The sequence below is a fragment of the Mangifera indica genome, chromosome 20 (genome assembly GCF_011075055.1).
Source record: "Mangifera indica cultivar Alphonso chromosome 20, CATAS_Mindica_2.1, whole genome shotgun sequence".
NCBI classification, from domain to species: Eukaryota; Viridiplantae; Streptophyta; class Magnoliopsida; order Sapindales; family Anacardiaceae; genus Mangifera; species Mangifera indica.
The window spans coordinates 12,181,068-12,294,262 of record NC_058156.1 but is presented as its reverse complement, the minus strand read 5'-3'; the positions used below and the strand labels follow the sequence as shown (position 1 = coordinate 12,294,262).

The window sequence follows — 113,195 nt, the reverse complement described above, 5'->3', positions numbered from 1 at the left end:
TTGGGATCCTAACTTTGTATACTAACCCATGTGGCAGTTGATTTGACAACATTTCCTCTAATTTATAGACAAAGTGAATTAACTTGCCAAATCATCTGCCACATAGGTTGGGGATATAAAGTTAAGATCCCAACTTTTTGTGTATAGCATTATCCATTTAATTAAGAACTGAAAAGGAGCAACAAAACTTTAAGTTCAGAACATAGAATTATCAGCAGCCAAAATATGGAGATGGAAACTCCGTGATAAGTGAAAGTGTGTAGGAACCTTGAATAATTTCTGCACAAATTCAACAGCATCACTTGGTCCAAACACCTGAGGGAAAACTAAAATCTCATTATCTAAGACCAAGGAAGGCCTAATAAGAAAATGACTTCTCACTACATAAATGGAGTTTCAAAACTTTTAATAGAAGACATACCCCCCATAGCCCATCACAGCCAAGAATGATGAACTCCTCCCTATTTGTAAGCTCAAAGGAATGAATGTCTGGAGTTGCAACAACACCAAACTGCAATTCACAAGCTACTTTCAAATTGAAACACATCATACATAATAAGTTGACCCAAATTTACGTAGCTAGAATAGAATAAAAATTCTTTGAACCACATGCCCATGATAGGATGGGTTATAATGAACCCCAGAAGAATATCTACAAAGCATAATTCATATACTAATGAGAAATGTACTTAGATAATTGAAATATATAATTAACACAATTCCCTTGAATTTGGATACAGAGAAAATGTGATACTGCAGGGTCATTTAATAAAAAGATGGGAAATAAAACCTTCTTGAACTGGCGATCCCCAAAAGCCCTAGAAACTTCTAGGCGTCCCTGTAATCGTCCATTTGTACTCACAGTACCACCAGCCTAAGAAAGCAGAAACAAGATAGTATCTCACAAGAATTAGCTTCAGAGTTCAGATAATAATATGCATAGAATGGTACCGGCATATATATTAACAAAGCTCCTTCATTTGGAAACACAATATTATCATTCAAGCGGTTGATGTAATCACTAAACCTTTTTGTTTTACTTATGGTCTGGATCATCCCTTTACATTTAAGTCTTAGGAATTTAGTTTTTGACATAATTATTTTCTAGTTTTCACACACAATGAGAAGAAATAACAAATTATACCACTATGGCAAATAGATAAGCAAAGTTAAGAAAAAATTCTTTATTGTTTCTTCCAATTTCTATCTCCATCAAATTTTTATTATTTTTGAAAGAAAAAGGGTTCAGCCAGTCAGCAGGACACAACATAGAAAATGTGAGGGCATGTCTAGTAATAAAGGGCTAAGACATAGGGTTGCAAAACTAGTAGAAATCAGATCAGTTCAACACCCTTCAAGGTATGAATAATGTCAACTATGCTTAGACTTCTAGAAGATTAAGTTATATATAAAATTGAAAAAAGAAAAGTTCAATCAAAGCAAAGTCTTTGCATCCCAAAATAAGAAAATAAACAAGCCATGCTGACCACCTACTCAGATTGGCCGGGTAAAACTGGAATCAGAATGAGCACCCTCAGATGGTCTTTCAAACCAAAATTTCTCTTTTGCCCATGATCACAAAATTATTTAATTGTCTATTAATCAAATCCATATTCCTTACGCACCAAAATTCAAAAGTACTTGCTTTACTAATATGAGCTAAGAAAGCATGAATGCCCCAAAAAATTAACTTCTCTGAACCTAACCTCACTTTCTTTTACTGATAATTAAATTACTATTGGGATTTTAAAGACATAAATATTTACTTATTATATTACAATTCTGTCTCCTGCTGAAGATTCCCAACTAGAAAGCAAGCTGTCCGACTAACAGATGAATTTTTAATAATGAAACCAAATTCAAAATTTAATTCTAACTAAAGCTCTTTTAAGACCCCGGCACTTGATAGAAGCAGATATAAACATACTGAGGAATTCATCAGATTCAATGACTCAAGGGTATGCATAGCATGACTTTATTGCTTCTTGAACTCACCATCAAAATGTGACAAAGAAAAGGATAAGCTAACCATAAGAAGATGACCAGTGGTCTAAAAGACCTGAACTTGTAACCAGAAAAGTAATTTTATAAATTAATTTGAAAGCATGATCATAGGAAAGAGTTATATACTTGCGTGTGTGTGTATCTGTGCATCAAAGTACTTTTGAATATGACACCATCACCTTTTGTATGCGAGCACGTTCTTGCGGATAGATGGCTTTGTGTTCCCTTGTCACCACAATGGCCTTCAAAGAACTTAAACCATCTGTATGATTCTGGGATCCGTGAACCACAGATCGTGCTATTACTGCTTTTGCATCCCCGACATTAGCAACAAAAACCTCGAAGAAGTACCAGTTGATATATGTTGATAAGAAATATGAAGCAAAAAACAATCAATCATATAATCGAAAGTTAAGCCTCAATGAGGGAAAGCACTCAATCAGACATTCTACTCCAGAAACATCTAGGGGCAGACAGATCAATTCTAGATGTTACAGTCCCCAAACAAAAGTGGGCTGTCCTACACTGATTCCCTTATAGTTCAACAGTTGATAAGAATTTAAATAAACTCAGTGACATATTTAATTGGAAAAAAAAAAAATTTGTTTTGTGCCTTCTTGCTGCAAGTTCTAGGTTAGACATTTGAGTCATTCATTACAGAAAATTTAAGCTGTGAACTTACAGTTCGTCCAAGTACCCAGACACACACTGCTGTAGCACCATCCTGCCATCCTCCTGATAAGAACATATAAACCAACAAACAGATGTCGATCATTTATAGTAGAATTGACAATAAAAAGAAGATTAAAAAAAGGAAATAATTATAAAAGATGCAGTGTCTACAACAAAAATTTTATATAGAAACTTAAAGTTCACTTCTTATGTGTTAAAATAAAATTTTAAATTTAAAGAGGAAGCTAGAAGATCAGACTGCTATAAGCTAAAATTTTATAAATTTAGTTACTGGTAGCTTGAAGGATTGTGTCTGTCTATTAAACCAATTATTCCAGTCCACAGCTGCAAAAAATCTTCTTATAAAATTGTTTCTGGATTTGATGCAACATGTTTAACCAAGCAGAAAAGCAATTTATACATAAAAAGCAATGCAAAGAGACCTTAATGAAGTTGGATCCGAGAGATCATTCTCCTATCTAACCTAAACTTCCGTTGCAGTGGTTTTTGACCAAGGGATTAGTACAGACACTCATTGACCTAATTCCCTTCTACACAACCCAAGGTATGTTTTTCAAAACAGAACTCTATATCACAAAGAGAACACTACTGTTTGAAAAGATAAAAAGCACAGATTCTGCTGAGGTATTAACCTAATGCGCTCTCTTGAAGAAGAGATTCGTCTGTTTTCCGAAAACCTACATCACGAAAAGAAAAAAGAAAGAAAGAAAGACAAACAAACAGCACAGCATTAGAAACATTGTTAAGTGAAGCACTTGACAAAATTAAAAAAACAATATGAAAATGTTGACTTGTACCTTCAAGTATGGCCTTTTTGGCAGCTTTCACATCCAGCTGCAACATCAAACAGCAACATAAAACACAAAACAATAATAATAAAGTTCAACAAATTCAATCTGAAAGCAGTTAAATAGATAAAATAGTATTATAAATTCACAGAAACCACAGCTATACAGTAAGAGCAAAAGCATTACAGACGTATATGAGAAAATAAACAGATAAAACAAAGCTTTTGAACGATTTTTTCCCTTGACACCAAGAAATCCTTGACCTCACATGTGCATGCATCCACTTCTAATTTGGAGACCCTAAACCGAAACAAGGATCCTATCCTCCTTGAAATTATATCAAGGAACTCAGTGTTCGAATATTTTCTTAAATTCATTATCCCAAGAGATTTTTCAAATCAAGTGAGCAGAAAAACAGCTGAAATAAGCTAACAGCCAAATTAGAAAGTTACACAATGCAAAGAAACACAAGACACACCAACTCACGTGGTAAGCCGGCTGAAACAACAGTAGCGTGTAAATGTTTCTGTGCATAATCTGCAGCTAAACGACCTCCATGTCCATCATATATTGCAAAATGCGCACATCTAAAAATTAACAACATTATATATGCACTTGTCATAACGAATCCAAAATATGTGCAATATAATGATTTTAACAAAGGCAAAAAAAAACAACCTCAAACTGTCAGGAGAATCGGTGTAGGCATCCGCCATGACAACCCAAGCGTCCTCCATAGTGTGTCTCGACCCTTTATCTTCGGCTGCATCAGCTTCTATTTCAATAAACGATCCTGATTTTTCAACTTTTTCGATTTTCGATTTCTTTACCTCCGAATTGAAGTCGAAGTTACCTTCGCGCTTCTGCTGCTGGCTCTCGCTTTCACTCATCCTGGAGTAGACTTTTGGTTCAATGAAAGAGTGAAAGCGAAATTTATTATTTTCTCCCGAAACAAACGGAGATGATGGGAAACGTGGTGTTTGGATACAGCGGAATGGAATTCTGGACTCGTTTGAAGAGTTATAATCAAAACTTTTTTTCGGTAACAGCTACAATAATAATAATAATAGTCCGCCTCTGTGTTTATACGAGGAGGTGAGGAGTTACATGTAAAATATATATATATATATATATATATATGGGAAATATTATTATATAATTAAGTGTTGTTTTTACTAATTTCTAAACTATTAATTAATATTTAAATTATTATCAAAAATGTAAATGCACCAAATTAATTTTATTTCAACTTCAAAACTTAGTTAGTCAATCCACTAGGTTTTACACACAAAAAATAATAAATTATAAACTTAATAAAATCAATTGAAGTGAATGAAAAGTTTATATAAAAAATTACAAATCACATACATGAAGATACTAATGAAGAGATTTTATTGCAAGTTATATTTAAAACTAAAATAACAAAGAATATTTTATAGCTCTTGTAGCAAATGATAGTTTGGAAAAATATGATTTATTTTATTTATTGAAATGGGTTGCATAGTGATTTTTCCCCACGGGGACGGGGCGGGGATGGGGAGTGAAGGGGTTATTAAGGGGATTGATATCAAACGGGGATTGATATCCCCTCAAATGAACCCTTATTTATAATTTAATAATTTTAATTAATATAAATTAATTTAGCGTATAGAAAATATACGAAATTAAGATATAAACAAGAAACTTGACTAATAACAATTGCTGAGAAAATAGGATAATGGCTTTTTTGACATTTTCCAAGATGAGAAAATAATATTATACACTTAATTCTACTAAGAAAATAATATTATAAGAACACTAGGATTCATCTAACTATTGCTGATAAAATTCTGAAAACTTTTAAAAAGATTATATGTTATTTGAACTAATATTATACGTATCCTCACTTTCAAATATATAAATATATACATACATAATATGTTATTAAATAATTAAATATTATTTTATTTTTAATTTAAAATCATTAAATTGTTTGATATCACACATTAAATATTTATCTATTTGTATACTTAAAATAATTATGTATAGTTTTCTTAATGTGATGCTTCTGAATCAAGTGATCGAAAATTGGGTCTCATGCAATCTGCATAAATCGGCATTCCATTTTTGTAGCTTATGTCATTCTATTAAAACAAGACTGAATCTAAGGCTACAAAGATTTCTACTAAAAGTTTATCTTATTATTGTAAGGGGAAAATTATACTTTTCTTTTAAGGTAGCCAAAACCTATGGCGTAAAAGCGAGAACAGAATGAATTTAGAAGGGAAGCCCCATAACATGCACTCAACTACTAACAAGTTGCAGACTTGTAACAATGATTTTGTTAAGTAGCTGAAAAATAATGCTAAGAAGACCTATGAAGTCAGGACTAATCAGATTAGCACTATAATGTATAAAACAAAAATTGCATTCACGCTGCTACAAAGTGAAGTATCCCATCTACTTGATATGATTTATACATAGGACTGTTTCACGCTGAGATGTAGCACGAAACAATTTCTTCAGGTTTAACGATTAGCACAGCTGCAACATCTTAGTTACATCTTGAGCAACGTTGTTTTACAACCACCCAACAAAAGCTACAAGAAGAAAAGTTCATGTGGTAGATTCACCTTCCCCTAAGCATCTCCTGCATAAGAATGAATCAGTATTTATATCAACACTTCATCCACCAAGTATCTTAGAGAGGTGCATTGATTTCAGGAGCACATTTCTGAACAAGCAAGATTTCAGGGGATCTAACAAGGGAAAGTTTCCTCCTTTTCCAACCAATTGTTGATTTGGTTGAAGTTTCATTTGTAGTTGTGTTTCTTCCATACCTTATTGTTGTCATTCATCACCTCCAGTCATACAGTAAAATATGGGAAACCAGATCATAGATTTTGACAAATATAAAAAATAAAATTAATTTAAGCATACCTTTGTCCTAGAGCTCATATCACATTCTATTGACATATGATTTCTACCTTTGTCAACAGTAATTCTCAGTCTTTCAGCAAATTATTATTATTATTATTATATTTCAAACAAATAACAGGTCACCTGCTATTATTAATTTAACCTCTATTTTTATTACAAGTGCGATTGAGCCATCTGTTCTCACTATAATAGAAATGTGCATGCTTTATGTATTTTAGTAAACATATTTCTCCTTCCTGGGGGTTTTGGACCATTGGGAATCTACAACTTATTTAATAAACTTAATCAGTCAGTTATAAGCGCTTATGCAAGTATATTCGAAAGTGCATTATTTTGCCTGCAAAAATTATACATGTGTATGCATGCAATCATAGAATACTTTACCAATCTGGCAGTAGCAATTGATAACTGCTGTCTTTCTTTCTTCTCACGGGAACATTCTCCACACCAGGTGGAGAAATCTTTTTGATACCTCTTCATCTCCCTAAAGATCGAACTGTTGGGAGGAAAAAAAAAAAAAAGAACTTGTGAGAATAGAGGCAATGGAACTTCTAAATACAAATTCAAATAAGTCCTGTCTAAGAAATAACAAGCAGAAAATGAATCAGCTGAAGCAGCAGCTTTAGAATCTTTCACTGAGCATTATCACACCACTTATAAGTTCTGTAGTCTTACTAACTCAAGGGTGAACCCCAAATATTCTAATTGCAACCTAAACTGAACACTCATCTGATACAGACAGAAGCTTAGTTTGCAAGGAAATAGAGAAATTGTAACCAAATCAAGATGATTCTTTCAGCTAGATCTCTTTCAGTAACAGGTAGAAAAAGCTAGCAGCATTTGATGCAACACTCAGCAATGCAGTATCTCTGGTTGGACCTTCACTTATATACCCATTCAACATTTCCCGACCACTGAAGGAAAATTAAATCTGTTTCAATGTATTGGCAGAAAACCATTTCATGTTTTTGGCAAATTAATAACCCAGTTCAACTGAACTTTTATTAGCCATATCCAAACCACTAAAATTAATCCAACTTTCAGTTAACAGGCAGCCAACAATAGATGCAAGAAGTCAGATAATTCCACTGTCCAACCCAATCACTTTGAAGGGCTCCCAGTGGTTTGCCAATCGTGCAAGATAGAGCATATATATGATTGGCACATCATAAACTTTCAAATATTTACAAATGATTTGTTATCTTATGCCTACTACATACCACAAACTATTATTTACTTGTGCAGTTTAAATAAGTAAAAGCTTATTCATGCACAATATCACACTAAAACGATCCAACTATTGTATAATGAGTTGCACCAAAATCGAAAACTGGTTGGCTTGACGTGCAACTCCAAGAACTAGAGGCCAAATGCATCCTCAGGAATCACTAATCCAGGGACGGATGCGCTCCAAAATATTATTGGGTTTGAATTCCAAATTCTAATTAAAAGGAATATGCAGAGGCTATCTGCAATATTATGAGCCATTGCATCACAAAGACATGTGAAATCATGTTTACCAAAGAGCAACTTAATCAAATTTAGTTTGATGTTGTATACATCAAGCATCAAACTAGATTTTTGAAATATCATACTGTTAGGACTTCATGTAATGGCAGGGCACAAAACCAAGGCACACCACAAAAGCAAGACAGAGAGGAAGACACAAAAGCAAGGCAGCAGCTGGACCACTATGAAAATGCAGACACGTGGCAAATAAAATCAAGGGTTGTTAGAGGAGAAAGGGGTATAAAAATAGAAGAAAAGAAGGAGAGAGGGGAGAGACATTTTTCAGGAAAAAATAGGCAGCTTCGGCTGAGAAGGAGAGCCCAGCCTCTCGAATGCTGGTGAAGGAGGCCTGAGCTGGAGATCCTGCAGTTCAGTGCTTAGTTTCTTTAATATTTGGTTTCTTGATTTTCTATCCGTATTATTAGAACTGGTTGTAAGCAAAACAGAGCATTTGCGCTTTCTGTGGCAGTTATTTTATTTTAATATCAAGAATACATTCTGAACAACAACTTGACTACTGTTTATTGCAATATTTCATACAACATTCATTGTCAACATTCACTGTTACATTGTCATTGTTTCCACTATGGTCTGATTGCTGAGGCATCCGAACAACCGCGTCGAAGCCAGCCTGAGTTATTTGCCAGATAATCGACAGCAGGTGCCTATCATAATGTTAGGATTGGGACACTTGTCCTCAATCCAACGCTCACTCTTTATTATAAATATGTGTTTTAAGTTTCAAAAGAGAGAAGAAAAAAAATATATTAGGGTTTTGGTTTGAGGGCAGCCATTCTTGGCTGATTTAGGGAGGTCTCCGGCGCCTCGAATGGCCGGAAAATGGGAGGTCTCCGGCGCTTCGAATGGCCGGAAAATGGGAGGTCCCGAACTCCTCGAATTGTTCGGTTTATCTTTGTAATGTTTTAGTTAATGAATAGTTTTAGTTTATTATGTTTTTTGTATTTTAATTTTGTGTTTTGGTTGAATAAGAGTTGGGTTCCTAACAAATGGTATCAGAGCGCGTTCGATCCAACGGAGAAGATAGATGATGGTCGGAAAAGTGATGAGTCACCGGAAAATGTTCATGGAGGAGGCTGACTTGAAGAAAAATCATCACAGGGAGAAATGAGTCCGAAAGCGCAAAAAGAGAAGAAGAGGAAAACGAAAATAGAAGAAGAAGAAGAAGGAGAAGAAAATGAAACGCCAGCGGAAGCGAAAAAGAAAAAAAACAAAAGACAGAAGGAAGAAGAAAGAAAGACGAAGGAGAAGAAAGAAGAAAAGAAAAAGACAAGGAGAAGAAAGAGAAAGGAGAGAGAAAAAAATAATAATAAATAAAAAAAGGGCTGGAGGGCAGTGGCGGTGGCTTGTGGTTGTGGTTTGCTTGGGAAAATAGGAGACAGCTGTAAATGACAGCTTTGAACAGAGAAAAAGAAGAGAAGATATGAGGCGTTGGAAAGAGAAAAAAAAAAAAAATTTAAAACAGTGGACGGGAAACAGCTTTGACATGTAGAGACAGCTTTAAAAAAAAAAAAACTCATCTTGAGGACAAGATGATTTTGAAGGGGAGAGAAATGTTAGGATTGGGACACTTGTCCTCAATCCAACGGTCACTCTTTATTATAAATATGTGTTTTAAGTTTCAAAAGAGAGAAGAAAAAATATATTAGGGTTTTGGTTTGAGGACAGCCATTCTTGGCTGATTTAGGGAGGTCTTCGGCGCCTCGAATGGCCGAAAAATGAGAGGTCTCAGGCGCCTCGAATGGCCGAAAAATGGGAGGTCTCCGGCGCCTCGAATGGCTGGAAAATGGGAGGTCTCGAACTCCTCGAATTGTTCGGTTTATCTTTGTAATATTTTAGTTAATGAATAGTTTTAGTTTATTATGTTTTTTGTATTTTAATTTTGTGTTTTTGTTGAATAAGAGTTAGGTTCCTAACACATTCCTAATAGAAGTGAATGAATGAGGGAAGGGAAACTATAATGGCTAAGCTTTAATGCAACTATGACTAAGAAATTTATCAGATAACTGTTAGGATCTCAAGTGCAAAGTATGAGACTTGAATCCCACATTGAAAAATACGGGCAACTGGTGTGGGGTTTATACGAGTTTGAGTTCTCCCATCTTAATAGCTAGCTTTTGAGGTGTGGTTCTCTCAAGGTTCGTATCATTTGGTATCTAAGTCATTACCACATTTTCCAGTTACAATCGTACGGAGCGGGTGGTGACGCGAGCATTACAATGTTCCCTCAGGCCTAGCAAGGAGTTAGCGCACAACCAGCTTGGTATGAGACTTGGATCCCACATTGGATAATATGAGCAACTAGTGTAGGGTTTATATGACCTTGAGCTCTTCCATCTCAATAGCTAGTTTTTTAGGTATGGTTTTTTCAAGGTTCATATCAATAACACTGAAAAGTTTCCTGTTTGGTTGGTTAAGGAGTCGCATTTGAAAATAAAAATATTAAAATACTCAAATTGCCATGACAAAAACATTACTTCACCAAAATGTCAAATAATATGGCAGAAAAAGATTAATCATGACATTTATTCAATATAATAATAAACTAACTTTTTCAAGAAGTCATAGGCCCAAAGATTAAGTGAAAGACATGGCTATAAATAAAGTGTAAGAAACAATAAGCACCTTCTGCACCATAGAAGTAGATTGATCCTATGACCAGATGTTGTGGCTCTAGCACCATGGCGATGACGACCACGATGAAGTACAGCTCGTCCAGCGACATGAGCATAGTCAAAGATCTCCTACTTTCAAGGGAAACTCCATCAAGAAAGTATAGAGGCAAAGAAAGTTCATAATACCTTAATTATATATAAATATACACAAACGAGCAGAGAGAGAGAGATATACATACTATGTGGTAAGAAAAAATACATACAATGCAAGAAAAAAGAATAATTCGCCATCAGGAATAGTTCAAATTAGCAACACAGGTCTAGAACACAATTGTACTGGCAAAAGACACAATAGTATGCCATCCAAAAAATTACTGAAATCTTAATATTTCATTATTTCACCAAGAACTCTTATTTACCCAGAAATCTATCTAGCAAAACTACCTCGCTAGGACACAACAATGATGATCCTCCAAGACATTTTCACCTAACTACAACTAGACAAAAGCACCAAAGAGAAAATCAGCAAAAACTCATCATGATGAATCATCACTTCAACCATTACTCAGTACAAATACAATTGGTATGGTCATTATTGTTATTATATTGAAAAGCTGCAGTGTTGACATCATTGCACTTCTACTGCATGAGGCAACTAACAACTACAAGCTCCACCATCATCATCAATAACTTTACTGTTTAAGTCTAAACCTTGTGTTGCAGTGCACAGTAGAAACTCATGACAAATCTATTGTGATGGGGGCTATATTTATTTCATTTCCAATAATATTTCTCATATAACTTCAAATACACATTCCAACCCAAAAATAATTAAATAAATAAAAATTAATTATATTAAAGAAAGCCTAACATCACACATATTCTTTTATTAATATATGAATTGAGATTTGCGCAATATACTCTAAGGACACATTCTAACCATTCCCAAAGTATGACCAACCAAGAAAGCCAGATATGGAACACCAATATGAAACAGCCAACCATACATAAAGGTCATAAATGCCAGAAGCTAGAAGTTTGAAGCACCACAATGCATCATCCATCCACAGGCCAGTTCTCAAGTTTCTAGGTATATTTTAGAACTTGTATAGTCCTAGTGCAAACCCATAAAAACATTAGCTAGAAGGATATTACCTCTGCTTAATACCAATATGCTTATCATTTATTTATTTATTTTTCCAATAAGAAACTCAAGAAATCTTAAATTGAGATAAGGACTTTCAAAGCAGTGAAGAAGCCACTTAGATATTATTACACCTTACAAACTAAACATACCTCTGATTGACTTCCTGTATTTACATGTTTTTCACATCGCGTTCCCCGGAAAAACAATTCTCCACCAGAAAATTGCTTACCCAAGCATACATTCAAGGTTACTTCTGAGTCATCCACATGAAAGCCTAGAAATATAATATTTTTCATGTTTAGACTACATGGTTTTGATTGAAATGAAATCTAATAAAGAAGTACATATATGCTATTAAACAGAACTTCTTGTTGGTATACTGACATAGTAAATTCTATTTAAAATTTGAAAAGAAAAAATGCGTCTGCAGCCAAGTTCTGTGTGCTAAGTGGCAAATTAATGAGTAAAAATGATAAATATATATATTAAAAAAAACAGTACATAGTAATTAATGAGTAATAAACAAAAAGGAAATCTTTGACTATATAAGCACGTTACTGATATTGATGATGATAACTGCAATGGAATTATTACAAACTAATTGTAAAAAACAGTCAAAATTTCTAATTATGAAGTTCACCACAATACAATGCACATATAAGCCATTTGAGAGTGTAAAATCAAGTGAAGTCATTAGAAGAACAATCTCAAAAGAAATGTATAGGAAAAAGAACATACCTAAGTCAACATCCCTATCTTTACCATACTCAACAACAAAACCATGATGCGAATCCAGAGTTGATCCGCCGACCTCAGCAAAGAAAACTGTACAAGAAAGAATAAGTTAATCTGTTACTGACTAAGAATATCTTAAAGTAAAATAGCAGATATTGGAATTTCTACAATGAACACATAGCCATCACCTTTAGATAGAGGACGAATAAAACTCTCCATAAGTTTGTCAAGCATGGTTTCAAGGCCAAAATCATCAAGTACAGCACCATACTTATTCATTGTATTCGGCCGCATGATTCGAAATTTTGCTTCGTTAACCCATTTTTCAAAGTTTTCAACCTACCGAATCAAAATAAAATCTTAGGAATACATATGCAAAAGTACACTGAAGTACTTCAAAGGTTATTACCTCAGCTAACAATAACTCGCAGAAGTGTGGCTGAAGCATCTCAAAAGTAAACACACTTGGAGACGGTTCTGAAATTATTTTTCTAAAACTTTCCTGTGTGTTATCACTGATTGCTTTGAGAAATGAAGGGACAAAGAATGTACTAGGGTGCATAGTGTATAACTCTCGATGAAGAGGCTGCACAGAAGTGAAAGGGAAGTCTTTATCAATTATCTCATCCCCTCCAAAAGGGAAAACCGATCAGAAAATCCACAGCAAGTGTATTACCTGGTAATTTGATATTATTTTCTGCCTGTATTCTCTATGTCTCAGAGCCTAATACATGACATTCCAAACAAAAGTCATAGAGCATCTCCAGCAGATAAGTATCGTAGATATAAAATTATGTATATTTTATTAATTATAACAACTAAAGAGCTTCAATACAGTACATAACTTGCTTTTCAAGGGAAGAAGAAATGATACAAATGAAGTCAATGTCAAAATCTACACTGATTTGATTGAGTTCACAGGGCAGAAGATTCATATGAGTAACTTAGAAGTTAAATAATCACACCATAATAACAAGGCTGCTAAACAGAATTTTGACAAACACTGTACAATAACACAAGGTATCACCACCATTGAAATGAACTAAATTAAAGAGAAGATACTGAAGTGAAACAATTAAGCTATGCCTTAAGTTGAGTACGAAACTAGGGAAGTCCTCAATTACATGATTACACAATAACTTTTGGTGTAGTGACAACATCTTTTAATCAGTTTGGGTAGTGATGCATGCAAATAAGCCCAGCTAACTCAATTACATTAACAACATTATATCTTCAAAAGAAAAAACCCACTCTAAATTTATTCACACATAAAACATGTTTTAGAACAACATCAAACAATTAAGCATTGTTTATCAAATCAAAGGAGTTTATATAGAATTAAGATGTTTTGCATGGCATCCTTTTAGACGCTTAAAGAAAATTGAGGAAGAGATTACTCTGGTTCAATATCTATACTTTAAAATTCATTGCACCTGAACCTCTTGTAATGTAAAATGATCCAAAATCAAAATCTTGCTTACTCATTTTTCTAGTGACTAAGCTAATAATCTAGTTATTCAGAACTTCCTTGTCCTGAAAAGTGATCCAAAATAAAATTCTTTTCGGCATATGTCACTTTTCTATTGACCCAGACAACAAGCTCGGACCTCCTTGTAATGTAAAATAATCCAACATCAAGATCTCTTCTGCTTGTTCATTTGTCTAGTGACCTAGCTTATAAGCTCGTTAACTGAATATATAATCCTAAATCTTACTCGAAACATCTACTTAAAAAACAAATCATAACAAGTAACAATTCAGAGGTAGAAATACTAACTTTAGATTATTGAACCAGTTTTGAAGGAAATTCCATCACTGCAATTTGAGAACAAGGACAAGAAATGAAAGCAAGAACAGTGCAGACATCAATGTAAAACCTCGTAACACTCTTCCATTTAAACCTACGCTTCAAATTCTCGAAAAAGAATATTCTTACAGGATTTATAAATTTTTTTTCCGTAGCTTTTCCGTCTAAGCAAACGAGGAAAAAGAAAGATAAAATTCTGACATATATAGCAAAAACATACTCTTGTTCTCTCCCCATGCGGCAAGTACTTCAACAGAATCTCTCTCATGAACTTCACTTTTTCATCTCTGTTAACAGCAAGCATAGTTGGAGGCAAGTACCTCTCCAAAGAGCTAAAAATTGAAGGACTGAAATCTAGTTGCAGATCCTCGTAGCTCTCTGGCTTGTGGTCCTTGCTGGGGTTCAGCCGCAGCCTCTGGTTTTGGCTCGGCGCTACGACCACCGTCACCAGCTGCGACTGCCTCTGGCTCGAATCTTCGGAGGCGACACCGTTCTTCACGTCTCCGGCCCCCGGAGGTGTCTCCCGGCGATCGCCAGAGGACATGGTGATCAGAGTGTGAAATTTGGAGAAATTCAAGGTTTCGGATGTGGCATTTGTTGAATTTATAAATATACAAGGGGTAAATGGGAGCTTAAAAAAGAATAGGGTTTTTAGGTTTTGTTTATAACGTAATACTACTCACTCACCCTAACAAGCAATGTGCAAAGAGTATGAATGCTCATTATTAATAGGCCAAAGGACTATTTCCCACCCAAGATATGCTGCTATTGTAAGTTTCCCCCTTTTAACTTTGAAAATTTCAAATACCCACCTATGAGCAATTAAAATTAACGGAACCTAAACCCTTAAAATTTTATCTTTTTTTTCCTCCTAAACTTTAAAAACTAAAAGTTTTCCCCTAACCTAAGTTTAAAAAAATGACAGTTTTCCTCCAAGGTTTAGTTTCTAGATCTCTGACATTATTATCGATGGCTTCTCCTTCCCGAAGTTTCCTCTTACTTTGATAGTTTCTCTCCACCTATTTAGACGTCCGATCTACATCGAATGAGTCGTGGAAGACGAAAAGCTTCGTCTTCTCCAACGAAGCTCTTCATCTTTCACGGTTCATTCGATATCAATCAGACATCTAAATGGATGGAAAAAGACCATCGGAGGGAGAGGTCGTTGGCAATGGCATCGGAGATCTGAAAACTAAACCCTAAGGGAAAACTGTCATTTTTTAAAACTTTGGTTGAGAAAAAACTTTTAGTTTCTAAAATTTAGAGGAGGAAAAGGAGATTATATTTTAGTTTATTTTTAATATTAAAGATAAAATGGCGATTTTACTCCTGCTATTGTTAATTTTAAGTAGTCATGGGTAGATATTTGAAATTTTTAAAGTTAAATGAGAGAAACTTAAAAAAACAACATACCTTGGCGGGGAATAAGTCCTTTGGCCTTGTTAATATTTTGTATAAATTTAAAGGCCAAAAGAGTTATTCTCAACTAAGGATAAAATTATCAATTTATCATTAAACTCTAAAATTTTAAAAATTTATATCATTTCTCTATTAGTTTGAAAAATTAATATTTCTCCCAAAAGTTTTGAGAAATTCATTTTTCCCTCTTAAGGTTTCAAAATCTTCCTTCCATTTTTCAACAACCATCTCTGGTTGAGCCATCTTGTTTCTCTATTATCAACAATGGATGATAGCATCTCATTGACACAATTTAGCAAAAAAGGCTTCGTTTAGACGACAAATCCTTCATCTAGAAGATGAATCGCCTAATTCATCTTCGTCCAAAAGACAAAGAAGACAATTTGTCTTCTAGACAACAAATGATTTGTTCTCAATTGCCTTCGTTGCCAAATTGCATAAGTGAGATGCTATCGTCCATCATCAATGGTAGAGAAAGAAGATGGCTCAACCAAAGTTAATTGTCGAAAAATGGAAGAAAGATTTTGAAACCCCAGCGAAAAATGTAATTTCTCAAAACTTATTCATAAGAAGAAATTATTAGTTTTTCAAACTAAGGGGAGAGAAATGATGTAAACTTTTATATTTTTTAATATTACTGATTAAATAATTATTTTACCTTTGATCATAACAGAAAATTTTAATAAAAATTAGATGATGGATAGATATTTGACTTTTTAGAATCTCACGGGTAGATATTTAAAAATGAGTAAGAATAAATCTTTCAGCATATTATTATTCCAAGAAATACTTGGGTAATTTGAATATGTTTGTTTGTTAATAATGACCGGCCAAAAGACTTGTTTCTATCCAAGGTGTAGTAAAACCCTAATTTTCAAAAGTCTGAACACTTATTTATGAATCAATTTTTGTTAAAAATTTTAATTAGAATTAGAAGTAAAACCGTTATTTATTAAAAAATTTAAAAATTAAAATTTTATTATATTTTCCTTCTCTGGTTTAAAAATCTCATAATCCCCCCCTCAAAGTTTGAAAAGTGACAATTTCCCCTTGAGATTTTTTCTCTTCTCTTCAACAAAAATTTGTTGTCTTTGGTTGTTGGCAAACCTCCCTCTCACCGTACATCTCCCTCCTAGTCTTTCTCTTCCTTCCCTTTTTGACTATCTTCGATCGAGACAAAAACGAATGGTCTCGTCACAAAGTTGACAAGTCTTCATCTAAGACAAAGATGCATAGTCTTCGTATGAGGCGAAGACAATTTTGTCTTCTTCTTGGCTGGAGAGGGAAGAGAGAGAGACCAAAAGGGATAGATAAGGCGAAAGGGAGGACAACCGATGGTCAGAGAAAATGAATTGTTGTCGGAGAGAAGAGAAAAAAACCTTAGAGGGGAATTGCACTTTTTAAACTTTGGGTGGGGAGAAATTGAGAGATTTTTAAACTTGGAGAGGAAAATGTGATAAAACTTTAATTAAAATTTTTTTTCAATAAATAATAGTTTTACCCTTAATCTTAATTGAAATTGTTAACAGAAATTGGCTCATAGGTGAGTGTTTAAAAGCTAGATAATGAGACTTTGGATTTCACTATACCTTGAGTGGGAACAAGTTTAGAGTTTAAGGTTTTAGGGTATTAGGATTATGGGCTATAAGCCCAAAATAAAGAGGAGATACCAAGGCTAATATACTGGAATGAAGTTTTGCATTGTCTGTGAGTGCATGATATAATTGTATTATTCTCATGATTTCCCGCTAGCTAATTTTTAATAAATCTTCAGCCTTACATTTTCTTCGAATATGTGCCAGTTTAGCAGTTTATGGTATTTGTAAGTATCTTAATATTTGACCTCTCTTGCTGAGAATCTAAGCCTTAGCTGTGTCATTTGCTTTGTAAAATTCTCTGCAAATGTAACTGAATTTCACCTATAGTTGGCAGTGATGTCCGAAACAATCGTTTGACTGCTAGCATTCCTCGGAACATTGGCAATTGCACTGCCAAGTCTTGTATGTAACATTATAATTCATTGAGGCTAGGCTTACTTGAAATGCCTAACTAGTATCAATTTAGCTTTTCAAGGCCAGTTAATTTATTTATATTTTAATCTTTTATTATTACTGGCGGGGACTTGTCATACAACCAGCTTACTGGAGCCACATTGTAGGTGCTTGTCACACTTTTTTTGTTTTTGAAACCAGCTTGGTCTTGATACTTTGAATGCTGAAGTTGCTCTAACTTTTGACTGTTTCTGCTAGATCCTGGCAAGGTAATCAGCTTACAGGGCAGATTCCTTCGGTGATTGGTCTAACGCAGACTTGTACGTTCTTTTAACTAATTGTTTAATGAAGTTATTTCTCAATTTACAAGTGGTCACAACTGACGCTTTATGAATTTCTGTTGTGCGCTTCTGAGATCCCTATCCTGTCCAGGGATTTAAGCTGCAACCAGTTAAGTGGACGAATTCCTCCCATTTTGGGAATTTAACTTACAGAGAAATTGTAAGTATATTCTTGCCTCATTTGTAAATTGTAATTTATTATCCCTGTTTTCTGGTGGGATATTCTCTAATATGAAAAAGTAACACTGACATTATATAAACTGGATATGTCCTGCCAGAATTGTTCCAATCTTTATGGACTTTATTTTCGTGGGGGCGTGCTAAATATAGCTGTGTCAATTTTGTTTTATTTCGTGGAAATTTTTAACCGTTCTCTTTCTCTACAGCCTAATTGGCCGTGCCAAACTTTAAATTCTTCTCTGAAAAGCTTGTAAGTTTGTAAGCATACTTAGTGTTTCAAGATGTTAAGCATATGCTTTGTTTTTGTCAATTTTGACATCACGTGTTATCAGAGACTTGGCATTCAAAGGGTTATACAGGGATGTACCATTCTCAATTTCTAAGTAAAAGCAATTGGAGTTTCTATGAGTTCTCCTGCAAGCAAGCATGTCTCAAAATTTTTTAATTCCATTCATATTGTTACCTTTTTCCTATTGAAAGTACATTACATTTTAATTTTCATCTTCTTACAGAGTTTTGAAAAACAATCAGTTAAATATTAAGATACTTACAAACATTTTTAAAATCTATTAATAAATATTTTTATGTTTTTATTCTTAAACAGCTCCAAGGTTAATATGCAATGTCATTTTGTCTCCAGTAGCCAATGCATATCGTTTTCCACGCACAATCAGCAATGAAATTAGAGTACTGCTAATTCCCTTTTTAACCAAATCGTATTCCCAACAATATTAGTCATCTACACCATCACCATGGCAAAGGCTAACAGAGATTGTAAACACACCTAAGCAACACCCTGGTCCCCAGAGAAATTTTCAAGAGAGGTCTAAAAGATCAATAGTACATCCCAAATATCCCATCTAAGCCATATTATGATAGCTATTGAAGCCTAACTTTTATTAAGACCAAAGAAACTATTCCTTGCATATATATAAATTAAAACCCATCTAGTTTATAGCTCAAATAAAATCTATTAACTCTAGATATTGCAAGATTTCAAGCTTCTAATCCTGAAATGGTCAGTTTGACTCCTCTAGATCCCAGATAGCGAGAAGAAATGGTCATTCTCAAAACTATAAGGACTCGATAAAACCCAACACATTAGATAGCTGAAATTGATGACACTGGCCCTGATGCTAGTAGGCCGAAAGACAACTTCAATATCAAAGCCAGAGTTAAATCTCTAGGTTGCTGTGACACTAATTTCCAATCATGCATCAACCAAAAAGGCAATTGTTTTAAATGAAAATGGCAAAGTGTAACGCCCTTGGGCAAAAGATACCTTACCAGGACTCATCAATTATCCTAAGAATAGAACTGACTCTGGATTCTTGCACATTTCCAAGTAATAAAAAAGTAACCAAAACATATTTATAACATATGTTTCTCTTTGAACATATGCCATGTTCCAAACAAAACAAAATATAAAACTACACAAAGTTAAATTACCTGCTCAAATGCACCTGATATAGTATACAGATTACAGAAATGTTATAGACTACTAAAAAATTATCCTTAACCATCATCAGTGCATAATAACTGTAAAAATGAAACAGGCGCATACTCTGAAAAGAAAAACATAAAATCCCAATTTAAACCAAATATTGGGTGACAAAGGCCACATCAAAATTCTTCACCAAAATCAACCCTAAAACAGAGAAGTTACTAATGTAGCTAGTACAAAACAAAGTCAAAATTATTCACCACAATTGACCATAAAACAGAGAACTTACTTAGTACAGAATCCCAAGACAAACACAAAACCACATGTCCATCTTTGATTCAAACTACCGTACTGTGACAATGTCATCTATCTTCAAAATCATCCGAACACACTCTGTTGCCAGTGTAATTGCACTCGTGCTCACAAGCAGGGGCTGCACCACATTCTCCTCCAAAATATTTGTAATCTGTCCCTTCCTCACATTGATGCCAGCATTGATCTCACCCTGAGCATGCCTGTTCCTCAACTCAGTCACGATGGCAATTGGATTCAATCCAGCATTCTCAGCCAAAGTATAGGGAATAACTTCAAGTGCCTCTGCAAACGACCTCACACAATACCCTTCCATTCCATGCAATACCTTTGCCCATGCACCCAGCTGCCTTGAAAGTTCAATCTCCGGTGCACCACCACCTGCAATCAAAAACCTTTTATTCACCAAACACCTAACCACACACAAAGCATCGTGCAAACTTCTCTCAGCCTCGTCAATCACTAACTGATTCGACCCACGAACAAGCACAGTTGTAGTCCTACCCATATCCCTAATCCCAGTAATCTTCACAATCTTCCCATCTCCCAGAGAAACCTCCTCCACCAAATCTGCATGCCCTAACTTCTCAGCACGGAAATGATCAATATTGGCAATGGGCAAGCAATTCAAAGTCTTAGTGATAAACTCAATCTCATCCCTCTCCACATCTTTAACCACCAAAATCTTAGATTTCGCCAGATAATGCAATGACAAATCTGTCACGGCATCTCTCAAAATACTCTTTTGAATCAACAGCACATTACACCCAGTGGCTTTGATCTTCTTAATCATTCCCAATATATAATTTCTCTCCTCCTTCAAAATCCTATCCATCTGCGTATAATCGGAAACCACAATGCTCTGCTCAATGTCAGTCTTCGGCGGGGAAATCTGAAACTGAATCACAGCAATTTTTGCGTTCTCAACACGCGTGGGTCCGCCTGCAGCATGACTTACTTTCTTATCAAAAACTAAACCTTTGACCATCTCAGTATCATCAACTGTCCCCCCTAACTTCTTCACTATCTTAACATCTCTCAAATCAACTAAATCTGGTTTGGCAGGATCCACCACGGTCAAAACAGCGTCAACAGCCAATGGTGCTAGCAACGTAGAGTACTGACTCACAACCTTGCTATTCAACGAAGTACTCGCTGATTTAATCAAACTCTCACGGTCAGTTAATTCTACCGGAACAGCCATTGCCGTTAAAACATCGTTAGCTTTAATTGCTGCCTTGTGAAGAGAGTCCGAAATGACCGTCGGATGGATTCCGTTAGACAAAAGAGTGAGGCATTGTTTTAACAATGCGCCGGCAATGACTACGACAGTGGTGGTGCCATCACCTGCAGCGGCATCCTGAGACTTCGAAAGCTCGACAAGCATCTTGGCTGCGGGCTGAAGGACTTCCATTTTGTTCAAGATCGTTGCGCCGTCATTTGTAATGATGACCTCGCCGCTGGCAGTGGAAATCATCTTGTCCATACCCTTGGGGCCGAGACTGGTACGAACGGCGTCAGCCACAGCGCGGGCTGCCACGATATTAGCCTGACGGACGTCTTCTTTCCGCTTGTTGTCGACATAAGACTCGGTTTTGGAAGATACAGAGCGAGGTTGGGAGACTGCCGGAGCTGCCATTTGTGGGTTTAAAACCAAACGGGTGGGAATGTAGAGGGAAGATCGAGAGCAAATTGGAAACCCTAGAAGAGATGTGGTGTTCTGGAACAAAGTAGAGTTTGATAGGGAGGGACCGAGAAATAGTGTAACCCTAATTAAGGGAAGTGTTTGGTAGTTAAGATAAGGCTGTTCTTCATTTGGGATAAATACTTCCGGTCATATATTTTTACCAAACGAAGTTAAGTGCAATTAGTTTGTGATAACCAAAAATCACCCACACTACCCGATATTATGCTACAAGGTGATTTGGTGAGTTAATAACTATATGATTATATATTATTTGGATATTTAATTAAATATTTAAAATTCAAAAATTCATCTGATTAATCTGTGTTTGTCTTATTTGGAAAGAGCATTTCTAGTAATAGACTAGTATGTTGTATATTATAATTTAACCTCTACGTAGTCATTTCCCATAGGACTAATTATCCCTGATGGAAGTCTCTGATGACTGTTTCGGTGTCCTCTGCCACTTGATATATTTCTTCTTCATGAAACCAGCATTAGCGGATATGTATAACCAAAGGAGAGACTCAGAAGAGTAAGTATTTACTGACCTTCATCTGTTTAATTTTCAATGTTGTCATGTTTCTTCTTCCAGAAGCTCTTGCAAGGTGTGTGAATTTGTATTTTTTATTTAGTTAATGCTTTGTGTTTGTGTTGTGGGTAGCTTACGAATCCTGAGATGGACATGCAAATACACAACGTGAGGGCAGCTTTATGTTTGGTCATCAGGTGCCGGCATCTGACACGTCCCTGTGTGGTCTCAAATAATTCCTAAAGTGAGCTGCAATGCAAATGTTGCTTGCCAAAGGCCTGTTAGTAGCCATGGCCATGGTTCATAAACCGGCGATTTTGGTTCGAAACCACTGATTCACAGTTTGAAAAAATAAGGACTCTGAATCGAAACCGTAATAGGATGGTTTGTAACCGGTTCAGAATCGAAGATTCTGATTCATGACCCCGTTTCAAAACTGACGGTTCTGGTTCATGACTTCGGTTCAAAACCGACATTGAACCGTCAATTCGAATACATGATCTTGATTTAATTTTTAAATTATTAATTACAATAATTGAAAATTAAAAGAAATACTTAGATTTAATTTTTCAATTAAACTTCTTACGTATCTTCTTGAGGTTTAGAAGAATTAAAGCCTACGTATTTTTTTTACCTTTGCATAATAAAAAATAAATTATATGATTAATTATAAAAGATAATAAAAAATAATAAATAAAATTAATTATAGGAATAAATTCTATAATTAATTATGAATTGTATAATAAAAATTGAAATTGAAATTAATAAAAAATAAAGAAATAATTTAATTAAATTTGAGAGAATTTGATTGAAAGATTGAGAGAGTATTAAGAATTGAAAGAATGAGAATGAGAGTAAATGAGAGAGTTTGAAGGATTTAGTGTGGGAGAGTTGAGAGATTGAATAGATATATATAGGAAAATTTTTTATAAAAAATTTTAAAAAAAGAGGGGGTGAAACAAAATTTACATAAATTTAAATATTTTGCAGGGACCGTTTTGAAATATGCAGGGGACCCGGTTCCCTACAAGGAACCGTTGGTTCCTTTTTTTTTAATTTAAAAAAATTCAAAATAAAATAAATAAAATTACCGGTTCAAAAACTCTAAACCATCGGTTCATAAACTGGATATGAATCGACAGTTTATGGTTTCAAATTATATAAACCGGAATCGAACGGTCAAAATTCGGTTTCGATTTCGGTTTTTTTGGTTCCGGTTTCAGTTTTATTCGGGCTGATTTCGATCTGGTTCACGGGCCAAACCGGCCCATGGTTAGGTGTACCTGTTAGAATATGCCTTAAAAACTAATTGTTTTGTTAGTTTTAAAGGTTGTATATTTTACATATACATTATTAATAATATTTCACATGTTTTTTACATCACTTTTATATCTATATTGTAGTTGTATATTACATCCATATTAGTTATATGTATACGTCATGTGAAAGGCCCGATTAGTTTTAATAAACGTCATCAAATCGTTCTCTGCATAAGCAATCTGTTTGGACAATAATATTGCATAATAAATGTGTATTATATCTCTACAGTATATCAATGGATGATATTAGACATGGTAGATATACACATGGGTAAACAATATAACCATTTGATGGTTAGAAAACTGATAAAAAGTTATTATATTATATTGTTTATCGAACGTGACCACTGAACGATGATCACATGGGCATTAATATGTAGTCAATGATACATCATAAATCATACTAGTGTATAGATCCTTTGACTTGAGATATCACGGTTGCGCTTCGTTTTGGAACGTATGATTCATATGGTGTATACCACGAGGCTAATCATGTCTCGTTCAGAAGCCACTTTAATCATATGTTGCTTGAGCGAGAGGACAAGTGATGATCATACAGAGATCCGTCAGTTTGACTGCTCCCGAGTTCACATGCGAATATCGAGAAACATGAAAATCTAATACACTGGCAGTGTAGATAAAAGTCCACATGAAAAGAGTTTCGATGTGGCACGTTCTAAGGTATGACTTGATATTCGAAAAGATTAAATTTGGATTTTAACATTTCATGAATTCAAGTTTAATCGAGATGTAATGACGAAGGGATTGGACTACATGGTAAGTGTGAGTAAAAAATGTTCATTTGGTATTATGTGAAACTTGTACTTCATTGTGATGTAGGGGTCATAGGACATTGCTAGATGACACCACATGATCAGTGAGAGCTTCATTTTGTAGTGAAAAATGAAGTATATCAATTAACAATAGTTTTAGATTATACAGTAATATAATGAAATGTATTCTCCGATATAGGGCCCACGACTACATCACTATAAACCTTGAAGGTCACACTCATATTTCAAAGAAGAAAATGGTGTTATGAAGCTGAAAATATTTATCCATGGTTGGCTAGCACTTTCCACGGATAAAAAATAGTGTTTTTTGAATAAGATTCGAAAAATTGGTGAAATTTTCATTTTGCACTTTTAAATTGTTTAGAAAGTTAGAATGAATAATTTTCGACACAAATTATTCAATATGTGTCAAATTATAATTTACTTTTAATTATCAACCAATAAGAATTAAACACATGTTTTAACTTGATAAATATCAAGTTTTAGTTTAATAAAACTTAATGGTGTGGTTAAGGAATTAAAGGATAATTTCAAAATGTCAGCAAAGCTTCCTTACATTCACCACTCCTAAACAATTTTAACACAAGTCTTGGCCACGTGATAAATAAAGAAACCACCATTGTTGAGGAAAACGACAGCTCACATTGTCATTTTTTACAGAGAGCCGTGTCCAACTATAACTGCAACACCTTTACCAATTGTCGTCTGTATTATTCTTAAGCAAAATTATTGCTTGGAAGACAAACTTGCGAGAAGGAAAAGTTAAAGCATGTGACCTCTGCAACTAGCAATAAGCTACTGCACTTGTCAACTAAGGTGGACAGGAATCGATGGCTAGCTGTTACCAGGATTTTGGCTATCCTTTTAACTACTTAAGACCTGATATAAGACAACGTCATTGTCGTATGTTCTTACAATTAATTGCAAAAGACAAACAAAACATTAGTCACTGCTGTGACCTTACCTTATCTGAAGCAGAGTTTCAGAGAAGAAACAATAACTCGTCTATACTCTGTCAGGTTTCTTTCTGCAGGAAGAACATGGAGAGAGAAGACCAGAAGCCATCTCTAAATTCACCATTGATTGAAATTTCTGAAGAAACCTTAAACAATCAAACTTGCACCGAGAAGAGGAAGGTTATTTTTGAAGAAGTGAAAAAGCAGCTATGGCTGGCAGGGCCTTTGATCTCTGTTAGCTTGTTACAGTATTGTTTGCAGATGATATCGGTGATGTTTGTGGGTCACCTTGGTGAGTTGTCACTCTCCGGTGCTTCCATGGCCACATCTTTTGCAACTGTAACTGGTTTCAGCTTGTTGGTGAGTTGGGTTGGTGATAAATTTTACATAAATGTTTTAGCCTTGTTAATCATTTTGCATACTAAATTTTCAATAATGATGTGTTTTCTGCAATAGTTGTTTAGAGATAATCTAAGTGGCCATCTTATACTGTCATTTTCAAAGCTTGAAGGTAAGGTATAGATATGTTCTTAAATTGCATATGCAGCGAACCTGTGACCATAGCCATTTCTCAACCCTATGTTAAGTTGTGGATTACAAGTACAAATTAATCCAATTTAAATGGTCAAAAGGATACTGTATCAAAAGATAGCATACAAATACTATAAAAAGGTAAAATATGATAAGGGAAAATTATCAGGGTGTGAAGGCATGCAAGTTAGATTTTTGCAAACTAAAGAAAACTATTGTTGTTTATCTGTGTGTTACATGTTGTCGGCCTGCTTATTGCTTTCACATTACGGTCCCTTGAATATCAAACTCCACCTCTAGTATATCAGTTGACAAGTTCTTAATTCTTACTAACGTATCCAGACTGTTTTACTACTCTTATTGTTGAACAGTTTACTTGATATAACAAGGACAAATAAGTTGAAATAGAAAAACTATCTTATGAAAATTGTGAGGTGCCTTATCGAATCTAAGGGAGTAGATCTTTAAGAGATTTCTATAGATAAAATCAACGCTTATATGTACTTGAATAAAAATTGAATCGCTGTGTTTCTTTTTGTTTTAATAGGGGGGAATGGCAAGTGCATTGGAGACACAGTGTGGACAATCATATGGAGCAAAGCAGTATTCAATGCTTGGAATACACATGCAGAGAGCCATTTTTGTTCTTTTACTTGTTAGCATTCCCCTCTCCTTTATCTGGGCAAACACAAGATCCATTCTTATTGCTGCACACCAAAATTCTGATATATCAAAAGAAGCAGGATTATATGCTCGTTTCATGATCCCTAGCCTTTTCGCATATGCTATTCTTCAGTGCCTGACTCGATTCTTGCAAACACAGAATATTGTATTTCCAATGATGCTAACCTCTGGAGTTACTTCTTTGTTACACATACTTGTATGTTGGATTTTGGTTTTCAAATCTGGTCTTGGAAGTCGAGGAGCTGCCTTGGCAAATTCAATATCCTACTGGGTAAATGTGATACTTTTGGCAATTTATGTCAAATTTTCTTCTTCATGCGCAAAGACTTGGACAGGATTTTCAATGGAAGCCTTGCACAATATTCTAAATTTTATTGGACTTGCTATTCCTTCAGCTGTTATGGTCTGGTAACTAGCTTGTTTCTTCTCTTTGCTCTATGTGGTTGCTTATTGAAATTTAAACAAGAATCAGAATGCTTTGCTATTAGAATACACAAACACTTAGTGTAAGATTTTAATTTATTTGTTGACTTTGAAGCTTAGAGATGTGGTCATTCGAACTGATGGTTCTCCTCTCTGGTCTTCTTCCTAATCCAGAATTAGAAACTTCAGTGCTTTCTATAAGGTTAGCCTTTTTAGCGCTAGATACTGACAGTTCCTTGAAAATTTCTTTGCTTCTCTTGAAACAGTTGTTTCTTCTTTTAAACATGGCATATTATTTTTCTGACCAAATATTTGCATTTCCCAGCCTTAATACTGCTGCAACAGTTTGGATGATCCCCTTTGGACTTAGTGGTGCTGTGAGGTGACTTGCAAGCTAAGGATTTTCATGTTTAATATTAACTATTTCTTTAGTAATAAATCTAATGTAAACTTGAAGTAATCAAATGCAACCTACTAATGTGTTTAATGTTTGTAATTACAGCACTCGGGTGTCCAACGAATTAGGAGCAGGGAATGCAGAAGCTGCACGTTTAGCAGTATGTGTTGTCCTAGTCATGGCCATTACTGTGGGCATTTTGGTTGGATCAGTGCTGCTTTTGATACGCAACATCTGGGGTTATGCTTATAGCAATGAAATACAAGTGGTTAAATATGTGTCCTCCATGATGCCTATTCTTGCAGTGTCAAACTTTTTAGATGGATTGCAGTGTGTTCTTTCAGGTTCTTATTGCCTCGTTTGAAAAAATTAATTTCTATACACTGGTACTATACAATCATCTTGATTGCAATGGATCAGGCAATGCTAGAGGATGTGGATGGCAGAAGATTGGTGCATTTGTTAATCTTGGATCGTATTACTTGGTGGGGATTCCTTCTGCTGTTTTGCTAGGCTTCGTTCTACACATTGGTGGCAAGGTAAAAGGATCCCACCACAATTTTTCTCTTCTACTTCATGTTCACTTAATTGCAACTACTCTGCAGGGGCTTTGGCTTGGTATTATATGTGCCCTCGTAGCGCAAGTTTCATCTCTTTCAATTGTTACAAATCGTACTAACTGGGAGCAAGAGGTACAACACATTATATTTCAATGTACATGTTAAGGATTTTTTGTTCTCTTCATCATAATTTTCTCCATAATTATATATGTTCTACATCTATTTATTGTCTTCATTCTTGTTCAGGCCAAAAAAGCCACAGAGAGAGTGTACGACTCTGTAATCCCTGTTAATACAGTGTCCTGAAGATGATTTTGTTTACAGATGCTGTGTTATTTGCTCTGGGAAATTGGTATCTGAGATGGCTCTGGGAAGCAGAACTTGTGAAGCCAAATTACTGGCATGACAATTTTAGCATTTTTCTACTAAACCGATGTGTTGTAATAACCTTGATGTATTTACTAGGATATGTAAAACGGATCAGACCGATTAGAATAATATATGAATAACGTGTTATATTGTATTAGGCAACAGCATTGATTTGGCACATAAGAGTGCCTGCCTAATAAGCTTTCTTCCTATGCAGCATTTTCCTCTAGTGTAAGTATCCAGATCATCTTGTAACTGCATTCTCATTTCTCCTTATTGTCAGACAACGAAAGCTCTGCAGAGAGAAAGAGCAAGTATGCAACATAATTCCTGAGCACATATGGGTTCAAGAAGCTTGAATTATTGTTACATCACCAAATATTCAACAAGACACTTCAGAAATCAATTCTTCTGTCCAACCATCTTTACAAAGTACTATAATCAATAAATTATGAGCGATATAACACATCCCAAATCTTATTCCAAATTTTCATATCAAATGGTGTATTCTGACTCCCTCATAAAATAACCAGCAAGAAGAAAATCTAAGAAGAAAGCTAGCTTTGGTTCATTATGTCACCAACATAGAAAAACAAGGTAGAATCAGTAAATAATATTTCCACTTTATATAGAACTCAAGTGCCCACTAACACAAGTTCAACTGTCCTTAAGTGTAGACTCTCATTAAACAAATATTAAACCCCTCAAAAATTGGCCCTACATGGGCTAGCATACAAGTTCTAATAGAATGTGGAGTAACAATTCTTTTCCTTTACAATTATTTTTGAGTCCCCACTTCAGTCTCAGAAAAGAATGAATTTCAATTCCAACAAGAATTGATTCCTCTTGATGATCTCAAGCCAAACAATAGCCGAAAAAGTGCTACAAGAAGCGATTGGAGACTGCCAAATAAATATAACTTCAAAATCATTGCATACATCCTAAATGAGTGCTGAGCAATTTGACATCCCTTGATTATAATAATCAGGGTACAAACAACAGTAACTTGGTTTCTTCCTATTCCGGGTGTTGAAATTCAAGATCCAGTTTCCTTTTTAGATGGGATCTGTCAGCACTGCAAACAAAAAGAGAATGAATCAAATGACACTTACACCTAGAAGGATTGTGCGGCAATGAAAAAAAATACAAATGCAAGGTTTAAAGCTCCATCCTCCCATTGAAACACAACAAAAAGGATCCAGAAGATAATGCTTTACCTGTTAATAGTAGGTCTACTTGGGGGTTTTGATGCAAAGATGGAAAAATCTACTGACATTGGCACTTGTTCATTCCTTCCAGCAATGTCAACATCTGCCTGTTTCACTTCACTAGCAGGCTCCTCAATCTTATCAAGTCGGTGAGCATTTCCTGCAAATACTTCACGTTCCAGCATCACTCTCCTTGACTTTCTTGGTGGTGACAACACAGTAGGACCCTCCTGAGGGTTAAAATCTGAAGCTTTAGACACCCGCTTAGGGGCAGGTCTAGGAAGTTTGTGTGGCTCTGTAGGCAGTGGTGCAGAAGTGAAGTATCTAGATTGGAGACCAGAGATGAGAGCCAAAACTAAAGGAACCAAAAAATAATAATAAAAAGATAAATCCCAATTGAACAGTTCTGAATACCTGTGCTCTAGTGCCTGCTGTGCTGTAATTCTAGTTTTCGGGTCATAAGTTAACATCTTCGATAACAAATCTAGAGCATCATCACTCGCTGTTGGAAATAATGAACGCAAAGGAGGTGCAGCAACATACTGGTATTCCACATAATCAGGCAGGTATGCTAAATCAGGCCACTGAGAAGGTGTTGCAGTCCCCAAAGCAGCAAAGATCTTTCCTAGTTGATCAATATCACTTGTCCCCTATTCAATATTAAATATCACAAAAATAATCAGATAAAGTAAGATAGACAGTTCAACAAAAATGAAATTGACCTGTATGCTTTTAGCAGAAACATATAAAGGGTGTGAGACTCAATGCCTCAATTAGAAGGTCCAAGAGTGGCAAGGCTGTTGCTAGTCACAGTAAAATAGGCTAAACTTTCCAGTCAACTGTAACAGTGCTTTGAAAGGATAATACAAGTGATATTCAGTTTAAGTCCAATTCAATTTTATTTAATATTATGATTGAAATCATTTCATACTTTAAAATTCAATTAATTTCAAACTTCAGATATTTTTTTGTTTGACAGGTGAACTTTTGAAATAAAAATGATGAAGCACTCTAGATATAGTTAACTGTAACATCCTCCCATGCTAGTTCTTAGCTACTGATGTGAGTGGAAAACTGGAAAAAATCAGAAAGCAGAGAATGAAATCAATCACTGTAGCACGTTTGAATACACAAACATAGAAGTACAAAGAAACATAATCAGTAACATCAGAAGGATTTGAACAACCATCAAGCAACTCCTTGAGTATCAAAATCACATAATTATAGGTCAGAAGATCCAATAAAAATAACAATATAAAATCGCTTTTACCTGCAGAAATGGTCGACGGTTGAGAAGTTCAGCAAAAATACAGCCTGCTGCCCAAACATCCACCCCAGAACCATACTGTTTGGCCCCAAACAACAGCTCAGGTGATCTGTACCACCGAGCAAACACCTATACATAAATGACAAATGCCATTACCTCAGCTAAATTTCTACGATTATAACTCCATTCACCCAAAAGTTTTGAGATGAAAAACACCACTGTAATACATTATCAATTTTCTAAATTAAAACCACCACACTATCAACTCAGAATACATGAAAAAATAATATTTGCACTCTTATGCATCAGATTGAAAATTTTACTATTATAGACTTGCAAAATAAGTAATAATAACCATATTAATCAGCGACCATGCAAACAGCACAAAATAAATGACCATGGCTAGCATCAAATATATGTGAATGAGGAGAAAAAAAAGTGCAGGGAAAATCCTTGGACACTTGTTGCTATGGTGTACAACAAAAAGATAAGAACATATACCTCATATTATCCACTGCCACCATTTCTAATCCACGGATAATATATAAACTAGCTTTAATATTTGGAAAATTACATGGTTTAGACTAGACAGCTAGGACTGTTAAATCAAACTATGTGCAACAATAGAAAGGACCAGCAGGCAACTTTAGAATAAGGATAAGCATACCTGGTGAGTAAACCTACGATCAGGACTCCCAAATATGCGTGCTAAACCAAAATCAGCAAGTTTAAGCTGTCCATTGGGTCCTATCAGCAGATTATTTGGCTTCATATCCCTGTCCAGCACAAAAAGGATACATTTGAGATAACTGCAAGTGAAAAGGTCTTACCAACCAGGCAAAGAAAGAAAAGAACCTATGCAAAACCCATTTCTTGTGGCAAAAAGCAAGCCCTTTTAAGGTCATCTGCATGTAAGATTTTATGTCAGCTGGTGAAAGAAATATATTAGCGTTGCGAATAACCGTTTCAAGGTCAGTCTCCATGAATTCAAACACAAGATGCAAGTTTCCCTTGTGAGGGAATGCATCAATTAACTCAATTATGTTTGGATCTTTCAGTTCTTTTAGCAATTTTATTTCTCTTAGTGCTGTAAAATTTACTCCCTCCTTTTGCTTTCCAAGCCGAATTTTCTTAATTGCAACTGTCTGTCCTGTCTGCAAACACCAAACACATATGTTTTTTTCAAAAACATTCTATTTTAATCAAGATAAAAGGATTAATTAAATAACTGGCAATAAATTTCTAAAATTAAAAACATAGATATAATTTATATAGATTACTTAAGATTAATCATAGATTTCACAACAAAGATGTTGCTTAAGTTTACTAGCTAAACAGTATTGGAAAATAAAAGAAAGTGAAATTTTATAGTTTATTTCAAATTAAGATCTAGATAGCCGTCCAATTACCAATTATATTTTCTTTTGTGATGGAATCTTAAGGTTTAACATTGAACAGATAGTAATATCCTTTAGACATCTGCTTATTTCTTTTTTTTTTTTTTAATTTTTTTAAGAAACAAACTACATTTCATTAAATACACCACAAGATTTCACACACAGTGGTGACCGGCAAGCCACTAAATTGAGGAATATAAATAAATAGACAAGCAACTAGGACTGCAGCTTCCCAATCAGGGTGAGTGAAGAAAAAGGAATACCTCTGAACTCAATCCATGACCAAAGTGAAGCCAAAAGAATGAACTATATCCAGCAATACTATAACCAATTACCATACAACTGAACCCTTCCACCAAGTTGCTTAGCCGTAAACTAACTCAATTTCTAGAGCATCAAACCAACTATCATTTACCTACATTATCCTTTTTTCCACCACTGAGCCCTTCCCGTAAAAGCATTCTCGTTAACTTTTCAATCTTTTTTGGCACTTTTAACTAGAATCTTGTAAAAGAGAAAGAAAAATTGGCTAAACTGCTGACAAAACCATTAAATCATTCAACAAGTTCTTACTAAATTTCAAATAATTCACCCAAAAAAAAAAAAAGCAACTAAAATAACTAAAGTATTAATTATGATAATCAATTCAACAGAACCTTCACTCAAATAAGCTCATTAAAATGCCCCCTTAGAGCAACAAATGAAATAACAAAATGCACTTGAGTTGCTTAACTTTCTGAAAATAACATTCTAAACAAAAAATTCAAACGTATTGGTATTTCCCTTTCCATCCTATATGGTTATAAACCAAAACGATTTAACGTACAATTTAGTCAAAACTAAGCAATTACAAACATAAAAAGACAAAAAGCAAATCATCATAAAAACCCAATTCTCTTCATCAGATAAATCTAATCACATACCAAACAAACAAAAAAATTAAATAATAATAATAGTAAATAATATAATCATAATGAAGAGCTAGGGTTTCTCTTGATCATACCTTAGTATCAATGGCTTTGTAAACAACACCGTATGTACCTTCACCGAGCACTTCGCGCTTGAGGTACCTATCGGCGACTTTCTTTGACAGATCGACTTGTGTCATATTGTTTTTTAATTTTCGAATTATTCTTGCTATTTCTGTTGATATTTATGTACATATACAGACCGGGTCAGGTTTGAGAATTTTGTGGGTATATCATTTTCTGCGAAAAAAAATATATATCCGAGAGAGTTAAGTGTATAAGGTGGAGATGTGAAGTCTGAACTGAAGAAGGGAAAGGAAGGGATTGAAGCTTAAGGAGGAGAAATCCCAGCAGGTGACTGATTTAGTGAAAGAGTAAAGCCAACAAGCCAAGGTGTATTCAATGACAATTTTTAAATTTAGTAGGGATCCTTTTGTCATTAAACCTGTACTTGGTTTATTTCGGATTTATGTTTATTTTATTATTGGATTCATGGTTTAAAAGATCGACCGGTTCAACGTAAGATTAAGAATAAGGGAAATTTTAAAAAATGGCCAAAATGCCCTCCCATTAAGCAAAAATAGCCAAAATCACTATTTTCAAGCCAAAATGCCCAAAATCACTGTTCTAAAAAAAAAATGCCTATGACTTTTTTTAATACCAAAACTACCCTTCCCCTCATATTTATATAACTCTCCCACTTACTATGGGGTTTTAATGTAATTTTAGATAAATATGAGAGGTTTTTGGATATTTTATATTATAATGGCATTTTGATATTTATTTATTTATTTCAAACTTTTTCTAAAATGTCAAAATTATCCTTCCCTTCGTTTATATAACTCTCCTCACTCATTATGGAGGTTAAAATAATTTTAGATAAATATGAGGAGTTTTTGGATATTTTACATTATAAAGGCATTTTCATTTTTCAACTTTTAGAATTCGAATTTCAGTTCCGTTTTTTCGAATTTCATCGTTTTACGATATATCGATTCGTATTTTTCAGATTTCTGAAGGATTTTCCGTTTGTTGCCATTCTAGGGTTTTTCAACTTTTACAATTCGAATTTCAGTTCCGTTTTTCGGATTTTATCGTTTTACGAGATATCAATTCGTATTTTTCAGATTTCTGAAGAATTTTTCGTTTGTTGCCATTCTAGGGTTTTTCAACTTTTAGAATTCGAATTTCAGTTTCGTTTTTTCGGATTTCACCGTTTTACGAGATATCAACTCGTATTTTTCAGATTTCTGAAGGATTTTTCGATTGTTGCCATTCTAGGGTTTTTCAACTTTTAGAATTCGAATTTTAGTTCAGTTTTTTTGAATTTCAACGTTTGACGAGATATCGACTCGTATTTTTCAGATTTCCGAAGGATTTTTCGTTTGTTGTCATTCTAGGGTTTTTCAACTTTTAGAATTTGAATTTCAGTTTCGTTTTTTCAGATTTCACCGTTTTACGAGATATCGACCCGTATTTTTCAGATTTCTGAAGAATTTTTTGATTGTTACCATTCTAGGGTTTTTCAACTTTTAGAATTCGAATTTTAATTCAGTTTTTTCAAATTTCACCGTTTGACGAGATATCGACTCGTATTTTTCAGATTTCTGAAGGATTTTCTGTTTGTTGCCATTCTAGGGTTTTTCAACTTTTAGAATTTGAATTTTAGTTCCGTTTTTTCAGATTTCATCGTTTTACGAGATATCGACCCGTATTTTTCAAATTTCTGAAGGATTTTTCGATTGTTGCTATTCTAAGGTTTTTCAACTTTTAGAATTCGAATTTTAACTTTTAGATAAGGATTTTATTGTTTTTTCATGACAAGATTATTTAAAAAATGAACTCAAATACGATACACATTCATATATAACCACAAATAAAGTATATCATATACATATGAAAATACAATAAATATATACATCTAAACATAGAAATAATGATAAATATACATCCGTGAGCTACTCGATACAATGAAAATACAACTGTGTCGCTAATCGTCGACGCATAGTATAAATGAGGAGGAATTAGCATCGGGTAAATCGGTGTACTCACGAATCTCAGCGTACCACGGTAAACCCTCCTCGATCACTGATGGACGAAGAGGGAATGTGATATCCTCCTAGTGATGAAGATATATAAGTTAAAATAATTGTAACATATAATGAATTAATCGACTTATTAATTTACTAGTACATACCGGATCACTAGTGAAAATACGACCTATATGAGTCCAACTAGGGACGTCTCGCGTACGCCATCGAAACATATGTGGGGACGCATACAGATCGACAAGGTCAATCCAATCGTGTAATGTGTCCAGAGTCTCATATATCCAATATTGCAATATAATCATTTACAATTTAAATAAATCATTTGACATTTTTTCAAATTAATATATATAATCAATAAATTTAACTAACCTGAAAGGCGAAAGGAAATCCATAGAGGTCGTACCTACGCATCTCAGGCATCCGTCCGGAGCATACTCTGTCACTCGCCTGTGACATAGACTCGTATGTCATCTGCCACACAGGAACACCCCAGGGATAGGAATTAAACCCATCCAGATGATCGACCAACTGTAAATACTCTAAAGACACCTTCTTTCGCCGATCATTTCCTAACAAAACCATGTGAAGAACATACAATAATGCCATCTTGACTGCATCAATATCGTCATCCCCCCACGGCCTCGATAAGAAAACACGCTCTAGGTCATGATACTATACCTTCGGACAACCTCGAAAGTACGTATCTCTGATCCTATGACTGGAGGAGCGTAGAATATATGAAGAAATATCAGTGCGTTGACTAAACGAAAGACCCGTCACCAATGCAAACTCAAACGAGCTAAAACGAACATCAACCCCACTAATCCGAAACCAAAACTCATCTCTGGCAGAGAATCGATGTAGCTATCGTAGTATAAATGAATGAACTAATATACCAGAGAATTTAGTCTCGAGTAAACGAAGAAGATACCCGAAACATGTCCTCTCAAATAGTCGTATCTGCTCCGGGGTCAGTGTAGACATAACCCTACATAATGCTGTGCGCTGTGCACGACATATCAGATCTGTCCAAAAGTGTCTGGACTCATCAGGGATTTACAGCTCGCTTTCAACACGTATTCTTTTGCGAGAAATATCCTGCAAAAATTTACAAAATTCGTTAGTTATGCATAAATAGCAAATATATAAACAAATGTCTTCATGGAAAAATCATAAAAAGAAAAAAAAATACAAAACAATAAAGGTGATTGAAAAATTTTAAGGTTGAAAACCCTAAAATGACAACAATCGAGAAAATCTTCAGAAATCTGAAAAATACGAGTCAATATATCGTAAAAAGATAAAATTCGAAAAAACGAAACTGAAATTCAAATTCTAGAGGTTGAAAAACCCTAGAATGGCAACAATCGAGAAATTTTTCGAAAATCTAAAAAATACGAGTCAATATATCGTAAAACGATAAAATTCGAAAAAACGAAACTGAAATTCAAATTCTAGATGTTGAAAAACCCTAGAATGGCAACAATCGAGAAATTCTTCAGAAATCTGAAAAATACGAGTCAATATATCGTAAAACGATAAAATTCGAAAAAAGAAACTGAAATTCGAATTCTAGAGGTTGAAAAACCCTAGAATGGCAACAATCGAGAAATTCTTTAGAAATCTGAAAAATACGAGTCAATATATCGTAAAACGATAAAATTCGAAAAAACGGAACTAAAATTCGAATTCTAGAGGTTGAAAAACCCTAGAATGGCAACAATCGAGAAATTCTTCGAAAATCTGAAAAATACGAGTGGATATATCATAAAACGGTAAAATTCGAAAAAACAGAACTGAAATTCGAATTCTAAAAGTTGAAAAACCTTAGAATGACAACAATCGAAAAATTCTTCGAAAATCTGAAAAACGATAAAATTCGAAAAAACGAAACTGAAATTCGAATTGTAGAGGTTGAAAAACCCTAGAATGACAACAATCGAGAAATTTTTTGGAAATCTGAAAAATACGAGTCGATATATCGTAAAACGGTAAAATTCGAAGAAACGGAACTGAAATTCGAATTCTAAAGGTTAAAAAATCTTAGAACGGCAACAATCTAGAAATTCTTCGGAAATCTGAAAAATACGAGTTGATATATCGTAAAACGGTAAAATTCGAAGAAACGGAACTGAAATTCGAATTCTAGAGGTTGAAAAACCCTACAACAGCAACAATCTAGAAATTCTTCGGAAATCTGAAAAATACGAGTCGATATATCGTAAAACGGTAAAATTCAAAAAAACGGAACTGAAATTCAAATTCTAGAGGTTGAAAAACCCTAGAATTGCAACAATCGAGAAATTCTTCGCAAATCTGAAAAATACGAATCGATATATCGTAAAACGATAAAATTCAAAAAAACAAAACTGAAATTCGAATTCTAGAAATTGAAAAACCTTAGAATGGTAACAATCGAGAAATTCTTCGGAAATTGAAATTCGAAAATTCGAAAACTACGCGTCGAGAAGCCTTAGATGTGAAAACTATCAATTTACCCCCTGAAAAAATGTCTATTACAAACAGGTCCAATATTTCCTTTTGCCGCTCAGTAATTCTCGAAATTATTAGCGCCCCTTTAGATTCAAAATTGTTAATTTTCCCCCTAATCCACTGTGAAATGGCAAATTTCAGAAACGCCTACAGTGGACTACTAATAACAATCGGATCCCTATTATTTTCAAAAAGCCACTTAAGCCCGCTAACCACTGTCACAGTGGGCTGTTCATCTTTACAGTGGAAAGCACTGTTCCACTGTCGCACTGCCGATGAATTCCGACGCAATTTTCAGCCAAAAATCGCTCATTCCGGCCTCCAATTTCAACATAAATCGAATCTAGATATGCTTTAACACAAAACCCCTCAACAAATTTAACAAAAACAGCAAAAAATCACAACATATTAAGCAATGTTCAAACCGCAAACCCTAATATTTCAAAACGCAATATCTCACTTAAATCTCAATGAAATGAACAATAATTTGATTCAAACAAGATCACAGAAGACATACTAACCTTGTTGACCATTTTCGGTGGTCGGAGATCAAGAAAATCGTCGGAAATGGCTTCACAGTGGGCGGACAGTGGAACGCTTTTCACAGTGGGAGAAAAGTCTATTTTTTTTGAATTTGCACAGTAATTATGGGCGTTTTACAGTGGGAATTATGAAATTTTGGCTTGTTTATATAGCGGGGTATTTTAGACATTTCACAAATGTTGGGCATTTTTGCTTAAATATGAATTTTTTGGACAATTTCGCTTAAGCCCCCTTACTTTTGCCTATTTTTAATAATTTCCCTAAGAATAAATACGTCTATAGGCCATACCAAACTGTATTAGGCCAATTTTGATACAATCCACTGTGTCCACAAAGAGCAATCATTGTGAGTCATAACAGCAACCAGCCCACTGAAATTACAAGGCCTGGTGCACGATACAAGGCCTTCATTTTTATTTCCTTGAACGTTAATTCATGAGTGCATTTGTTTTACTTGTAAACAAGAACCATAAGCAATGATGTCATTGCCCCTATCCAAAATAATTATTTAATCCCCAACAAACCCCTCTTTTGTTATGCACGGTGGATTTTTCCACCATATGTTTTTTACTTTAGCCAAATGATAATGTAAAGGCATTAAATGTCTTGAAAACTTAGCTTGAAAGAAAACCACTTGTTGACTGGGGGAACGGCAAATTTCCTATAAATACCCCCTCCTCTCCTTATAAATATACACACTTCTTCATTCAAGATTTGCTCTTTGTCTCTTCACTCTAGCTTTTTTCTTCTTCTTTCGTCGCTTCGACTTAATGAGATAATAATTCTCTTTTTACAATTCGCTCATTTTGTCATTTATTTTATTATATTTATAACATCTTTTTATTTCTTTCCTGCAATAACCCCATCAATCAAATTTTTTATTTAGAATTCTCCTGTTGAACTTTCTTCCTCCATGTAGGAAACTTCCTTGAATTCAAAACCCAAAACAGGAGGCAAAATTCTTTGCTAAATACTATATATATTAGATCCATAATCACCAGAAATTATATTAAGATCAGAGTTCATATCCAAGTTTATCAACATGGGTGAAGTGAAGGTGATTGGCTCAACTTTAAGCCTTTTCTGCACAAGAATTGAATGGGCTCTCAAGCTTAAAGGGGTTGAATATGAATACATAGCAGAAGACTTAATGAACAAGAGTCCAATCCTTCTGAAATACAATTCTGTGCATAAGAAGATCCCTGTGTTGGTTCGTAATGACAAACCAATTGCTGAATCACTTGTAATTCTTGAATATATCGATGAGTTCTGGAAGGAAAAGTACCCCTTACTACCTGAAGATCCAAGTGAGAGAGCCATGGCTCGTTTCTGGGCTAAATTTGCTGATGAGAAGGTACCTGAAATTGTGTTTTAAACCTTGTTAGGTAATTTTTTTCCATTAACTTTTTGCATATAAAAGCTTCTAATGGTGTCTTTAAACTTGTTCGAAATCAGTGTGTGATGGGTGCATTCGGAGCTTGCTGGAAAGAAGGAGAAGAAAAGGACACGGCAGTGGAGTCTGCAATAGAAAATTTTGCATATCTTGAGAAGCAGATTGAAGGAAAGAAATACTTTGGAGGAGAAGAAATAGGATATCTGGATTTAGCATTGGGGTGGATTCCTCACTGGCTGAATGTAATGGAACAAGTTGGAGAAATGAAGGTGGTTGATGGTGAAAAGTTGCCATTGCTTAATGAGTGGTGTCACAACTTCATCCAAGTTCCGGTCATTTCAAAATTGTCCACTTTTCCGTCTCACAACTGCCCACTTTCCAGACTAGGATAAAGTTTAGAGCAAAACACGATTGTTTGATTCATCACTAAAATTAAAAGTTTACATGTAAAAACACTTCTAGAAAAAATATGCCAAAAGTTTAAGAGAGTGATGGTTGTACATCCTGTCGATAGCAGTATTTATCCCACAAACAATATTAATTATTTCGGTAGTATTATTCATATCTTCAATCAGTTCAAATGAGTATTTGAGTCAAACTCGAACCAATGTATTCTAACAATGACATGCTGACGTGTTATGTCTATGGAGATGATGGAAATGCAATCTTTGATCATGTGATACATATTTAAAAGGAGTGCCACCGTCTTGCTCTGTCCAAGCTTTATAACAATTTTTATCCTTTCATACGTTTTCTTATCCAACACTAAAAGGAGCCAAATGCACAACCATAAAGCCAAATGAATTCTGTATAAATTTGTGCGAGTACACAGTTTCACTTCTATCAAAACCAAGTCAAGAGAAATTAACAGATTCTTCTTGTTTTCTTTCCAGTTTTATGTCATTTATAATTTTTATGTAACTATATATGTTACCTTTTAGCTTGTGGTTTACTGAACTAGGGTTGGATTTGATTTGAATCGAACCAAATAGAGTCATTGACTCGAATCCAGAAGAAGGGAAGATTGAGGAATTGAAATTTTTTTTGCTCAAACTCAATTCGTTTTGTAACATTAAACTCTAACTAAGATAAAAAGCAACTTGATTTTGAATTCAATCCAAGTCATTAGCCAAACTCAAAGCTCTAATTCGGTTCAAAAGCAAATTGATTTTGATTCAATTAGAGTTACTAGCCGAACTTAAGACTCTAACTCAATTCGAAAGCAACTTGATTTTAAACTCAATCTAAATTATCAATAAAACTCGAACCAACTCAAATCGTCCAACCTAAATTAGTCATTACATGTTTCACCTAGATGAATCATTTCATGTTTCAGAAGCAACTTGATATTGAACTAAATCTGAGTTACTAGTTTAACTCGAAACTCTATCTTGGCTTGAAAGTAGATCGATTTTGAATTTAATCCTAATTATTAACTGAACTTAAGTCAATTCAAATTATATCCAACTTATATTAGTCATAGCATGTTTCGGAAGCAATTTGATTATTAAATAGAAATTTGCAAGTGAAGATGGACATGCTTGACAACCAAGTTTCATTCAATATTCAAATGTAATACTTAATGATTAAAAACACGAATATTATTTTAAATATTTATTTAAATGGTACACCGATCTGGTTATCTATAATCCGAACCAATCTTTTCATAAGCTCTATGCCCAATTCGAATCCAACAACATTGTCATATCTTTTAATTACAATTAAAATTAAAATTTTATATTCTTAATAACTATTTTTTTTTTAAATTTATATCATTTAATTTCGAAACCAATGTCATATCTTTTAATTACAATTAAAATTGTGCAATGATAACATCAAGGCTAAAAAGAACCTACCGTACAGCCAACATGTGCCAATGTCAAGTCCACAGAGCATCATAACATATTTCAATTCTAAATAGGTGTTAGACACTCCTCATATTAGAAAGACATTGTTCAAGGTTGACTGGTTAACCACTGGCGTGGGAGAAGAATACTACAAATATCGACCGTGCTGCTCAAAAAGTCTTGCAAAATTATAAGGACTGGCAAGATGCTATAGCCACATTGGTGCAGCTGAGAAAGTACTGCAAAATTACAAAATAACCACCCATGCATACTTTAAATCTATAAATAAATATATATTTAATATAAGTTATTATATAATTTAATAATTTTAAATTAAAAATAAAATAACACTCAATCATCTGATAATACATAAATATATACTTATTTATGTGTTCAAAATAAAAACATATAGTATTACATTTGCAAGATGAATTGAGTATAAAGTTAACCCAAATAAGATCCACTCACATCCAAAAGTACCAGCTCGTGAATTGAAACTTAAAGCTCAACTGAAAAACAATTTAACTTTTAAAGTCAATTTGAGCAATGCTCAAGCTGCCTCAAACTCAGTTTGTTTGATACATAACTTTAATCAAACAAGCAGATTGTAATCATAAATTATAATAACTATAATCAAGTTGTAAAAATTGTAATGGCTGAAGCAGTACATAATTTACACCCATCAAACAACAAACTATCAATTATCCGCTGTTAAAGCCCCCATTTCAATAACATATCTATGATACCAACACCTCTGCAATGCAATGCAATACCCAATAGCTGAATCCAAACAATTTCTCTATCGATTGCTCGTAAGTAATAATGATATATCATCTCAACTCCTTCAGCTGCAATCAATCAATCAAGACTCGCCAAAAGTTGTTCTGCTGATTCAGCTAGCCTGCCATGGCAAATGCTCCAAACACAATGAGAAGGAAATCAGGCAACATCCTATAGCAAATATTGTAATCAATAACACTTTGCATGCACAATTGGCTAAACTTTAAAAATTTGACATGATAATTTTAAATGTAAAATGGTTATACTGAAAATCTGTAACCATTGAGTTCCAGAGTGGAAAAAACCCAAAACTTCAACATTCTTTACAACAGATAATCCTCACCTCTAGTAACAAAATTGGTTATGCACTAGCACAAAGATCGGTCACTTTTCCCACTGCCACAGTTTTTCCTATAAAAAGAAAGCAAATATGTAATTTCAATGCATAAAGAGATATGAATAATCAATTGCAAAATAACATATCAATTACCTTCTGTACGAAGAGTGAACCTTCCAAGCTGTGGAAACTCTGAGAACTTCTCAATGCATATCAAGTTATTCACCTGATATAGAAGTCTTTACGATCAAACTATTTAATATAAAAAAATACTCAAATTTTTTGGTTTGGTCTCTTCTCAACTCAAATTCACAATTTATAGTCTGTAAATATAAAACTGGTAGAAATCATTTCATGTTATTAATTTTTGGAGAGGACAAAGTCCACCATTCTATTAACTCTGTCAAAGTTGCAACGTATTTTGTGTGTGATAATCAGCAAATGAGATTTAATTTTCAACTCATAGTAGACAAAAAAAGTGCATTCTTCTATATATTACCGAAAGCAAAAAACAATATATGATTACCAATTTACATTTCAAAAAAGAAGAAAAACTACTCTTTCAAGTCTAATAATCTACAAGTGAGCAAACCTGAACGCGGCATACAACAACGGCACCATTCTTCACAAAGAGAACTTTCTTTTTCATGGGTTTCTTTGTCTTTGGATCAATTTGCTGTAATAGCTCAACAATCTCACATTCCTCAACAATAGAATGAATGTGCAAGACAGCCTTATAGCCAGCAGTAAAAATTGCCTAAAAGAATAACAATATTTATAGGTTACAGATAAATAGGCATATTCACCAACAGAAAATCTAAGAAAACACAATACGCATGTTAAAGAATTTTAAATAGGAATCTAAGAAAATGAAAAACTAATGACTAAGCATACATTGTCCAGCAGCTCAAGGATCTGTAACTGGGCAACAAATTCAGTGACTGCAACTATCGGTCTGGCTGCATGGGCAGAAAATTAGGTAAGAAAATCCAAAACAAACAACAAGTTTACATTAGTAATATGCTTTTCAAACTAAAACAATACAACCAAAAGAAAGATTAAAATTGTTAACATGCATAGATTCATTAACGAAGATAAACATCAGATTGGTTAAGATGAAATAATTTAGATTATTTAATGATTCTCCCACACAATAATAACAGCCTTTATAACATCTGCTGAATGATTACGTGGAAGAATACCATAGCATAGTCAAAAAATCTTCCAGTTATAGACACCTCATTCAAAATTTCATTTTCTTTTCATGGTGCAATAAATTTTCCCCCTTTTCTGGGATAAGAAACAAAAGAAATTTTACTAAAAGTAAAAAAAATAATTGGATGTGTGCCAATAATGCACCAATAAAGCAAAACAGCACAACCCAGTCAACGGATCTCAGCCATTGGATTTCCAACAGATGTGAACATTTCAAACAGGAGAAAGGCACCTGAAAGCTTTTTCATGGATATCAGTTAATAAGAGTAATGTTTTGAAACTATTTAAATCATTGGATTAATGCATTTAAATGATTGATATTTTACTCACCAACACTTGACAGGACAAAACCAGATATTATATCCTCATCTTCAATCCCAGCCAATCTCACTCGTAGATTTTCGCCAGGCCCCGCACACCTAACCTTATCTTCATCACAGTATACAGCAATAACTTTTACTTGAGCCTGCAGAATTATTATTAAGATCCTTGACAACCATCAACGATATAAATGTATTTGAGATACAAACAAATAATAGTAATAATAATAATAAATGAACGGGTTGGAAAGTAGGTCTAGAGAAAGCACCTTATTTGGCATGACCAACAAGGAATCACCTTCACACACACTACCGGATTCTACTTTTCCCATCACAACAGTTCCCATATCTTTGAATTTGTCAATTATAGGCATCCTGCAAGTCATACATAAATATCAAATCAACAGTTCAAGCAAAGTAAATTGTTCAATATCGTTATGGGCCAACATCATCAATGTTGAACAAAAGTTTATAAATTTAAGGAATAGATCCAATCAAGAAAGATTACTGCATACCTAAATGGACCTTTAGGATCTCGTGAAGGAACCTCAATGGCATCAAGGGCTTCAAAGAGACAAGGACCATTCCACCATGGGCATACACTTTTTTGTACTCTTGTTTTCATATTTGTGCCAATCAAACCAGAGATTGGAAGAAACTGGACATCTACAAGTTTATGTAACAGGAATTTAAGCAATAAAATAAACAAATACAAGCAAGCAAATGCAATTGACTGCTGCATGTTCAACAATACAGAACAGATGACCACCTTTAAATTATATCATTGGCTAACTACCAAGTAATACATGTTCAAAATTATATCTTGTTTGACAAATTTGTAAAAAGATCAGGGTGCTTTTAAAATTTTTTAAAATGTTAATATATCCTTCAATAGTTTCAAAAATGGCAATTACACCCAAAGATCTTAATAAACCCAATAAATTAAAGATGTAAATATCATATTACAAACTATTAGCACTATAATAATATTTCAAAATATGTTGAAATGAATATGATAATTTCCGAAGGAGCAGTGACGTGGTTAGGGTTTTCTAAAGATTTTAAGGATTTATTTATGAGTTTTCAAACTTTTTTAAGGATTAAATTGTTGTGTTTAAAACATTAGAATCTGATTTGTAAATGAGTAGTTTTTTATATATTTTTTTTAAATTAATGGATGCTAAAATTGTTATTCCACCCTTACACCATTAGTTTTGATTTTGGGTGGGAAATGTTATTTATGTCATCTAGGGGTGGAAAAGTGTTTTTAGGCCAAACCTTGGGTGGGAAAATGTAATTTACTCAAATAATAATAACAAAAAATAAGTAGAAAAGAAATGCACGTAAAACTCTCCACCCTACAACTTGGTCCTCTTCCAAGGGATGGATTTCACAAAGACCCCAGACTAAGGATGATACAGAACATTGAATTAAGGCATCCCTATAAGAAAACTCTCTATGCTAGAAATATTGTAAGTAAACAGCCTATGGCTGGAAAATATGCAAGGCAATCAGATAAAACCATTTCCCTTCATCGCTTTTGAAAAATTAAAATGTTGTATAAAGATTTTTTTTTTTTTTTTGAGAACATAACTTGTTGAACAAGACAATATCTGCCAGTCCAGCAACAAAACATAAAATCATTTCTAATAGAAATTTCAGGAAACCATTAAAAAAAATACCTTTCTTCACATTGTACCCTGAGGACTTTAAGAATGGTATCATCTTTGTCTCAATTTCATCATACCTGGGGAAAAGGCCAGAATAAAGAACAAGCTAGAACAAAACAAAGACAGACAAAAACAAAAGTCATGAAGCAGGTAATAACCTCTCTTTTGACCAGTTCACGGTATGATCATCCATTTTGTTCACAACAATGAGCAGCTTAGAGACACCCAAGGTTTTAGCCAGCATCACATGTTCACGGGTCTGTCCACCTTTCTCATATCCAGTTTCAAATTCTCCTTTTCTAGCTGATATTACCTAATTAATAAAGAGTTTGTGATCATTTAAAACTCAATATGCAGGATCCTTAAAAAATATATGGAAATAAAAGATCAATACTAATTACCAGTACTCCAATATCAGCTTGAGATGCCCCACTAATCATATTTGGAACATAACTCTTGTGACCCTGAAGAATCAATAGAATCACAAGTGAAAATAGTTCTAGTACAAAATCAGAGAAATTATGTTTAAGCTACCAATCTTTTTACTGGAAAAAATAGAAACCAAATGGACCACAGCCACATTCCCAAAGGAGGAGCAAACTCTTAGGCAGTACACTTAGTAAGATGTTACAAGTTCGGAAGGATAATAGTAGAACTTTCTCGAATATAAAAATTAATAAATAATCAAGATGTAACCCTTGGCAGTTCATTGTTCAAAATCTTAAAATATAGTCCGATTATCATCCTTGTTTTCATGCTGGATATTTCTGATAAAATAATCTTTCTAGAAGGATATCAGGAATCAACACTCTTCAAGAATACACTCTGATTCTTGTCCTCCACTATACACTTAGGTCACATCCTGATTATAGCCTTGCTCTTCAGAATTTGTAGCTTTCCTTTATATATTATCCCTTTCCCTTTCTCTTATTCAATCTCACAGCAAATGCCTCAAAGTGAGTACAAGTGAAATGCATACTCTCCCAGAATAGCTAAACAAAAACACACACCAAGAAGAAATTTACTCAAGGACATGTACTATCTCAGGTGGCCAGCTAACTATTGTGAATTTAAAGAGCCAACCAGTCTTCACATATCACAGTGCTCAAGTTCAAGCCTAAATTTTATACTTATCATCAAACATATACAAATATCATAATAATAATGGAACCAAAACAATAATGCTTAAAAGAAAGTTCCTCACAGGTGCATCCAAAATTGTAAACCTAGTTGTCTCTGTTTCAAAGTGTGCTCTTCCAACTTCTACTGTTTTACCCTACAGCAGTAAACATCCAAAAATTATGTTACATCAGTAATTCAATATCTTACAAACATGTTAGTAATTCTAACTAACTGGAGGGGATGGAAAAAAATTTCAACCGCCTTTAAAAAAATAAAGATTATCATGGACCCTGAAATTGCCAAACTTTTAATCATAATCAGACCTTGATCCTCTCCTCTTCATTAGTGTCCATAATATATGCCATATACCTAGCATGTAGACAAAGGTTGAAATCAGCCAAGGATAATCTAAAACAGAATAGAGTAAGTATAAAGTCAAGTAGCTGATCAAACATTCTCAAAAAGAAATTTGACTTCAAATTGAATTAGCAATTATATCATTGACAAAACTAAAATTGCATGGGAGATAGGATAATTCAGTAGTTAAAAACATAGGAATAGTATGGAATCCCAAAGAGTTGCATAATATTCAGCAAAAATAATTGAAATGTCAAAGAATAAATTTAAAACAAAAGTCAAGCGCATGTTACAAAAAAGGGAAATATTAGAGAATAAATATTAGCATTAAAAAAATTCTTTAAAGATAAGAGATTTTCAAGTGTTATTAATATGATATTAGAATGTGAGAAAATATTTGAGAAATAAACACACAGATGCTCTCTTTTTAGATCTGGGTGAAGTAGAGATCTGTACCAAGCTCAGAGGATGTAGTACCTATATTTTTTTTGCTGGGAAACAAAAATAATTGCATTCAAACAACAAAAGATTCAAAAATAATGGACGAGCAAACCACACAGAGTAGGTTTAGCTTTCTGTATATACCTGAGATAGGTCATTCACCATACCAAAAGCATTAAATCAAACAAGAACCTAGAAAAGACCCATTATATTCCAAAAAAGAACCATAAAAAATGGATGTACTACCTAGATTGCTATTCAATCCATTACATTTTAAACAGCACCACCCCATGATTCAAAAATATTTTACAGCTTGTCACACACTGTCATAAATGCACATTATTTTAAACAAAAAATATTATATTTACTTACAATCAGGGAAAAAGGCTAATTTATGTAGAAGATATAGTCTTCAAGTATATTTGTCTTGTGCAAAATTAACCTCCAAGTAGATATAAAATCAATAAAATACACAGACAAGAACAAATAATGGCATTCAAAGGCATAAATAGAAACCAAGCCAATCCAAGCATTGATGTCACTAAAGTAAATTGTGTGAGAAACACACAGATAGGGAATTCTGACAAGACATAACAAAAGTAAAAGCCAATGTGTACTTGTGTACTCCTGCACAGACAGAGCAGCAGTAAAATAGCCAATGTGAAATCTCACCAGCTTTCCCTACTTTTGTCCTTCGCTTCTTTCTCATACTTTTGGATTGTACGGTCATCAACCTGACCACTAAGGAATAGTATTTGACCTCCGGTTGTGGACTTACCAGCATCTGTTTTCCAGATACAAGAAATGAGAATTCAATCATATAGATGACAGGTGGGAACTAATTTATATAGCTAAAAAACTAAACGTCTGTATTAATTTAATTTTCATTATTGTTTGGCAGATGAATTAATTTAGAAGAAAAAAGCAGTATCTGTTCATTGACAAGAAAAAATAAATTCAATGTCTGTCAAACCATCTTCAATCACAGAAAGTCATTAACAAGACCAAGAGAAATGAATAACACAGATCTACAACATCAAATTAACATTATGGTACAAAATTCAGACAGCAGTGCAGGCTCAGAGAATGATAACAAGAAAAAATATCCTACTCGCAATGTTGCCAGATGACTTTCATAACATCTTGTATATCAAGTATTGACAAGCATAAAATCTCTCTGACCAATAAAAAGGAGCAAGAGAAATAACTTCATAAAAATTCATGTCAGTAGGATCACTTTTTACATGAAAGATTCCGAGAGATGTATTCACTTAAAACGCATTTTAAGTCATAAATATTTGAATTCATAATGGCAACCATATACAAGCAACTTAGTCATGCGTCATTCATATTGCATTGACAAAACCAGCTTAAATTAATTAGAAGGCACAAAACAAAAAGAACCAAGGATCAATCATTTGGCATAGACACCAGGTTTAATATACAGCAGATAGTTATGGAGAAGTGACGGTGTAACTATGCCTCACCAGAAACAGATTACTACTGAACAAACATTTCATGACAGTAAGTTACATTCATATTGTACATTTTGGGTAAAATTAGCCAACCTACATAAATTAAAACCATATAATCAATCATGTCATCTCTTTCTCTCAAAATAAAAACATCAAGTTAATCAACTCACCAACATGACCAATAAATACAACATTCAAGTGTCGCTTCTTAGTTACTTCAGCCTCCTCCAGTTCAACATCCTGTGGTGCAGATATTTCCTTGTCTTTCACTACAAATAAACGTAAAACAATGAACATGAGAAAGCAAATTGTCGCTATAACAGAGGGACACAATGCCTGCCAGCCTGCCTTGTGAAGTACTAGACTAGTAGAAGGGAACAAAATTAAACATCATGAAAACTAAAGCAAAGCAATATAAATTTTTATAGAACCTTTTGGCTCAGGATTAATAGCGTGAGAAATTGTGTGCACCTCCTCCTTTGGATCTGACACCACCAAAATAGTTTTTTTAAGAGGATATCTCTACATCAAACTCAAATGATACACATTATCCATTTCCATCTTCATTTGCAAGCATAAGAAATGTGCATAAGAATATAAAATGGCTGTCATCTTACATGAAATGCTGAGTTATGGTTATGGTTGTTTTCATGAAATTTTCAAAGAAAATTCAGAAAAAATCAGCACAACAATTTGAAATGAAGTTTAAAACTTCTGAGGTGAAAAATGAAGTAATTACTACAGTAGCAAAGTACAAAGCCAAACAGAGCTGGTCTGTACTTTCCTAATAAATCAAACATGATAAACCATCTCAAGAAGAGACAAAAGTGCAGGGAAACTAACATTGAAGGAAGTTGGTTTCTAAAGTAATCTCCACCCATTTAAGAGTTCTACCATGCATGATTGCTGGATCACAAATCAACAATGCATCTACATTATCAGCACATTTAACAATAAATCATGTAACTTGAAATGCTATCACATGATTGAAACCAATTAAACCCAACAGGAACTTTTCTACATGATAAATGACAGAATTCTCAAAATACGAGGTGAAGAACTCAAGGAAGTCAATTTACCTTAAGTAAGCTCCAATTATTTACCCAAAAACGGGTTTAAAAATTAGATAAGAATCACAGTTAAATGTATAATTCACCCACCTAAGGGTGTACATGGGTACACTTTGACGCATTTTGGCTGAAATCCAAAACATTTTTAATTGACTGAAGAAGTTGTAATATATCATTGGAAGTGTAACAATAGCCATAACTGAAAACTAAATTAAACTAAGTCAATGAACAGGTGCGAAATGCAAGATTCTCTTTCAAGGACACATGAACTTTCTTGAAATGAACTAAATGAACATAAAACTGCTGAAACAAAATCCAATTGTCCTACCAACCTTCCTCCATCTTATCATCCTTATCAACTACTTCAGGCTTTGCCCTTTCAGGATTGGGCACCCCATTATTCTCTTCTGCTAAGATGAAATATAAGCATTGAAACATGAGAAAAGCATGATACAAAATTCAACCCAACTTAAAATACACAATAAGGATCTAACACTACCTGCTGAATCAAGCTGTAATGCACGGATATCCTCCTCAATATCTACGAATAGGGAAAAAAACAGAAAAACTCATACAAGTTAATTACAACATTTCTCATCCTATCTCAGGAGGTACTCTCCATACAGTTGCATGCACAGGTAGAACAAGAATAAACTGGAATCACTCAACAATACATCAAAGAACTCATTTGAAAAAAAAACGCATAAAACCCATAATTACAAAAAAATCTCAGATAATCCAAGCCTAAACGCAAAGCATTTACAGCTAACGTTTCAGAAATCACAACGACAACATTAAAAATTAGCCAAAATTTAAAAAAAAAAAATTATGGCAATTATATTTAACTTGATACGAGAGGTACAAGCCAAGCTAGATCAGAAGAAAGACCGATCAATATTTAAACAACATATTCAACAAAAGAAATAATCTTAAACATAAATAAAAAATAAAAACCAAATATATACTCCAGCGAGGGAGAAAAATCAGAAAGTGAAATAAGACAGAGAGAGATGAGCACGAGAAGAACGTACCCATAGTGACGACAAGAGCGTGAGGATGCAGAATTAGGGTTTTCTGAAAGAAAAGATGTATGCAAAAGACGAGAAGTGAGGCGGGCAGTAATGTTTGTTCTCAAAGCTTACCCTGACGGCTTAACCATAGCGTAGAGTGCTGATATGATATGGGACTAAACTGTTTAAAATAAAAATAATGGGACTTAGTCACTAAAAAGCAATGACAACTTTTTTTTGACTTCGATTATATTATTTAGCCAAAGTTGAGTTTGATATTAAAAATAGTTCAAACAATATTGTATTGATATATATTAATAAAATTAATGTTATTTTAATCATTTTAAATTGAATTTCCCTAAGGTTATGAGTATGACAATCGAATCCCACTAAATTTGAGCTTCCTCTGTATAAAAGAAACTTGTTTCAAGTTTTATTAATCCAAGTTAGCATTCGAGCTCAAAGTAGTGCGGATAGGATCTAACTATGGCTCATATCATAACTTTGAGGGGGATTCAAGATCGTTCCTATTCAAAAAATTATAAGGAAGTGAAAATTGTTTTGAATCGCTTCATAATAGATATGGGGTTTGGGCCCAGAATTCACGGGCAATTCCGTATCAGCCCAATGAGTCCACAGTACTATATGGCCTTTTATTATGTAGGCCCAATAATTAAAAGTAAAAATTGCAAAGACAAATTCCAATTGTTCACGGAAGATTCTTTATTTCATCACAATCGAGCAAGTGTCAGTGACTTGAAGATTGATCTTGATTTTTAAAAAAAAAAAAATATATATATATATATATATATATATATATACTATTTTTGGTACTAGAGCAAAACACGTAATCATACCACAGCCTGGAAAATGTTATCAGCCTTGCACAATATGAGATCTAAACCTAGATATAGTGGCTGGGATCTTCTATTTCGTTTCCAATTTCAGTTAACCTACTCAACACCCACATCTCATCATCAGGGCACCAGATACTGTTAGTTCTATATTGGATTGGTGATGTGCCACGGTAACAACTTAAGAGAATAATAGCAACTGTAGAGAATCATTAGAAAAAACGCAGAGTTTAGAGGCAGTCACTGGCAAAGGAGCGTGAAGAGTGGGACCTGAGTTGTCAAATCAACGTCCCTTTTGTCTGCTAAAATTAAAATTTTATTTCAACTACCATTCGTTCATATCTGACTTTTCTTTCTTTTTCTACTGACACGTGTCAGTTCATATGGCCATGCTTCAATATCTCGCGAGTTGTAAGCATTTTTGAAATATGTCATCTTTGTTTCTTCTCATTTTAGAAAGGGTTAATACAATAATCTCCACTCTTAAACCTTGTATTCCAAAAAACTTCTTTCCAGCAAATTCATTTGTAAGTTGAGAAAAAGACTTGGCCTACATCATATTTGTAAGTTACAAATATGAATCAGGGGTTCACATCTTCATGTCACATTTTTTACTAGTGTAAATTCTTACAATTAAAGGAAGAAAAATTTTTAATATTTAATTATCGTTTCAGTATTATAATTAATAAAAGTATATATACTTAAAATAAACATCAAATTAAAAACTAATAATAATATATAACGGTTTAATTAGGGGATTTTAAAACCCAAAATTTAGTTTCACCTTCACAATGAAACTCCTCATCCTCAATAATGTTTCCTCAATTAAGACTCCTTGTCAACTTATAAACACACGTATAAACTTGAACCCGACAGGTTATCCATGCACAACAAATGCTATACTCGTATACTTACAAGTTACAACAATATAAATGTGTATGAAATGATTTTCTAGTCTTTATTTAAGGAAAATAACTGAAAAATAATCCAAAATGTGGAAAGTTATTGTGTACAGTTGAGCAAAACCGCCGGGGCTGTTTAGCATGTGCATAACAAAACACAAGGGGGGGAGTCTCTTGAATTTACCCTTTTACAATTACTGACTTCGGACAACGAAATCTAGGGCAAGTAAAGAAGGTTTTAGAGTAAAGATAGCTTTCTTTATTCTATAACGCTAGACGGAGTTTTAATGGTAAAGCTTTTGACAATTTGCAGAGAAGGGATCATCACTGTTCACCGTACAAGTGGAGTGAAAATGAAATAAAAAACGATAAAATGAGCTTTATTTTTGACAGTGCATGTGATAAACACATCAACAACACCAACAGGAGCACGAGGGAATCTATGGAGCCGGTTCCCAAGACTTTTCGTGGTTGAGTTGAGGCAAAGCAACAGCTCTCTCTCTCTCTTTCTGCCGACCACCATTATTTTTCATATACCTACACTTAGCACTATAAATTGCCTCCTATCAACCTCATCTCCATACCAAAGTTGCTTGGTTTCAAACCACTGGCTCTTCTTGTTGGTTTTGTAGGGTTTCTGATAGGTTTCAATGATGGTTCTTGACTTTTTTTCATTTTAATGGATAGTCTTGGATTTTTTTTTTCTCTAGGGTTCAGCTGGTTGTTACAGGTATGTTTTGAAGCAGTCTAGGGTTTTTCTTCCTGTATAGGATACTGTTAGTTTAATTAGTTTGGTGTTGACTTGGAATTAGCTGTTTAGGGTTTTCATAGATAGCCTGGATCTATGGAGTTCATTCTTTAATGATTCAAGCTGCAGGCGTAGCCCTCTTTATCTTTCTCTGTCTCTTTCTTTATCTTCTTTAATTTGAGAAAGAAGTAGAGATCTTGTAACCTGCTTATTGTTGGTAGTGAACTGATCTTGACTAGGGTTTTGTTTCTTCTTTCCTTCTATTCCTTCTTCATCCCTGCGGTGGATTTCCTGGGTTATCGCCTTGTTTTATCTAGCTCATCCCTGTTATTTCTTTTTCTTCTTACTGTTCTTGATTCAAAAATATAGATCAGGCAATCTTCTCTATACAGGAGGAGAGAAGCTTTATATATGTTTATTTTCTCACTTATTAAATGTTAAATCTTAAACAAACAATTACCTGATAGAACAAGAATTCGGTGGGCATGGTATATTTGCAAATAGTATTCAAAGAGGCAATGGATTTTAATGATGTTAGGAGTTGTAGCTGATGATTAGGGTTTAAGAGAGTTTGGTGAAGAAGAGGAGGTTTAAAGAGTGGAGCTCCTTGAAGTCCAATAGAGGGTCATGCAGGGTTAATTTAGCTGCTGAGCTATGGATCCCACAGCCCTATCCCCTATTATTTTGGATAGGCTTGTGGCTTGCATATCCCAGGAGCTGCATTACCCAGAAGTTAGATCCTTGTTTGGATTGAAGGGAGCTCTACACTTGTCTCTCTTTCATTATATTCTTCCTCTAAATGTTTATATATAAATAATGAGCTTGTTTTTTAATGGTGTTTTCTGCGAAGTACTCGTTTGTTTTGCAGATCATAGTGCTTTGGGAGGTGATTCATGAGACACAACGTGAAGTTGACAAGTTTACTTGTTTCTGGTGGACATGTGAACTCCTGTTACACAATTCAATGATGTATTCTTATTTGTCATGTCATTTGGGTAATTAATCAAATGTTTTGTTGTAATTAGGTAGAGATTTACTAATGCGAAACGAATGGTGTATTTTGTTGATGTTTGTTGCAGCTTTTCAATGGCTTTGTTTATGGATATTTTGTTATTTTTCAGTTGTGCTGTGTGTGGATTTAGCTCCTACGGGTAAATAATGTTGGTTGAGTTGACAGAGGTTCGTGATGGAAAAAATTCACATTTTGCATGTTTTAGGTTTGAAATTATAATTACAATATTGTTAATACTTTTAATTAGTTTTTATCGTTTAGAGGTAGGGGTGGACTTATCAGAGATGGGGTCCTAGTTTTATTACCTGGAGGAAACACCAGGGTATCCATGTACGATATCGATTACATATGCGATTTTTTTTTTTTTCGATGAATCATTATCAAATTTTAAATTAATTATAAGTAATATTAATAATAAATACTTAATCAATATTCTTTTTCTTCCGTATCTCAAAAAACGTATACAAATCCATCCGTGTTTAGGGGTATAAATTTATTTTTTATCACTAAAATTGTTTCCGCTTGCCAATATATGATCTTTTTTCTCGGTGACTTTCACAAATCAAGACCAACAAAACAAATAAAATTCATGGTTGAAAGATTTTTGGGGTCATTAATTAATTTTATGAATCAAATAAAAACCAAAAAAATTTACAGTGGAAGTTAACTTACAAAACACACCCCAAATCAATGATTCCCATTTGAAATTTTGCCTTTTACATATTAAGTATGACAATGATCTTAACATTAACTTTTCATGATAAATAGACCTAGAAAATAAAACGCCTATGATTTTCACCATCCTTGACCAGGTGAAACAAGTTCCAAAAATATTATTTCAATACCAGTTGGAACACCAGGTTACCATTGTCCAAACCAAACAATTAAACTGACATTTCTTCTAATCAAATTAGATCACAAAGACCATAAACCATATGATAAATGAGCTAATGTTTCCTACTCATTACACATCTGCATTTTGACTTCACATGGTGAAATTCACTTTAACATAAAGATTTTTTTCTTTTTTGAGTTAATGGTGAGAACAGAGCTCACCAAAGAACCAAAAATAGAACTAAAAGTAGCTAATCTTGTACCTAAGGTCTTCTAGGAATCCATAACGAACCAAAACTGCAGAATGATGGATGGAAAATGGCAACCATTTCTTGGTTATGCACCACTTTACTGGATGGAAAATGGCAACCATTTCTTGGTTATGCACCACTTTACTTGAACTCAACTTTTCTATGGGACCCTGTATCACAACCAACAAACAAAAAACCAGAGGCATAATCACCTATAGGTCAAGAAAAGTAATGGTAAATGTTTTGGTGATTCAGAGGTAAAAAAACATAATATTTCCCAATGCACTAAATAATTCTCGGACAACATTTATAAACTAGACTATCTTGCACAACTAATGACACATCACTGCCTCAGGTCCAAATCAAATGCTATTTCAACAAAAGAGACCGCTTACCATCCTTATTGCGACAAAGAACCTTTGTCCATATCAACATCCAAGTTCCAACCTCTGAATAGGTAGGATTAAGAAATAAGTTAGCTGCAAAACAGTACCAAAATATTTTACTTAAGGCAAATGAAGATTACCTCTCAGCAGCTTCTTGCCTCAATTCCTCTATCTGACTTTCAATTTTAGCACATGCAGCTTGGATTTCTATATTTTTTGCACAAAGCTCCTTCCATTGCATGGACAAAGCATTAAGCTCATATGCACTGTTTTGCTGACCATTCCAGAGAAATGAACATATGGATTGATCAGAAAAGTAATTTTTTCTTCTTCTTCTTCTTAAACACCCATAAACCAAACACAACAAAATATTGAAACACAACAAGGATGGTGAGAAAGATATATAATCACCTGGTGGTATTTTCTTTCACGGTTTACGGCTTCAATCTTTTCATTTTGTTCATGTGCTAATCTTTGCATTCTACAAAGAGATAATTCAACTGCTAAAGTAAATTATAACACCAGAATGATCATATCATTTCACAATGAGTTAACTTAGAAAGATATACTTCAAGGGTTTGCTTAATGATGAGATTATATGAAAACATGTCTCAAAATTATTTTATTAATATGGTATAGCACTATAGTTTATGACAAAAATTTGAGTCATACCAAAATGATTTCTTTAACTAAACTTCTTTCACCTTCTTCACTTGACACACAAGACAAACTTATGGTGTGTTCTCTAACATTTTCGATTTACCACTTTCATTTCTTGTACACTGGTATGTTTAGGGAGTTTAGATGAGTTTCTTATATTGGACATCAGTTGATTCAGATTAATATAGCTAATCCCGTCAGTTCACAATTTTAGTTCCATATTGGTATGCTGTTGATCATAGGAATATATAAAATTAAAATCTGAACATTCCAAAATGCAGAAGCATGTGTCAAGCACATTAGGAAACATTGAAAGGTGCACCACAATAAAACATTTACAGGCGCAACAACGTTACACCATTAAACTTGCCAAAAGATAAACATTAATACAAACTACAAACCTGGATAAGAATGCTTCCAATTGTTGGTTGTGCTGCTTCCAGACATCAGGACCGTATTTAGACATCAACTCCAAGTTTTCCAGCCTAGAAATCCATAAATCCATATAACAGGATGTCAATTCTAAAAGCATACAAACTAATAAGAATATATGGGTTAAGGAGGCAACATAATACAGGAGTAAGAAAAAAAAATTCCAAAGGAATAAAAAATTGCAAAGAAAATACTCAAATTTAGACTAGTTTTGAATAGAAATTACAACAACAATGATGAGTTGCATATATGAAATATTAAACAGTAATTATTGACACATAATCAGAGATAATGCATTTTACCATATGATATGAATCCACACCTTTTTACCAAACTTGAGAAGAACTTCTAAACAGTTCATTAACAACACCAGAATGTCACTGCATGGATATTGCTTTTTTTTAGTGAATTTCATCTCACCTGATCACTTGATGCTGCGACAAGCGCTGAGCTTTCTGAAGTACCTGCTTCCAAGCAGATTCATCGTTTCTCTTATTCACAGGCAGCATTTCCAATTGATACCGTGTTGTATCAAGAATCCCAGGCGGCTTCCCAGCTCTTACACGCTCGTACTCTTTTGCAAGCATAGGATGATTCTGTAACCCAAATTAAAGCCACACAATCACACAGGCCATAAAACTTCCTTGAAATTACATCTTCCACCAATAATGAAGCATCCTCCTCCACACCATCAGTAACCTTACTAGCACTTACTCTTATATCACACTAAATCTTAACAAATTCTTTGTTTTAATTTTTTCTTTTTCTTAAATTCTTTATTTTCCTATTTATTTATTAGTTTTACACAGCAAGGAAACATTGTTCGAAACCCTAAGAAGAAGAGATACGAAAGATTGACCTGGAAACTAAACTTGGCGAGAGGAGGCAGGTCTTTGAGAAAGTCAGAGGGCTTTTTTGAGCTACGACGCATCTCTTGCTCGACCATGCGGTCGACCTCGTCTTTGACTCTGGAATCACCGTAGTCGTCGTCGATGTACGGTAATGCGTCGATGATTTCTGCGTTCCATGGGCGGGAGGCATCCGGTGGAGCCTCTAGCATCAGGACATCTCCGTTGTTGGTATTGCTCACCATTGAAGCTCAGTGATAGAGCACAGAAAGAAAGACGGGGTGTTTTTGTTTGATGTTTGCGAGGACTATTTTCAGAGTTTCATGATGTTTTAAGGGTGCCATTGTGCGCTTCAAGAAATATCAAACTTTTTGTAGAAGGACATTGCTTTCAAAAACTGAAAAATAACCCCCACAAGCTCATGATAATGTCACCCCACTCGCACTTTCACGAGATATCCTGACGACTGATTAGACAAAAACACAGAGACGTTCTAACATTTGGTTAATATTCTGTTGGCCATGAATTCTACTCTGTAAATGAAATTTTTACAGTTAACTAGAGTGTTTCCGATCAAATGAGCTAAGTTAATCTTGAATCAATTCAATCTAATGATTATAATAGACTTTAACTATGACGCAGACCAGATTTAACGCTTGTTTCCACTCGATCAGATCCAATCAAAATCTTAAAACAATGCCCTCAACATAAAAATCTATATAATCATTATTTCCACAGCGTATAATGGGTCGATTTAACACTACAAAGTAATAATCAAAATACTGTCATGAGAAAAGAATTACTAATTAATGTAGAAATCTTCCTTCTTTTTTTATTCCTTCCCCATTGAAATCTTGGGATCATGTCTCCCTTGTATGGAAAGCAAAATGTCCACAAAAATAGTGCAAGCTCACTAATCAATTAGGTTGACATGTTTGCATACAGCAGTGTGAAGAAGAGTTGAACTTCTGGTATGCTTCTGATGACTTGGATAAACCTGTTTTTGCTTGGTTCATCCAGCAGTGATGATCTCATTTGTATGACTCGAGGTATGAGTTTGGCCAATGGCATCCCTGTCATAAGACTGCCTCCAGACTGAATGGTCATTTCATCCACCAGGGCATTAACCGCTGCTTTGAATGATATATCAACAACACTAGAATATTCAGCACTGCAAAAGAGAGAAAAGATAGATGTCTTTACATATATGAAAGAGCAAACAGATTTTAACAGATCATTCTGAAAGTAATTTACAGAGGTAATATCAAAAGGTTACTTTCAAATTTATTTGTTTAGCGCTTATCATGACAACAAATAGACAACAAATAAACATAAGCTAATGCACATGTCATGTCTCTGTCATCGGACAACAAACAACCTTCTGATTCAGTACACAAAGGAAAGAAAAAATTAGAACTTCCAAGGTAAAGCACATGGAAAATAGCTATAAACTGTATGTATGCTTTCATCTGGAATTGACTACACATATATTGAAGGGCTTAAGGTTTGCAATTTAGTGCTTAGAACCAATGTTTTCAAACTCAGACCAAACTGGCTAATCTGACTAGGAATGAGTGTCAAATTTGATACAGGTCATGGCTAAAACCCATTTTAGGCATTAAACTGGATTGACTCATGGTTGGACTAGGTGAACAGTTTTAAACCACAATTCAACTGTCAAGTTAAATCAGTTAGACTATCATGTCATATTTACATTAGATGACTAAAACTCGTTTTAAAGTTCTAAATATGTCATATACTAACGTCATGTTGACATCACCAGTTGGCCTATGGACAGACCCTTTGACCAATTTAACGTCTAGTCTGGGTTTAAAAACATTGCTTAGAGCTAGTCCCAAAACATTATTCTTGGCATGAGCAAATAATTGCATCAACCATAGCAACAAGAAGCTTGGACAGGTCCATCATTTAATAGGCAATCGAGCCATGCAATTCACTGTCTCACCACAGAATATATTCAAAACTAGAAATTGCAAGTGTAGCTTCTGAAAAAAGCAGGGAAGTAACATAGGTGGCTTGTGCATGGTTCATGGATTTGAAACACTTTCAACCAGTGCATTACACAACATCAATTAGTGGAGTTGCACAAACTGGCCATTAAATCTTAGGTCAAAGTCTACAATAGAATTTGTCATTTCTCAATTGTAAACATAATACCTAGATTTTCCAAGGCCAGTATGATGAACATACCTCAATAAGACTGCTCGAGTCTCATTCATAAGCTGATCAAATTTGGTAACATCAGGAAGATTTGGGTTTTCATGGCAGGAGGCTGCAGCTAGTTTGTAGAACCTGGCATCTGCAGGCATCAAGAAATCCACCCACTGGTGAGGACTTCCCATGCTCATGAACATCTCAAGTATTTGCATCAAAGTTTCATGAAGCACTCCAGTATCAAAGAAATCTTTCAACTGCTTTCTGCACATAAGAAGTTGCCACAATTCAGCCTCAATTTGAATATTAAAATAGATGCAAAAACTATTCTGAATAGATTCACGCAAGACCAGAAGTTTGATACACATTTAGTCTTCAGGATTATGACATAAAATATCGAAGTTTGCTTAAAGGTCTACTTTGTCTACAGCAGTAACAATATGAGTTCTGAACTTTGATTCCTGATGCCCATGCAATTGATAAAAGTGATAAAGGAGCAAAAAGTTAGACCAGGTTTCAGTATCAAGAGTGCTAATAACATTGTGGAATCCAAAATTCAAGATATAACATAACAAAGTGTCTAAAATCCCTTGTTCCTAAGATAGTTTGCGAGGTTTTTTAAGCTTATTGGGGCAATATGCAAGCATATTACTCTTATATTCAAACATATTCCTTCACTCAAAAGTCAAAACAACATATATCAAAACCTTATTTAGGCCAAAAGATTAAGTGAATAAATAGCTAGCTCTCCTCTGAGTAAAATAACATAACACGATTAACCATAGATGGCGAGACCTTACCCTTTCATAACTTTGGTTGCTGCTGCCTGAATATTAGAAATCAATGCCTGCAAACCAAAATTAGCAAGAAAATCGGCACTTGCTAGAAAATTTTGTTGGTCATCCCTGTCGATGAAATCATAATCATCCTGCAAAAGGATTAAAAGGGCTACTTTAGTAAGGTACAATTTATATTAATAAAAGGTGTATTTAAAGTATGCAAACATAAACCAGTAATTCCCACTGTCTAACCAGGCGCCAAAAGTTCATGTAATTATTAACAATAACATATTATAAGTGTCCGATTTTAAACAGTTCTTCTTGCTAAGCAAATTAAATTGTGGATAGGTATTAATTATCAGAATATAATCTAAGGGGAACTGGAAAATGAAAAAAAGGCTTAAGCTCTTATCTCTAATAGGGGCCAAGAAGACATGGCATTGGGCTTGCCTACTTAAATTGTTTTCCACGTGAATGACAATGTCATTTAGAATTCACCTGGAAGTGAAGCAACATTTGCTAGGAGTTACTATTCAAAGGTAGGATGCCTTCTTATCAATAACCTCATACTTTCCCACTGGTAACCTCCAACATTTTTAAAATAAGTTATATAATTCTATAATTCCTACAGAGAGGTATGGAGAAGAAGAAGAAATATAGAACTGAAAAACAAAAAAAGAAGAAGAAAAAAATATAGAGCTATGGAGAAGATTCTGACTAAAGTTGAAACTTCTCAAAAGTTTGATAAGTGAAAAAATTCTGCGGAATGATACCAGTACTTCTCACTCCAAGTAGAAACCCAGGTGCCTATCTTCCTTCTTTAACCTACCTCTCCTTTATAAATCCTTGGAATCCATCTTTTCACTCTATCACTAATTATTTTCACCATGAATGAAACTTCACCACCATGTCTTTGATACCACCATTAGTAGTAAACTGACTTTGAACCCATTGACGCCAAGCCATAAATAACATGTAGTATTCTAAGTTCAAGAAGAAGGAAGTATACTTAAAATGTTTGAGCAAACAGTGCAATCAGGGTAGAAGGAAGCTTTTGTGGAAGGAAGGCCATTGAGTTTCAAAAGAAACGATGTAAAGGAAACAACAGCTTGAGGAAATCTCAAAAGTCCACCTTCTCATGTGCTTGAAAGAAGGGTGGGGGGTTGGTAGTTGCACAGGTAATCAAATCAAAGCTTGATTAAATCTGAACTATTCATCAGCATGCAAATGAGAAACAAGCACTACACTCATTATATTGAAAAGTATCATGGAAGTTATACCATGTGAAGGGATAGAACTGAAATAAAACCTTACAGGTAATTGAGAGCTTCCAAGGCCACGAGCAGTATCAATATATAAATGTCTCCCAAGAATATCAACCTGAACTCTAATATATAAGCTCAACATTGTCACTGACCATAGTGACACCATCATTTTTGTGAAACCTGCAGAAATCTCATTAGCAGTGAGAAACACAAGCCACCATCAAGGTAAAATTACTATAATTTAAGAACATCAAAGGGAACTCATAGAATATGCAGACACAAGCACCCTAATGGAAACAAAACAAAACAGCTGCATACTTAAAATTTTCAGTCTGTCCCATAGCTCAAGTTTCTCTGAAGGTGACAAGGAACTGGGCTGCTCCTTTCCTCTCATTAACTTATCAGTAAGCTGAGAAAGGGCCAGCTCTTCCTCTAGCCGATTGCTTAAATAGTGAATTGCATGGGGTAATGTTGTCGCATCAGCTATTCTTTGAACCTTTTCAAAGTGGGCTTCCATTCTATCATACAACAACCATAAATCACGAAGCATAAGAACCAGAATAGTACATTGTTCACAGATAAAAAGTTCATGACCGAAAGAAAACAAAAATAAGAGAATTTTATCTTCTTAACTGGGCCTTAATGACTTCATCATGCTCACGCTGTTGTCTCTCCAGCTCAGCAAGCCTACGCTGAGAATCATATAGCTTATACAGAATATACCCACATCCTAAAACACCTGTTGCAACAAAAAACTTCCTCCTATGCCTTCTCCAAAAATCCCTGTATTGCCAAAAGTGTACATATAAGCAAGAACAACTAAGCATTATAGGGTAAACAAATAAAGTAACAAATCAAAATAAAGCACAAAACCAAAAATCTTCAAAGAGTACCCAGAACAAGAAACAAGAAATTAAAGCACAACAATAACACCAAAACAATACACAAAACTACGAAGAACAAAATACCCACATGAAGAAACAGACAACTAAATAGATAAAACAGCAATCAAACACAAAATCCAAGTGAAAAAGAGAACTGGGTACAAAACTAACCTTAAAGAAAGCATTTTGAACACTATGTAACCCAAAAATCCATCACTTGGTCGTTGCTTGATACGAATCCATTGGACAGTGCAATAAGAAAGTACAAATACGGGAAAGGAGATAAAATTTACAGAAGGTTAAGAAGACAAAATAGGGGAAAAAACTGAATCTTGAGAAGAGAATAAGTGGGTTTATATAGAAGACGGAGATTGAAATGGAAGTAGAGTTGACTGCTTAGATAATTAAGCAGCCAAAGCTGCTAACTTAGAGACTTTTGTCTGAGTGATGTAGTCCCTCTTCACTCAGTTTCAACTTATTTGTACAGTTCAACAACAGCGACTAAGATCCGATGCGTATTTGCAATTAACAAATCGTTGAAACCTCCCCAATAGTTTGAAGAAAGATTTTTTAATCCCGAAAGTCTTCCTTTGTTCTCCCCGAACTTTCTGAAAGTTAATTTTTTACCCTTGTAGTTCCCAAAATATTCCATCCTCCTCTTTTTTTTTTTTTTTTTTTACTTTTTAAATAACTTACTGAGTTGAGTTAGACTACCTGTTTAATTCTAGTTTAAAATATTTTTTTTGATTTAATCGAACTAATTATATTAAATAAGATAAAACTTTAAATCTTTTTAGTCAAATTTTATTTTTTGTAATGGTAAACTTTCTCTTACCTGAGCTCAGACTATAGCTTTCTATCTAATCAAAAACTATTTTTTTGATTTAATCGAGTCTAAACTAACCACTTTCAAATCTAATTAAGAAATACATTTTTGATCTAATCAAGTCTCAATTGGCCATGCTAAGAGAAAACCTTGGGTCCTCCTCAGTCTAGTTTTTTTTTTTTTAAACAAGAAACTGTTTTACTTGTGTTAAGCTATCTTTTTTGTGTCTAATCAAGAACTACAAAGAATAATTTTAGATATATTTCTTCAACAAATTTAGAACTCACATCTTATTTGTTACTTGAATATCTCTATTTTTTTCACTCAAATTATATTTTCGAAGCTGCTCATTCTAGTTTTATTATCATTAAGAGTTACCATTGACCTATTTTCATTTTTAAATCAGTAAATGGGCCCCAAATTTAGAAAAATAATGTTCAAAAACTAAATAATAAATTGAAATTGGAAGATGAAACGAGTAATGAGTACACTGTTTATACGTACAAGAGAAAAGTTTATTTGTTTTTTTAAGCAAAAGGGCATTGAAAAATCTATCTGTTGGCAACGCAATTTGACGTGCATTCTTCTAGTAATGAATTGTAAACAATCAAGATGGTGCATGTCATGTCAATATATATCTTCAATATATCACCACTTGCTACTTAAAATGTTGGCGTTAACTTATATAATGGATAGATAATTTTAAATTAAAAATAAAATAAAACTCAATAATATAATAACACTCCATATATATACCTAATTGTATATTAAAAAATGTGTATGATAGAAAAGTGCAGTTAACTTTTCCAAGTTCAAATGATGAAATTACATTAACATTACTTTCAATGGGCTACATATCAAATAGATCAAACTTAACTGGTTTAGGATCGAGTAGGAGAAGAAACTGAGTATTCACAGTTTATCTCCCCAAAAATCAGCAATTATACACTAATCATGCTGTTGTCAATCCCTAATTTCCCTAGCCCTACACTCAAAACAAGATAAAAAATATCTAACTGATATATCTTTAAATTGCAGTAACTTCACTGCCAAAATGAAGTTGCATATCTGATGGTATCCAACCAGAAGGCGCAAGCTATTCAATATCACCCTCTGATGACTGCAGATGGAGGGTACTTGATGGTGAGTCTCCTTCAGTGTCTGCATCTGGATCATCAGGACTATCAGTCGAAGTCTTGTTTTCCTCACTATCCCTGTCAACTTTCATCCGCTTGCTAGACCTTTTGGGTTTGCCATTGGCAGTAGGGTTTTGCAAATCCTCTCTCATGTCATTTTTCCCAGACATTTGTGCTGCAGTGTCATTAGTTGCACATGTTGGATCTCCATCCTTGTCAACTTTCATCCACTTGCTAGTCCGCTTGGGTTTGACATTGGCAGGAGACCGTACACCAGAACTCTGTTTCACTAAGCTATCATTATCGTTAGACAAGTCCTTTCCATTTTCAGGAACACCAGACTGAATTTGTTCAATTTCAGTGTCTGCATCTGGAACATCAGGATTCTCAGTTAAGATCCTCTTTTTCTCTCCATCCTTGTCAACTTTCATCCGCTTGCCACCTTGTTTGGGTTTGGCATTGGCAGGAGGGCTTTGCAAATCCTCTTTCATGTCATTTTTCTCAGACATTTCTGCAGCAGTGTCATTGGTTGCAGATGTTGGATCAGGTTTTTCCTCCATTTCATCAGTGTCTTCTTCACTCAACTCAGCAGCAGGATCCCCACTTTCCTCGGTCTTACGTTTCAGTGATTCAATCACATCCATTAATTCACGGTTAACCTGTCACATTGAATTCCATAAGAAGCTATATTTCCAATCATAGAAAGAGATTTGTGCTTGGAATACATAGAAGAAATTAGTTCATCAGCTCAACATTCTCTGATAAGCATTTTAATGCCACAAGATTTTAGTGTTTCAAGTTTATCTAACTTCACCGTGTTTATATTTAACCCAGAGAGAACAATTCAGAGCAAAGATGTGACCACTGACCTGAGGATTTTGAAGAAATTCAGATATGTCAGTTGGGCATGAAGGACACTGCATGACATTCTTTTGTGATCGAAGTGTCCGTCCACCTCTGCTTCTGTCCCTGATGAAAGTCTTACCAGCAAATGCACCCTCCAAACATGACTTGCAAAAGTTATGAGCACATGGTGTGGTAATTGGAAGAGTCATCACTTGCCGACAGATAAGGCAGCTGAACTCTGCATACAAAAACTTTACAAAGTGAGCAAGTTTACATTTTTAAATTTATATGAATATATATTGCAATCCACCAACAAGATCAACAATAGTAAAATTTGACCTTAATATAAGTTGCTTTAGATGCTAAACACATCAAGCTCATTGAATAACTTAGTAAAGGGACAGATACACACCTTTCAGTAGCTTCTCCCTTACACTTAAATTCTGTGCTTGCCTTATAGCTTTCCTTATCCTCTTTCTGTCCTCAGGATTTCCTGTACCCACTGGTTTTTTGCTGGGAGGTGGAGGTTTTTTCCATTTCCAGCTAGAATCTTCTTCCTGCAAATGGAGAAAGATAGCATAATTACTTGTGTCTGGGGGAGAATTACTGATGGTCACACCAAGAATGTTTCAGTGAATATCACAGATTGATCCACTGGGAAATGGGTGTAAGTTCCAATGAAGCATCCATTCTATAATGTTCCATGAAATTGTTTATTACATGTCAGTAATAACTTGAAGATTTCATTGCCATAACGATGATAGAGTGACCAAAAAAATTTCAAAAGAACAAAATAAACAAAACATAAAATAATTATAGTAAGCAAAGAAACTGAATCAACTCACATCAAAGTCCCAGGATGGACTTTCCTTCCTCTCTGTTATGTCAGTAGCCTTCTTAAGTTCTTGAACAACAGGCAAAGGTCTTGGTCTGTCCCCAAATTCATCACTGTAATAGAAGTTAAAGAAATATCAACAAAGACAGCATAAAGTGAGGGAAATCAATTATATGGATGTATAGGACTAACCTCGTCCATGGAGCTGGCTCATTGTCACACCTAACAAATAAATAACGGCACACCTTGAAACCCTATGCAAAAAGAATACCCATCAGTATATACATTCAACTGAAACAATCTTCATGGCAATTATGATAATAGCAAATGGAATATATTTACTTGAATTCCAACTTTTCGCCAGCATTTTTCAATTCTATAGACTCCATCGTAGCGCACACCTTTCTCAGGGGCATAAGAAGAACGCTTCTCTTTGTGAGATCTAGTCATCAATTGAAAGGAAATTGTGTTATGAAGGGTCAGAATCTCCGGAGAGGCATATTTAATCTGAAGTTCATAAACTATGACAAATAAATCATATAGCACAACGTGATAAGTTAGCAACAACTCAAATTGAATCAGCCTATAAAAGAAAATACATATAAATAATTTAGAGTCCAAAACTAGTATGTCAAAGTTGCCTAGGATGTTTTGACACAAATCAGCTTCCATGCTAAACTAGATAGAAATTAATCTTTGCAAATAAAAATGAATTAAAATTTACTCTAGCAATAATGGGTGGATAGTCAAACATTTTTCATAAAAGAAACAAAAGAAAAAAGCAACCATAAGACAGTTACATTGATACATACCTTACAACCCGAACAGGGTAGCCCTTCATGCAACTAACTCGGAGAGCCTCATTCATTTTATCAAATGTCTGATCAAAGGACTGCTCCTTGTTTGTACGTTTGTTACCACTGAGATCTCTACCTCCACTGCCAACCACATCCATGCAAATTTCAAACAAGCTAAACTATAAATAGGATAAATCAATCATTACTTTCAACTAAAATTATATATTAACTAGTTGGAAGGAATCATAAGTTTCATGCAGCATCAAAAATAGCACAGGTAAAACTAGATAAATATGAAAAAGGGATAGTTGTTATGAAGGAGGAAATAATTTGTAAATCTAAAGACTTGTAGGGAAAATGAAAAAATAAAATTGAATGGAAGGCCAACCCTGAGAAAACTAAAAGTAGTCAAAAAAGTCATTCACAGACAAACCTTCCTGTATAGAGAAACCACTCTCCATGATCTTCATCATCCTCATAACCTCCAGAGAGAGCCACTGACTGAGCACCATAGGTTGACTGTCCAGCTATACCAGCAACATGAGGAAGATGAGCACCCCACTGCCTGCACTCCAATCTATCTTCCCAGCATTCCCCAACAAGCACACCCTGATTTCTCCCTGGATCATTCTCAGCAGGGATAGGTCCAAAATGATCAGGTGGTACAGTGACAAATATCTTTCCACTTGCAGCATTGGACTTCCCAGCTCTCTGCGCACGCTCAGTAGTATATGCTTTGTCAGGCCGATCTTGGTTGTGCACAAAATGATAAACCTTCAGTGGTCCACAAGCTTGGTTTGATTTTGACAGCTTTGCCATACGAATGGCAGCTACAAGGGTAGAGTTAATACGAGGTTGACTTGCCATTTTGGGGGGAATTGTATTGCGGCATTTAGCACATGTACGCTTCCCTTGCCCAATCCATTTCTGGAAGCATTTAAGGCAGAAATTGTGGCCACACGGTGTCTGAAACAACAAGCAACATTCCAATCAAATTCCAATATTAGTGCTAACATTTAGTTATCTCCAGCTTTTCAAAGATAGATGATAGAAGCATTGAGACAAGAACTAATCTTAATGTTCACCATTTCAAATATGAAATTATAAGTTCCTTCTAAAAGATACAAAACAAAGCTGAGTCCCCAAAACTAATTTGCTAAAATACGGGATAAAGACAGTGATTCTAGATGAATACCCAAATTAACAGAATGATCACTTCCCCAATTGACATGTTACCAGTACCCAAATCTAAATACTCAAACTCGAGCAATTACAAAAGCTAACAAATCAAAGATTAATTGCAAAAAATAATTAATCAATTCTAAAACATTTCCCCATAAAAACGAGCCATTTAAGACAAACATTCTGGTATCTTCCTAAAAGCCCATTATTTGAAAACTAATTTTAGAAATCACTTTCCAGAAAATTACGCTTATACTGCCTTTTTTTCCCCAAACAGTACTCCCAATTCTAAAAGGTACTTTTTCTAAAACAAGCACCAACAAAATTTAAAAGACAAAAAAAACCCTAATTTTAACAATCAAAACTGCACCGTAACAGGTCTCTCGGGCAACTGCATACAAAACGAACAGTTCAAGCTTCCATCGAGCAAGTCCATGACATCTTTTCCTCTATCACTCTCCTTCTCCTTTCCTTTCTTCTTTTTCTCCTCATCATCTCCCTCCATTCTCTCAAATCTCCCACTCATCAACTCCTGCCTCTTCCTTGCCTTCTCCTTCTCCGTCAACGTCTCGTCCGCTTCAATGGCTCGTATCGCCGCCACTATCTCTCCGCCTTCTCCGGCATCCGCCGCGCCCAAAGGTACAGCCACCTCCTCATCTCCAGAACAATCCGGACAATGCCACGAAATGGTAGAGGCGAGAGTCTCCGGAGGTTTGATCAAGCACGTGACGTGCCAAGGAGTGGCGCACAAGCAGCACGTAAGAGTCTCTTCGGCCGCCGGATTGATTTTGCAACGCATGCACTGGCCGTCTCCATCGCACGGAAGCTGGATATCGCGCGCCATAGAGTTAGATGCACAGGATAAGTCGATGTGCACAGGATAATCGAAAGTGATTGAAAAGACGCTCGCTTTGGGATTTTAAAGGGAAAGAGAGAGGCGGGCGGGTTTTTTGTAAAATGAATTTTGAATTTCAAAGGGTTTTTGTAAATGAATTTTGAATTTTAAACGGGAGGTAAAAAAGCTGTAATTTTCGAAATGACACAAATATCCTCAGTCGTAGATGTTATTTACGAGTGACATTGGTTCATTTTCCTCATTATGGAAACATTAATAGATGGTGACTTAGTAAATTCAATTGATTCATCTAAATAAGTATTAATGATGATATGTCGTGTTAACGTAAATATTGTACAATAATTAGAGCATTTAACAGGAAATCCATTTTATCCCAAATTTTTTAACAAAATTTTTACTTTAAATTTCATCTAATTTTATCAACAAAAATACAATTAATCTAAAAAAACTTGATCTTTATATCCGCCTGCTTCTCGATTTGAATCTGACTATCTTTTTATAATTGAATCAATTATATAACAAAATTAAATTTTAAATATAGTGATTAATTTTATAACCACTAAACTAGTTTGATATGTCATTGAAAAGACTTGAACTCTAATTTTCTACCTAAGAATCACATTTTATACTTGACAAAAGTTGAGTGGGTCTGATTAAAACAGGTATGGGTAAACAAGTGTGGGTGAAAAATAGATCGATTTGTATAAATAATAATTTCTAAAATTCATACTTGATTTTACGAAAATGGGTTACCCACTAATATTAATTTTTTATTATTTCTCTTTTATTTTTTTATTATTTTAATGTATTCATTTTATAATTTTTAATACTTTTCTCTTAAAGTATATAAGTATCGAAAATCTATCTCAAACTATAAAAATATTTTTCTATAAATTTGAAGAATTTTGGTATTGATGAATATTTATAATAAAGTATTTAGTTTCAAATTCTTTAAATTTATTTTTAATACAACAAATTATTTAATTTTTTAAAAATAACAGTTTTACCCCTAACTCTAACTATAATTTTAAATATAAATTTGTTTATAAGTAGATATTTAAATTTTTAAAAGGTAGAGAATGAAAGTTTAGGCTTTTACTAAATCTTGGGTGGGAATAAGTCTTTTGGCCAAGTACAAATAATGAATCAACTAAATCACTTTTAATTACTTGCAAAGCATGTATTTCACTGTTACAAAATTGTCTCTTGTAAAGTATACATATATTACTTGTAATAGGGATTTCAAATCTTCTTGTAAGTCATTTAATTCTATCGACAAAATATCAACTTTTACTCATAACCGTTTGAAGTGTGAAAACCATATCATTATTATATACATTAACAATATTTTATTATTAGGTTAATATCACATTTCTTACATATGAACACTTGTAACATAAACAAACAATGTATCATTGTTCCTTACACATTTCTTAGGACCATGGTTTCATCTCCTTGGATTTGAAAGTTGTTTATGTTTTGTGATTTACATAACACTCTTTCATCTCATAAAGCTAAGCACCTTCAAATATCATTTCATTTTTTGAATCAAAATCAACAACATCATCAAAAAAAATAGTCAGTACAAATTAGATTTCTCAATGACATCATGTTTATAGGAGAATAACTATTTTCCACTTGAATAAAAAGTTATTACGTTTAAAATTGAAAAAAATAAATTACAAAAATATAAAAAAAAAACTTTTTACAATGTCTATATTTATTTCGAGCTATGCTTTTTTATAGTTCACCTCTTCGCATATGTATCAAAATGTTATATTTATACTAGTGACATCTATCAATGATTTCCAAACGATTTATTACAAAAGCCAAAAAAACTGAACCAAAAAGGAATCATTTGTAATGTTGGTCCATCAATTATAAAAATTCAATAATTAAACGATTAACGTATAATATAATTGGACAATCCACTCTTAATTTAAAATAATTTATAATATAAATCAAGGATAAATTATAAAATTTAAAAATGATAAGACTAGTAAAATATCTTAAGATACACTTTTTTAAATATTAATAAATTAATAAAATATTATATCTTAAAACTATCAAAATAACTCCACAAATCTTAACAATTTCTCTTTACATCCCTATGGTATTATTAATTTTAAAAAAATCCAAACAGTCTCAGTAAAAATAGCCATACAATTCTATGCATATCTTAATTAGATTAGATTAGATTGTAGGCTTAGATGACCCACAATCAAATTCTATCCCATGTCACCGGCTATACCCGGTAACCATCCCAAACCTTGATACCCACTAAACACTTACATGCAACCGACTTTCCCGGTGACCTCAAAACCCTAATCTCCTTCTCTCTCACTCTATAAATATTACCATTTCTCCTTTTTCCTCTCCGCTCGCCTCTTCAACTTCTACAAACCCTAATAATCCTAGCGAGACTTCAGACAATCAAAGAACAAACCCATAATGGCTGAAGGCCTTGTTCTTCGTGGGACTATGCGTGCCCATACCGATATGGTCACCGCCATCGCCATCCCCATCGACAATTCCGACATGATTGTCACCGCCTCACGTGACAAGTCCATCATACTGTGGCACCTCACTAAGGAGGAGAAAACATACGGTGTACCACGTCGTCGTTTGACTGGACATTCACACTTCGTTCAGGACGTTGTTCTTTCATCCGACGGACAGTTCGCTCTCTCCGGCTCCTGGGACGGCGAGCTCCGTCTGTGGGACCTTGCTACCGGTGTCTCCGCCCGCCGTTTCGTTGGCCACACCAAGGATGTTCTTTCCGTCGCGTTCTCTATTGACAATCGTCAGATCGTTTCGGCTTCACGTGACCGCACGATCAAGCTGTGGAACACTCTTGGCGAATGCAAGTACACCATTCAAGACGGCGACGCTCACACAGAGTGGGTTTCATGTGTTAGATTCAGTCCTAATACTGTCCAGCCGACGATCGTTTCAGCGTCGTGGGACAGGACTGTGAAGGTATGGAACTTGAGCAACTGCAAGCTGAGGTCTACCCTGTCAGGGCACACCGGGTATGTGAATACAGTAGCTGTGTCACCTGATGGTTCTTTGTGCGCTAGTGGGGGGAAAGATGGAGTGATATTATTGTGGGATTTGGCAGAGGGAAAGAGATTGTACTCATTGGATGCGGGGGCTGTGATTCACGCTTTGTGTTTCAGTCCAAACAGGTACTGGTTGTGTGCTGCAACTGAGCAGAGTATTAAGATCTGGGATCTTGAGAGTAAGAGCATTGTGGAGGATCTTAAGGTTGATTTGAAGACCGAGGCTGAGAAAAGTGAGGGCACAACTGCCACCACCACCATTAAAAAGAAGGTATATATTACTTGAATCGAGATTTGCTTTATTTATTGATCATTAATATTCATTTGTATATTTTACTGTAATGGGAATTCGTTAATTTATCTTTTCGCACCTATTCTTTCTTGGTGTCTAATCGTTTGTTTTTTCTGTATGCATGAATCTACTTTATTTGGGTTTAGTTGTGTGTCTGTTTAGAAATGATAGCGATTTGTGACTGGTATGATGGTGAGTGTGAATAATGTTGTAAATGATATTGGACCCGAACCATGAATTGTGATATACTTATGGCCTGGCTGGATTTGAGCCTAGCCGAGCTTGACTCGAATTCATAATGGCCAATTTGAGATTCAGCTTGTTTGATCTGGCTCATGTATGATGGTTGTCAGTGAGATGGATGGTGTTGTTAGAGTGGAATTTGAGTTAAGCTCTAGCCAAGCTGAAGCTTTTATCTTGAATTTGGCTTGAATCAAACTGAACACTGAGTTGGCTGAGTGGTTTAGTTTCTATTTGAGTTGATTCGTTTGTGATCATTTAGTTGTCAAATGGGAGTCTTATTATTTTGTGATGGAAAGCAACTCTATTGATTTTTCTAGTTGTTCGTTGTTTTGAAGTCAATGATTGATAGTATTTTTTTGCTTTTGTGCAATGTTTTATCTAGGGCATCTGTGTTAATTATTATTGTGTTGTTATAGTTTGGTTTTCCTGTATGAGGTGATAACAGTGGTTGATTTGTGATATATTATGCAGAACATCTACTGCACAAGCTTGAACTGGAGTGCAGATGGAAGCACCTTGTTTAGTGGATATACCGACGGTGTTATCAGAGTGTGGGGAATTGGGCGTTTCTAGTAAGAAGACTGGGAATGGTCTAGTTGCGCTACTCTGTAGGCAGTTTCGAGCACCTAATTTAGATTTTGCTCAAAATGTTGGAAGGATATTTTGGCTTTTCATTTTATTTGGATGTTGTAGGCTTTGAGGCCTATCCTGTTTCGGTTTGGTTTGGTTATTATCCAGATATTACATTTATTTTCTCAACTATCAAATTATAGTTTCAACCAAAACTCAGTTATGGATATATGATATAATCTTTTTATATCTTACATTTTTTGTGATGTCAAATAAAGAGGAAAAATTGACTGTCACATTGCTCAAAATTTGTTGGTTTGATTGGTTATGCCCCTATGTGATTGTGATTTAAGATTAAAAAAAAAATCATTAATGACTTCATGGTAGCATCAATCCCGCCTGGTAAATTAGGGATGGTTATGGGCCAAGTTGGCTAGGGTTTGAGTTCATGTTTGTTTTTCAATTGAGTAGTTTGATTTGAGATGTCTTGTTGGTGACATTATACATTTTGTTGATAATTTTTAGGTTAGTAAGGTTGGCTTTGAATGACTCTAGTTTGAATAGAGATTGATTTTTGAATTTAGGTTGAATATATATAACTATGAGATTGATAGTGTAATCATTAAAATAAATAGTATTATCAATAGAATAAATAGAATATATTATATAAAATTTAGTTTTAATTGAGTGAAATGTCAATCCGAAGTTGGGTTGAATTTTCCAGGGCACCATTAGAGCTGAGTATTAAGACAATCACAACAACAAAGATAATGACAATGATAACGTGATGTAAAACCATCATTTCAGTGCATTTTAAGCTTACCATCCGAATAAGTTGAAAGGCATTTAATATGAATAACTTGAAGAGAATTGTGTCGAAATCATCTTCTTCATCGTCTGCACTAACCGGTGGAAGTGTACACAGGCTTCAAAACCAAAGGCTGGCACGAATCATCCAATAACGCCAATCAGTTCTGAATTAATTCAAGATTGTCTTTGCTATCGGAACTCCAGAAACCAACATCAATGACACTGGAGGAATTGACTCCGATGGTCAGTTGAAGTTTGTTGGTATTATCGAGGTCATAAAGGTCGGTGCCTCTAATCATACAAGCTCTTCTTTTAGCTTTCTTTTCCTTGCCGTCAGTCTCTCTGCCGGAGAATTCTTCTTCATCGTCGTCTTCGTTGTAGAGGAGAGGCATTGAGTTTGGGAGGGAAATCTTTTTCTCATCCCTTTGGTTCGTTTTAAGCTGCTTTTTCTTGGGCTCGAGGACGGCCTTGGGCTAGTTTGCCAATCGGTTTCAATTTTCCTGCATGAAAGATCCATGGACGCCCATAATATTTGAGAAATTTACGATTTTCCACTGATTTGAGAAACTAACAATGATTTCCTCATCCATTAATAACACGAGTAATGTATGTGCGGTGCTTTTAAATTAACATTATTATTGCTAAATATAAGTGTTTAATAATATTTTTTAATAAAATTTACTCACAACCATTAATACTTTTTTAATTGACAGAATAGATATTAATAAGTATTAATGTTGACAAACTATTATTTGATTAAATAATTTTAAGTTATAAATAAAATAAATAATTAAATTACCTAATTATATCATAACACATCAACGTAATTTTTTTCTAATCAACCCGCAAATCAAAGACTAACTCCCCTGCTTGGTCAAATATATACAAAGAAAAGTGATGGTTATTTATGAGACCAGAAAATGCAACAAAACTAGTGAGTAGATATGGTCGAAATTGATTTTTATCAAAATAAATACTCTCATTTAATAGATTTGAATAAAACTTGGCAAATAAACAAATGATTCGCTTGACTTGGATGGTTAGATATTGAAATTTCAAAGGGTAGCAAAATAAGCAAATTCCTACCCATAATCTTACTCACATAATATGTCAAACTGACAAATGAAAGTTTACTTTAATGAGATAGTCATTAAAGTTAACTTATTGGACAATTAATATGTAAATAAATGACTCATAATAAATGTATGATTTAGTGATTCAAATTTGTGAATCACATCTGTCTAGTATGATTTTAATTAATTATTAATCTTTTTACAAGATTTAATAATTTACATCGACAATTATCATATAATATCAAATTAACAAAAGAAAAAAACCTTATTGATATCAATAGCACATAATAACTTGTTTATTTTGCTTTCATTTCACTGTCGCCCCTTTATTTTCATCTATTTCCAGTTTCACATTGTCATCAATTTCATCCTCTTCTTCTTATGTTTTTTGTTTCATTTCCTTTCAGTCTCTTCATCTTTTTTGTTATTTAACAATTTCTCTTTTTATTCATTCAATCAAGTCATTGGTGACTCAATCGATGAAGATTATTATCAACAAAGATTTTTATCATGATATAAGAGAAAATAGCAAGAGTTGGCATCAATGAAATTGCAACTCTGACGATAGTTATGATTTTAAAAAAATTTTAGAAACAAGTTTTTTAACATTTTCATAGGCTAAACTATAAGGTTTAAAACGTTTAGATTTGATTTGATATTTAAAATAGTTGTTATTTTTATTTTTTTAAAAATTAATAAGTGATGAAATGATTGTCTTGCTCTAGCATCATTAATTTTTTTTATTAATAAAGTTAAATATGAATTAGAATACGATATTTAACTATCTTCGGAAAAAGAAGCGTGATTTGGCCAGTTTTTAGGTCAAATATTAGGTGAGAAAAATGTAATCTACTGTATTTAAAAGTTTGATACACTTGTCTTGATAGCAATACTTTGCTGGCAGGTAAAGCCTGAGCAAAGACACTTGTCATGGAAAGCTAAGCATTACAACATAACTCGATTTATTGACATGATTTATATATATATTATATCATATATATTATATATATATATATATATATATATATATATACATTGAAATATTAACTGAATCTAAATAATATATATATAAAATGTTGACTAACGAATAAACAATTAAATTAAGTTATTTTAAATTAAATTTTCTATTAAAGACTTAAAGATGAGGCACTGACCGGACACATTTTACTTGCTTTATTTTAGTCCTTTTTTTTTATGTCTTTTCTCTTTTGTCCAAACCAGAAATCGACAGCCACCACTTGGCAACAAAGCAACTTTAAATGTAAGGTCCTGCTTTCTTTGGAGAACGTACTTAAAAAAAAAAAAAAAAAAAATCTTGTATCTGCAATTCAATTTCACTATTAAGATAACTTTACTGGGTAAGAATGTAACAACAAATAGAGGTATTAGTCTATGAGAGAAAGTTTAAGTAAATATTGGAGAAAATTTCAAGAAAAAGAGAGTAAGATTCATATCACTTTAGTTTATACGTGGTGGATTTTTCCACCACATGATTTAGACTTTGGCTAAAAGATAATGTGAAGGCATTACATGTCTTGGAAAATTGGTTTTGAAGATTGCCATTTTTTTTTATTGGAGGGGTGGCAAAATTTCCTATAAATACCCCCCCTCCTTTCTTCGTGTAATATACACTTCTTTAATTAAAAAGCTTTCTTGCTTCTCCCTTTTGCTTCTTGTTATCATTTCTTAAGCCTACCTTTTATTCCTTTAATAAAATTTAGTTATAGTTTTCATCGTTCAATTAATTCTATTATATTTATAACAAAAGTAATTTTTAAAAATTAAATTGTTGACTTATCTAATACATAAGTTATAGATTCAATCAATATATGATATTTGTATTAAGTCATATGCAAGAAGATCTAGATTTAAGTTACTTAATCTTCAATGACTAGTTTTAGCTGTAATGATGGTTTCACCAAATTAGCCAATATTTGAACGGCCGGATCAATCCACTAGCCAAAATTGGTTTGATCGGTCGTTGGGCCTTAAAAATAGGCCAAAGGACTTATTCCCCCTCCCCAAAAATATGTTATTTTTTCAAGTTTCTTCTTTATAATTTTGAAAATCCTAAATACTTATTTATGATTAATTAAAATTAATAGTTCTATGAATAAAATCGTTATTTTATTTGTAATATTAAAACTAAACTAAAATATAATCTACTTTTTCTCTCCCAAACTTTAAAAACTAAAAATTTCCCCCTAATCGAAGTTTTAAAAAATAACAGTTTTTCCCTAGGGTTTAGTTTTCAAATCTCCAGTGCCATTACAGGTGATCTCTCCCTCCCGAAGCTTTCTCTCTCTCTCTAATAGTCTCTCTCCACTCAATTATAAACCCGATTGACATCTAATGAAACTTGGGAGACGATGAGAGACAAAGAACCTCGTTAGGAAGACAAAGATAAAGATCTTGTCTTCACTTAGGAAGATGAACAACTTCATCTTCCTGACGAAACTCTTCGTCTCCTGTCGTCTCCAAACTTCATTGAACATTGATTGAACATTTAACTAAGTAAAGAGAGACTGCCAGAGGGAGAGAAAGCTTTAGGAGGGAGAGGTCACTGACAATGGCACTGGAGATGACATCGAAGATTTGAAAACTATACCCTAGGGGGGGAACTGTTATTTTTTAAAACTTGAATTAGAGAAAAATTTTTAGTTTTAAAGTTTAGGAAAGGAAAAAAGATAAAATTTTAAGATATTAGAGTTTTGTTAATTTCAATTGTTTATATGTGGATAAATGTAATTTTTAAAATTAAAGGATGAAAACTTAAGATGAGAGAATCCTTTAGGTGGGAAATAGTCCTTTGCCCTTAAAAATGATTGGTTCTATTAGTTGTTTCTTGGGATAAAATGCGGTTGTAGCAATGAATTATACACTCCAATATCAGAAACTTCTTTCTGTTAAACAAGCGCAAGCACAGGAAGTTCAAACTAGAGGAAAAGTTGGCACACATAACAGCCATGGCTTTCTTCTGTCTCTCCTTCTTCAAAATCCATCCTCAACTTTCCAAAACAGTAGCCAAGATGAATTTATTTGATGCTTTACTCTTTTATGTCAGCTCAAACACTCTCTCTTAAATCTCTTGCCTACTAGAATTCTCTCCTGATCAGCTGTTTGTTTGTGAATACGTTTGTAGATTGTGCATTTGGTGGACAAGCTGAATTTTTGGCACAAGCTTCCGGTGTTACTTGGTCTGGCGTACATGGGAATCCGAAGGCACTTGCATCAACGTTACAACCTCTTGCATGTCGGGGAAATCAACGGCCAGAAATATGATACAGAGGAGTTCTGTTATCGGACGGCCGATGGAAAATGCAATCACCCTAGTGATGATACTATTGGCAGCCAAGGAACCTTTTTCGGCCGCAACATGCCACCGTCTTCTTCTGCTTATGGGGTAAGCAACAACAAGCACCGTATGTGAGTGTTCAATTTATTTATTGTGAGATTTTTGTTTCTGATTAACGACTAGCTTGCACTATTGAAGAAACATATTGTGAAAGATTGAGAAATCTTGAATTGGAAGTATAAAACAAGACAAAATTGACGGAAATATCTTGCCCAAAATATTGTCTGATTTGGATACACAATTCATTACATTAGAAGTTTAACCAATCAGATCCCCAAGGTATGTCCCAATATATATCTTCTATGTTTTGTTGAGGTGAGATTAGGGGTAGATATAAATCAAACCGAGTCAGAACACCTCTTAACTCGAGTTCAATTCAAATAAAAAATAATTCGGCTTGACTTTGTCGAGCTAATATTAAAGGTGGTTTAAGTTTGGTTTGAATGAAAATGATTTAGTTTGAGTTCAGTTTTAGTTTGACTTAAATTTATGATTCAGGTAAGTGGCTCAAATTCGTAGTTTAAACTTATAGTTCATTGATAAAACGACGTCGTTTAACAATTATTTAATATAATTTGAATCGTGTCACGAGTCGAGTTCGAACCAAATCGAGCAATCTATCCAGTTCCCTAGCCAAATCGAACCGAACTCTCTGTTACTCGAGTTTGACTCGGTTTTAAAACAAATCGAATCTCTTAACTTGAACTCAGTTCATATATGAAGTAAACGAACTCGAATTGAACCGAATCAAGCTAAGATGACTTTCAAACCTGAGCCAGCTTGGTTCGGGTCCATCCCCATGTGGGATGTCTAACATCTAAGCAAACCAGTTAAATGAAGCATGGTGAAGTACAACTCTGAGCCGACCTATGCATTTAAACCATTATCCTTGGGATCCCCTACTTAAATTTATGTCTATAACCAGTTTTCTTAAGAATCAAGACCTGTCCGCAAAGTTCTCTTCTTGTGGTAACATTATAACTACTGACTAAAAGATGTAGAATTCTGAATGTCTTATTAAGTATATTTTTCGTTCTTTTTAGTTTTTTCTTCTAATTTAGTTTTTTCAAAATACAGTTGCTGGATCCTCACCCAACAGTGGTAGCCACAAAGCTTTTGGCAAGGAAAAAGTATATAGATAATGGGAAGCAATTCAACATGATAGCTTGCTCCTGGATACAGTTCATGATTCATGACTGGGTTGATCATTTGGAGGACACCAAACAGGTAATAATTAATTAGCATACACTAATTCAATTCTCAATTTGGGTACACTTCTGAATTTTTTATTTGCATACATGATTCATTGCAGGTGAAACTCACAGTTCCTAAAGAAATTGCAAGTCGTTGTCTGATGAAGTCATTCAAGTTCTTTAAGACTAAAAGGGTCCCTGCTGCTTCACTTGATGTGAAGATTGGCTCCCTAAATACAAGAACTCCTTGGTGGTAAGGATTTAAACCTGTAGTTGTTATAGAGCATATTAATTCTGAGTCTCTGGTAATTTATTCATTTAACTTCTCATGGCTTTAGCAGGGATGGCAGTGTAATTTATGGAAATAATGACGAAGGCATGAGAAGAGTGAGGACATTCAAGGATGGAAAGTTGAGAATAACAGGGGATGGACTTCTTGATCATGATGAGAAAGGGATTCCTATTTCGGGTGATGTTAGAAATTGCTGGGCAGGCTTTTCCCTATTACAAGCCTTGTTTGTAAAAGAGCACAATGCTGTATGCGATAAGCTCAAAGTAAGTTATTTTTTCCTTATGCATGTTACTGAAAACATTGTACACAAGAATCTAAATGAAACCCCTTTTGTGAATGATTTACTGAAGTTGCTTTCTGGTTGATTGATCTCTAGGAGAATTACCCTGATTTTGATGATGAGAAGCTCTACCGACATGCAAGATTGGTGACTTCGGCTGTCATTGCTAAAGTTCACACCATCGATTGGACTGTAGAACTTTTAAAAACTGATACTCTTCTGGCAGGAATGAGGATCAACTGGTAAGACTCTTTATGGAATATTGATTTATTGTCGTTGAAGTCTGAGAATATCCAGCTTTCTGATTGTCTGGTGTTAGTTGCTTTTTTCATTGCTGAGCAAATTATGCATTATGTATGTGCAGGTATGGATTTCTTGGAAAGAAATTTAAGGATTTATTTGGACCCATTTTGGGACCAATACTAACTGGATTGGTTGGTCTTAAGAAGCCAAGAGATCATGGAGTTCCCTACTCGCTTACAGAGGAGTTTGTCAGCGTATACAGAATGCATTGCCTTCTACCTGACAAACTCATAATAAGGGATATCAAGTCCACACAGCCGGAGTATGAAAGCCCTCCTATCCAAGAAGAGTAATTCTATTTTACTTCTCTCACTTCATGTTGTAAGAAAATTTGAGTACATGAATAGATCAGAATTAATAATATACTTTTATACATAAGAATGGAGGAGGAGTACTTCTGAAACACAAAACATCTGCATTTTCAATCCATTAACTGCTTTTGATGAATTTCTTTTAGGGTACCTATGAAGGAAATGGCAGGAAAAGAAGGCGAGCGACGACTATCAAAAACTGGAATTGAGCAAATGATGGTATCGATGGGTCACCAGTCATGTGGAGCTCTCACATTATGGAACTATCCATCATGGATGAGAGACCTGATTGTTCATGATATCAACGGGGAAGATAGATCAAATCCAGTTGATATGGCTGCTTTAGAAAGTAATAAGTCAATTCCATACTTGAGCTTCTCCTTTTTTCATTTAGCATTTAGCTTAATACTAATTAAATTGTTGTATAATCAGTCTATAGAGACAGGGAGAGAGGAGTTGCTCGGTACAATGAATTCAGAAGAAACTTACTGATGATTCCTATAAGCAAGTGGGAAGATCTATCAGATGATAAAGAAGTCGTTGAAACTCTCCACAAAGTATATGGAGATGATGTTGAAAAACTTGATCTGATTGTGGGTTTACATGCTGAGAAGAAGATCAAAGGTTTTGCTATTAGTGAGACAGCTTTCTTTATCTTTCTTCTTATTGCGTCTAGGTAATTATTATCATCTTATACAAGTTAAAATCATAATTAGTGTTTAATTTAGCTTTCCTTGTGCTAAAAGATAACTGATGGATGTTCAGGAGGCTAGAAGCTGATAGGTTTTTCACCACCAACTTCAACTCCCAAACATACACAGAGAAAGGCTTGGAATGGGTTAATAAGACTGAGACTTTGAAAGATGTTATTGATCGTCATTTCCCTGACATGATGAGAAAATGGATGAGATGTTCAAGTGCATTTTCAGTGTGGGATTCAGATCCTAATCCAAAAAACTACATCCCTCTATATCTCCGACCGGCCACCTGATTAGTACATTTTGTTGTTTTCAAGGCAAAATCACTAAAAGTGCCTTCTAGTAGAACTAGCATATGTACGTATGTACATATAGCTTTCAGGATACTAAAAGTGCCTTTGTATCTGTTTGTATGCTTGATACTCTTGTAAAATTCAATTTTAGTTTCTATTCAACAACTTAATTATCATGTGCTCTCCCCTCATCTCTCACTCCAGAATGTATTTTTGGAAACTGTCCCAAACATAGACTGAATATTGAATTTGTGGCAGCCCCATATGAGGTTGATGCTCAGTTGGCATAGCTGTCCAGTCTAAAGTAGAAAAGGTGTAATTGCTACAGTTATTACTGAAGACAGTGATCTATATAGCATCTGGAAGCCAGGCTGAAAGCACTTCCAATGAATTTTGATATAGCGAAAATGGAGGTCTATTGCTCTCCCGAGAACTCCATCTTCTTTGTTTCTTATTGAAGTTGAGAGCTTGATTTTCTTGGACTGTATCCCCTAATCAAGCATTATCTTGGATTTTCACTGTTATTATTTGCTACCAAGCCAGGTTCATTTGCCTGCTGTTGCCCAGTCCCCATTTTTTCGTTCTTTAAGTTGGCATTGGTACTGCAATTCAGTTAATCTTAAAACTACAATAAGCAATATTTTCTTTTGCCATCCTGAATTACACTAGAAAAAATGCCTCCATCAGTAGCTGCTGCAATTGCCGAAGGACACTTAGACCCAGTAAGCATTGAGGCTTTTGATTGTTCTCCAAATACTGAATATCATCATGGACATGCTGCAATCCAAACTTCTAATAAACCACGGAAGCCTAGAATTAAAATCGAAACTCGGTTTATGGTATTTTCTTTACAAAAGACCATGGAAGAAATTACAGACAAGTTTTTCGACCCAGGTTCTTCTTTAATAACAGAAAAATGTGTCTCATGTAGTTTCTTGAAATAAAATCATCAAAAGGCTCTCAATGTTATAGTTTTTAGTTGTTGATATTCAAATGAAGCAGCAGTATCCAATTTCATCTGAAAGGATACATTTCAGTGAAGGCACAGCTCTCCAGAAATTAGTTTTGCCATTACAAAGTCAGGAAACAGTTGAAAATGCAGTGGTTTCTGATGACCTTCCATTTCAGGTTCTAGACAACAACCCATTCTACAAAAGGAAACTTGATCAGATTCAGTTTGATACATTCAAGATCATTGGGCGTCAGTAAAGTTTTAGTTGTGACTGGGGATGACAGGTTGGAATTCTTGTATGCAACTCCTGATAACAGTCAACCAAAGGTTTCTGAAAACATCCATTCCAGGAAAAGAACATGGAATGGAAGTCACTTGGAATTGATTGAAGATGCTGCTGAACAAGTTTCTGGGGTGACTGAGGTTGAAAGTTCTAACTTGTTTGATACAAAGGATTCACAAGGACGTGTAAAATCTAAGCCTAAAAGGTTCTCTAAAGGGAAACAGAAACAAGACAGAAACTAATAATAGCATCAGTTCTGTAAATAAGAAGACCGCTATCCTGAATTTCTTTTCTGAGTGTAATCTTTTAATTCTGTAAGGAATTTATAATGAATGATTATCCAATTGTTAATAGCTACTCCTAGCATTTTGCAGTTTTATTAAGTTGGTAAGCCATGTTACATATGCAGAAGAAAGCTAAAACAGAAGGCAAAATAACCATAAATGATTATCCAATTACCTAGGAGATTTATTAATTTGACTTAGGGGTCATGGAGTTTTAATGTCACCACTGGAACAACTGAAACATGAAAGTATTCAAGCTATTTAATGCTTGTTTCGTTTAAGTAGTTGCTTAAACCAATAGGCCGACATCTTTGGATACCTCTTCAGATTGTTGTAGTCAACATAGACAATGCCAAACCTTGCAGTGTAGCCTAATCTCCATTCAAAATTGTCAAGCAACGACCAAGCAAAGTAGCCAACAACATTTGCTCCATCATCAACAGCCTTCTTCAGTTGAGTCAAATATCCCTTGTAAAAGTTGATCCTTGTGGTATCATGTAATCCCTGCTTAAGAGTGACATTTCCTGGATCATCCATGCCTGTAGAATACATGGTAACAATATAACAATCAAGTGGGTAATTTCGTTCTCTTACACTTTCATAAACCTGCAAAATCTTCTAGGATTTAATACATCATAAAGCAACATTCAATTGACTAGTATCATTTTCAGACAAAATGACAGTAGGGTTCTTGTAGTGCTCTTTTATGTACATCAAGGCCTTGTACAAACCCCAAGGTACATTGTAGAGCCAATAAGAATTTGCCTGCAAATGTTTAAATTCATCATAAAATGAAACTAAAATCACAATTTCTGCATTAACAAGTGATAAAACATGTAATGGTGAAAGAAATTACTCTTGGACCAATTGGTACGCCATGTTTTGCATCTGCAAAGTTCACAAGAAATTAATGTTTAGTAACAGGAGCAGGCCAGCCATAATACTGAATTTCACCCTTTTATTCTTTTATTAATTATTTTTCCCAAACAAAAAAGAGATAGAAATCTTACAAGCAAATCCCGCGTTCCAGTCTAGCTGATAGCCCAAGTTCTTTGATTTTGTTAGGTGTGGATCATACATGTAGTATGTAGTGTACTGGTTAATGCTCACAAAATCTATTGATCTCTTCTTTTGTGAACTTGGGTAGCCTTTTGCCAACTATATTTTGCATTGTTTCTGGGTACTCACCATAAGTAAGAGGATGTATAAACCTACAAGAGGCCAGCCATTGTCACATACTTTTGTGATTCAATTAAGATCTACCACATGTATAGCATTTTCATAGAATTCATGAAATCTTTTTTGAGTTTCCTCTGCTGATGAAATTCACAAACCATCAGGCCTGTCTCAACAGTGGATTCTCACTCATACATGTACAACTATCTGATCAAAAGTATTTGATCAGAAAAACAAAATCTAAGTTCTCTATGATAAGGCGAAAAATAGTTTACCATCCAACATGAAAATCTCTTGCTCTTTGAGCTGCATAATTGTCTGCCTTTGATCTTGTAAGAGGCTCATACCACACAAAATCCAAGAGAATTCCAATCCTTCCCTTTTGCTTTTTCTGAAATTGCACAAATTTTATAAATTACAATATATGCTATAGCATGTTCTAAAGAAATAAATTGCTAATCTTACCTGATACTTTTCGCGGTATCTCTGAACTGCAGCTCCATGGGATAAAATCAGATTATGGGCAACAACATAAGGCTCTGTTGCAGAATTTCCAACCGTGCAATTGCCAAAAGCTTTGGAGCACCTCCCAGGAGCAAAGAAGCCATTGTCATAACCAAGAGCAGCCACCACTCTAGGCTCATTAAATGTCATCCAGTTCTTTACTCTGTCTCCAAACGTCTTGAAGCAAAAATCCGCATAATCAGCAAAATCTTTCCTATAATTTGAAACATTTATCAAAATTTAGATCTAATAAACCATGATTTAAGTCACCAACATTAAAGCTACCATTTAAAGTATGAAATTGTGAACAAAAGTTACCACTATTCATATCACTTACACCACTTTCTCACTCAACAATCCATTGTACTTCTTCTCAAGTGTTTCTGGAAGATCATAGTGATAAAGATTTGCATATGGAGTAATGCCTACAAAGATTTGCAAGGTGTGAAGGGTTATTACTAGATTATATTGAAACTAAAACAAGTTTCAATGGCATAATGTTCGTTGAGCTTAACCTTTTTCGAGCAAGTAGTTAATCAACCTATTGTAGTATGCAACTCCCTTCCAATTAACTTTCCCTGCTCCATCTGCATAAAAAATGGGATGGAGAAGGTTAAGGGAAGTTGGAAATAACTTGTCATTACACAAAATCAGCAAAGCTGATAAACTCAATACCTGGGAAAATTCTGGACCATGAAATCGAAAACCGGTATGCATCAAAATTCAGATTTGCCATGATATCAACATCCTCCTGTAACAGCACAAAGTAGATCATAAAATTTTCCAACAACAAATATATTTATTGAGTAACATTTTTAAAATTTAGTAGTTCTTCAATGAAATGTGCCTGTAATTAAGATCATCAAGGTGCATCTCAGGGTGTTTTTTTAAAGCCCAATTGAAGGGAAAATGCTTTTTACATGTAATTACTCACTGCCAAGACCAATTTGGGATTTTGAACCTGTTGAAATTTGCAATTTTAGTAGCAGAATTGGCGTCAAAACTGCTTCCCAACATTATCAGTTCCTTCTTCAAACTTGCAATTCAGTTACCAAAATACTTGATAGTAATCTCATAAAAAAATGAATGAAGAATTAAAGAAAGGACTTACTTTGTAACGGTGATACTGGTCCACCGCTATCTCACCGGTTCCATTATTGGCCACAATACCTGTTCATCAAAATCAGAACAAATCTTTTAAAATCATCATCACATTAATGTGGTTTGAGTTTGTAACATCTTAGCTAAATCTCACGTCTACAAATAAGCCATGAGCTTTTAAAAATGTCAGTCTCGTTTTGGGTTATAAAGTTGAAAAGCAAAACTGTGTCGTATTGTGTTTATAAGTAGTACCGGGTTTTTGAACAAAAACATCCCAGATGCTGGGGCCACGTCCATCCTTATCAGCCATGCCTTCTACTTGATAAGCAGAGGTGGCGGTTCCGAAGATGAAGCCTTCGGGGAAGGCGTCTCTGCTGAGGCCGCCGGTGTCGAAGTGGACAGTATCATCAGGATGTGAGTAGTATCCATTGAGCTCAACTGTATGAGCAACTGAATGGATAATGAGTAATAGGAAGAAGGGCGGAAAGAAAGAAAGTGTCTTCATGTTAAAGAGAGTGATGTGAGCTGAGCAGGTAAGTGAAAGTGAGGCTCTTACATAGAGAAAAACTGGTTGACATGGCAAAGAAGGAAAAAACAAAGAAATCTGTGAAGATATTATGCATGGCCATGGCTGGAACTTTGGAAAACAATATTACAGAGAGTAATTATTTTTTAATGTTTTGGTTTGGCTCTTAGCACGTGCACAACGTATTAACGACAATAATGTATTAATCTGACATAAACGGAGTGGATTTCAAAGTCACATGCAGTGCAATTTACTTACTCAGTAGGCCAGCCACCAAAATATATATATATATATATATATATATATATATATATATAAAACTTAAAATCCCTTTCTAAAATAAATATGAGCTAATTTGAATAGAAAGAATTATATGTGAAGGCCGTGAAATGATGGTAGATGGTGGTAAGAAGTGGGTGAGTTGACAGGGATTCAGTAGAAATGGACAGGAGCGGTGAATTTCAAATTGGAATCTAAAAGGCAAAGAGAGTAAAACAAGGGTCCTGTTTTACCTAACATGAGGCCGCACCCTTTTTTGGACCAACTTAACATTATCTCATATGAATCTGACCCACACCTGCTTGCTACTACAATAATTGCATTCCTTGACCGTTTATTCAATTTAATAATCATTAAATCCACCATTATTTGCCATTTTTAAGGATTCTTATTCTTATTCTTTTCTATCATATCACCAACTTTGATCAATTGTTGGCCCCATCCATCATATAGGACCATACTAGTCTTTTTCGTTTTGATCAAAACTTTGATCAACTTTTATCACCAACTCTGAGTCATCTCATACAAAAAAAAAACACACCTTCACAATACGTATACCAAAATTCTTTTACTAATCATCATCAGAAGCAATCTTCTGTTTCTTCCATCTGTATGCAGCCTCCAAGATCTTCAGATTTGTACTCTGGGATTCCTCAGGGAACAGATAGTCTATGTACTCTTCATACCTGTTTATCCAAATTTTCACGTTAGTTATCTTTCAACAGTAAAGAAAACCTTGTAAACTAACATGACAATAATCCACAAAATACAAAAATCATATATTTTATACAGAAAATAAGAAACCAATGTTAAAAATCTTTCAGTGTCCATGACTAACAATACAGGTCAGGTATGCCTATAGACCTCTTTAGATCTAGTGGTAAACGCCAACAGTTGTACTATGAAACTCCAGCTGACAGTTACCACAATAATTACAGTGTCTAGTAAGAATGCATAGTGTGAACAGGTTACATACCCAGCTGACAGCCCATCATCACTGACAATTTGCCTTCTCTTCTTAAGTTTCTTCGGTAGCTTAGCCTGGACTAAGCTAACATCACCAAGCGCACCACAGCTACTCTCCATGTTCAACCACTCTTCTAACAACATAGCCCTTTCTTCCTTCAATTCAGGAGCTGACGTTCTGAAATAGTTAACTGCTTTTTCAAAGACTCCTGATGAATAGAAAAGCAGATGTCAGATTACTACTCAACTTTTGAGAGATTTTAGACAACCATATTAACAGTTAAAAAAAAAATGTAACAAAAATGAAGATAAAGGCATATGTCTTACTCCGTGCATTCTGAATGCATTGCTTCTTTTGTTCAAGGAAATCTTCCTGGCCATCATTTTCTGCCAACTCTGAGCCCCCACCATCCTCCCTCATAGCAGAAGCCTCAAACTTTGCATAACTAATCCAAACCTTTAAATGTTTTGTCCGATCCAAGAGTCTCTCATAAAGGGCTCTCGTTCTATTAAACTCACCTTCTGATATCTCAAAGTCAATATACGCCTGTAATCGAACAAATACAAATATTATTATCATTTTTTGGACAATATTCTCTCAAATGTGCATGTCTGAACTTAATAGTGAATAATTAACTTCTGATATGACAGGAATAAACAAAAACAATTGTATGAATTAAGCTACTAGTCAAAGACTAGTGCTCTAATACAATTGACTATATATGTACCACAATTAACCAATATAGAAGCTAAATTCTGATCCTGTACAGACCTATTATAGCCTAATTTGCTGATCACATATTAGTAGGGCCAACAAATCTTAACAGACTGTCAAAAATGACTAAACAGGACAGATGAAGATAAAATTGTTGACAACATAAAAGTATTCTTCACTGCTGTCTAGGCAAATTGATCCAGTTTAGTACTCTAATCAAATTAAGCACACACACTATGTATATGCACATAGGTGGATAGACAGGTACCTTCCACAACAACTCAGGCATATCCAAAGCGGGCTGCACAATTGCAAGCTCAAAAATAGCCCTAGCTCGCTCTGTTTCATCCAAAGATCTCTCCAGTTCCGCAAATTTGCTCCAAGCATAGCAGTTCTCTGGTGACCATTCCAAGTACTTTTCATAAAGCTTTCGGCATCGGTCCATATTACCAAGCTGCAACTCTATTTCAATGTATTTTTTAAATATCTGCATTCAGCGAATAAATCAGTGAGTAAATGTCAAGTCTATGAGCTCAAATTCATTCAAACCTGGACATCAACCAAAAATTACCTTATCCTTAGGAGCTTGTCCAATTGCATTCCCTAAAATTTGTCGGGCACCATTGAGATTTAATTGCCTTATTTCAAACTGGGCAGCCATGAGCCAGATCTTTGCAAATGAAAACTTTTTATGTGGAATTAGCTTCAGGCACTCACTGTAAAGTTAGAATTATATGTCAAAATCCATCTTCAATCAGTGAACATGAGGAAAAATTACAATTAAAACAGTACAGAGAAAAACATCTCAATTTAGACTAAGTATTTGTTGCTAATACTCCTGCAAAATACATACTTCCAAAAGAAGCATATGTTCAAACACCCAAATTAGTACAGTCAAAGGCATGCAAACTCAGTTCTAATGGGTTTGGTGCTTCACGGGGGCTGAGGCCTTGTTTTGGAGACAGAGTAAACTGTAAAGTTTAAATTCTTCTGCACTGCTGATCAGCCATTAACTTTCTAATATCCAAACAACTAGATGAAACTTGAAAAGTCAAAGAATTAAGTTTGATACATGTTTACTCAGTTTCTAAAAAGTATCCCTATATAAATAATTCTAAGAAACCTTTGAGGAATTGAAAAAAAACAAAGAAGTTGAATAAACTGCCTACCCAGGATAAAAGCAATGAAAGAAAGAAACATAAGAAGTTATAAGAAGTTGAATACACTCACCTATAAATGTCTCGTGTCCGTTCCATATCTTCTGCATCCAGTTCCTCATACAACGCATAATTAATCCTAAAATTAAAAAAGAAAAATGAAAATAAAACAAACAATCACAATAGGAAATAAAAAACCAGAACAGTACACCAACTAGAAAAATTACCACAAGTATATATATCTTTGCCAATATCTCTTCTCCTCCGCTGGTGGCACATTAGCAATGGCACGCTCATAAACCTCCCTAATCCTTTCCTTATTTCCTACACTCTCTTCTAACCTAACGTAGTCAAACCATGTGTCATAATTCATTGGATTCTTTCTCACTTCATCCTCGTATTGAAACCTCCTCTTTCCCACAATAGCATCCTCAATCCCTTCCTTATCCCCATACTGTTTCTCAAAAGCCACAAACTTTCTATATAAGTCTTCAGCCCTGCCTTTAGGTATATGGTCCAATGCAAACTTATAAATGCACCTAGCACGCTCTGTCTCCTTACATCTCTCCTCAAACTCTGCAAATGCAACAAACAATAACTCAGCCTCTTCGTCATCCGCCAATTTCTCCACTGCACGTTCATAAACATTCCTTGCACGATCAACTTCTCCATTTTTCATCTCAAACTTGGCATATCGAATCCATGCTGTAACTTTTGGATGGCACTGAACAAACCGTTCAAAAATCTGCCTAGCTCGGTCAACTTCATTATATCGAAGCTCAAATTTGATATATGATAACCACCCTTGCTGATCAGGCATCCAATTCATCCACCTTTCAAAAATCTGCCTAGCTCCAGCAACATTCCCAAGCATCTCTTCCATGTGAATATATTTATACCATAGTTGATCCACACGGGGTAACAATGTCACTGCACGATCCCAAACATTCCGTGCCCTGTTAATGAACTTGTTCTTCATCTCTACCTCAGCATACTTCAACCAAAGAGTGTGATTCCGGTAATCAACTTCCAATGCACGTTCCCACACGCTTCGTGCACGCTCAAAATCTTTCTGAGACTCCTCCCATTGGGCATACTTAATCCACACACTAATATTCCAGCGAACTCTACGAATTAAATCCTCAAATTCTTTCCTCTTTCGAAGGCGATACTCAGCAAGCTCAGTAGAGTCAGTGATTTTCTGTTTAGGTGGTCGAATTTCAGCCTCTTGACGTTCCCGAGCTTCACGTAAAATTTGTTCCGCAGTGATTTGTATCGGAGCTGGCGTTTTGTTCTTGACTCTAGTCGGCCGCGGGAGTTTCACCTCCGTGTCCTTGCGCGTGAGATATCCCAGAGAAGGATCCGCATCTTTAGATGCCATGGCGGATAAATATGCAACTGAATGTACCTGAGCAGAACACAACGAAAAAGATTAAGCAAAGTTGAAAAAGCGATATGTTTTGCACATAGACATACAAAATCGCACCTTTTCAGTTTCTGTTAGGGTTAGCTAGGGTGAAAGCTAACTTTATAAATAACTTCCAGCTAATACACAGAAATTGAAATTGGCAATGCAACAGCTCTCCGGTGGACGGTGGCTGTAAATTCTGTAACGTGAAAGGCCAAGGAATCGACTCAATAATCGGATTCGATGGAATTGGGGGGCTTTCTGTTGGGATAAAATACTATTTGGGTTTATATGGAAGTATGAAATTTTTAGAAATCTTAAGATGTTTCAAATAATGACGTGTCTTTGGATTTTGTACGCGAATTGAATTCGGCTTGACGTTATGTAAAATTCACCTATAGTAGCATTACACGTGCACAACAAAAATCCAACATAAAACGCACCGTTTTCAAGCTCCCCACTCTTTCGTTTTCACAACCCTCTCTTCGAACTGTTGAAGTTCCGAAAATGCCCCCAAAGCTAGTTGAAACCTACGCGTGCGTGCCGTCGACGGAGCGTGGCCGATGAATTTCGATATCGAGCGTGGCGCGGTGCGTGTTGAAGAAGGAGTTTCGGGTGTTGTCTGGTCGGATCGACGACCTCCAGTGGTCGACCGACGGGTTGAGGATCGTTTCTTGTCGCGATGGGACGGAGAAATCGCTTGTTGGTGCTTTCATGTGAGTTCTGTGAAAAAAGTTCACTTTTAAATTTGAAAGTTATAATGATACTTAATAATCTCATGATAAAGTTATAATTTTACTTGTATAAATGATTGAAATCTTGTGCTCTTGCTCACGAACTAATTGTTTGTGAATGTAATGTTGAGCAGGTGGGATTCTGGCACAAATGTAGGAGAATTTGATGGCCATTCAAGACGTGTTCTAAGTTGTGCCTTCAAGCAAACAATGCCATTTCGCATTGCGACATGTGGAGAAGATTTTTTTCGCCAATTTCTATGAAGGACCATCATTTAAATTTAAGTTATCTCAAAGGTTTGTCATCACGGGTTCACCGGCACAATGTTTATTGGCATTATGTTTTGTATAATATTTGCAAGTTGATCGAGTTTTGTGTTTTGAATTTCTCTTATTTCCCTTGATTGCATAATATATGAAAGGAACAAGACGGATATTGCAAATGTTGCAAGCAATTTTGAAGGTTTCTGCTATCCTTCTTTCTTCATAGTACTTCATCATCTGAAATTTTGGTTGATAGATTTGCAGGGATCATTCAAATTTTGTCAATTGTGTCAGATTTTCTCCAGATGGCGGCAAGTTTATCAGTGTAAGCTCTGACAAAAAAGGTATAATTATTATGGAAAGATTAGTTGTCCTCTGAAGATGGTCATAAAGGCAGCATTAATGGTGTCAGCTGGAGTCCCGATGGTAAACAGGTTTGCATCTCAATATGCATTCTAATTTCTTGATGTGCAGGAGAGCTTAATTGGATTAGATTTGGACTCTAAAATTTTTAAATAACAAGAGAGAAACTATGTTGTGAGGTGAATGAAACTTCGTATGGAAGTAGATATCATGTCATGCCATTTTATTTTCTTCGGAATAGTACACGCTGTGTATCTATACATTGAATTTAGTGAAGCGGGGCTCGTGTCAGAAGTTGGTACTTCTTTCAGTTACATTGAATTTAATGTGCAAGAGAGCTTAATTAGATTAGATTTTGACTCTCTAAAATTTTTAAATAACAAGGAAAAGACTATGCTGTGAGGTGAAACTTCGTATGGAAGTAGATATCTTGTCATGCTATTTTATTTTCTTCGGAATAGTACTGTGTATCTGTACATTCAATGTAGTGAAGCAGGGCTTGTGTCAGAAGTAAGTACTTCTTCCAATTAGGATGATGAAAAAATATTTGTTAGGTTTGAAAAGAATGCAGTTCCAAAGTGAAGGTACTCAACAACTTTAGAGATAACTCATCTTTTTTTATTTAACAAACTTAGGCATAAATAACCTTTTACAATTTTAACAGAATGAGAAAAACTTGCTTACGTTTTCAATTACTCAACGTGATGAGTGCAATAATGAGAACACAGATAACAAATATCCTAATGATTAGGACTTATTCAAACAAAAAGTCTTAACTAAATTCTTAAACTTTCTCTTCATTCCTTCCCTTAAACTAGTTGTCCACTAGTTTAATTCAGGAACTTGACAAACTCCCAACTGACTTCGAAACTTCTGTAATGCATCCACTGTGAGGGGCTTTGTCATCATATCTGCCAGCTGATCTTGTGTTACACAATAAACTAATTCAATTGCTCCTTCTCGTGCAAGATCATGAAGAAAGTGAAAACACACATCAATGTGCTTGCTTCGACCGTGTAACACTGGATTTTTTGACAACTTAATGGTGGAGCTGTTATCACAAAAAATTGTTGTACACTTACTTTCCTCCAAACTCAGCTTCTCAATTATTCTCTTCATCCAAACAGCTTGACTAGCACAAGCAGCCGCGACCACAAACTCTGTTTCTGTGGTTGAGAACTTGACTATAGGTTGCTTTCTTGAAGATCAGGCAACAACTCTAAATCCTAGCATGAAAACATAGCCTGATGTACTTTTTCTATCTTCTATATCTCCTGCATAGTCACTATCTACATATCCAACCAGACCTTCACACCCTCCCTTCTTGTAGAAAATTCCAAGTTCAATAGTTCCTTTCAAGTATCTCAGTATCCTCTTAGCTACCATTAGATGCAATTCAGATGGTTTGGCCATGTACCTGCTAATCAAGCTTACTGCAAATATCAAATCTGGCCTTGTAGCTGTTAAGTACATGAGACATCCTACCATTTGCTTAAATAAAGTTTCATCAATACGGACCCCATTTTCATCTTTAAAAAGTTTACAACCTGGAACGATAGGATTATGAACTGAGTTGCTGTTTTCCATCCTAAACCTCTTCAACATGTCTAAAGCATATTTTCTTTGACAAATATAAATCCCATCTGACCTTTGCAAAACTTCTATGCCTAAAAAAAATATCATTCTTCCCAAATCAGTCATATCAAATTCCCTCAACATGAAATTTTTAAATTTAGTAAACATTAATTCATCATTGCTAGTAAATATTAAATCATCAACGTATAAACTAACAATAAGAATCTTACCTCCCTTATTTGTTTTAATGAATAAAGTATGCTCACTCTAACACTTCTCGAACCCTTCATTTATAAAGTGTGCTTCAATATGACTGAACCATGCTCGTGGAGCTTGTTTTAGTCCATATAGGGCTTTCTTCAACCTGTAAACTTTCTGAGGATTGTTCTTCAGTTCATAACCCTTCGGCTGCTCCACATACAATTCTTCTTTAAGTTCTCCATGCAAAAAGGCAGATTTAATGTCAAGTTGATAGAGAGTCCAGTTTTTTTGAGCTGCTAGAGCCACAATCATTCTCACTGTGTCCATTCTCGCAACTGGTACAAATACTTCTGTGTAATCTGTCCCTTGCTGTTGCACATATCCTTTTGCCACCAAACGAGCCTTCAATTTGTCCACTTCTCCATTCTCTTTGAATTTAGTTTTATAAACCCACTTCACTCCAATCTTCTTTCCACCTTTAGGGAGATCAGTGAGTTCCCATGTGTTGTTTCTCTCTATAGCTTGTATCTCCATGTCCATAGTTGTCCTCCATTTGTCATGTTTCACTGCCTTCTTAAAATGTACTGGATCTGTTGAAGCAAACAGAGTCGGATTGACATTTGCATCTTCCTCTTCTGAAAGTCCTTCCCCAGTTACATAATCTCTCATCCACCCTGGAGGCATTTTATTTCTTCCCTTATTAGGACTGGATAATTCTCCTTCATTTTCGTCATTTTGAAAACTTTCAACTAGTTCAACGGCTTCTTCTTCTTCTCTGCTCACTACTTCTTGATTTTCTTCGTTTGTTGCCTCATTATCATCCCATTCCAAATTAGCCATTATGTGCTCTTCATAATTCTTATCCCAGCTCCATGATTTTTCTTCCTCAAACACTACATCTCTGCTAATTACAACCTTCCTTGCAATTGGATCATAAAGTCTATATGCTTTAGACTCTTCACTTACTCCTAATAGCACGCAAGCAAGACTTTTTGCATCTAGCTTTTTCCTTGTCACATCAGGTACATGCACACGTGCCACACAACCGAAAACTCTAAAGTAATCAACTGAGGGTCTGTTTCCACTCTAGGCCTCTTCAGGTGTTTGATTTTTCACAGCCAATGTAGGACTTCGATTCAGAACATGTATTGTCCAGTTCACCGCCTCTGGCCAAAAGGTCTTTGGTATCCTCCTTTCAGATAGCATGCATCGAACCATGTTCATTACAGTTCGATTCTTCCTTTTTGCTACTCCGTTCTGCTGTGGAGTGTACGTTGCAGTCAATTGCCTTTTGATGCCATACTCTGTACAAAACTCATTAAACTCGAGTGACGTGAACTCTCCTCCTTAATCTGTTCTCAAACATTTAATATATCCTCCTACTTCTTTCTCTCCATTGTTCTTAAATCGTTTGAACATACTTAATGCTTCAGATTTTTCTACTAAAAAATAAGCCCATGCTTTTCTAGTGAGATCATCAATAAAGCATAGAATGTACCTCTTCTTACTGTTAGAAATAGGAGAAATTGGTCCGCAGATATCTGCATGAACAAGTTGGAGCTTTTCTATGGCCCTCCAATTGCTCGACTTGGGAATTGGATCTCTATGTTGTTTTCTAATAATACAGTTTGCACACACTATTGTTGGAGTTTTGAACTGAGGTAACCTATGTACCATCTTCTTAAACTGGAGAGTCCTTAACCCCTTGTAACTCAAATGTCCATAATGACAATGCCATAAGTGTGCCATATCCTCTGTGGAGGTGTAGAAGCAGGTTGGCTTTTGTGACAGTGGTTCTGCTAGCAACACAAACATCCTATTTGTTGACATCTCAGTCTGTATTATGAGCCCTTTCTCTGGATGATAAATCTTGAGCATTCCATGTTGGATGAGAATCGCCAACCCTTTTTCTTGTAATTGACCAATGCTTAACAAATTGTTCTTTAGTTCAGGCACAAAAAATATTTCACTAATAACATGTGTAAACCCACTTACTTTCAATCTCACATTGCCTTTACCTAGCACATCCATCCTTGTGTTGTTTCCCAACGTTACCTTCTGCCTGAAGTTCTCATCCAGATCAGCAAACAAACTCTTGTCACCACACATGTGGTTGCTACATCTAGAATCTAAAAACCAGACATTTCCCCTTTGTGCACCGTTCATCTCCATATATGACATTAGCAACATCTCTTCTTGTTCTCCTAATTCAGCATCGTTGACTTCCTTAACCAAGCTTGGACATTCAACTTGAAAATGTCCAAGTTTGTGGAACTTGAAGCATTCCACTGTAGCTTTGTTGAAGGGTTGGCGTCTCCCTTTTTCTCTGCCTCTGTACGTACCTCGACCTCGTCCTCTTGCACCAAAGCTGTCTTCATGACTGATCTTGAGTGCTTGTTCTTCTCCTGTATGTCGCTGGAGTTTTTGCTCATGAACAATCAATGAGCTCTGCAATTCATCAATGGAAAGTTGATCGATGTCTTTGGACTCCTCAATCGAGCAAACAATAAAATTAAACTTTTCACTCAGTGATCTGAGAATCTTCTCCACAACTATGACATCTTGCATCTGCTCCCCATATGTTCTCATTTTGTTGGCTACTGTCAACACTCTTGAAAAATACTCAAAGACTCCTTCTCCAACCTTCATCTCCAGAGTCTCAAACTCTCTGCGGAGAGCTTGTAGATGTGACCTATTGACTCTAGCATTCCCTTCAAACTTCCTTTTCATAGACTCCTAAATTTGGTTGGAAGTGTTCTTCACAAGAATGGTCTCCAGTATAGTCCGATCTATAGCCTGGAAGAGAAAGTTTTTAACTTTCATATCTTTCAGCTTCAATTCTTCTAGCTTCTTTCGTTGTGCTTCTGTCTGCACTGATCCATCTGCTGGCTCCTCATAGCCAATTTCCACCAGCCCCCATAATTCCTTAGATCGTAGGAAATTTTCCATCAACATGCCCCAATGGTCATAGTGACCATTAAAGCGAGGAATGGATGGCTGCACACATTTTCCTTCAGTAGTCATTTGTTTTGTTGCTACAAGAATTTCAAAGGCTCTGATACCAAAATGAAAAGAATGCAGTTCCAAAGTGAAGGTACTCAACAACTTTGGAGATAACTCACCTTTTTTTATTTAATAAACTTAGGCATAAATAGCCTTTTACAATCTTAACAGAATGAGAAAAACTTGTTCACGTTTTCAACTACTCAACGTGATGAGTGCAATAATGAGAACATAGATAACAAATATCCTAATGATTAGGACTTATTCAAACAAAAAGTCTTAACTAAATTCCTAAACTTTCTCTTCAAGGTTGATATAATAAATATGTGAAAATTACTCAATTTGGCAGAGTTATCATTCTCAATTTCAGATGTGGGAATTATTTTCTGCACAAATAAAAGACAATTTCGTTTGCAGCCTTCTTACCGGCAGTATTATTTGTGTTTGCACCTCCTTCCGGCTTAATAAAAATGATTGGGAATTTTACTTATATTTACCGGTGAAAATTTATTTTTAGGTGCTGACACTGTCTGCTAACATTCAGCAAAAGTATGGGAGATCTCTAATGATAATAATAGAAAGGCTAAAAAAAAAAAAAAAATGGGATTCCTCCTGGCTCCGGTGGAGTGGATGATATGCTAGTTGGATATCTCTGACAATGATTTTCTTGTCACTGTTTCTCTTGGTGGCACAATCAGTATATTTTCAGCAAGTAATCTGGAGAAAAGCCCGCAGCAATTATCTGGACCAACGAAAAATGCTACTTCATTAGCTGTGCTCAACAGTGCCCCAATAGTTATATTGTCTAGCAGCTAAGATGGTCTAATTGTTAAATGGATCCAAAGAGTTGGCTATAGTGGTAAATTGCAGGGGAAAGAGAATTCTCAAATCAAATGTCTAGCTGCTCTTGAAGACGAAATTGTTGACAACAAGGTGATTAACACTCTTCAAGTTTTCTAATCTTACTTGGAACTTTAAAACTTAATTGTTTACATGTATTTTTATTTGTCAACTGAAAAGACTAGGAATAAGCTTCTCAGATTTGTCAAAATTTTAATGAATTTTTTAAAGTGGAATTCTTAATAATTTTTGTTATCTACATCTAATTTTTCAATTTCGATAGAAAAGGAATCCTGTGGTTCTTCAATTTCTGATGATTTCCTGTGCTTCTGTTTCCTATAACCCAGGTACGGAGAGTTTCTCTTCAAGGGTATCAGTGTGGAGATGCAAATTCCATTGATATTAGCAGTCAGCCAAAAGACTTAAGCCTTGCCCTTCTCTCTCCTGAAATTGCTTTGTCCACAACTGATTCAGGAGTTCTTATGCTTCAAGGTGCAAAAGTAGTGTCAACCATTAACCATGGTTTTGATGTGACAGCTTCTGTCGTTGTACTTGATGGAAGTGAGGCCATTATAGGTGGACCAGATGGTAAACTGCATATATACTCAATTACAGGAGATATATTTGTAGGGGAGGCTGTCCTTGAGAAGCATCAGGGAGCTGTTAGTTTCATACGCTACTCTCCTCTTGTTTCAATGTTTGCATCTGGTAATCTGAATCGAGAAGCCATAGTCCAGCATTGTGTCTCTCGAGAAGTATTTGGCATAAACAGTCAAATGCTTTTTATACTAGCTGAATAATGAAATATAATAAAAATTATTTACAAATGATCTCTTGCAGGTGAAGCTTAAGAGCATGTTATACTACACTGCTCGCATCTACTGTCTTGCTTGGTCACCTGATGACAGTATGGTTGCTACTGGATCTCTTAATACATGTGTTATGATTTAGGAAGTTGACAATCCAGAGCTCATTCAGGTGGGGTTTATGTTTTAACTTTCACTGATGACAACACTTTGGTTAGTTCCACTGAGTATGCTTGTATCCACATTTAGAAGGTGACTCCACAATGAGGATGATGATACAGATCTGGTGTTTCCACACAGCAGGACCAGTTTTCAAGCTCAACACCAGAAGGCACTCAACAGCTGTCACCAACCTTTCGTCCACCCGCACAATCAGATATAATAGTGCAGAAAATAGGATGTGTAAATATTGAGTTTGTATCACAAAAGCTTGCAATGTAATTGATTGAAACTGAGTTTTTGTATTGAGCAGTTTCTCTGAAAGTAAAACAAATAAGTTTACTGCTTGGCTAATCCTGTATTGCCACCTCCTCAGTCCTGCATACTTTTCCTGGTCCCCTGCTTCTGTTGTAATGCTGCAGTATCATCCTTGGCGCACGCTGTCTGATACTCTATCCCTGGTCTGCTGCATGTCTGTTACTATATTCCCAGCCTGTTGCCTGACATCTGTTCCTCCCAATCTGCGGCCAGGTGTCACTCCTTTTGCTCCCTTTTTTCCTTTTCTCCGAGTATAAACTTTAGCCCTAACAGATGATTTCTGGACGCCCATGCAGCTGGTTTTCTGCTCAGGATTTAGAATTTTGGCGAATCCATGCTGATTTTAATGGTTTGCTTTGTTTGAATTTGGCTTGCCATGGAGTGGAAGGAACAAAAGGAAACTTCCTCTACCGGGAACTGAACATCATACTATCATTGTTGCGACTATTTGGGTTATAATCCAATTGACTATGAACAGAATGGTTCAATTCACCAACAAGGAAGACTTGTTCCCTCTTTGCGGTGCAGAGATTTCTTGTTGATTTCGGTGGAAGCCAGACGTTTCTTCAGTGTTTATGATTGTCATAAGTGCATCAATGTTTTTGACATTCTCATCTACATTCATTTTGGTGAAAGAAGACCTTTCGAGCCTTTTAGGTTCTGTCATGTTTCTGCAGAACTTGAGCTATGGCTGGCAGTGTGTAGTTCAGGGCACCGTAAGGATTCTGGTTCTGTATTATTTTTCCCAAATTTGGTCTCTTGTAAAAGGGTGATGTTGTAAATTTTGAAGATGTACCAGGATTTGCAAGTTTTTTCATACATCATCGTAGAATGTGTTGCAGCCTCCTGTAGATTGAATATTATTGTTTTATCTTTATTATCTTCATCGTGCTAGAAATCAGTACACTCTACTCAATGCAAGATGTTGAAATTTTTCTATCGGTGGGCCAAATGGGCCCTGATAAAAGAAATGGGCCATTTAGGTTAACACCAAGAAGGTAAAATAGCCCATTTATATACTAAGATCTCTCCAATCCATTTTGACCTTATCTTTTCTTTCTTTTTTTATGTCTACCAATTTATAGAAGAAAAAGGATCACTGTTATTATTTTTGGAAGATTCTCCTAGCTTTTTCCCATCCATCAGTCTTTTGCCATCAAATAAATTAATATATATTTCTTGTTTGAAAGGTTTCAGAGCAAGGTTGGGATTTGATTGAGTTGCTCAAGTTAACCATTTGAGTTCAAACAGGGTAGTTTTAGCTTAAAATCAACTTAAATCAATTGGATTTAATCAAACAAATTCATTTTTTGTTTGATGACTATATTTTCTTTGGCTAATTTCAAGCTTTCTTTCATCATCTTTGAAAAACCCTTCTTCTTTAACAATTTCTCTAACCTACTCATCACTAATTTAAATAAATTAAATTCAAGTTCAAACTAATCGTTTTATATTTAAATCATATTTGATTTAACTTTTGTTTATATTCGATTCCATTTGAATATACCCATTTTCCATTAGCTAATTAATGATCACCACCTACGCCTTGATGTGAATATACGTGTTTTCCATTAACTAGATGATGTGTTAATGTTACATGATGATGCTTTCTTCTAAGTCTTGATTAAACCCTAAGCCTAACCATAACCCTAATCCAAACTCATGTTTTGAATATGGCTAGTTCTTCAACGACCAGCACCCTTACCATTAATACAATTATATATCTAACATTCAAATTTCATTTTTATAACATTATACTATCTGTAACTGCTCTTTGAGCCCCAAAAAAACAACATACAAACAAATTCTTCATCTGTCTCTAGCAACCGAAAAGAATATTGGGAATCATTCATTTTCTTTTCTAATTATCATGTATAATAACTATTATTTGTCCATGCTATGCATTTTAATCCATTGCTTATAATTTTTTAGGGTTTATGTTCATACATCATAATTAACCAACTTACATATTAGTTTCTTTTTCATTTAAGGCTCATTATTTTAAAATTCATACTGGATTGGTTAATTCGATCAGAAATCAATATCACATTTGATTTGAGTATTCATATTATTCATTGAATTAGATTAACTCACAAATGATAAGGTGAATAGTTTGAACTCTAGTTCAATCATTAGATCAAATTGTCTAATTATTATATTGATATCATATATTAAAATTCATCTTAAAATTTTAATTTTATTATACTAATATCACCAATTCAGTTAAAATGACCATAAGCCGACCTTTTTATCTGATCCACACTTGTTTATGTGTACATTAATAGATGGTGGAAGAAGTGTATATAAAAAATAAACCTTGTGGCAATGACAGTTTCCCCCCTTTCAAATCTAACAGTCAACCTTAACCCCACCATGTGATTTTAACCTACCATCCATCCGTTGGTTTTTCCCGTGGATTTATTAATTTAATTCACTTTAAAATGCTATTAATGATTGACTTAATCATGAGTAAATTAAAATTAACAATCCCCACAATTAGTGGAAATTAAAAAAAAAAAAATTGTAAGAATCTCTTACATTATCAATCATCAGTCCATGTATATTAATAATTGAAGATTGAACTCAATTCAATCAAAGTTGTTTGAATTTAAAATTGAGTTCAGATCAAATAATTTAAATTTAAATTAAAGATTACACTTGTTTTTATAATAGAATCGAGTTTAAATCTATCAAAATTTTTGAGTTTAAATTAATTTGAATTGATTCTAAAGTAAAAATTATTCTCAAAGATAACACTTTTTATTATCCAGCCTTTTGATTCATTTTTTTTCTTGGACATTTTGTTTGGTTGATTATTTGAGATTAATTAATATTAAAAGATAAATTTCTCCCCTCGGTCTGGGGTTATTTTTTTCGGTAGAACGTATATTTTGAATTAGAGTTCTTAATGGGCAATTAGATTCCATATAAACTCACTATTCCAATAGCATTGTATACTGGTATGAATGAGACTAGTGCCAACCTCCGATAGGATGGATTCCATCCCCACATAAAATGATGTATGAGCGACTATGTAATCGTGCAAGGGTGGCATGGAAGTAGATATATCCAAAATTAACACTAGAAAAAGGTCGATCAAAGTGAGGAACTTAAAGTTAAATTCATAAGAATCCATTGAACACGGTAGGTGAGCTCAGGTAATCCAACCATGGAGATAGAAAATCAAAATATATAATTTATCAGAGCCATTAATATCATGCAGCTCCTTAGACCAAAGATTCTTTGTCTGTCCCAACTGTAAGTCAATTTCACTTGGAAATTAAAATTTATTCTCTCTCTTCTCTTCCCTTATATTCTTCATATCAATTCACTGCCCTTCTGCTCCATTCGATTCTTCTTCTTCATCTCTCTTTCTGCCTCTCATTCCATCGAAAGCTATTGGCTTGTGTCATCTTCATCATCTCGGCGCTTGTTTTTCGTTAAAGCTTTTTTTATTATTACAATGAGGAAGCCTTGCTGTGAAAAGAATGAAACCAACAAAGGAGCTTGGACTAAACATGAAGATCAGAAGCTCATTGACTATATTCAAAAGCATGGAGAAGGCTGCTGGCGCTCCATTCCTCCAGCTGCTGGTACATCTATATTTGTCTCCTCATCCTCTACAACCAACCTGTAACATTTTCTACAACTCCCTCTAAGAAAATAGGTTCCAATAGTCAGGTTTATTAGGCTAAAATTTCCCCAGAAGGATAATGTCTGTTTTGCTAATGACATTATGTTTACAGACCATATTCTATGTTGCTGAAGAAAAATGATCAGTTTAGAATCATGAGTTGTTGTTGAAATATACATGGTTGGCATGGTGTTCAGGGTTGCTTCGTTGTGGAAAAAGCTGCAGACTGAGATGGGTGAATTATCTGAGGCCAGACCTTAAACGAGGCAACTTTGGCCAAGATGAAGAAGACCTTATCATTAAGCTGCATGCACTTCTTGGAAACAGGTAATTGAAAAAAATATTTCTCCATTTCTTGAAGCCCTCTAACTTGACGATTTATTCTGGTTCATAAAAAACAACGTAAACATGTCCATGTTAACAAAAATTAGGGATACTGAAATTTTTGTCATAAAATGGTCTATTAATACAATTATATCACACATACAACCGACTAAACTATTTTATCATTTTATTTATTAAAATACTTAAACTATCTCTATCTTCAATCTTATAACCACAAAAGAGAGAGAACGAATGTATAATAGATTTATATTTATAATTTTATGTAAAATATAATTTATTATTATTTAATGATATAATTTTATGTTATTATATTATTTAATGTTGTTATAATATAATTAAGATATTGACAATTAAACTGGGAATGAATTAACAAAAATTCAAATTTGAATAAAAAATAGTGAAAAGCTCTTTGGCGTGAACGCTAACCTGATCTTCATATTAGTAAGTAATTATTTTTAAAAATCACAGCACTTGTGGGGTGTGTAAAGAATGTTTTGTTCATTACTGATGAAGAAAATTTAATCAGTAGTGATGACCTTAAGGAACAACAGTATTCTATGATAGTTGAAAATAGGGATAGTTTAGGTATTTAATAAACCAAGTGGTAAAAATACTTATTCAGTAAAAAGCATGATATAATTGTATAGGTGAACCCATTTTGTGGCAAAATTTTCAATATCCCAAAAAATTATATATACTTTGTTGCATGCAATAAATTTATAATAAGGAATTAAATATTAACGTGTAGAGTTTATTTGAATTTTGCAGGTGGTCACTGATAGCTGGAAGATTACCAGGAAGAACAGACAATGAAGTGAAGAATTATTGGAATACTCATCTGAAACGAAAACTGCTGCAAATGGGAATAGATCCCAAAAATCATCATATAAGACCCACTACTGCCAAGTCTTTCTTTTCAAATAACCAGGAACGTAATTCTGCAGAAGATAATAATACCAGAGTCTTGGATTCTATGAGCGGTCCTCATCCTGAGAGTTTTGCAGTTAGTGGTTTGCCTGATCTTAATTTGTAATTACTTGCAAGTAGGATTTTTTTTCTTTGTCGAGAATGATTTTTATTTTGTTTTTTGTCATAGCTACAATCAGTTTTGATTCATTCTGTCTTGTTCCACATTGATAAATAATGTGTTCAATATGAAAGATGGATGTATGCCTGCATAAAATTGAAAACAATTATATAATTAAGGGTGCAAATGAGCCTGGGGTCAGAATTGTTTGACTTAAACAAACTCAATTGAGTAGGTATATGGGGTTCGAGCTTGAACTCAGACTCAACAAGCTCGTATGTTAGTTGCTCAAACTTGAGCTCGAGAGTGAAAGTGAGAACTTGAGCTCGATGTGAGAAATTACAACTAAACCGCATAACTTATATATTTATCAATTATCTTTTCTATATTTACATAAGAAATAAAGATTTTAGGGGTGTAAATGTAAAATTTTAAAATTTTAAAGGTTTATTGATATTATACTCAGCAAGTTTATGAGCTCACTAAGCCAAACAACATTGAGCTCGAGTATGAGACTTGAATCTCTTAAATTCAAACGAGGTTGACTCAATACAAATTGAACTACGAGTAACTCATGAGTGATTTAACTCATTCACATCCATCAATCAAAGTATCTCGTCAAAAATAAAACAAAAATATACAATATCTCCCACTCGCAAGTAGGGCTTAGAGAATTATAATCTTTATGTATTATTCTTATTCACCACATTTGGCAGCTTTTAGATTTGTTTTTTACCCAATACTCAAATAATGAGGTTTCCAATGCTTTGTCGTTGTTCAAGTAAGTGATGTTATGTATGAATATGAATTTAAATATTAATAATAATATATTATTATCTAATCAAGTGTTATTTTATTATTAATTTAAAATTATCAAATTGCATAATGATACAAGATAATACATTATTATTAAATATTTAAATTAACACTTATAATATCAATACACATAATTTTATTGGATTCAAATTTGGTTTAAGAATTATCTCATCTATAAACAAATTAATGTACTTATAAAAAAAAAAAACACTCCTTAAAAATCTTTTGAACAAATATTGTTGGATTAAAAGTTTTTATAATTTTTTTAAATAAATAAATAATATGTAATTACTGAGAGTTTTTCTTTCCACTCTCTGGACAAAGGATATTATACTCACATTGTTATAGATTTGTATGAAAATGACATCCAATTATTGTACACAATTTATATAAATAGTTATATTTTTTAATATTGTTTTCGTGAGTTTGTTTAAGAAAAAGTTTAGCTGCATATCACCTTAGATGAGAATTATAGAACTATCAAAAAATCCAATTAAAGATTCAATTTGGACGGGAAGATTCAGGTGCATATTATAAAATTCGAGCAACAAATTAAACCATATTTCAAAGTGTCTTCACATATATGGATAAGGTAGCTGTTTATACTTTTGAAAATACATTTTCCATTTTCCACACATGAAAGTTTAGTGACAACCAAACATTCAACAGCAACAACTTGTGTAATATTCAAGCTATAAGACTGTTGGACGGGAGTTGTTTCAATTGATTCAACATTTGCAACAACTCTAGTTCTCAAAGAGAGAATTCAATTGAGCCAATCACAACTTGACACATTGCCAAACAAATTTACTATAATGTCAAATATCATGTTTACATCTGCCATTCAATTTTAATGGGAGACTTCATGCATGAATTTAATTTTAGGTAAATCTGCCATTGTATCCATATTTCTCATAAAACATTGTTTTAAAACTTGAACTAGACGATCAGGCCAATCAAAACTTGGATTGGCCTTTTGATTGAGTCAATGTTCGATCCAAATATTCATATTTTTCGTATACCAATATTTTTAAACTTGAACTAAACGGTCGGATTAATCAAAACTTGGGTTGACCCGTTAATTGAGTCATTGTCTAATCCAAGTTTGAAAATTTTGATATACACACTATAAATAATGTTTTTAGACAAGTTTTTATCTACATATTTCATTCATATTTTTAGAAGTAAGTATTTTATTTATTAAAGTGTACTAGGAGAATGTTTAGTGTGTGTGTGTGTACATATATTCATAGGACGATTCTTCCATTTTATCCGGCAACTGTTCTTATTGTTTGGTGACTTTTTTTCATTTCCACCTATATTTCTTCTTTTTTGACTACCTTAATATCACCAATTTAAACTAGACTTTATGGATTTGAGCCAAATTCTCCTATTTAAGCTTAATTTGACTTAAATCCACTCCTACCATCCACAAGCCACTATCCCTAATGGAAAATTAATTCCACCATGCTCGGAGACTTTCATTGATTTTTCCATTGTTGCACCTAACTTTTCGCAAGGACAATAAAATTATCACTTGAAAAAGATATAAAAAGAGCAATATTGTTCTTTGACTCGTCCTAGTACAAGTTGCCCGCAATGTGAATTTAATTTCATTAAGATTTTACTCAAGGGACTCTCTCTAATTTCTCTCCGTAATTCTAATAAATTGGTGTAAAAACAAGAAAGAAACCATGCATGCACTAGAGAAATGTTGGCATATAACCCCAATATTAAATCAATTTGCCTCTTCATAATAATTTCTTTTAGCAATCCACTAAACTAGTCTTGTAAACCTGAGTTTGAATTGAAACTATATTAAATAATGATTAAAACAAGATTTATAATCATATTTGATTGAGTTATAGTCTTTGAATTCGTAAAACTCTTAAAATTCATTTGAATTTTCATGAATGATTTTTCTTAACTTAAAAATTTTCTGATTAAATGATTACTTTGAATAAGTGAAGTTGTTTTTCAATGTTTTGAAAGGAGACTTTCCTTGATCAACATATATAAGGGATTATTTGATTCTCTCATTGAAGTTTAAATAATTTTAAAGCTTACATTGAACTGTTTAATCAAATGGTAACTTGTAAAGTGTATTAATCATTCATAAATTTTTATTGAACTTTTTAAATACCCAATTTTATTAAATTAAATTATAATTAATGTTAATTTACTTCTACCAATAGAAATGAAAACAAAAAAAAACTTACTCTTCATAAATAATATATAAAATATATCCCAAACATTCAATATTTTTCCTTACTAAAACTAATAATATTATTGAAGGAAATTAAAACAAACTCACCTTGCTAAGCGGAGAGCCTCTTAAAATTGGGTTCCAATAAGAGACTGAAGATGTGCAACTTTTATACGATAATTTTATTATTGTCCAACAGTACAATATCATATCAAGTCGCATAATAAAATATGTTGTTGCCCTAAAAGTAGTCATCTAAATGTCAGTAGACAGTTCGAAAGCAAGAAAAAAAACCACCATTCCAAGTCAACTGTGGGGCATGCATGCATCACTCTTTAGGAAAGCAGCATGGTGGTGCTGAACTTTATTTGACTTGCCTTTCTCTACCCAGTTAGTTCATTCATTCATTCTCTTCCCATTTCTTCTGCTTCTTCTTCTTCCTCCTAATTTCTTTCTCTTTCTCACATATTCCCAAAAAATTAAGATGAGAAAACCTTGCTGCGATAAACAAGACATGAATAAAGGAGCCTGGTCCAAAGAAGAAGACCAAAGGCTCATTGACTACATCACTAAGCATGGTGAAGGTAAATGGCGCTCAATTCCACAAGCTGCAGGTACGTATGTACATACATACATACTTATATAAATTTTATTATATATCTCTCTCAATATTATTATCTTTTTCCTTTTCCAACCTCCTTGGAATGAGAAATTTCATATCATGGGAATGATATAAACCTTCTTGATGATCATGAACCTTCTTTACTTAAATATTCATTAACTTTCTGAATTCTGATCAAGAAAGTATCTTAAGAAATCAGAAGCCTGAGAGGGAATATTTGGGCAATAATATTTTCTGTTATTTGGTTTGTTAGGTTTGCTTCGTTGTGGGAAAAGTTGTCGATTAAGATGGATAAACTACCTAAGGCCAGACCTGAAAAGAGGCAACTTTGGTGAAGATGAGGAGGATCTCATCATCAAGCTTCATGCCCTCTTGGGAAATAGGTGATTACTTAATTTATTTACTTTTTACTTTTGGGTTGCACAACCCACAAGCTAAGCTAAATGAACTGTGTATATAAATTGGACAATTTCTTGACAATAGACTAGAGTATAAATTAAATTGTTAATTTTAATTTTACAGTTATGATTGGTTGCAAGCAGGTGGTCTCTCATAGCTGGAAGGTTGCCTGGGAGGACAGACAATGAGGTGAAAAATTACTGGAACTCTCATCTAAGAAGAAAGCTCCTGAGCATGGGAATCAATCCAGATAATCATCGAATTAACAGCGTTTCTTCTGTTCTTCGCCCACAATCATCAGTTAAGTCGTTTCATCAACAAGAAGATCAACATCCGCTCATCTCTAGTAGTGCTTTAATTTCAGATGAAGCTGATTTGAATCTTAGTCTTGCTGCCTCTAATCCCTTTAAAGAGATGAACCAAAACTTAATTTATACTGATGCAAAAGAGGACACAGTAGTCAAATCCTCCACTCTTCTTCTCTTCAAATGATGATCTGATGCAGAAGTTAACCGAAAGTTACCTACCTATGTGACATGTAAGGATTTGTATTTGATGGATTTTCAAAAAGTCCTATGTTATAAGGATAAAATTACATGTGCAAACTTTTCTGACTTATGCATACTGTCTAATATGATAATATGTCATAATAATCAGTATGAATAAGTTAGCAAAAAATATTTATACATGTAATTTTACTCATATTATATATTCGTGTAGGAGACATACACTCGTTCGTATTTTTAGAACGAGTTGTCTTAAATATGTCTAATATATCATATATGTGTTATAATTATATCTTTTATATATGTTTATAACAGAAATATATATATGAAGTATGGTCTATGCTAATCGTCTTGTACACAATGAATATGTGTTATATTGTACAACTTTTATGTCCATTTATAAAAATGGATATGTAAAATGCATTTAAGTTCAAATCTTTAGTACATTTTTTTTCTTTTTCATTCAATTGATGATTATATATAGTGGATAATTTTTTTTACACTATAACATTTTGTAATTTAATAGTAGATACAATCACAATACAAATGTTGAGATATTATCATGTGATTGAATGATTTTGAATTAGAAATAAAATGACATTTAATTACACGATAGCATGTTAATATTTATACCTATATTTATATTCATTATTAGTATATATAGTATTATTATTTTTAATGTAAAGGTAAGATCTACATTATAGTTATCAGCTGCAAGAATAGTGGATTCTTAGAAACTATAAGTAAATTTTTTATTTATATTGACAAGTTTAAATCTAGTATGAACCAAAGATAATATAAAGTCTATATATATAGTTAATCATCATCAGTTGCGAACCTTGTAAATAAAAGAAATGACTATTTCCCACTCAAGGTTTGGTGTAAACCCAATTTCCTATTTGTTAATTATTGAAAATTTAAATATTTATCCATCTGTTAAATTTCATTGTTATTATCAAAGGTAAAATTATTATTTAACAAAAATATTTAAAAAAATTAGAAATTCATCACATTTTCAATCTCTAAGTTTAAAAACTAACATTTCCCCACCTAAAGTTTGAAAAACTTATATTTTCTCTTTAGGATTTTTTCAGCACATTGTTGATAGCCGGAGATGACAACGATAATGGCACTCTCCCTCCCCCCTAGCATCTCTCTCAATCCTGCTTCATCTTTTACCTTCACTGATCGAGAAAACTAGCTGACAAAAACCATTCTTTGTTTGTAGACAAATGATTTTTTGTCTCAGACAAAGACAAATTGTATTTTTGTCTAGAGACGAATGATTCATCTTTGTTAGCGAGTTTATTCAGCTAATAATGACTGAAAATGAAGTGCAACTAAGAGAGAAGCTGGGAGGGAGGGAGAATTTCACTGCCATCTTCTCCATTTGTTGTTAGTGGTGGCTAAAAATTTTAGGAGAAAATATTAATTTTTCAAACCTTGGGTGGAGGAAAATTTGTTAATTTTTATATTTAGATATGAGAAATGTGATAAATTTTTAGTTTTTTTAAATATTTAAATAAATAATAATTTTACCTCTGACAATAACAGTGAAATTCAATAAATTGATGGGTATTTAAATTTTCAATAATTAATTAATGAGAAGTTAGGTTTGCACCAAACCTTAGGTGGGAAATAGTCGTTTGGCCTAAATAAAATTAAGAAGTTTCTCAAATGTTTCAAATGGAGAATTAGAATTTTGGAATTCAAAGGCTTTATGTAGAACATTGTACCAATTTGGGTAATGAAAGTATTTCTCATTATATTATTTGATTATTTTGAATTAAAAATAAAATAATATCAGATTATATTATAACGCATTATCATTGATATCCAAATTAATTAATACTTATTTTAAATGCACATAATATTACTCATAAACTAATAATAATTATTCTATATAGACAAATAGATAGATACCAAAGACTCTTAAATTAACAAGAGTTATCCTATATGTACAAAGGGATAGATACTAATGATATTAATTACTGACATTTCATCATGCGATTTAATTATTCATTTTATCTTTAATTTAAAATAATTCAGTCATATAATTAGTGTTCTTCTTTTAATATATGAAGTATTACACTAGAAATAATCATGATTAGTTGTTTGTGATCTTGTGCATGAGACTCAGATCATTAGAATTAACAAGGAATGCCGGGCATCATCCTTTCATATTCAATATACCATTTAGTCTCTGAAATTTGAGCAAAGTAGTCAAAATCAGCGGCAGGCCTTTGGTCAAAAGATTTCGAGGATTAGGGCTAAGAATCAAACTAATGCTAATTATGTTCAAAGAAAAATAACAATGAATTTCAACTATCAGAAAAAAAATTTTGAAGCTAATTTTGTCATGTTATATTATATATTAAACAAATATTTAAAAATTCCATTGCAATCCATCAGTCCCTTTCTCTTTATAACATGCGTTGATTATCGTGACAAAGGAACAATAAACTATTGTAAGTGGTTTGTGATTCATGCATGGCAGGCAATTCAATGAGAAATTAAAAGCTGCAGAATTAGGGTAAATTAAGAACTTTACTAAGATAACTTAACCGATAGGTTAAAAGATATAACTATGGAACAAGCTCATCAGGTTCTTCGGATGACAGAACTCTGGATCCTTCAGAAATGATTCAGTCACACTGTCAATAACCTTCTGGTGCATCAGCTGGAACGAACTCTAGCTTGAGTTGGGGTTCGATAAAACTGAACTTGGATCGAAACCGTCACTAGTATAGTGTTGGTAATTGGCTGAGTTGTCGAAAATTAAAAGGTAGTTTTTAGTCTGTAGTTGTAACGCAGAATTTGATGCAAAATATGCATGAAGTATCTGTGTTGTTATAAGCTACCAAATGTTCAACGATTTTGTTGAAGCTATGAATAAGTGCATGCGTAGGTAATTTGTTATCTGTGTTGTTAGCAGTAGTTGCATGTGACGAATATCTGTAGCAGAAACACAAGAAGCAACTATAAATCTGTATCTATCTACCATTCAATCTACCACGAAAACTGCTTTTAACGTATTTAGTAGCTGAATTTTTCTTTCATATGTCTACTTCCCATCTTATTTCTCTTTATTATGCCACCAAATTTATTTACTGTTTATTCTTTTTTTTGCATAAAAAACTATTTAAAATATAATATATATATATATATATATATATATATATATATAGAGAGAGAGAGAGAGAGAGAGAGAGAGAGAGAGAGAGAGTCCATCTTTTAATTTAAGTTGGTTATGAGTTTCCATTCATCAGCATTTAATTCTGTCTGTGGTCCTAGTTAGCAGAATTCATTGACTGATTTCATCTCACTTCTGAGAATCTACACAGTTATATACTCAAATCAACGGGTTTCAGTTCTATAATTATAAATAACCGTAAATATTGATTAACAGATGATTCACCATTTATGAAGAAGGAATATCTATCTGTTCCTAATCAACTCATTCACAGTTCTGGCACGTTTGGGATAAAAATGAACAATAAAAAATGGAACGTGCGTTCTAATAAGATAGAACACCCGTACACTTCCCAGGAAATGAACAACATCGTCCACTGCCAGTTGCTCTTTCTTCTAAGATAAACTTAGGTCTT

At 34.3% G+C, this 113,195-nt stretch overlaps 16 protein-coding genes and 1 pseudogene across 27 annotated transcripts; 7 read left to right on the top strand and 10 right to left on the bottom strand.

Moving 5' to 3' along the window:
• Window positions 1-267: 267 nt before the first annotated feature.
• LOC123204712 (probable protein phosphatase 2C 8) lies at window positions 268-4,567 on the bottom strand (the record flags this gene model as incomplete). Its single annotated transcript, XM_044621505.1, is given in 9 exon segments — window positions 268-315; window positions 422-511; window positions 791-874; window positions 2,184-2,342; window positions 2,687-2,739; window positions 3,330-3,374; window positions 3,495-3,531; window positions 3,964-4,072; window positions 4,164-4,567. Coding segments are annotated over 9 exon segments (837 nt in total), but the record flags the coding sequence as incomplete, so codon positions are not given.
• Window positions 4,568-5,736: 1,169 nt separating this feature from the next.
• Window positions 5,737-14,919, bottom strand: LOC123204711 (2-oxoglutarate and iron-dependent oxygenase domain-containing protein CP2-like). Of its 2 annotated transcripts, XM_044621503.1 has the most exons (9): window positions 14,456-14,917; window positions 13,105-13,152; window positions 12,838-13,014; window positions 12,617-12,767; window positions 12,432-12,518; window positions 11,843-11,967; window positions 10,557-10,675; window positions 6,789-6,900; window positions 5,737-6,114 (listed from the first exon to the last, which is right to left on the bottom strand). In XM_044621503.1, the coding sequence occupies exons 1-9, from the start codon at window positions 14,777-14,779 to the stop codon at window positions 6,094-6,096; spliced, it is 1,164 nt and encodes a 387-aa protein (XP_044477438.1). In that variant the 5' UTR covers window positions 14,780-14,917; the 3' UTR covers window positions 5,737-6,093. The 2 variants fall into 2 exon arrangements, with proteins under 2 accessions (XP_044477438.1, XP_044477439.1); XM_044621504.1 differs by lacking the exon at window positions 5,737-6,114 and having other exon boundaries at window positions 6,829-7,318; window positions 14,456-14,919.
• A 4,813-nt stretch (window positions 14,920-19,732) lies between these two features.
• LOC123204710 (T-complex protein 1 subunit delta) lies at window positions 19,733-21,704 on the bottom strand. The gene has a single exon (XM_044621502.1). It carries the CDS (start codon window positions 21,559-21,561, stop codon window positions 19,954-19,956), a length of 1,608 nt encoding a protein of 535 aa, XP_044477437.1. The 5' UTR covers window positions 21,562-21,704; the 3' UTR covers window positions 19,733-19,953.
• Window positions 21,705-24,992: 3,288 nt separating this feature from the next.
• Window positions 24,993-28,383, top strand: LOC123204502 (protein DETOXIFICATION 16-like). Its single transcript, XM_044621188.1, has 8 exons — window positions 24,993-25,567; window positions 26,286-26,830; window positions 26,961-27,047; window positions 27,171-27,227; window positions 27,348-27,586; window positions 27,663-27,781; window positions 27,848-27,934; window positions 28,049-28,383. Exons 1-8 carry the CDS (start codon window positions 25,082-25,084, stop codon window positions 28,106-28,108), a joined length of 1,680 nt encoding a protein of 559 aa, XP_044477123.1. The 5' UTR covers window positions 24,993-25,081; the 3' UTR covers window positions 28,109-28,383.
• Window positions 28,384-28,774: 391 nt separating this feature from the next.
• Window positions 28,775-33,410, bottom strand: LOC123204503 (cyclin-dependent kinase D-3-like). Its single transcript, XM_044621189.1, has 7 exons — window positions 33,047-33,410; window positions 31,502-31,800; window positions 31,314-31,422; window positions 30,650-30,775; window positions 29,794-30,029; window positions 29,389-29,703; window positions 28,775-29,246 (listed from the first exon to the last, which is right to left on the bottom strand). Exons 1-7 carry the CDS (start codon window positions 33,149-33,151, stop codon window positions 29,189-29,191), a joined length of 1,248 nt encoding a protein of 415 aa, XP_044477124.1. The 5' UTR covers window positions 33,152-33,410; the 3' UTR covers window positions 28,775-29,188.
• A 5,387-nt stretch (window positions 33,411-38,797) lies between these two features.
• Window positions 38,798-39,898, top strand: LOC123204692 (glutathione transferase GST 23-like). The gene is made up of 2 exons (XM_044621483.1): window positions 38,798-39,452; window positions 39,554-39,898. Exons 1-2 carry the CDS (start codon window positions 39,141-39,143, stop codon window positions 39,881-39,883), a joined length of 642 nt encoding a protein of 213 aa, XP_044477418.1. The 5' UTR covers window positions 38,798-39,140; the 3' UTR covers window positions 39,884-39,898.
• A 1,927-nt stretch (window positions 39,899-41,825) lies between these two features.
• LOC123204511 (eukaryotic peptide chain release factor GTP-binding subunit ERF3A-like) lies at window positions 41,826-51,366 on the bottom strand. 7 transcript variants are annotated; one of them, XM_044621205.1, is made up of 20 exons: window positions 51,157-51,366; window positions 50,625-50,666; window positions 50,458-50,535; window positions 49,899-49,961; window positions 49,487-49,540; window positions 49,226-49,324; window positions 48,253-48,364; window positions 47,106-47,151; window positions 46,865-46,936; window positions 46,062-46,124; window positions 45,819-45,973; window positions 45,673-45,737; window positions 44,506-44,656; window positions 44,260-44,365; window positions 44,001-44,136; window positions 43,350-43,414; window positions 43,048-43,212; window positions 42,609-42,681; window positions 42,462-42,529; window positions 41,826-42,289 (listed from the first exon to the last, which is right to left on the bottom strand). In XM_044621205.1, the coding sequence occupies exons 1-19, from the start codon at window positions 51,158-51,160 to the stop codon at window positions 42,480-42,482; spliced, it is 1,599 nt and encodes a 532-aa protein (XP_044477140.1). In that variant the 5' UTR covers window positions 51,161-51,366; the 3' UTR covers window positions 41,826-42,289; window positions 42,462-42,479. The 7 variants fall into 7 exon arrangements, with proteins under 7 accessions (XP_044477140.1, XP_044477139.1, XP_044477138.1 ...); XM_044621204.1 differs by having other exon boundaries at window positions 41,826-42,254; XM_044621203.1 differs by having other exon boundaries at window positions 41,826-42,239; window positions 51,157-51,364.
• Window positions 51,367-55,440: 4,074 nt separating this feature from the next.
• On the bottom strand, window positions 55,441-58,415 carry LOC123204526 (pre-mRNA-splicing factor SPF27 homolog). The gene is made up of 8 exons (XM_044621234.1): window positions 58,074-58,415; window positions 57,635-57,810; window positions 57,184-57,267; window positions 56,534-56,603; window positions 56,263-56,396; window positions 56,132-56,185; window positions 55,874-55,906; window positions 55,441-55,829 (listed from the first exon to the last, which is right to left on the bottom strand). Exons 1-6 carry the CDS (start codon window positions 58,305-58,307, stop codon window positions 56,137-56,139), a joined length of 747 nt encoding a protein of 248 aa, XP_044477169.1. The 5' UTR covers window positions 58,308-58,415; the 3' UTR covers window positions 55,441-55,829; window positions 55,874-55,906; window positions 56,132-56,136.
• A 349-nt stretch (window positions 58,416-58,764) lies between these two features.
• On the bottom strand, window positions 58,765-63,671 carry LOC123204524 (peroxisome biogenesis protein 3-1-like). The gene is made up of 7 exons (XM_044621233.1): window positions 63,337-63,671; window positions 62,915-63,064; window positions 62,600-62,799; window positions 62,331-62,461; window positions 61,038-61,165; window positions 60,274-60,501; window positions 58,765-59,233 (listed from the first exon to the last, which is right to left on the bottom strand). Exons 1-7 carry the CDS (start codon window positions 63,348-63,350, stop codon window positions 58,984-58,986), a joined length of 1,101 nt encoding a protein of 366 aa, XP_044477168.1. The 5' UTR covers window positions 63,351-63,671; the 3' UTR covers window positions 58,765-58,983.
• Window positions 63,672-64,720: 1,049 nt separating this feature from the next.
• On the bottom strand, window positions 64,721-69,743 carry LOC123203978 (E3 ubiquitin-protein ligase ORTHRUS 2-like). Its single transcript, XM_044620482.1, has 9 exons — window positions 69,158-69,743; window positions 68,039-68,571; window positions 67,621-67,746; window positions 67,151-67,250; window positions 67,001-67,062; window positions 66,819-66,921; window positions 66,386-66,530; window positions 65,997-66,211; window positions 64,721-65,786 (listed from the first exon to the last, which is right to left on the bottom strand). The coding sequence occupies exons 1-9, from the start codon at window positions 69,629-69,631 to the stop codon at window positions 65,088-65,090; spliced, it is 2,457 nt and encodes an 818-aa protein (XP_044476417.1). The 5' UTR covers window positions 69,632-69,743; the 3' UTR covers window positions 64,721-65,087.
• Window positions 69,744-72,009: 2,266 nt separating this feature from the next.
• Window positions 72,010-74,064, top strand: LOC123204656 (guanine nucleotide-binding protein subunit beta-like protein). The gene is made up of 2 exons (XM_044621434.1): window positions 72,010-72,976; window positions 73,712-74,064. Exons 1-2 carry the CDS (start codon window positions 72,095-72,097, stop codon window positions 73,811-73,813), a joined length of 984 nt encoding a protein of 327 aa, XP_044477369.1. The 5' UTR covers window positions 72,010-72,094; the 3' UTR covers window positions 73,814-74,064.
• Window positions 74,065-78,536: 4,472 nt separating this feature from the next.
• LOC123204521 (alpha-dioxygenase 2) lies at window positions 78,537-82,594 on the top strand. Of its 4 annotated transcripts, none has more exons than XM_044621228.1 (10): window positions 78,537-78,752; window positions 78,836-79,096; window positions 80,126-80,275; window positions 80,361-80,494; window positions 80,583-80,796; window positions 80,910-81,055; window positions 81,178-81,405; window positions 81,574-81,776; window positions 81,860-82,103; window positions 82,193-82,594. In XM_044621228.1, the coding sequence occupies exons 1-10, from the start codon at window positions 78,660-78,662 to the stop codon at window positions 82,416-82,418; spliced, it is 1,899 nt and encodes a 632-aa protein (XP_044477163.1). In that variant the 5' UTR covers window positions 78,537-78,659; the 3' UTR covers window positions 82,419-82,594. The 4 variants fall into 4 exon arrangements, with proteins under 4 accessions (XP_044477163.1, XP_044477162.1, XP_044477164.1 ...); XM_044621227.1 differs by having other exon boundaries at window positions 80,580-80,796; XM_044621229.1 differs by having other exon boundaries at window positions 78,551-78,713; window positions 80,580-80,796.
• A 1,493-nt stretch (window positions 82,595-84,087) lies between these two features.
• On the bottom strand, window positions 84,088-87,470 carry LOC123204522 (beta-glucosidase 44-like). Its single transcript, XM_044621231.1, is given in 12 exon segments — window positions 84,088-84,476; window positions 84,600-84,702; window positions 84,794-84,825; window positions 84,948-85,060; window positions 85,062-85,148; window positions 85,389-85,504; window positions 85,579-85,831; window positions 85,955-86,042; window positions 86,133-86,204; window positions 86,293-86,368; window positions 86,729-86,787; window positions 86,971-87,470. Coding segments are annotated over 12 exon segments (1,530 nt in total). The 5' UTR covers window positions 87,224-87,470; the 3' UTR covers window positions 84,088-84,198.
• On the bottom strand, window positions 86,293-92,077 carry LOC123204520 (crooked neck-like protein 1). Of its 2 annotated transcripts, XR_006499570.1 has the most exons (10): window positions 91,848-92,077; window positions 90,589-91,769; window positions 90,435-90,500; window positions 89,776-89,920; window positions 89,473-89,691; window positions 88,817-89,036; window positions 88,500-88,698; window positions 88,065-88,209; window positions 86,729-86,787; window positions 86,293-86,368 (listed from the first exon to the last, which is right to left on the bottom strand). XR_006499570.1 is itself a non-coding variant. In XM_044621226.1 (8 exons), exons 2-8 carry the CDS (start codon window positions 91,740-91,742, stop codon window positions 88,095-88,097), a joined length of 2,118 nt encoding a protein of 705 aa, XP_044477161.1. In that variant the 5' UTR covers window positions 91,743-91,769; window positions 91,848-92,077; the 3' UTR covers window positions 87,892-88,094. The 2 variants fall into 2 exon arrangements, 1 of the variants encoding a protein (XP_044477161.1); XM_044621226.1 differs by lacking the exons at window positions 86,293-86,368; window positions 86,729-86,787 and having other exon boundaries at window positions 87,892-88,209.
• Window positions 92,078-92,336: 259 nt separating this feature from the next.
• LOC123204380 lies at window positions 92,337-100,948 on the top strand (annotated as a pseudogene).
• Window positions 100,949-103,338: 2,390 nt separating this feature from the next.
• LOC123204175 (MYB-like transcription factor 4) lies at window positions 103,339-105,171 on the top strand. Its single transcript, XM_044620756.1, has 3 exons — window positions 103,339-103,625; window positions 103,864-103,993; window positions 104,780-105,171. Exons 1-3 carry the CDS (start codon window positions 103,496-103,498, stop codon window positions 105,042-105,044), a joined length of 525 nt encoding a protein of 174 aa, XP_044476691.1. The 5' UTR covers window positions 103,339-103,495; the 3' UTR covers window positions 105,045-105,171.
• A 3,277-nt stretch (window positions 105,172-108,448) lies between these two features.
• Window positions 108,449-110,028, top strand: LOC123203943 (myb-related protein 308-like). The gene is made up of 3 exons (XM_044620441.1): window positions 108,449-108,674; window positions 108,936-109,065; window positions 109,225-110,028. The coding sequence occupies exons 1-3, from the start codon at window positions 108,545-108,547 to the stop codon at window positions 109,571-109,573; spliced, it is 609 nt and encodes a 202-aa protein (XP_044476376.1). The 5' UTR covers window positions 108,449-108,544; the 3' UTR covers window positions 109,574-110,028.
• The last annotated feature ends 3,167 nt before the right edge of the window (window positions 110,029-113,195 follow it).

Excerpts from the sequence above, each read along its gene's own strand:
- LOC123204711 (XM_044621503.1), bottom strand. The coding sequence starts at position 14,779 with ATGTCCTCTGGCGATCGCCGGGAGACACCTCCGGGGGCCGGAGACGTG. Across the intron at positions 12,768-12,837 it reads GCGAGTTATTGTTAGCTGAG|GTTGAAAACTTTGAAAAATG; the intron begins GTAATAACCTTT and ends TTGATTCGGTAG. Across the intron at positions 12,519-12,616 it reads TATTCGTCCTCTATCTAAAG|TTTTCTTTGCTGAGGTCGGC; the intron begins GTGATGGCTATG and ends TTTCTTGTACAG.
- LOC123204710 (XM_044621502.1), bottom strand. The coding sequence starts at position 21,561 with ATGGCAGCTCCGGCAGTCTCCCAACCTCGCTCTGTATCTTCCAAAACC.
- LOC123204502 (XM_044621188.1), top strand. The coding sequence starts at position 25,082 with ATGGCTAGCTGTTACCAGGATTTTGGCTATCCTTTTAACTACTTAAGA. Across the intron at positions 26,831-26,960 it reads CCTTCAGCTGTTATGGTCTG|CTTAGAGATGTGGTCATTCG; the intron begins GTAACTAGCTTG and ends TTGACTTTGAAG. Across the intron at positions 27,782-27,847 it reads TTCTACACATTGGTGGCAAG|GGGCTTTGGCTTGGTATTAT; the intron begins GTAAAAGGATCC and ends ACTACTCTGCAG.
- LOC123204503 (XM_044621189.1), bottom strand. The coding sequence starts at position 33,151 with ATGACACAAGTCGATCTGTCAAAGAAAGTCGCCGATAGGTACCTCAAG. Across the intron at positions 29,704-29,793 it reads CAGCAGGCACTAGAGCACAG|ATACTTCACTTCTGCACCAC; the intron begins GTATTCAGAACT and ends TCTCCAATCTAG. Across the intron at positions 29,247-29,388 it reads AGTAGACCTACTATTAACAG|TGCTGACAGATCCCATCTAA; the intron begins GTAAAGCATTAT and ends TTTTGTTTGCAG.
- LOC123204692 (XM_044621483.1), top strand. The coding sequence starts at position 39,141 with ATGGGTGAAGTGAAGGTGATTGGCTCAACTTTAAGCCTTTTCTGCACA. Across the intron at positions 39,453-39,553 it reads CTAAATTTGCTGATGAGAAG|TGTGTGATGGGTGCATTCGG; the intron begins GTACCTGAAATT and ends GTTCGAAATCAG.
- LOC123204511 (XM_044621205.1), bottom strand. Across the intron at positions 49,325-49,486 it reads TATTAATCCTGAGCCAAAAG|TGAAAGACAAGGAAATATCT; the intron begins GTTCTATAAAAA and ends GTTTATTTGTAG. Across the intron at positions 46,125-46,864 it reads TTACAATTTTGGATGCACCT|GGTCACAAGAGTTATGTTCC; the intron begins GTGAGGAACTTT and ends TTGATTCTTCAG.
- LOC123204526 (XM_044621234.1), bottom strand. The coding sequence starts at position 58,307 with ATGGTGAGCAATACCAACAACGGAGATGTCCTGATGCTAGAGGCTCCA. Across the intron at positions 57,268-57,634 it reads TCGCAGCATCAAGTGATCAG|GCTGGAAAACTTGGAGTTGA; the intron begins GTGAGATGAAAT and ends ATGGATTTCTAG. Across the intron at positions 56,604-57,183 it reads TTGGAAGCATTCTTATCCAG|AATGCAAAGATTAGCACATG; the intron begins GTTTGTAGTTTG and ends ATCTCTTTGTAG.
- LOC123204524 (XM_044621233.1), bottom strand. Across the intron at positions 62,462-62,599 it reads GGACAGACTGAAAATTTTAA|GTTTCACAAAAATGATGGTG; the intron begins GTATGCAGCTGT and ends AGATTTCTGCAG. Across the intron at positions 60,502-61,037 it reads GCAACCAAAGTTATGAAAGG|AAAGCAGTTGAAAGATTTCT; the intron begins GTAAGGTCTCGC and ends TCTTATGTGCAG.
- LOC123203978 (XM_044620482.1), bottom strand. The coding sequence starts at position 69,631 with ATGGCGCGCGATATCCAGCTTCCGTGCGATGGAGACGGCCAGTGCATG. Across the intron at positions 68,572-69,157 it reads TGCCCGAGAGACCTGTTACG|ACACCGTGTGGCCACAATTT; the intron begins GTGCAGTTTTGA and ends TTGTTGTTTCAG. Across the intron at positions 67,747-68,038 it reads TGGTTTCTCTATACAGGAAG|TGGAGGTAGAGATCTCAGTG; the intron begins GTTTGTCTGTGA and ends TGTGGTTGGCAG.
- LOC123204656 (XM_044621434.1), top strand. The coding sequence starts at position 72,095 with ATGGCTGAAGGCCTTGTTCTTCGTGGGACTATGCGTGCCCATACCGAT. Across the intron at positions 72,977-73,711 it reads CCACCACCATTAAAAAGAAG|AACATCTACTGCACAAGCTT; the intron begins GTATATATTACT and ends TATATTATGCAG.
- LOC123204521 (XM_044621227.1), top strand. The coding sequence starts at position 78,660 with ATGGCTTTCTTCTGTCTCTCCTTCTTCAAAATCCATCCTCAACTTTCC. Across the intron at positions 78,753-78,835 it reads TTGATGCTTTACTCTTTTAT|ATTGTGCATTTGGTGGACAA; the intron begins GTCAGCTCAAAC and ends ATACGTTTGTAG. Across the intron at positions 81,056-81,177 it reads GCAGGAATGAGGATCAACTG|GTATGGATTTCTTGGAAAGA; the intron begins GTAAGACTCTTT and ends ATGTATGTGCAG.
- LOC123204520 (XM_044621226.1), bottom strand. The coding sequence starts at position 91,742 with ATGGCATCTAAAGATGCGGATCCTTCTCTGGGATATCTCACGCGCAAG. Across the intron at positions 90,501-90,588 it reads CAAAGATATATATACTTGTG|GATTAATTATGCGTTGTATG; the intron begins GTAATTTTTCTA and ends TTTTAATTTTAG. Across the intron at positions 89,037-89,472 it reads TGCCTGAGTTGTTGTGGAAG|GCGTATATTGACTTTGAGAT; the intron begins GTACCTGTCTAT and ends GTTCGATTACAG.
- LOC123204175 (XM_044620756.1), top strand. The coding sequence starts at position 103,496 with ATGAGGAAGCCTTGCTGTGAAAAGAATGAAACCAACAAAGGAGCTTGG. Across the intron at positions 103,626-103,863 it reads CTCCATTCCTCCAGCTGCTG|GGTTGCTTCGTTGTGGAAAA; the intron begins GTACATCTATAT and ends CATGGTGTTCAG. Across the intron at positions 103,994-104,779 it reads CATGCACTTCTTGGAAACAG|GTGGTCACTGATAGCTGGAA; the intron begins GTAATTGAAAAA and ends TGAATTTTGCAG.
- LOC123203943 (XM_044620441.1), top strand. The coding sequence starts at position 108,545 with ATGAGAAAACCTTGCTGCGATAAACAAGACATGAATAAAGGAGCCTGG. Across the intron at positions 108,675-108,935 it reads CTCAATTCCACAAGCTGCAG|GTTTGCTTCGTTGTGGGAAA; the intron begins GTACGTATGTAC and ends TTGGTTTGTTAG. Across the intron at positions 109,066-109,224 it reads CATGCCCTCTTGGGAAATAG|GTGGTCTCTCATAGCTGGAA; the intron begins GTGATTACTTAA and ends GGTTGCAAGCAG.